The sequence below is a fragment of the Adiantum capillus-veneris genome, chromosome 3, assembly GCF_014529385.1.
Source record: "Adiantum capillus-veneris isolate H3 chromosome 3, ASM1452938v2, whole genome shotgun sequence".
Lineage (NCBI taxonomy): Eukaryota > Viridiplantae > Streptophyta > Polypodiopsida > Polypodiales > Pteridaceae > Adiantum > Adiantum capillus-veneris.
Genome location: NC_140933.1, coordinates 120,171,285 through 120,315,463, shown reverse-complemented (window position 1 = coordinate 120,315,463; position 144,179 = coordinate 120,171,285). Strand labels below are relative to the sequence as shown.

Genomic DNA, 144,179 nt, shown 5'->3' with positions numbered 1-144,179 from the left:
TGTTGCAAGGTTTGTTTACTAAGTATAAGAGTGCCTGATGATCCACAAAGAATGTGAATTTGTTCGCAAGTAAGTAATGCCGAAATTTCTTTATGGCATATATCATACCCAACCCTTCTCTTTCAGTGGTAGTATAATTCTTTTTTGCACTGTTGAGTTGTCTACTAGCATAACTGATTGGAAAATCCGTCTTTCCCTCATCTGGTTGTGCTAGTATACAGCCTATTGCAAATGCCGAAGCATCTACATGTACATGGAAGATCTTTGACCAATCTGGCGCTTTTAGAATTGGTGCAGTTACCAATGCATCTTTTAATTTCTGGAATGACTCCTCACATTCATTTGTCCAAATGAAGAGCGTGATTAGACTATACAAGGGTTTTGCTATTACAGCGTACATGTAGATAAAACGTCGATAGTATCCACAATGTCCCATAAATGATTGTACCTCTCGTACAGTGTTTGGTCTTGGCAATTCTATGATCACCTTCACCTTGTCTTCATCAGTGGTAATTCCATTAGCAAACACTATGTGGCCTAAGATTTTACCTTGTCGTACCATGAATACGCATTTTTCTGGGTTGAGGCAAATCCTATACGTTCTGCATTTTTCGAATACCTTTCTCAGATGATCTATATGGTCTTCTCTCAATAGCGAATAGACACACAAGTCGTCCATGTAAATATCCAAGAATTTTCGCAAGTATTCTTTAAAAGCGTGTGTCATTAATCTCTGAAATGTGGCTGGAGCATTGGTCAAGCCAAATGGCATTACCCTAAACGCATATATGCCCCATTCTGTTGCAAATGTTGTTTTGTATTGATCTTCTAGTTTGACCCCCAATTGGTTATAACCAGAGAATCCGTCCATAAAGCTATAGGCTTGCTTGCCAGCCACTCGTTCCAGGACGTGTTCAGTGATAGGTAGAGGGTAGTTGTCTCTTATAGTTGTTGCGTTTACCTTCTTGAGATTTACACACACTCGTAATCTCCCGTTTTTCTTAGGTACCACCACTATCGGGGACACCCAGTCCATGTGTTCTATCTCATAAATAAATTCAGCCTCCATAAGTTTGTCTATCTCCTCTTTTATCCTTTTGACGAATGTCTCATTGTACGTGTATGGACGTTGTTTGCTTGGCTTTGCATCAGACTTCAGAGGGATTAAATGTTCACAAATGTTAGGATCCACTCCCTTCAAATCTTTGTACGGCCAGGCAAATACATCTCGAAATTCCTTAAGTGTTTTGATCAGTAAGTCCTCTTCTCGACCTAGATCTGTGGCAATGTAAGCAGGTCGAGGACTTTTTCCTGGCTCTGCTAAGTCTATTTTCTTGGCGTTCTCTGGCCCGTCGTAGGACTCGTTTGATTTAGGCTCCCTCATTGGTTGCTGAACCACCAATCTTCTTTCCTGAATGGTGTACTTACAATAGTGAGGAGGTACATCTATCTTTTTACTGCCATCACTAGCGTTCGTTCCATCGCTACTTTCCATTTCAGTTGTCCATACATTTTTAATTTTTTGTTTCCACTCATTGTATCTCGTTTTCCGTTCAATTTTCGTCATAATTGGACTACCATAGACATTCAGTTTTTCTGTTGGAACTCTTTTTTTTGGTTTGCTGGTTTTCTTAGGTTTCAACAGTCTGGACTTAAATCCTGAGTCTTCAGCAACCTTAAGAAATCTTCTTGACACTTTATCCTTAGCACAATCAACAGCATGAATGTTCATAAGGAAATGTGTCTTACCCTCAAACTCCGGCATGGGTCTCAACCTGGTTGGTGTACTGATGTGGTGTCGTTTACTCTTGTATCTTTTGTGACGTCTCTCATTTTGGTTTGGGAAATTGTAGAAGACATCATTGTCTTGATCTTGATTGTCGTCTCCCTCTGTATTTTCCGACTTCTCGTCATCCGCGTTATCCTTGTTTTCACTTTGATCAGAAGAATCATAAAATTCTTCTCCTTCCTGCTTGATTTCTTTAGTGGGGATGTCCACATAGCCCACTATCTTAATCTCAAGTTTCGTTTCTGTTTTAATTATCCTCGTATTCTCAGTATCTACCTCGTCCTCGTCCTCCTCCACAATTTTGCTCAACATGTAGTATGGTATGATATTGTAGACATTCTCATCACAAAATTTGGTGGGAGTGACTTCATTGACGCATACATCCAATGTAGCTAAAATTTGAGACCATTCTAGGGGTTCGAGCTTCTCTTCAGGAAAAGGTTCTTGTATATAGGCATCGTCTTCCAAGACCCTGTCTAGTGTCCTTTCATCGTGGTCAAATTCACTACATTGAGATGCCCCACACATCCATATCTCTTTTTCCTTACAAAGCCATGCTCGGACTTCTGATCCACTAATGGTGGTTGAGTCAAATTCTTCCACAGGGGTTCTCGTGACATCATGATAGCTATGATTTTTCATGTTTACGCGTGTAGTAGTTTCAGCATGTCTTAGATACAAATAATCATACCCCAGTCCTGCACCATTTTGAGTTGCCTCATGAACGGCCTACCAAGGATAATTTCATAGTTGTTCTTCTTGCCGAAATCTACTATGGCAAAGGTATGTTCGTACTCTATGCCACAGGAAGATACCACGATTGCCTCAAGCAATCCTATAGGCCTTTCTATGTGCCCATCCGCCAGTTGCAATTTCATTCTAGTTGTTCGTATTGCTGGTTTTCCCCATTTTTCCCATAGCAATTTGGTCGCAATGGCAATGCCAGCTCCACTATCAAGTATTGCCTTAGTTTCTATGCCATTATACTCAACTGGTATGGTCGTGTTGCCGTCTTCACCCTCACAATACTCTCCTACCTTGTTGAGTGGCACTGGTCTAGTGTTGACTTTCTTCGGTTCTGTGTCATTAAGCTCGGTTTCGAAGAGCTTAAGAGGCGTCCTTATGCCAAATTTTTCAAGACATTTGCCCACTTCCGTCCACATGCTTGGCCTAATTTTTAACAATTCTGCCAATGTGATTGTACACTTGACCGGAGTGGTCAACAAGTCTGTCAGGATTTTAGTGTCCAATTGATTTGAACCGCCTATTCTCTGAGAAGGTACTCTTCGAATTTCTGATCTTGCCTCATAGTCCCCCATATATGATGGCAAAGTTCTGAGAGATTGTGGTCTGCTATCTTCGGATGCAACTGAACCATTATCCCCTTGAAATGATTTAACGTCCAAATCCCATGGAATCTTATTCAAGTTCAGCTCCGAGAAAGGCGCTGACTCGACTGTTTTTGTCTCATATTTTTCTTGAGCTTTTCACACCGTTTCCCATAGCTCTTCAGGCCAATTTTCTTTCACAATAGGCGAATATGGTGGAAAATCTTTCAGTGATTCATCAGTGCTATTAGGTACATCTTTTGCATCCTCTACATCCGACAAGGATTTAATGTTTTCTATCTTGTCGGGTATCCTTTGTTCGGTTTTGTGAGGTGTTTCATGGTTTGGTGGTTTGATTACTCTATCTCCCGCTTTCATAGGTGGAGGCTCCAGTAAAGCTTGTGCAGTTTCAATCAGCTGTTTGCACATCTCTAGATCTGTTTTTCTATCTCTGGATATGGATATGTCATCCACCTTTGCTCTAGGGTCTGTCTGTTCTTCAATCTTGCTTCATATGCTTGCAAGATTGCATCTAAGGGTTCATTGATCTTATCTACCATTACCGACCCTCCTGAGCTTGCACTCTTTGGTCCTTCCGTTGATTTTAGAGAGTCGGACTCTCTTTGTTGTTTAAGTTGTTCTCGAGCTATCGTTAGCTCAGCTTCTACATCTTTTTGTTTTCGCTCACGTCTAGCTTTCATTTTTGCTCTTCGTTCTTTCCAAGGATTATCACAACTGACACTAGACTTGTCAGTCTTGATTTCTTCTTGATTTTCATTGTTACTCTTGGGCTGATTGTCATTTTTCCTTGCTTGGGCTCTCATCAAGACCTTAACAGGAATGGGAGTTTCGTTTTCTGACCCTCCACTGGTCGGTAGCGCTCCCAGCATATTCAAGGTAGTTTTTGCTCCTTTGCTCGGGTTTTTAGGGTAATCAGGGATCAAGTGAGTAATTCCACACTCCGTGCAATATGCGTTGACCCTAATGATTTCGTCATGAGGGCAATCCCTCAGCCAATGGTCTCCTCCACACTTGTAGCATGGTCCTTTAGGCTGTTGAGGTGCTCCTGGAGCTCCTCTTTGTTGGTGCGCAATTCTTTTCCCGCTCATGCCTCCGTTGGCTATGAACAACAGTGTTCTTTCATCCAGGCTATATCGTCCTTCTCCCGCTGCCTGTGCAGCAGTTGGTGGTCCTGTATTTCCTATCATGCTCCATGGTTCTGGTGTAGAGGGTTCGTCCTGTGGATAATAGACAGAGTTTTTCGCATATCCATTGGGCTCGTCGTAGTATGCATGCATAGGTACCAAAGCCTTCTCGTCCGACTCAGTTACTGTGGGTGTGTATCTTATGCCAACTGGTCGTAATCCTGGTAGGGGTGGTTGTTGTCCCAACACTGGTTGTGGTCTTTCTGCACCTACAGGTCCTGATAGGTTGCCAGTCTAATATCTAGGCATCGGTTGGACTTGAGGAGATGTCGCCTGAGCTTGTGGAGCATATGGTCATTCTCTCACATATCCCTTGTTATAATAACACTCCTCCGTTCCATGGTTTGTTCATTTTTGTTCAATCGCACACCATTTTGGTTGTTTAGCTTGTGGTTTGGAATACAAGTTAATCTTTTTAAGCACTTCCTCTACAAGCTGCTCTTGGCTTACCGCTACTTCCCCCTCAGTGTTGTCTTAGCAGACTTGCTCCCACTTTGTTGTGAGGAAGAATCATCGTCAAGATCCTTGAACTCACCCTCTTTGTAGACCGCACAATTGTCCACAAGGTATAGCGCTTCCTTGGTCAAATCATTCAACGTAGTGCTCCTTTTCATATGTAAGTCCTTTTGAAGATCTGCATTCCTTAGTCCTTGTATAAATATAAGCATAAGTCTGGACTGAGTTGGCAGTTCTTCCACAGGACATAACTTAACATATCTTTTTAATCGGAGGGCGTCCTTTCGCACGGACTCTCCATCTTTCTGTTTGAATTTATAGATTTGCGAGACGGTATTATGAGCTATCCCCCTTTGTGAGAATTCCTCGATAAACTCGTCAAACACTTCCTCCATAGACTCAAAGTCTCTTCGCTCCACCAAGTCAAACCATGTAGTTGCATCATCCTCTAAGGTTAAACCGAATCTTCCAAATTGGGTAGGAAAGTCTAGCACCTCTTCAGCTCTAATTACACGCACAAAGGCTGCTACATGATCTCTTGGATCCTTACTTCCCGTATATTTCTTGTTTACCCATTTTTGCACTTGAGAAGGTCTAATTCTACGATGGTCTCCAAATCTCATCATGGGATCTCCCCGTCCTAGTCGATATACCTCCTCTGGTCTTCTGTAGTGGCCAGGTTCTTCTCCCAATGGTGCTCCTAATCCATAATTTCTAACAGCTCTCGGGAGAGATGGTTCATCTCTCCGAACTCGTTCTCGGGGTGTTCTTCCAAGCTCAGTTGACCCCTGAGTCTTTGGCTTACTCTCTCCTCTGTCGAAGCCATGCCTGCAGTGATGGCTGAGTAGCTGGTTGGTCCTGGTAGTTGGTCGTCAGTGGTGGTCAGGTAGAATGTGAGGTAGCATCATACTCTTCTGAAAAGAGATTAGTCGACTTGCTAGGGGAGTAGGTGGCTCTTGGTACCTCGTCGGGGCCATAGGTCGATGCTCCCAGAACGGTTGCCTTTTCAACCTCTTCTGGGAGAATACGTTTGTATTCTCGCGCGTATCTGTCAACAAAAACAATATCCTTCCCCATAGCAGTTTCATAAGAAAATAAGTAAAGAACCTTGTCTTTGCTTAATTCATTCGGGTAGGGTTCCTTGCATTGAAAGTAAGAGACTATTCCTTCGCTTTCATGCTTGTAAATCCCTACATTCTCATTATAGGTTGGGACTCTGGTTGTTTTCTTATCATACATAAAAAGCGCTCCAGGTTGATCAATGTTAGGAGGCAGTTCTTGGGTTTCTGAAACCATTTTCCCTTTGGCCACGTTATCCCCATATCTATTGTAATCCTCAAGGTTACTTACTATCAGATAGTGGTTTCCCTTTTCGTCTCTGAATCTGTCTCCATCATCGTAGACTCGAATTATCTCTAGTCTCTAAGCCGGTCTTTCTTCAATACAGATACACTTGCGTCCCCGATAGTCAGAATAGACTAGGGCTCCCCTCGAGTTAGTTCCTTCCAAGAAGATTATAGTGAACTTGGTTTCGTTTAAAGGATGTAGGGAGGTGCTCCCCCCTAGCATTGGTCCTTCACCGTTGAAACCTACTGGCTGTTGACTCCCCATCATGAAGAAGGACTTTTCTAACGAAGTGTCAGTATCACTTCCCTCTTCAATGATTGGTGCCAATGGGTCTAGTCTCTTCTGAGTTACACTCTCTTCTGTGGACGTGGTGCTAACTTGACTTTTGACACTTTTAGCTCCCGACTTAACAAGGCTCCTGACCTCAAATACATAAGAATGAAAGTTTTGTTGCAAACTTAAAGCTTACCTGGACTCCTTCTTCCTGTATAGCTTTGTGATGACCTCCTTCTGGGATCTACACAAGGATGGTTAGTCTGTTCACAAGTGTTTTCCCTGAATTACCAAAAAATCTTCCAAGTATATACAGCAACCACTTAGTCAGTCTTCTGGTGGTCCAATTTCAATGATGAAATGATGGCTGGGATCTATATAGAGAGTATGTTCTAGCAGTATAGTCACAAAATGCAAAAAATGTGTGACTCACTACTTCCTTAGTCTATCGCGATAGACTGACAGTTTGCTCAGCACAAGTTAGTTCAAAATTGTGACTTTACCCTTGGGTTCCATTTACCCTCTATAGCCTATCCCTCAAGTTTTGTGAAGTTTGGACACTTGGGTTGGGTTTTGGTCCCCTTTTAGTATTTTAGTCAGAGCTTGATTCTCTATCTGACCCTCAGATTGACCTTTAGTGATCTAAATGCCTTGAATTTTGGTGTGTCTGCTATTTAGACCTTGATAAAGCTCTCCCTAGGGAAAATTTGAAAGAAAAGTTCCCCAGCAGAAAATTCCTTGGTCTATCTCGATAGACTGAGCTCTTTCTTCATTTTCAGCTTTTTTTCCAAAGTTTTCCCCACAGTTAGTTTAGTCTCCCCTTGTGTGGTGCATTGACCAATTTTGGCACTGTTTGGACATTTGGTCAAATACTTCTTGCCCTTGTCTCTGAATCCAGACTCCAAACACCAGTTTTGAAGTTTTGGGGTCAAAATTGGTGTTTAAATTCACTCAATTTTTGTGAGTACCCTTGTATTGATGTGTTAAGCCTGTGGTGTAAGGGTTTTTTGCTTGTTGCTAGACAAACACCACCTTCACCAGTCTATCGCGATAGACCAGTGAGCAATAGGGACTCAATTTTTTGTCTGTTTTTGCATAGTCTTGTTCCCTGGGCCCTTGCAAGTCTATCCCCGAAGTTTTGTGAAGTTTGAACTTATTTTGACCTCAAACTCAAGCACTTCAAAAATTTCACTTTTCTCTGACAATTCACAACTCCATTGCACTTGAAGTGATGCAAATTTGATGACACTGCATCTTAAACTTGTGCACATCAGTCATACCTCATGACACAATCAGTTTACCCTTGGCTAATGGTTATATCTCATCTTGGCCTCTTTTAGGTTCACTTAGTGTTTCCTTATGACAATCACCTGTTTCCTTTTTTTTTTTTCTTTTGTTGGTTTTGGTCACAGTTTTTACGTTTTCTCGAGTGTTGAATCATAAATTTCAATGTCGACTCTTTTCACCCCTTTCAAGGGTATATGAGGTGGGTTTTGCTTTCAAGGCAAGCAAACAGCCTTATTGTTTCTTCTTTTTGTTTGTTTTTTGCGATTTTACAGCGTTTTTCTACTCTATTTCTTCACAAGTATAACAAGCACTCAAAACCAAAAACCATAACTCCTCATTATCCTATTTAACTAAATCTAACTAGTCGCAGACCCTCGGCAAGACACAGGCTTCCTGGCTATCCACTAGACCTCAGGATACTCTATCCTGGATCTTGTTCTAAAAGTTTAAGCTCTCTCTAGTCAAAACTAAAGTAAGCTAACCATCACACGAGTGACGTAGATCTCCCTACTTAAGGTCTTGTGGCCCCGGCAGCAGCGCCAATGTTTTAGGGCTTAACTACTCCCCTGTTCATACTCACGAGCACGACACAGACAACATACTTATCATCCGATGACACGACTAACCCGTAGGTGCACGTAGGCAATCTCGTTAGCTTGTCAAGCTGAGACCAATCTACACATACGCACTTTTATGATGCATCAATCACTAACCCTGGTAGAATGCAACCCACCCTATCCCTTAACTCTCACAACACAATTTACACGTCCAATGAACACAGAATCGCATCAAACTTACTAGGCACCATCCTCTCACTAGGACATACTTACCTATAAGTCTAATCTCACCTGATTTGAACCCTAGCTATCTCGAATGCTGTCGCGATAGACCAACAGGTCATAATTCAAAAGTGGGCGAAACTTAAGTTTATCAGTATCTATGTGTAGCTTATCTCTTTCTCATTCCATGAAGCACTTGATTATTGAAAACAGACACCGTTTGTGCTACTTACAAGCAAAACAAGCTCGAGGAAGAATCGATCGCGATCAACTCGAAACGGCGAATGTGTGGCGTGGGCGCTTAGCTCTCGGAGAGACTATCACGGTGGTGGGGTCGCGTCGTGAATCCGGTGAGGGAGAAGTGCGTAGCGAAGAGGATAAGACACTCTCTCTCTCTCTCTCTCTCTCTCTCTCTCTCTCTCTCTCTCTCTCTCTCTCTCTCTCTCTCTCTCTCTCTCTCTCTCTCTCTCTCAGACTCGTACGACACAGGATTAATTCAAATGTTATTCAAAAAATGGTTCTAAGGTGACTTTTATACTTTAGTCACCTTAGCTCAAAAAATGTACATGGGGTTCTCTTGCTCATGATTACAAAAGTGGGAATAATTCTGAGTCATGACTAACTGACTAATATTTACATAATCCAGACGAATGGATCAAACTGATAAGATGTCTTTGACATTAAAAAATGGAATTTGATATGCTTTACAAATGGGCTCATTACAACAATTGGACCAATGGGGCTCCAACAGAGAGAGACCATGTGTGCACAATGGCACGCGCATTTCATTCTAGCAGCCTCAAAATCATACCCGCATGCCATAGTGTATAATCTTATGAACATTTAGAGGGAGATAGAGTGAGAGATTGTTAGAGAGAGAGAGAGAGAGAGACCATGTGTGCACAATGGCGCGTGGATTTCATTCTAGCAACCTCAAAATCATACCTGCACGCCACAGTGTACAATCTTATGGACATTTAGAGGGAGATAGAGCGAGAGATTGTTAGAGAGAGAGAGAGAGAGAGAGAGAGAGAGAGAGAGAGAGAGATTGTGTGCAATCTTATAGACAGTTAGAGAATGATAGAGAGAGAGAGAGAGGGAGATAGAGAGAGAGACAGAAAGATTGTGTGTGTGTGTGTGTGTGTGTGTGTGTGTGAGAGAGAGAGAGAGAGAGAGAAAGAGAGAGAGACATTGGCTTGCGGTTAGATGGCAAGAACAAACACGACTGCGAGGAAGGTAGGAAAAGGACCAGGTTTGGCTGCTAAAGCACGAGGAAGATCTGCTAGTAAAAAGAAGAGACCAGGGAAGCCCATGAAAATCTTGAAAGCTCCTAGGATGAATAGGCTTCAAAGACATATCAGACTGTTTAAGGAAATCAGGAAGGCTCAGAAATGTATCGAGCTTCTAGTTCCAAAGCTTCCATTCCAAATACTAGTCAGGTCAATATGTGAGGAAGCATGTTTTGGTACCATGAGGTGAAAACCTGTTGCACTGCTAGCACCACAAGAGGCAGCGTATGATTTTTTGCTGGAATATTTCAATCATATTACAATTGTTGCAGCACATGCACACAGCGTAACAATTATGGACAAAGACAGTGAAACTCTGAAAAGGGTAAGGTGGAGATATGATAAGCTGCTCCAGTCCAACAAATTTATAGATAATAAAATGAAGGAAATTTTGCTTATTCCTCCTTCAAAGCCAGAGGACGTGAAGATTGTAGAAGTCACCCACAATGTGAATACTAGGGCTAGGGTTGAACAGGAAAATCGGCGTGTAGAAGAATTGAATAAACTGAAAGAGAAGGAAAACTCAGCACATGCTATAGAAGAAGAGGTTAATAGCTACCTCATTGTAACACAGGAAATTGAGGTCAGCAACAACAAAATTTTGTCATCTATGGAGGAAGGATTAATAGTAGATATATAACTAGAAGATGGTATAAGAAGACTTGCATTAGATTCCAAGGATATCAATATATTGCAGGTCCAGATGCTCAAGTCACAGATTCAATTGTTTATATCTCCTTGAAGTAAGATGCTTTCACCAGCCTTGAGGCTAGAGACTAACAACATCAAACTGTCTTGTAGTTTGATAAAGAGCCAGCTGCCTCCACAATGCCATGCAGAAATATATATTTTTGGATCACAATAACTCTCCATTGTCAATTGGTTTTATTTTCAATAGACAATGGAGAGTTATTGTGTTGGAGATGCAGATGCATAAAAAGACTGTTGCACGCATATGGACGGCTATGCGGGAATTTAGAGCTATACAGGTCAGAAATTAAGGAAGTCACAGTGCCCTTATAGAGTGATGGCAACTCGTATGGATGGAGATGCCTCCTCCATGTTGAGTTTATATTGCAGAGCTTTTTTGCATTAAAGCCATTCATGTCAAAGGTATGCATTTTGCACAACATTACTATAACATTGTGACAGTTTGGACCAAGTTGTGTCTCAGTTCCTTTATGTTTTCTTTTTGTCTTTTTTAGAGTGCATTGGAGAAGTACACTATAGAGTATTTGCACCGATACCGTGCCACCCTAATCAAACATCTGCTTGCAATTTCACATACCGTGAGCATGGATGCAGAATAAATCCTGTTGGATGACCACGTTGTAGAATTAATGATGACTGCTGATGGACTGCAGCAAACACATTCCACAGTGGCAGCTAAGAAAGGACAGGAGCAAGAGGAGGGAGGGACTTCCAAGATGGGGAATGATGTAGAGGGAGAGTTTGATGTGGAGAAAAGTCCAAATGAGGGGAAGCCCACACAAGAGCAAGATCACATAGATGGAGGCACTGAGAAAGATATAAATGTGGAAAGCCCCTCTACACTTGGAGGGTTTCAAAAGGATGAAGTTTATGCAAAGGGAGGGGCTGAAAAAGAACATGCTAACCCTCAAGCAAAGCATACCTCTGCCACACCTCCATCTGTTGCTGACACACAAACGAATCATAGCTCATTAGAAGCAAATTCAGGTGCAGTGGATCCCTCAACACTGGAGACACAAGAGTCTCGAACAGCAAAAGAACAAGAGAAGATGGTCCAGGATTTGAACACTAGAGAAGACAACCTTGATGGCAGGCAAACCAAGTATGGACCCTTGCTAGACATCCCTATGATTGTTCCAGTAATAACCTATATTAAAGAATATGAAAGTCAACCTATTGTCTAACTACTTATTTGTTTCACAAAATGTTTGCAGAGACTAATTATTTTGGACATCAACGGACTGTTGGTGTTTCGGGAGCCATATGATCCCCACGTGCAAGTTATCAACCTGTGCAACTACAAGATATCCAATCGCAGATGTATTGTGCATCTAGGAACAAAGGAATGTATACAATTTCCACTTCCAAGGTTCCGGGTTGCCACACGGTCCTCTATGGTACAAAGGAACCTCAATCCCCTTGTAAATATGGTTTGCAACGTAGCGGGAATCGAACATTCGCAATTTGATTTTTTGTATTCGCAGAAGGAGTGTGTTTACATTGAAGGCCACTACAACTCTAGCAAACCTAATGTATTGCTATTCTATAAACCTTTTTTCCAAATCCATGTCCCACATGATGATATCAACTCGGGATCAACACTTTGTTTATGACACGCCCCATAAGGGCTTGCTAAATCCACCAGGCACCACTCTCTCCCCACCCTCATTTGAAGGTCATGAGCATGACTTTTATCTAGAGGACATTTTGATCCCTTTTCTCGAGAGTTTGTATTTCAACCCATTGACTGTTTCAGAATTTCAAAATGCTAGCTATCTAGATTAATATGATTCTTTGTGCTTCTCAATGTGGTGCCATGGAAATGTGTGTGTGTGTGTGTGTGTGTGAGAGAGAGAGAGAGAGAGAGAGAGAGATTATACATAACTCTGCATAGGTTCTTCAAAGTATACAGTTATCACACTACCAACTAACAAAGGGACATAGATAGTGAGACAAACCTCATCTTACAATTAAATAAAAATATAACCAAATTGTGGGAATCATCTCATAACCAAATTGCAAGAAATGTTGGAATTGAAGTCATAAATATAGATTCATTCAAGTTACATTGGCACGATTTGGACTCGGCCAATTAGTTCGCTACAGACAATCTCTTTTTTTCGTCGTTGCATTACTTTGCATCCACCAATTAAGAAATAGAACGGTGAGGGCTCGTTCTCCGCGGACTCGTCCACGATGTCATGCCGAAGTTGTAGAAGGTTGCATTGATCTCTTATTGTGACTATTGTCACAAGGTTGAGCTCTTTGTCGAATACCTCTACATCTATGACACCATTGTTCTCCAGGCTTGCTGACTCTTGATCAATGGAATAAACTTAGAGCATCCTGCAACAATCTGAGAGCACTGGTATCAAAGGAGATGAGAAGGGACTGAGTGCCTATCATGTACTTGGCCACTAAAGTGTCCAGTGCAACCTTGCAATGTATGTCGTCCACCTCTTTAACATACTACCCTCTATCAAGCAGTTTGTTACAAAAGCAAGCATCTAGAGATTTACATACCAGCATTGTCTTTGCAACATGTATGTGGCACGTGTGAAATAGTTCCACAAATAAACTTATAGGACAAAAATTAGCAATCTTTACCAATTTACCCGAGGGATTCACTCTATATATAAAATGGGACGCCACGTGCGAGTGGACAACTTTGATAAAACCCCTATATACGACTCATATTAGGGAATATGACCCCCCTTTCTACGCTTATACGACAATCACTGCAGAAAATTATCATACCCCTATCTTACATATAGAATTTAGTTCTCACATGATCTAACTGAGTAAAAATAGTCAAAGAGCGTGTAGCATAGTGACTGGCAACGTACTAAGGAACCACTTATGTTGATTAATAGATGTACCCTCAATGTGTCTTAGTTTGACTTTCAAACTATGTACTCATTCAGCTTGAACTCTAGCTACTCATCCAATTCTGCCCGATCTAAATTACTCAGAAAACATTGTCATATAGTTTGTGCTAGGTTCTTTGTGTAAATTTGCATCTATCCCTCAACAAATGAACCGTAATCACAAAACAAGCAATTGATACAAAGAAGTGTTAATTCTTGCATGGATCTTTGTAGCTATTGACTCAAAAGTTCAAGGGCAGACTCTTTTGGGAAGCCATGATTTTTAAACACAAAAACTTCCTCTCATTTTTTCCTTTTCTCACTTCCCCTCCCCCCAACCAATAAATATGATACCCCCTCCCTTATTTTTAAGTTTGGGAGATAAACTATCGCGGCCTGCCCCTAACTTATACGCTTATGTAACTTGTAAAAAAAAAACCCTCCCTTGCACTTACGTGGTGCGGTAAGTTTTCCATGGTGAATCCCCCGGGCCAATTTAGTAGGTACTGAATTTCGTAGGGACCTCTGCACATCCCTAAACAGCTTGCTTCTGAGAGCCTCACACACGGTGGTGTCCGGGACTGGCCAGTCAACACACCTCCAATTGGTAGGGAGAGGGAGTTTAACCAGATGACCGTTTTGATTTTTATGGTTGAGCTGGTAGAAATGCTCATAGAAGAAAATTTTCTCATCTGCAAGACTCTTGCTAGTCATTCCATCATACTGTAAAACACCAATGTCAGTGTGGGTTACAAAGATAAGACCTATAATACACTCCAGTGGCTCCCATTCCTCGTATGATGAAGGATAGACATCTGCAATTGCAACAACAAAATATAAGACACCTAGTCTAACTAATGAAACTGATGAAGAGCTTATGAGAAATAGATCTTGCTCTATTAATATTGTTCTACCTCTTCAAAAAAATAAATAAATAAAGAGAACAACAAGGTCTAAAAGTAAGAATAGAGATGGAAGGCTATGAACACACTCACAGTTGCATTGAGGATGATAAGACAATGAGACATCTCCACCATTAGCAATCACATTGGAGTGACTATAAACATGTTGTACCAAAACTTCAAGTTAACAGTTTTCTTGCCCACCTCCACTTTGAAATCTAGCACTCGTGCTTTCCATGCTGAACGAAATAAATTTTCTGCTGAGGATCTTTTCCTCCTTCTTGGTTGCATAAGAACCCAAGAACCTTTGTATATTGTCTGTTTTTCCATTGACTATCTATATTGATGGATTTTGAGATAGTGATAGAGCTTATGGTGCTACTTGGCCTCCTTGGGAGACTAATGGCGAGGTTTTTTGGGGAGAGAGCACAACAACCCCTAGAGCTATTAGGGCAGGAAGAATAAGAGGAAGAAACCATGGCTCTTTCTCCGTGGTAGAAGAAGGCATCAACTTGCTTCCAATGGAGGGAAATTCAGTTTTGAACGCTTGGTTATGGAGCAAGAGCTTTTGGTGGTGGGAGGATGATATAGTATCGTAGCTACCTTTCAGTACTATAACTACATACAAACCCTGGGCCCACATATAGATACCTGCAACGCCGTAAAAACAAGGTTTTACCTCATGTTCTTCTCTTTCTTTTGCATTATTTGATTTATTTCTTCCTATTTCTATATTACGTTGGCTTGTTGTTCATTGGATGCGCCTCCTTTTCTCTATCCTCAATAACACCCTCCAGATGATCTCCTAAATTCCCTGATGTCAATCTACTTTTGTGTTTACATTCTACTTTATCTCCCTTTTGTAAATACCATTGTCATTAGTATGCCAACACTATGAATGCTTCCCTTTTATATCCCCCTTAATCTCAACACCAACGCTTTAGTTAAGAGTAGAGATCTGTCTGGGGATGGGTTTGATAAGCCCTCCCTTCACATGTGTATCCATCAGTAATGGCTTGGTTAGCCAACCCCATGACTGGGACCTTCATATCATCCCAAAATTCTCTAAAGAATTCATCCATCATCCCATCCCAATCGGGGGACTTTTCCTTGCCAAGAGCTTGCAATGCTAGTGAACATTTGTCTTCGGAGAATGCCACTTCTATGCGGCTAGCTTTCGATTGAGGAACCTTCTTTTTGACACTCTCAAGCAAAGTCTCTCTAGCTTCATCCACTTCTTGGGCCCGGGTCTCTTACTGGCCAAAAATCTGGCTTAGATAGTTCAGCATTAGACCAACCATCTTATCTTGGTTCTGAACTGCATTCCCATTCTCATCATAGAGCGAGTGGATGCATATTAGGCTCTTCTTGACTTTCAAAGACCTAAAAGAATATGCTTGATTAGAGGCTTCTGGTTGTAGGAAGGTCTCCCTGGAGAGAAATCTTGCCTTCTTGATTTCCTCAAGCTGTTCATTGGCCAGATTAGATTTAGCTTCAAGCCATTGTTTGTACTCATCCTCCGTAGCTAGCCCAGCAGCCTTTCTTGAGGTTAGCCATGTCACTTTTGCTGGAGATGCTTGAGGTGTGCCTCATCGGCTCTTTTAATGTGAGGGACTAAGCTTTTGATCGCTTCTTGAATGCTTCGAGCGAATAGATCCCAAGCATTAGGTTTGTTGAGATCCACATCTTTCTTGAGCTTACCCAATGTTGTCTTGGTGAGGCTTCTGAAAATACAGTCTTTGAACAGGTATGTCCCTATTATAAGAAGCTTTTTCTCCCCTTTGGGATCTGCCCCTCCTCTTTAGCTTTCTTGAGTTTAATGTGTAAGGGCATGTGTTCCGATAGGCTTTTTGTTGAGAACACCTTCATCTCTAGCAACGACGGGATCTAGTCAGGTTGGTGAGAACAATAGCATCTATAAAGAGTAGAAGCGGTGCAGTCATAGTGGAGGCTTGCATAGGTGAACACATGCATGTTGTTCCGAGGGCCCACCTCCCACAAATCAATCATAGCCCACTTCTTACACAAGCTCAGCCACTTAAATTTTTATGTGCCAGTCAGCATACTGGCGGAGCCTGTTCTGTCACTCTTCTCTACCATATTGAAATCCCCAACCATCAGCCACTCCTCTTATATAGGAGTATCCTTGAGATGCATCCACAATTTAGCTCTATCATTTGCATTGCAAGGGCCATACACATTCACTATGGTGAGGGGTTGATCTTCCCACCAGATTCTACTTCCAAGGACTCTGTCGGAGCGGTGGTTGAGAACCATCTTTGATTCCAATTCTCTGTCTACTATAAGTAAAATGTCACTGAATCTGTCACTTCCTTCTCCATAGAATACAAGATTTTTTCCTAAAGCGTGCTTTCTCCTGCTATGAGCATCTAGGTAGTGCTCGTGCATGGCCCATCAATTGACTACTTTCTCCTTCTTAACTTCATCTGAGAAGAGGGCACTCTTCTTTTGGGTCTTTGATCCCTTCACGTTCCAAGAATGGATAGCGAGAGTATCCATCTAGGGTTCATTGGGAGAGAGGGATAAATTCTTTAACTTCCAACCCCAAGCTGCCACATCCCTAGTCTCGGGAGAATCCGAGGGTTCCAAGTCAGAGGATTTCTTTTCTTCAATCACTACAAAGGGGTTGTGAAGAGGAACGTCACACGTACCCCCTTTCTGATGTGCAGGGGGTGTGGCAGAGCCTTTCCCTTTTAAGTCTCTTATAGCCTCAAGTGACATGGAATTCCTTGCGACTACCTTTACCCTTTTGGCCCTCTTCAGACATGGGAGTGCTTTCTGAGGTCAGATGTTGTCCTAAGTGCTTGTTTCTTTTTAAATTTCTGATCCTTTTGATCGTCTTTAATCCCTTGCCCTCTCTCTCTCTCTCTCTCTCTCTCTCTCTCTCTCTCTCTCCACATGCCGTCCCCTCCAAAAACAAACCTCTCTCTTCATCTCTCTCTCTTCCACGTCCCCACACCCCCTTTCCTCCACAATATCCAAAACAAGATCTTGTGAAATTCCTCTTGTCGACCCCAATTCAAAATCGTGCCAACCTACTAGTGGTTGACACAATTCAAATATATTCATCAAGAAGAACCACAAGTACAATTGTTTAGGTATACAATTGTATCAATAGAATAATGTGGTAAGACTTGGAAGATTGGGTTTTCCAAGAAGGATCTGCTCCTTGGAGGGAAAAGGATGATGAGTCAACTGATCTTGCTTTGTACTCAAGGTGTTAGATTTTGCTTCCTCCAACATGTTTAGAAGGCCAGGAATGGTCGAGTGTTTGCATAGGAGCTCTCGGTTGCCAACTTCGTAGAGATTATCCATAATTGTAAGGAAACTATCTTTGGGATTGGAAAAAGCAAGACTTCTCACGAGTGAAATTGGGTAACTCTTACCATCAGATCTATGTCAATGTGATGTTTGCGGGGATGGGCTTTTGAATGCAAGTGGCCATGGCTTGTATTGAGCATGGTGTTGATGTAATGGTTTTCTCTTTTTAATATAACCTCTCACATATTGTGAGATTTGCAAAAAATAAAAAATAAAAAATATTGAGGTAAGACATGAACATTTACAACCACATAGTGCTCACATATCCCGGTTTGTAGTGTAAATTTCTCGGTTTGAAAATAAAAAGCGATGGTGGAGATTCCATTGAACTTTGAGTTTCAAGGTCCAAAATTTGGCATTTTATTTACAAATCCGAACAAATAACCTAGATTTCGGCATAAATTTTGATGTATGACTAGTTTGCCCTTAAAAAACGTTGCCAAGAAAATGGTTTTTTTCGAGCATTGTAACCATGTCTATGTTGTATCCTAAATATATTTTGTTGAATGGTATTGTATTGTTTGTAGAGATGGCCACCACGCATGGAGGGGGCTTAAAGAAATCCCTTAATGATGACAAAGGGTAGAGCTCCTATAAAATGGAGCGTGGTGACAATGCAAATAAATTATTGAGAATAACCAAAGTTTATTCAGATTCCTTAATCAATAGTCAGTTGAACTGTACCTAGATGATCATAATGCTTTGCATGAGAAAGGGTCTAAAGGACTTTTTTTTATCGACGACAAAGGATACCGCCACTTGTGGAGGTGGTAGTGCACTTCGTGGAGCCCATTGTTGAGGAAGACAAAGAGAGTGCTAGGAAAGGTTGAGAAAACCTGTTGACTAAACAATCAGTGGCAAAGAGGGATGAAACTTTGAATTTTGCCTCCCCACCCATAATTGGCATGGGCACTCCAATCTTCACAGGGCTTTCATAGTTTGGCTTATAGGTTTGTCCAAGCACACCATCCACTGTTGCAGACAATCTCACAAAGCCAAACTGGACATTGAGATGAGCAAACACGTCATCCTCGGGTAGAGTATAGTTGTGAACACGATCTTCCTCCTTTGAAATGGGTACAACTTCCACACTTGCACTCATTATGCCCTCTATTGTTACATGCACTGCATTCACCTCTGACACACGCTCCACACGAACATCATCCAAAGGTGACCTCCACATGGCTCCATTGCCAATGGGAATTGTGACCTCCTCACCATTGAATGTGAACATCATTTGGTCCACACTATTGTCCCAATTGGCAACCTTCTTGGCTGCTACGCTAAACTTGTACCTGTCAAATAGGATACCCAAAGCTTGGACCCAAGTGAAATCTCGAGGGCGGCCTTGGGGACGAGTCCCTATGAAGTGGGCATTTATATGTACATTGTAGTCTGAGACAAGGCAGAAGTCCTCATTGGCCTTCCCATGAAAGTAGAACATGACACCATCCCCACCAACAAACCGTAATTCGTAGCACATAGCTGAATAGCCATTGCAATTGGGCTTGCGACCTATACACACAAGAACATGTAAAACATGAATTACAAGAAGAAGAACAGTCCCAAGACCCTAGAAGACCTTAAAGACCTATCAGACGTGCTTTGAACTCGAGCAGAGAGAGAGAGAGAGAGAGAGAGAGAGAGGTACGCACGCTTGCAGGTGGTCTGGCATTTGCGGGAGCAGTCGATGAAGCAGGCGGCGCTCTGGAATTTGGAGTTGACGCGCTTGGGGCATTGGGCGGGGCACTTGAGCAGCTTCAGATGGCAGCGCGGGTTGTGGGCGAAGCAGCGTGCCACCTCGCGCACGTACGGGTTGGGCGAGGTGCGCTTCATCACGTACTGTGTCGACTGGGGATCGATTCCGCCCCCATGAGCCCTATCGTTGGCATTCACTCCCTGCAAGAAGGCAGTAGGCAGCAGCAGCACCGCGCCGCCCACTATCATCGCCACCCTCATCAAGATGGAGAGAGAGGTCGCCATTGCCATTTCCGATCAACTCGCGCTCTCTCTCTCTCTCTCTGCCTGCGACCGCCTCACCTCTCCCGCTTATACCCTCGCCCGCGTAGTCGCCTCCACGACTCTCTCTCTCTCTTCCCCCATCGTGCCTCAACTCCTCCACTCACAATCTTTGCCCCTCTCTCTCTCTCTCTCTCTCTCTCTCTCAAACAATAAAGTACCTGTGTTTCTCCCGGCACGATTCATTACCTAATTTCATATCCTTATCTTTTGACCTCGTGCAAGTGGCGGACATCGTTGCCTACCCCATATTAATTACAATAGTGTACCTTAGTGCTCGGTGCCAGTGTTCAGAAAAGGTTTTCCATGTGAGCCTCGTTCCAAACCAAGGGTAAAAGGAAAAAATCGGGCAGAATATATTGCAAGAAAGCTTGGTGGGCGTTGCCTATAGAACATAACATGACATAAGTAGATTTGCATCAAGCATCTAACACTTAAGTAAACAAGTACACAGTGCATTGGCGAACTTTTTAAAAAGAATTTGCATGTGAAGACCTAGCCCACCTTTTCATGGGATGCCAGGCAATCAGGGGCATGGCTAGGAAAATATGTAAGTGGATTCAAAGGACATGGCAAATTAAGTTCTTCAAGAATGATATGTTCTTTGGTAGTAATAGGATGGGAAGTCCTGCTCTTCTCGTTTGCACTCAAATAATTAGGTACTACTTCTTGCACCATATTTCGCAAACAAGGAACCGCCGGGTGTTTGAGGGGGATCTAGCTGTGGCAAGCTTTTGTGAAATCACGCAAGAGAGCAGATTGATGATCCACATGATCAAATGCAAACAAGCCTCAGAGGACTGGTCTAAAACAATACATAACATCTTGTAATAAGTAAAGCCGAGGAGTAGGAGTGGTTTCTCTGCCAAGCAGATAACTTGTAATCCTTTGACCCTCAAGGCTCGGTCTGAGCTCGAGGATTGGTGTATATTTCTGCATGTTCTTAATACTATCCACTCACAAATGTGAGTTTTGCAAAAAATAAAATAAAAAATTACATGTGTATTTATTACTCTAAATCAAGCGGTCTTACCTTTGAGAGAGAGAGAGAGAGAGAGAGAGAGAGAGAGAGAGAGAGAGAGAGTTACGTGTTATCACAGAACCTAGTGCAATATATTTATGAGGAGGAAAAAACTAAGATAAAAGGTTGTCCTCGTGCTAGAAAACGGTTATGCAAAGTAAAAAGTTGGGCTGCAATATATAAGATGCATTGCCAAACAAGGACATATATAGATTGATCACATCAACCACCTAGGAATAAAGTAAACATATACAGAGTGCATTGGGTCCTATAATACATAAGTTGAATTGTCGAACTGTGAAAAAAGAAGTGCATGTCTATTTGATATATAGATACGATGATTGATAATGGGCATACACTAGTGAGGTTGAAAACATGTAGCTAAACTAAACTTCAGAAAGCATTGACAAACTCAAAAAATACAAGAAGCATCAACAGACTATAAAAGTTAAATTGCACTACTGACCTCATAATCATGTATGGGTGTCGTCCAATTGTGCAAGCTGGAGGACAATATTTGAGTCAAGCTACATAAAAGCAATGCGAATAGGTAAACATTTCCTCTTGCAATGAAGCGTCATAGAGTGAAAATGCTAAGTATACAATGCACGTTGTCGTGCAGCCCCGCTTCCATGATGGGAAAAAGAGCAAAGAAATGCAAGCTAAGGTTCTTTGAAGCCTACACATTTATTGAGTAGTGATCAGGGTTTGTTAACATGCAAAGTTTTATGATTAATGTATGCCACATGCGGCTTAGAGGGCCAACAGATGCTTTAATGATGCTAAAAAGGAGTATGCTTGAAGTGAGCATAGATGGTAGTTTATGATCTAGAATTGCAGTGCTTGAAGTGCTCTATCGGCCTGTCTTTATGGCTCGTCGACTGGAGCTACGGTGAAAAAGTTATGGCAGTTTGAAGTTTGAGTCAATTGCAGATCCGTATTGGATTGGGCAACTGCAGCTGAGGGGACATAAATGAAGTGAATGCATGGGTCTGAAGTGCTTAGTTTGTGGAGCACGTCGGTCTTTTCAAATCAGTGATTGGAGTTCCGATTGCCAAAATATTGGCCGTTAAAGATTCATCGGGGACCGATTCCGTACCAATCTGGTCCGCTCGGTCGATGTGCCATTTGGGAGTTTTGAGCTTCAACCAGGGTTTTGAATACAGTAGAATAAGTGCTCAAGGAGAATCTTGTCCTGAATGTCATCACTTGCAGTGCATTGGTAGTTGGGTGTGCTCGGTAGGCAAAAATGGAGCTCGGCACTGCTTAGGTCAACAATTATGGAAGCTCGGCACTGCTCAGGTCAACAATTATGGAAGCTTGGTAATGCTTTGGCCGATGCGTATACCAGATGTGGTGCCGTTACGAAAGCACAAAAAGTTCTTGTTGAGCTCTTTGTCCGAAATGTCGTCTCATGGGGCGTATTGATTGTGAGATATGCCTAGCTCGACAGGGGAAGATGTTGTGCTTGGCAATGCTTTGCCCAATATGTATGCCAAATGTGGTGCCCTTACAACCGCCCAACGAAGCACTAGGGCTGCCCGCCCAAGGTCATAAGCTAAATGGCCACCCTAAACTAAGGAGGCGTGTGGACAAGGGAAAAAAGAAAAGGGGAGATGGTGGCAGGCAGCGAGCATGAGCGCAAGCAGGGAGAGAAAGGCTTGCAACGGGTGCCATGAGCCTCGCATGGTGACCGCCATGAAGCGAAATCTACTCAAAATACCAGGGCGCACAATTCAGTACCGATCACGTTGGCAGAGATGAGAAAACTGACATGCCACGTCAGCAGGGGCCGTTTCTTATGCTCCCTAGCAACGACGGCGTCGTTGTTGCTAAGGGAGGGAGAGGCTATTAATAGAAGGGTTTTTTGGAGCATGCGAGGAGAGGAGAATGTGAGGTGAAGGTTGGGAGGGCAAGGAGGTGACGAGCAGGAAGCTTGAAGGAGAATCTCTCTTTTCGCTCTCGTTTGAAGGCTCGACATATCTCTCTCTCGATTTCGAGGACGTGAAGGGAGTGTGAGGTGGTGAAGCGGGAGATCAAGGAAGGGAGCTCTCGGGCAAGAGCAAGGGGAAGCTAGGCTTTCTCTCTCTCGCTCTCGTGCAAGCAAAAGGAGGGTATTATCTCTCTCGTTCTCCAACCGATGCAAGAGGAGGCAAGACAGGCAATCTCTCTCTCGCTTGCTCTCGGAACCAAGAAAGGGGAGGAAGTTTCTCTCTCTCTCTCTCTCTCTCTCTCTCTCTCTCTCGTTCACAGACAAGTAAGAGGCAACTCTCTCCCTCTTGCTCTTGGAGATAAGCAAGGAGTCGAAGGAAGAGATAAGCAAGGAGTCAAAGGAAGCAAGCAAAGAGGTCAAAGCTAAGCAAGGCGGGACTCTTTCTCTCTCTTACGGAGAGGAAGCCATTCTTGATCGAGAATATAAGCAGTACGAGGAAGATTTGGCAACACAGGGGAAACTTTTGCAGGCAATTCATCATGATTAGCCTTAAGTTCATCAACACGGATCACCGACAGACATTTTGAATCAGTGCAAGCTAAACTAATTTGCCCTAGATTTTGTAAACAGGAGCTTAAACTCCTTAATTTGCAATTCATTAAGTTAACGGTGCTGTTAACAGCACCGCCTTGGCTATTGTGCGTCGGATATTGTCGGCATCATAAAACTCAACTATTTTGGCACTTTGTTCCTTTTTTGAAGAGGTTACTTGACAATTGTGCAGTGTGGTGCATCTTTTCTCTCTCTCTTCTCCCACAACTAGCAGCCCGGTGCTGACTCGGCTCACGTTTTGAACACATATCCCTCGACAACGTCATCAGAAGTGCCATACAAAAGTATGAAGGAGAGTTGGCACTATGGTCTCTCCAAAAATTATAAGAAAAGAAAGTCGTGGTCTACCCCGTGGGCTTTATGTGTGGACCAAGCAAATGCATAGGCATGGGGAATTGGATGTAGATAATGAACCTTGCAGTGTTGTAGAGCTGGAGTCGTGGTTATATAGTCGAAAGATCCGCTTTGTGAATATATGTGCTTTCTCTAACACACAAAATAGGAGCTAATGCAAATACAAAAGATACAGGAGATAGATTCAACTTAAAGAGAAGCAGAGGTAACTTTATGTTCTACGTCATAGAGGTAACTTAAAGAGAATCTGCTGCAATCACTACAATAGAATGGCTCAATTAGTAGGGTATGAATACCGAGTTGGGGGGGCTAAAGCAGAACGCTAGTAGGATTGGGTTGAGTAAGCTGTCGGAGTCCATGCGGCGCAGGAGCAACAAGGTTGATTCAAAACGTTGGCAAGGTTGGGTTGAGTAAGCTATCGTAGTAGAGGCACAGGAGCAATGAGCCCAAAGCTTCCTTGTCATGGGCATGTTGGGCATGTCCTATAATCAACGCATTCCAAGAGATGACATTTTAAATAGAAAGTTCATCAAGATGCCACCCTCCTATTTCTAGCATGAGATCTTCCCAAGGGAAATTTAAATTCTTTTGGATGGAATCAAGCATGTTCCTTTGTTGCCGCTCCTCTCTTTGGTGTGAAAACTTTAGAGAAGTACTTATGAAGCTCGGCGTGCATTTCTTCATAGCAAACCCACCCACAAGAGCCAAACGGTGAGAGAGCTCACTACAATCATTGCGATCCGAGTGTTTTCTCACATCGAGAAATAAGCTTTGAATGTTCAAAAGAGACATATACAGTATCAAGGCTGGAGACATATGCAATATCAAGGCTTCAGTGTTGACAATCAGAAGTCCTTGATTAGTACCTCTAGCATGCCATCAATCTATCTCAATTAGTTCCTACTATCAATCGAGACATCAGATGTTGACTTCCAGCTTTGTGCATGATGAACTCTGCTAACACTTTGTTAGGACACTCGATATTGGATTCCAACCTTGTGCAAACCTTCAAAACGAGGGGTACTCAAAGCTTTCAACCAATGTCACTACTAGCATACACATTGTATCTGTCCCTATGTCAATCATCATGCTCTTTGTGAGAAAAATTGGTGGAAAAATGGCAATCTCAAACATCCATCAAAAGGGACACCCACCTAATATTGAGGCTAGGTTATCCCAAACCTTATTATGCAACCCAGCATACCCACCACATTCTCCTTCATTGTTATTAAATGCTTAGCTTTACATCTCTTAGGTGTGTCGGTAGTGGTCTCCTAGAAGAGCTATTTTCATCCTCTTCTATGATCTTAATCTCAAAAAGCCTTCTACTATGTGTTGACTCATACTAGAGGTATTACCATCATCATCCAAAGAGCTTCTTTTCATTGGTAAAAGATATTTCCTTGTTATTTTTCGGGTCATGGAAACAACCTTAATCCATACCCCTTGAACTCTCTTCACAACCTCTTTTGCATTAGCAGTCATGCATGTTGCAATATGTGACATGGCCATAATAACTTCCTTTTGATTATGGAAGTTTGCCAGCTATACAAAGGTGCCATGCACCATGATCACACATGAACCCCTTCCTCGATAAAGAACATATAAACTCCGTGTGCTCGAAGCCCTTTTGGAGAACTTCTCTTGTATCTTGCTTCTCATGCTCATGTGGAGGCAATTGAATGGTAGTTGAACCATAGATAGCATTTGGCTCCATATGTGCTTGCTATCTCCTTGAAGGCACCACTTTGAGCTAGTGCCCTTGCGTGCCTCAATTTTTTGGAGTTCCTTGCATAGGCTTGATGCACCAAGATTGTGCTTTAGTTTAAGGACTTCCAATTACATCTATTACAACCATCCAAAATGCTCCCATTTGTTGCTTTTGAACCATCCAAAACTATCGCGTTTATGCGAGCAACATATGAAGAAGTTGCACGTACTACATAGGGTCCTCTCTTTGGGTGAGTACATAAAGATAACTCACAACAAGGAGCTGACAAACCTTGTGAGTGGCACCAAACTGCTAAGGGGCAAGAGGCAACGATGACAATGTATATGCCAGCCAGTGGTAAAGTTGACATTAGCAACAATGTAGGTAAACAAAGGTGCTAGTGTGCAAAGGCATGAAAGCAAGGTGACGAGCTCCTCTCTTGCATCTCAATCCCATCGATTGCCTCTCTCAAAGCCACAATTAAAGCAACTAAGTGATAAGCTCCCTAATGACCTTCAAATTTGAAATGCTTTAAGCAACTTTATCCACCTTTCCTTGAAGGAAGAGAGCTTGACTCCCCCCCTCCCTGCCGCCAACAAAGAAAATGGCATCTCACGCTTATGATGTTTCATCCATATCTGCTTGAAGTAAAGAGAGCTTGGCCATCATGAGCTTCAACAATTGAATGTTGTATCAATGCCTCAGTATAGCAAAGACTCTTAGCAACTAGAGCAACATCATCAACAACTAGAAAAACATCAACGGATAATACAACAACTACAAGGGAAAAAATTTGGGCTTTCTCGTTTATGAAATTAGAAGTCTCTTGTCATAGGAACACAACAACAAATGCATGGATTGGTGTGGGAGGGGTGTCTAACCTCACTCCTATCTTATTGCAAACACAGCGAGAACCACGAATATAATTGTCAATCCATGGGACGAAGCTGACTCGACTAGTGCATAGAGGCTACAAGAGGTTGTCAATATCTTGGAAAACAACAAACAACTCGCATCTAACTCAAGCTACACTCAAATGATTGAAATCACCAAAAGCCAATCGCTCATTGGCAAACAAATCACATCTGTTACAGCATTAAATGACATCCAAACATAACGAAACTTCTAGGACATGTTTATATGACCTAAGCACACATGCTTATGGTCTCAAATCTCACTTTAGGTCAAGTGCAAAAATCGCGATTATTAACATCAGTGGATTTTTGACCTAGACGTTTTCGACCGAGAATGTATCTAAATGCTTAGCAATGATGCCCCAATACCCCGCCTATACTTAGTTTTTGATTTTTGAAGTTTAAATTCCTACTTATGATGAGATTAGGTGGTGGGTCGACGACGCCAAAAGCTACGAAATACTGTGAAATGCTTACGTCAATGCGTAGAGCTCTTACCTGCAGTTGCAACGCAACAGACACGACTGCAATGTGACAATCGAGGAGGGAGTAGGAAGCGCGAGAAGGAGAGAAGTGAGCGTCGTTAGCTCATGCTGTGTTTCTATTATCCAAAACTTATGAAAAAATTACAAAAATTGTCTTTTATACCTTAGCCAAGGTTTTTGGTGGTCAAAACTAATAATCTAGGAGCTCTAACTAAAGACAGGTTGATACAATCTAGAAGCTTGTAGCCCCAGCTCATCAATTACAATATTTATATGGAAAATAGGAGGTACAATATCTCCGATTCCTCAAAATAATAAATGTTTTTACAATGAGAGCTCCGAAAAATGGTATCCAAGTTGGCAAGCTGCTAACATTCCTCCCCTCCTCGCCTATGTCGTCCCTTGACACATGGGCTGAAGTAATCTTCGGGTTGACGGCTGGCGAGGCGGTCTTTAAGTGCATGAAGTGCCTTCTCATATATGATCTTTCTTTCTTTGTCTGGAACCTGCAAGAACTACATGGTAACCCTGTTTTTGAGCTCGATGGCTGAGTAGCCAACAAATCTGGAGGTTAGGTTGCTGATCACTAGCCCAAATATCTTCATTCGCCAAGTGAAGAACCCTGTATAGAACGCTTCCTCAAACGCCAACATATTGCTAGATGGCAAGAACATGAATCGGGCGTAGAAGCCATAAAGGACTTCTTTGGAAGGTTGACCGCTGAGGTCGTAGCAAAGACCCTTATTGCCCTTGAGGAATGACATCCACGATGCTCCTGCTTGATTTGGCTCGTGAAACGCTTTAATGCATGTGCGAAGCATTTGGCAAATTTTGTAGAGCATAGCACATGAGAGATCAGGGAGACTTTTGAAGAATGTCATGGTGCCCGTTAGGGTTTTCACCATGTATTCCTCTGTCGATGTTCCCTACTGTGGAGCTGGCAATGTTGGATAGTTGAGCCATGTAGGGCACTTCTTAGTTAGTGCTTCATGCGCTTGCCATGTCCTTACCCATAGGACACGACAAAAGGTCAGGTCTTTCTGAAGGGCTGCAAGTGCTCTTGTGAACAGAATCGAATATCTGGGATTGTTGTTCGGCCAGCACTTTCTCCACTTGGGGTGGACTTCCTCTGCACCTTCTGCGTGCATATCTTTGTATAATCTTTCTTTGACATGTAAAAGATCTACCTTGATCAAAGGATATGGCAATGATTGTTGATGCCATTGTGCATTGATTTGGTTGGGAGTGGGTTGAGTGACGTTGACTAAATGGAGAACTCTCAACTCCCAATCCATCGCTGCTTTCCATTGTTCATTTGTCTCCTGAGCAACATGCTCCTTGAGTGCATCTTCTTTAGCTTTAGAAAGTTGGACCATTGGCACTTGCTCAACATCTGTTAGCGGTACCTAGAAATATTCCTCTCCTCCTAGCCCTTCTGTTGGCTGTGTTTCCATCTCAGTGAAAGAGACCAAGGGAATTTCAATGCTTGGTTGCTCTGAGGTACCAGCTTCTTCTTGCGTCTCTGGTTGTCCGTCTCGCAGCAGCTGATTGACTCTCTTTAGCTCATCTATCTCCTTGAGCAGTTGTTCTTCTCTTTGTACCCGCATCAATGCAAGGTCTCTTCTTTGTGACTGCTCTAGCTTTAGATCGAGTTCAAGATCTTTATTCTTCTTTTCCAATGCCTTATATACTTCATCGGTACCTTTGATCGAGGCAACTGCAGGAGTTTCCCTTATCTGCCTCAAGAAGGCTGCCTGATCATTGATCCTTTGCTCTAAATATTGTAGAGAGTCATTCGCTACATTGAGCTGCACTTGGATCTTTTGTATTGACAGAGTTGTAGTTAAAATTTCATCGGTTACCTCCATCAATTGTTGGTCTTTTGTCTTACAGGCATCTGATAACTTCGTGAGAAGTTCACCTAGTTCCGCCATTTCCTTTACGGTTGCTTCTCTTTTGCTAACTGGTGTTGTTTAGCTTCAGCTCTCAGCTCCTGAATTTGTCTTTGCAAATTTGAGATGACATTCATTATGTCATCTAATCCTCCTTGTAGAGCATTGATAACCATCTCCAGCTAGATTTGTCTTAGCACTGCGGCTAAGTGCTGCTGTTCGCAATTTCTCAATCATTACTTGCATCTGCTTTGCATATTCATTAACTTGCAGGATGACTTTGTCATTTGTCTGCCACTCTTCAGGCTCTATAGGCTGCTGAGATGTTTCAACAGTCTCTGTGTGTGGTTGCATGTAGTTGCATCGGGGTTTGTACCTCTCCTTGAGGTTGTGCGGTTGCCTCTGTTGCTTGAGTTGCTCGAGTTACTTGAGTTACTTGAGGCCTTGTGGTTGCCTCTGTGGTTTCCTGCTGGGTGGTTGTAGACAGGGTGGCCCCTACCTCTGTTGCTTTGGTTTGCTCAAAAGTGGCTGTTGTCGGTTGTTCAAAACCTGCTCCTTGCTGCGGTTCAGACTCCTTTTCTTTGGCTTGCTTGCCCTTAGTGGGTCTAACTGTTGGTGAAGGGGGAGGGCTTGGCATAGGTTGGTCTTCATGTTTCGTATATGGTGATGATGGTCTAGGAGACATCTCACCCTGTTCGTGCTGGGGTTTACTTTGTTGGGCCGCTTCAGCTTGTCTCTGCTGCTCCACCACATCTGCCTTTGCTTTTCTTTTAGCTTCTTGAGCTTCTTTTAGCTTCAAGACTTCTGTTTCCTCGTACATGTGTTCAAGAGAATCCTTGGGATCTTCTGGTTCTTTCCTGACAGGATTCTTGGTTCGGGGTCCTCTTATATCTCTTGGAACCCACCTTGTCGGGTCCTCACCTGCAGCTTGGCGGCTTCTTTCGTAAGTTTGTTTTTCTCTTTCAAACCTCGTCTTCTTCTGCTGAGGTTCCTCTTGGTGTGCAGCCACTGTTTTTTTCTTCATCTCTTCTCTTCTAGCTCTCTTCTCTTCATTGTTTGAACTTTCGCTGCTATGTGCTTCATGAGAGCTGTAACATTTAATGGCCTAGTAACTTGTGTGTAGCGGAAAATAGCATGAACATAGTGAGCATTTCATTAGAATAGATTTCTAATGAGCATAACAAGAGTGCTTGGGTGGAGAGAGCAACAAAAAGTATAACACCTAGTTAGATAGCATGAACAATACTTCAAAAGAGAGAGATTAAACTATTGACAACAGTTGAGGACCGGATTTACATGGAGCCGGTCATCCCTCCAAAAGGTTTTGTATTATAGGTTACCCCATCAAGAGAGACATTTTACAATACAACCCTCTTTATATCTCAGATTTTCAAACACCATGGATTGCCAAGATCCATTGTGTCAGATAGAGATCCTAGAATGACCAGTAATTTTTGAAAAGGTCTCTTTGAAAATCTAGGTACAAGATTGAATTTCTTTTCGTCCTATCACCCACAAACGGATGGCCAAAGTGAGATAGCCAATCTTACAATCGTCAATCTACTAAAGAATTATGTTATAGAAGTAGATCAACTTTCATAATGGGAAAAATACTTACCCCTTGTAGAGTATGCGTACAATAATATTGTCCATTCTACTACAAAGGGAAAGGCACCTTTTGAGATCATAGAAGGAAGACCTAAAAGTACCTTGCTATTTAAAGTACATAGAAAGATCTTCGTTGCTGATGAGTATGACCGTCACATACAAGAATCTTTCTAAAAGATTCAGGAGGCTATATCCATCTCTCAACAAAGGCAAAAAGTTGTTGCTGACAAGCACAGAAGGTCCTTAATGTTCAAAGAAAATGATTGGGTCTTACTTAAATTTCCCAAGGCTCGATTGAGGCAAACGACGGGCAAAAATCCTATGGGCCATCAAAAGTATTATGCTAAACTAGCAAAAAGATACTATGGACCTTTTCAAATTTTGAAGCCAATCAATGACGTGGCTTATCAACTCAAGCTGCCCAACCATTGGCTCATACACAATACTTGGGTCTTACTTAAATTTCCCAAGGCTCGATTGAGGCAAACGACGGGCAAAAATCCTATGGGCCATCAAAAGTATTATGCTAAACTAGCAAAAAGATACTATGGGCCTTTTCAAATTTTGAAGCCAATCAATGACATGGCTTATCAACTCAAGCTACCCAACCATTGGCTCATAGACAATGCTTTTTATGTAAGCCTACTTAAACCCTACAAAGGAGAGCCACCAACAGAACCAATGATTGAAGGCCCCCCAGAAATTGAAGACCAAGAAGAGGTGCTACAACTCGAAGCTATCCTTCAGCATGAAGACAAGATGCTATGACATGGTAAGATTATCAGACAATATCTTATTAAGTTCAAAAATTATCCTTTTGAAGATACTAGATGGATGCAAGGAATACAACTTAAGGATAGTATGAACCTTGTCAATGCTTACAATGCTACCTTAGAGTAAGCAAATGTAATGTCATAAATCTAATATCTAACCAACCAAAACGATTTTCTCATATTAAACTGATCATTTAATGTGGGAGAATAAACGGGAACAAGGGTTAGAATATCGACATGTGCTTATGGATCTATCTCAACACGGGGCCAAGGTTAATGATTGAAATGCATGTGATGCTTGATAACTAAGGTGCATGCTTAAGCTAAGCATGAGCTTGAAAAGTCAAATCAATTCCTACAAGGAGGGGGCAAGCCCTTGAAGCTAGGGGAATGAGTGAGTGAGAGCCCATACTCTTGCTAAGCTTGCACTTGATGACTAAGATGCTTAAGAAGCTTCCCATGCTTGGGGGGGTAAGGTGCTTGAGGAGCTTGAGTCAAAAAGTGCCCTACAAAGGAGGAGGCGAGCCCCAAAGCTAGGGGAATGATTTGACCAATCCCCTACTCACCCAAAGGACACCCCTTCCTCAAGGGGCACAAGGACACATGTCAAGCTCTCCCTATGCTTAGCCACATGGGGTGCCTGAATCCTATTGGCTAGGCTAAAGAGTGATCCAATGAGCATTTAGTTATTTAACTAATTGTCTAAAGAATTTTCCAAGTCCTCTCTCTCAAAGGGGAAAGGAGGACACTTGTCCCAAGTCTAGCATGCTTGCTTGATATGCACTCTCCATGTGATTGGCTAGGCTTGAAGGGGTCCAATGACCTTCCATCATCAGCTAGAAGAGGTGGTCGACCAAAACAAGGATGAGGCTAGCTTGGGGGGTATACTCCCCCCCCCCCCCCCCCCACACACACACTCTCATTGTGTGAAGTGCAAAGTGCAAGAGCTCCATCTCCTTCACCAAGCTTGTTGAGAAGTTGAGAACCTACACCAACACTCTTGACTATGGAATGCAAATCCAACCAAGAGCCATGCTTCAATGCTTCAGCTTTCCATCTTCTTCATCATTATTATGCTATTATGCTATGCTATGCAAGAAGAGTGATGATAAGTGAGGAACTATCTCTTTCTCGTATGTTACTTCTTCTTCCTCTTCCCTACCCTCATTCCCTTCTAGCTCTCTCCACCTTTGAAGGTGTTTGAGGCCTTGGGACTGAGGTCGGGATGGTTAATGCTTTTACAAAGTTTATGTTATGCTCGTGATGCATGAAGCTTTCCATCTTCGTTGCATCACCTAGGTCACAAGGAACACAAAGATTGTATTGTATCAAGTCTCTCTTGATGGGAGAATCTATACTACAAAAGCCTATTGGAGGGGGGACCAGCCCCATATAAATCCGGTCCTCAACTGTTGTCATGTTATCTAATTCTCTCTCTTGCAAAAGTATTGTTCATGCCACGTTAATTAAGTATAATGGTTGTGTTGCTACTGTTAAATAAGTTCACCCTCTATGTTCTCAAAGTAGTCTCATAAAAATGCTCACTATAATTCTCTTAATTCCTCTATTCTCAAAGTTCATAGGCCATTACCATTACAAGTTTAAGAAATACATTTGTAGTATGATACACATTCAAGAGAGACAAGCAAAGGATTCAAACGAGCCATTTTAGAATCCATATGCAATTCCACGAACAAACTTGAAATTGAACTTCTTGGCCAAACTTGAAAAAGTATACAGTGTTGTTTTTTGATGGGTACAACAACAAAATTGATGAGCGAGTGTAAGGTTTGGACTACAAAAACTAGCAGCAATATTAATGGGCGATTGCAAGGATGAGCTGACTACAAAAGCTACTTTTTGTTGGATAATGCAAAAATATTAATGATTGAATGTAGGGAAGGAAGTAGTGGAAGATTGAAAAGAGAAAGAGGAATTTAAAGGTGGAAGTGTTGAGAGCTATGAGGATATGAAGGCGTATGGGCATTGAAGAGAGCAAACATCTATGAGTGCAAACATTCTCAAACAATAAATCTTCATAAGTGGAATTCTTCAATACAAATCTTTAAAATAAATACCAGTAGTCATAATAACGTGGAGTGCTAGGGGGGGGGGGGGGGGGGGGGAGAGAGAGAGAGAGAGAGAGAGAGAGAGAGAGAGAGAGAGAGAGGAGACAAGTCTAGAGAGAAGGGAAGCATTGACATCCTAGATAGACAAGTAATCTTTTAAAGAAGAGATAGAGAGAATGGTATGATGTGAGAGACAAATTAGAGAATAGAGAATGGGATCTTGATGTGATGGAGGGGGAATCTCAAATTGTTGCAAAAATTCGAGCATCATTTCTTTCACACACCAATCATTGCAGTTAACAAACATCACAGGACATTGCCTTGCTCAAAATTAAAAAACAAAAACTCAAAAATCAAGCCACTTTGCACTTATTTAAGACGAGCCTTAAATGTACATCACGAAGCCCATAGTAGTACAAACAACAAAAAGGGGAACTTCCACCAATCCTAATATGAGCATTGCAAAAACTATTGCAGGCCTCCTCTCATCCATCAACGGTGCACAATCTGCAGACTTAGGAAGCGTTAGGTGATGATGCAACAAGGCCCACCCTTCACAAAGACTTCTAAATCAACAAAGAGCACTAACTAAGAACCCACCATGCTTTGCAACAAGCACACATGAATCCCTAGAGATGGAGGACGATGCATAGCAAGAGGGAATTCTCAAAGCGCACAGGCCCTATCCTCACTAGGGAAGAATAGGAGTAATCCATTCAAAATGATAAGGCTATCAAGAACCCTAAGATACTTGGATAATACCACCTCCACACCCATATGCCTTCAATTTCCTCCACATCTAATCAACCTACCTGCCCTATTTTTTTGCTCAGTGAAATGGAAGTGGTTGAAATATGGTAGCCATCCACTTCACTCATCAAGTTTAATCATGACATGACATGGCTTTTTCTAATCTATACTAGTATAATGGGGGAAGGGATTTTGGCCCTCCCCCCCAACACGTGTCAATAGCAGTTCATTCCGGCTGGTGTGCCTTGGTGCCCGGCAGCGGACAGAGAATGCACGAAGAGAGAGAGTTTGAGAGAGAGACTGCATGAAGGGACGGTCCTGGGCCTAACTCCGGGCGTTGAATCAAATGCTGTAGGCGCGCTCCACCTCGCATTCCCCCCAAACCCCTCCTCATCCTTGCCTCTTGGGGGGGGGGAGAGAGAGAGAGAGAGAGAGAGAGAGAGAGAGAGAGAGAGAGAGAGAGAGAGAGAGATAGATTGTCTGGCACCGTGCATTGTTAGTAAAAAATGTGTCTCCTTAATATCGTGTCGGTTTCAATTTCAAAAATGCCAGCAATAACCTAATTTTTAAATATTTCCTCTTGTACGTCGAAAATGTGTCTCAGTATAATATCGTGTTGGTTTCAATTTCAAAAATGCATGTTGAGGGCAAGAGGAAACGAAGAAATTCCGCCCAGAAATCGAGAAAAATAGTGTAAAAACACGAAAAGATAACCTAATTTTTTAATATTCCTCTTGAAAAAATCAAGGTAATATTGCAGTGTTTGTAAAAAATGTGTCTGAGCTTAATATCGTGTCGGTTTCAATTTCAAAAATGCCGGTTAAGGGCAAGAGGAAAGGGAGAAATTTGGCCCAAAAATCGAGAAAAATAGTGTAAAAACCCAAAAAGATAACCTAAGTTTCAAATATTTTCTCTTGACAAAATCAAGGACATATTGCAGTGTTCGTAAAAAATGTGTCTCAGCTTAATCTCGTGCCGGTTTCAATTTCAAAAATAAGGAAAGGGAAAATTCCGCCCCGAAATCGAGAAAAATAGTGTTAAAACACGAAAAGATAACCTAATTTATAATATTTCCTTTTGAGACAATCAAGGAAAGGAAGTTTGTATGTTTGGAAAAATGAATTTTCTCGAAGAATGCTGGCACACTTCCTCTCTGGGTTGGAGAGAGAGAGAGAGAGAGAGAGAGAGAAGAAGAAGAAGAAGAAGAGAGTTTTAACGTCGTAGAAAACTTGTCAGAGAGAGATTGTCTAGCACCGTGCAATGTTAATGTGACACACACACACACGCGCGCGCGCGCACGCACGCGCGAGAGAGAGAGAGAGAGAGAGAGAGAGAGAGAGAGAGAGAGAGAGAGAGAGAGAGAGAGAGAGAGAGAGAGAGAGAGAGAGAGAGAGAGAGAGAGAGAGAGAGAGAGATAGATAGATTGAATTATCGTCCACGGAGGTCATATATGACCTATGGGACCAAAAACAAAACATTACAAGGGATTCCGTCTGATACATATCATTTAAGGACTGAGGGTCCATCTACGGGTGGAGAAAAAAGATGAGGTGGACTGAACAAAACCTAAGATGAGGTAGGTGAGGGGGAAGGAGCCGGTTTGGGAGTTCGGAACTCCTGGATGATGGCTTTACCTCCTCGATAAACTGCCCATTTCCCTGCTATGCGCGCTTCGCGCATCTTTTAGAGTTCGGCCTTTTTCTGCTTGAGTTGGGTGGGTGTGAGATCTTCAGCAAACCAAATTTTTGTGTCCTTGAGAAGCCTGGATTGCTCAAGAAGCTTGACTCGATCCGCTTTGGTTTTGAAGGTAAGAATTGCATGGTTGGTGCGATGCTCGTGGGCAAGAGTGGTGATTGTTGTTGAATCCCATTGTATCATGGGAGTTGTTGTTCGGATGCGAGTAAAGGCCTCGTGAAACTTGGGGTCCCCCTCTCCTTTCCAATCGCTTGGGAGCCCGCCAATGCGAACATTGAGGGCGATATCGTCTTGTCGTTGTTGTTCGCGTAGCGTGGATACTACACGATCTTCAACTTTGCGGGAGATGACATCTTGCACTTCAGTTTTGACCTTCTTTGCGAGGGTGGTTTCTACTTCCACTTTTGTTGCATTGAACTTGATTTCCATATGTTCCATCCCTTCTTTCTTGAAGTTCTCTATTGTGGTGAGCCGAGACTCGATGAGAACGAGTCTTTGCTTCAACTCTTCATTTTCCTGGCGAAGTCTTTCGACTTCATTTTGAAGACGGGCGATGCTATCTATTTTTGGGGGCGTTGCTACAACCCCGGCAAATGTTAGCTTCCCCCGAGACGAGGCGCGAGTGGCCATTGATGTGCACTCGTATTGTTCCACTACTGGAATGGGCAATGGAGTGAAACTTCAGGTCGACACCGAAACTGTCCGACAAGAACAGTGGCTCTGTCGGGCAGGTGGGAATCAGCACCAGTGTGGAGCCAGGCGGGAAATATTGAGCAGGAATCGACTCCTCACTGCAGAACTGAGCGAGCAATGGGAACCGGCTTCACGTTGCAGAGTTGACGAGCAGTGGGAATCGGCTCCACGATGTAGAACTGAGCAGGCAGTGGGGATCGACACTCCTCAGTTGAGCAGAGAGCGGAGCAGACCTATTGTGGGAATCGGCTCCACTCTATAGGCATTTGACGGCTCCACATTGCAGGCATTCGAACTGTCGGCTCCACAGTGCAGGCAGTCGGCGCAAGGCTCAGAGCGAGCTCTGACAGGGTCTGCTGGTTGAGGAGGGAAACGGTCTGACGGTCTGACGCGAGCTCTGACAGGGTCTGACGGTCTGACGCGCTGCTGGTTGAGGAGGGAAACGACGAGTAGAGCTGTGTAGGGAGGGGCAGGGTTGTAGATTAACGCCCCCCAAGGGCAGCCCCTCGCCCAGGGGGAAGCTTGGGTGCTGGAGAAGACGACGCGCTAGGGTTTGGGGAGAGAGAGAGAGAGAGAGAGAGAGAGAGAGAGAGAGAGAGAGAGAGAGAGAGAGAGAGAGAGAGAGAGAAGGAGAAGAAGAAGAAGAGAGTTTTAACGTCGTAGAAAACTTGTTAGAGAGAGATTGTCTGGCACCGTGCAATGTTAATGTGACACATGCACACACACACACACACACACACACGCTTTCAGAGAGAGAGAGAGAGAGAGAGAGAGAGAGAGAGAGAGAGAGAGAGAGAGAGAGAGAGAGAGAGAGAGAGAGAGAGAGAGAGAGAGAGAGAGAGAGAGAGAGAGAGAGAGAGAGAGAGATGTCTAGCATCGTGCAATGTTCGTAAAAAATGTGTCTCAACTTAATATCGTGCCGGTTTCAATTTCAAAAATGCCGATTGAGGGCAAGAGTAAAGGGAGAAATTCCACCCGAAAAGATAACCTAATTTTTAAACATTTCCTCTTGACAAAATCAAGGAAATATTGCAGTGTATGTCGAAAATGTGTCTCAGCTTAATATCGTGCTGGTCTCAATTTCAAAAATGCCGGTTGAGGGCAAGAGGAAAGGGAGAAATCCCGCCCAGAAATCAAGAAAAATAGTGTTAAAAAACTCAAAAGATAACCTAATTTTTAAAAATTTCCTCTTGACAAAATCAAAGAAATATTGCAGTGTTCGTAAAAAATGGGTCTCAACTTAATATTGTGTTGGTTTCAATTTCAAAAATGCCAGTTGAGGGCAAGAGGAAAGGGAGAAATTTTGCCCAGAAATTGAGAAAAATAGTGTAAAAACTTGAAAAGATAACCTAATTTTTAAATATTTCCTCTTCAAAAAATCAGTTGCAATATTGCAATGTTCTAAAAAATGTGTCTCAGCTTAATATCATGCTGGTTTCAATTTCAAAAATGAGGAAAAATAGTGTAAAAACCCGAAGAGATAACTAATTTTTAAATATTTCCTCTTGACAAAATCAAGGAAAGGAAGTTTGTATGTTTGGAAAAATGAATTTTCTCGACTGCTGGCACACTTCCTCTCTTGGGTCACCCACAGAGAGAGAGAGAGAGAGAGAGAGAGAGAGAGAGAGAGAGAGAGAGAGAGAGAGAGAGAGAGAGAGAGAGAGAGAGAGAGAGAGAGAGAGAGAGAGAGAGAGAGAGAGAGGCTATGCGTCTGCAAGTCCTGCAGCACGTTGTACACATTGACCAAATGACCACCCCTTTTTTACTTTCCCGAACACTGTTGTGGACTCTGTCTGCATTTGTGTATGGGAGAGAGAGAGAGAGAGAGAGAGAGAGAGAGAGAGAGAGAGAGAGAGAGAGAGAGAGAGAGAGAGAGAGAGAGAGAGAGAGAGAGAGTCGTGACCATGGGAAAAATGTGTCTGAGCTTAATATTGTGCCGATTTCAATTCAAAAAATGCCGGTTGAGGGCAAGGGGAAAAGGAGAAAAATTAATCTAATTTTCTAAAATTTCATCTTAGAAAATATCGTGTTGTTTTCAATTTCAAAAATGCAGTTGAGGGCAAGGGGAAAAGGAGAAAAATAAACCTAATTTCCTAAAATTTGTCTCAGCCTGATATCATGTCGGTTTCAATTTCAAAAATGCCGGTGGGAAAGGAGAAAAATGAACCTAATTTCCTAAATTTTGTCTCGGCTTAATATCGTGTCATTTTCAATTTCAAAAATGCCGGTTGAGGGCAAGGGGGAAAGGAGAAATACTAACCTAATTTCCTAAAATTTCCTCTTGGAAAATTCAAGGAAAGAAATTTTGCATGTTTGGAAAAAAGATATTTGGAGAGAGAGAGAGAGAGAGAGAGAGAGAGAGAGAGAGAGAGAGAGAGAGAGAGAGAGAGAGCATGTCACCTCAAGAATGGTGGTGACGGGTTGGAGTTTTCAATTTCAAAAATGCCGGTTGAGGGCAAGGTGAAAAGGAGAAATTCCACCCCAAAATAGAGAAGAAATAGTGTAAAAATCCCAAAAAAAACCTAATTCCTAAAATGTCCTCTCGAAAAATTCAAGGAAAGGAATTTTGTATGTTTGGACAAATGATTTTTCCCGAACATAATTCGGGGCAGTTTGAGAGAGAGAGAGAGAGAGAGAGAGAGAGAGAGAGAGAGAGAGAGAGAGAGAGAGAGAGAGAGAGAGAGGCGTTATGCTTACATCTCAAAGGCACATGACGTTATATATACTTCTATACTGTTGTATAATGGAAAAATGTGGCTTGCCAAGTGTCGCAAGTTGTGTCTTGAAAGGCTATAGTCCAAAGAAATTTAAAAGTGTATAGCTACCAGCTCTTATTATCGAGGCACAGGGCGGGGCGGGGTGAAGCCATTCTTCTCCAACAAAGGCAAGGGTTAATATCTATGAATTCATAATATTTCTAGCCATTGATCCTCGCGGTGTCCTCCACTCTACTAGCCACATGTAGGTGGTATGCTTACGTGTAAACAAAGGTTATCCTCGCCCTATCCCCATGCTATATAAGCACCTCTTGCACTTTGTAGTTTTGCCCCCCATAGTCGAATGCCTACCTTTGAACTCAACCCCTCCAATAGCCTCTAATCCTGTAGCTCCATTCCATAGTTGCCTCTGCAAGGTCCTGCAAACCGGTTGCTTTGTCGTATCTCAATCATGTGGATAAGGCGATCACTCAAAGATGAGGCGAAGATAAGGCTCACACCTCAAGCCATGTGTTGTTCATATGGATGTAAATTTCTTATCCTTCACCTCTGCTATCAAATCAAAAGGTTTTGCTATAAGATGCTCCCTGCTTACAACTTTACAAGATTCAGTTCATCCCTCCTCCTTAGCCCTTTCTTGGACTACAGTAAAGATGAAAATAGAGTCAAAAGAGAGATAAATGTATGTATCACTATATATGTATGCTTTTTCACCTTTAACTTTATAAGAAAGGTGACTTAAAAGTTATCGAGGTGGGATTACTCTAAGCCTAGAGAGAGAGAGAGAGAGAGAGAGAGAGAGAGAGAGAGAGAGAGAGAGAGAGAGAGAACTTTTTTTGATCTGCTTTTATGAAATTTATTGAAAGCGATGGGTTTGAGGGTAAGAGGGGCCATCCTGCCGCCAAAGGTGGCGCAGTTTTACTAGTTGTATTAAAACAAGCAATGTTTTTTCATGATTTTAACCAAAATAGAAAACAAGCCTCTTAACCTTTGTTTGAATTTTGGGCCTAATGTGAGAGAGAGAGAGAGAGAGAGAGAGAGAGAGACAGAGGGCGAGACCTGTAAGTGTACAACGAGGGAGTAGTGTGTAACGAATCAGAAGCTCGTCGCCCGCCCTTCTCTACACCAATTTCAGAGTGCATTCAAACAGTCGCTTAAGAGTTCCCTCGTGGGAGGCGTTGCTGTGCACGTGCCTAGATCTAGAGGTCCGTGTGGCGATGGAGACTACCTGACCATGGGGCGGCAGTCGTCTTTTCCGCATTTTATCATGTAGAGAATGGGTTGCTGCAGTTGGTTTGATCTGTTCTTTAGCCAGGACTCCAAGCATAAGGCAAGCAGACCCTCCATCTCCAGCTACCCAGGAGGGTCTTCGCAAGAACACTTGCTCGCAGATGAGGCAGCAAAGCAGCTTGCTACAGAATCTGCCCAAGAGTGTGTTCCTCCATCCACCCAGGATTATGTCTCACCATATGTACAGGAGTACGAGTCCCCATCACCACCTGATAGTGATGGCGACAAGGCTGGCCACATTGTGAAGGTAGCTCTTAAATCTTCCCTCAGAAGAGTGGCTCTGGATCCTTCTCTCAGAAATTTATCTTATGATAACCTTGGCTTGGCTGCATCCAATTCTCACCATGTATGGCGTCCACGCCACATCAAATTCAGCCGATGTGCAATTAGAGGCGAGGTACTTTCTTGTAACTACATATCATTTATCTGTTTCTAATATGGTAGGTTTCAGGTTTTCTTTACACTAACCTCCAAGTGTCAAGAGGATATTTTTGACAAGCTCATTAAGATGACTTGTGGTGAAATTAAAGTTCCTCTTTTGACAAAATTATGTGTTTCTAAAGATCTTGTTTCTGTTTGTGTCTAAACACACACTCTTTTCTTACCATAGATAGGTAGATAAATCTTATGGCTTGGTTGGGGATGATTAGTAGCCGTCATTAAAATGGATTTTGACAAATGTATAACTGGTGTTTCGTTGTATCTCACACACACACACAGATCGACATCGGACAAACACACACTCTCTTACATATTCATGCACGCACATCCACCCACATATATGTATATTTTATAGTTTTTCGATACATCAATTGTATGTTGGACTCAGACACATATGGAAGTACAAAATAAGTACAGATCAAACCTCCTAGTAGGATTCGATATGTTGGATTCCGTGTGGAACTGTCACGTCACACATCCAGTCCTATGTGTTCGTGGACAAGCTACATCATGATCAGGGTTCAGTCGGTTCAATCAGTCTAGATTAGAAGTGATCTGGCACTTTTGTGAGTCTATTCGTAGACCGTGCATGCCCAATCACTTAGTGTAGATGCATATCCTTTGGTTGCACACAACATGATCATCAGTATTGCCATCAGAATCCATCAGTTACATGAGGGGAATTTTTCAGTGCATTTAGCCTATTTTACCTATTTTTGGCATTTTTCACTTATTAATTTAAGTGACTTTCCAATAAAAGTAGGTAGGGCAATTTGGGTAAGAAAATATATAAGCAAATCAAAGTTAGCACTAAATGGCAGAAGAGGCAACAGGAGCCAAGCTCAGAAGGCAACTTCTCAGCAAGACCAAGACTTGGTGGATTCCCTCCAAGCAGCAGATGCCCCCCATCCTAGCGTTTCTTCATCAACCTTGTGTGGTGTTTTTGCACCAGCAAATCATCGCCATACCTCCCACTGCATAGCGTTCCTGCATCAACATCATCGCCAGCGGACCCAAGCAGCTAGCGTTTTTGAGAAACCCCAGCCTAGCGTTTTTGAGAAACCTCAGCCTAGCGTTTTTGCAGAACATCAGCCCTAGCGTTTTGAATGACCTAGCGCTTGCAGATCCCAACCTTTGCAAGTTCAGCCTTGGCGATTCCAAGCAAAGAAGACCAGCAGATCCAACCATAAAGAAGTAGCAGATTCAACCCGGAAAGACCATCAATTTTTAGCCTTAAGAACTTCAGATTTCAGCCCTAAACGTGCAGATTTTCAGTGTCAAAGAACCACTGAAAACAGCCCCCAAATCAACGTTTTTGGACTAGTCACAAATTTCAGCCCATAACGTTTTTGGACAGCAGTAGAAAGATTGCAGATTTTAGCCCTCAGGTCGACTTCGTCATCACCGTCGTCATCGCCGACATAGCCTATACTTGCATCAATCACATGCATTTAGTTTGTACCAGTTTGTGCAATCATAAGTAGACCACTCTCGCCGACGAGAGTGGGGCCTTCGGAGGAGGGTTTTACAACGTCTCGGGTGTCGTATCTCTCTTCTCTCTCTATCTCTCAGCCTCATACACTTGCACGCACAGTGTCCATTTACTTTGTTTGTGATCATAACACTCTCTTATTAAGAACGGAAGGCTCTACCTTCCATAAGAACAAAAGGAACCTTGAGCAAAGTTCGGAGCACTCATCTTGAGCAAAGCGCAAACATTCATTCGGCTGCATCTAACATTGGTATTAGAGCTTTGACAGCATTCTGTATCACTCAAGGAAAGAACCACAAGAACCACAAGATTTTTTTTGCTTGTTGCGGTCGCACGAATCCAAGTTCGCTTGGGCGTGTCCATTCCTAATCGTGTTTTCGAAGAGTGATAGAAATCCCAGGAAAGAAGGGCTTGTCCAACCTCTCCTTGTGTCTCTTTTCACTCATTGAGAGCGGACCGTGTAGTTAGCGGCTGGCCAATCGACGCGAGGTAGGAAAAAGCAACCTTGGTGTGAGTGCAAGGCCGCCAAGGGGTGGGCCTGCGGAAAGGAGTAGAACTCGGGTGAAGAGAAGATCCTTCTCAAACACAGATTGCAAGCGAAAGAAGAACCTCAAGACCCGCAAGAACCTCAAGAACTCAAGCACCCAAGAACCCAAGACCCTCAAGAACCCAAGTCCCTCGTGAACTTAAGAACCAAAGATCATAGTGCACGGTCGTCACCCGAAGCGGAATGGATACTTCGCATACAGGTGATGAGCCTGAGAGAGGCGACGAAAAATTTTCCCCACCAAGAGAATTTTTCGACCCTCCCCCTTCACCATCTACGCCACAAAGTGTACCAAACCCTATGGAGGCAATGGTCAAGCAGATGATGGATATGATGGCCAGACAAGAAGAGACTCGCATGAACATGATGGCCCAATAACAAGAAGCGAATCGAATTGCGTTGGCATAACAAGAAGCAAATCGCATTGCTTTAGGACGCGAGGGCGATGAATGAAACGAAAGAAAAGCAGAAAGAAAGGCCAAGCGTGAAGCTCAAAGAGTGGCCTTGGATATCGAGCATGAGGCTCAAAGAGAACTACGCACTCAAGAATTGGTTCGACAAGTAGTTGCCTCGAAGTCCGAACCAGCCAAAGATCGTGGGAGTTCCTCAAGTGGCGCAAGCTACGATGCGGACTTCAACCATCCAGTCACAAAGAAGTTGACTTTCAGTAAGTATGATGGTAAGATGGATGCCACGGCTATTCGTTCTTGGTTGCATCAATTTAATACTTATTTTGCGACAACTAAGAAGAAAGGAAATAGCAAAGTTTTGACGGCAGCCATGTACCTTGTCGGTGATGCCATCAATTGATACCACGCATGGCAAGAGGCACAGTTAGTCGCGCACCTAGAGGAAGCCGACGAATTCACGGCCCTTTCCTTCAATTGGACTGATTTCCAAGACAAGCTCAAGGCGCGGTTTATGCCACCTCAGTACCTCGCACGATTGGCGCGCTCTCAAGCAAAATGGTATGCCGGTTATGTCTTTTTCTAATCGTGTTTTGCAGCTAGGTACCCAATTATGCAAGTCGGATGATGAACGCAAAGAAGCATTCCTTTATGGATTGGACGAGTATATCAAGTACGATATCGAGGTGCTCGATCCAATCGATCTCAACAAGGCGGTAGCGATTGCTCTCGCGCAGGAGATGAAGCACAACAAGGGAAAGCCTAAGGAGAAAAAGACTTCCACAAGTACCTCGCAAACTTCTCAGAATCCTCAAAACGGTAAGAATGGTGACTCTTCTAACCTATCTTCCAACAGTCTCTCAGAAAAGAATTCTTCCAATGAATCTAAGGGTAAGGCTAACACAATTGCTAAACCTAAGCTTACTCCAGATGAAAAGGTAGCACAAGGAATTGTAGGAGGATACATCACGTCAGAAGAGCAAAGCACTTATTTTAAGGAAGGTCGTTGTTTTCATTGTCACATTAAGGGTCACATAAAAAGAACATGTCCCAAGCTTGAATTGAATGAATCTAAAGAACCCACAGAACCCACTTCCTCTGTCAATGCAATTAATGATAACACGAGTGTGCCCCAAGTTTCTCTTGACCCTCCCATTGATGATTCTCTCATTAAATGTTATGGTCAGGTATCGGGGCAGCGTTTTGTCATATTGTTTGACCCAGGTAGTATGCATGATGTGATCAGTCCCTCTTGTTGAGAGAGCCCGCCTAGAAGTTAGTCAGAGATCTCCTCTCGAGGTCTCTGGCTTTGTTCCCGGTATGGACGCTTTCATCACGGAGGAGTGCCTTGGTGTGTTGTTTGCAATTCAACAAGCTGCCTTCACTAGAAGATTTGTTGTGTCTTTTCTCTCAGGATGTGATATGATTTTGGGCATTTGATGGTTTCGTGATGTTAACCCTCTCATTGATTGGGAGGCTAACACTTTTACTCTCAATGCCAAAAGTGATTCTCCTATTGTCATTCGTGGAGAGGACATTGTTCATTCTCCATCTCTCATTGCTAATATGCAAGACAAGATTGAACGGATTCAGGAGAAGGAGACTCTCAGTCTCTTCTTCTCCCAAGCATGACACACAGGATTTGCATGATTATGAGAAGCATGATGATGATTTAAATGATAATGATGAGCATGATGATTTGAATGACACTGACAAGCATGATGATTTACATGATCAAGATGTGATTTCTCACAAGCATGATGAGTTGCATGAAGATGATGTGATTGTTCACAAGGAGGATGAGTTAGTGGATGCTTTTTCTAGCGAAGCTAACCTCATTGCAGATTCGATGAATCACGAAGACCCAATCTTGGCTCTCGAGCATAGGTCCAAAGAACCCTCAGGAAGAACCGATCTTGGCTCTCGAGCCTTGGTCCAAAGAACTCTCACAGGAAGTATTATGTGTTCGCATGATTGATACGCACGCATTGTTCGAATGTTTCATTCGTGATCGTTTTCTGTATTTTAGTCAACATCTTTATGTGATCCCTTTTACTAGGCATGACATATTATACGTTGAGCATGTTTCACTCATGCATGAGCACGAATGTATGCGAATTTTTCATGAAAAGTTGAAAAGTATGCATTCAAGGAAGTCACATTCCCTGTCTCTTCCTTGGCATGACACATTCGTAGAACGAGCACATGAAAGTATGAGCACCAAGCATGGGCATTTTCGTTGTGAAATGCCACAGTTGATTGCTTTAGATCAGAAGAGAAAGATTCGATCTCATTGTTTGCGTGTGTGTGGTGAACGGTTTGGCACTCCGTCTCTTTGTTCATCTACATTGCATGCACAGTCTTTGAGGAAGACAAGATTTTTTCCACTCACTTTACATGGAATAAGTATGTTCATGGTTTTGTGTTAGAAATGGTTTCAGGAATTTTCAGCCATGGAGATTCTTGAAGAAGAAAGAAGCATGAGTCTAGACGAAGTTGAAGCATCGAAGGAGCCAGAGAAGACTTTGTGTCGCTTTCGGCGCGGTCCAAAGAAGAAGACATTGCAGTCCTTATGAAGTTCAAGTACCGCACGACCCACACATCAGAGTGGGCCGGCGAAGAGTCCCTTCCAGGATTCGGGATGCTATTGGCGATCTCCCTCGACGCCATACAGTTCGGTACCAATACCTCACTTTGAAAAGGGATGTCACGTGACACATCCAACCCTATGTGTCTGTGGACAAGCTACAACATGATCAGGGTTCAGTCAGTCCAGTCAGTCTAGATTAGAAGTGATCTGGCACTTTTGTGAGTCTATTCGTAGACCGTGCATGCCCAGTCACTTAGTGTAGATGCATATCCTCTGGTTGCACACAACATGATCATCAATATTCCCATCAGAATCCATCAGATTCCATCAAGGGAATTTTCTAGTGCATTTAGCCTACTTTACCTATTTTTGGCATTTTTCACTTATTAATTTAAGTGACTTTCCAATAAAAGTAGGTAGGGCAATTTGGGTAAGAAAATATGTAAGGAAACCAAAGTTAGCACTAAATGGCAGAAGAGGCAACAGGAGCCAAGCTCAGCAGGCAACTTCTCCGCAAGACCAAGACTTGGTGGATTCCCTCCAAGCAGCAGGTGTCCCCCATCCTAGCGTTTCTTTATTAGCCTTGTCTGCCGTTTTTGCACTAGCAAATCATCGCCATACCTCCCATTGCATAGCGTTTCTGCATCAACATCATCGCCAGCAGACCCAAATAGCTAGCGTTTTTGAGGAACCCCAACCTAGCGTTTTTGAGAAACCTCAGCCTAGCGTTTTTGCAGAACATCAGCCCTAGCGTTTTGAATAACCTAGCGCTTGCAGATCCCAGCCTTTGCAAGTTCAACCTTGGTGATTCCAAGCAAAGAAGACCAGCAGATCCAGCCATAAAGAAGTAGCAGCTTTCAACCTTAAGAACCTCAGTTTTCAGCCCTAAACCTGCAGATTTTCAGTGTCAAAGAACCACAGAAGACAGCCCCCAAATCAGCGTTTTTGGACTAGTCGTAGATTTCAGCCCATAGCGTTTTTGGATAGCAGTAGAAAGATTGCAGATTTTAGCCCTTAGGTCGACTTCGTCATCACCATCGTCATCGTCGACATAGTCTAGACTTGCATCAATCACATGCATTTAGTTTGTGCCAGTTTGTGCAATCATAAGTAGACCACTCTTGCCGACGAGAGTGGAGCCTTCAGAGGAGGGTTTTACAACGTCTCGGGTGTCGTATCTCTCTTCTCTCTCTGTCTCTCAGTCTCATACACTTACACGCACAGTGTCCATTCACTTTGTTTGTGATCATAGCACTCTCTCATTAAGAACGAAAGGCTCTATCTTCCTTAAGAACGAAAGGAACCTTGAGCACAGTTCGGAGCACTCATCTTGAGCAAAGCGCAAAAATTCATTCCGTTGCACATAAAAGGAACACTAAAAGTAGTCTACATATGACACTTCAAACAATACAGAGGATTTCAAAACACCTTGCCATGTCATTAGTCTTTATGCAAGTTGGAGTGTGTGTGTGTGTGTGTGTTTGCTTTATTTTAGGCCCCATCGGTTGGGGGTTAGGTTTTATAATCTTAACTGATTTTAATAATTGGGCCACTCGATGAGAATCTGTAAGTTGGTAAATCCGTTTGCTTCTTCTAATTCTGCTAGGGTTTAGGACCCTCGGTTGGGATTTGCAAGTCGGCTAGGTGTAAGAGACTTGGACACTCCAAGTCAAGAATCAACCGCGACAGCACCAAATAACCACTTCAAAACAATTCACAGATCACAATAGATTTGCATTGGCCTGGCGGAGTTCTGTGCCTAGAGATATTGGCCCCAAAGACTGATGCCCCTTTCGGTATTTCTTTTTATATTAATCAATCATCAAAGTACAAGAGAGCATGTGGACGCAGAGTCTGAGAGTGAAACCCTAACCGCTCTTAGACTCTGCGTCCAGATGCTCTGAGAAGTGAAGCCCTCACCACGTATTTAAAGGTACAAGGGATGCCCAAAAGCAGAGCCCCAAAAGCTTTAAAAAATAAAAAGCATAAGTTCTCTCTCTCTCTTAGAGAGTCTCTTTAAAAAAAAAAAAGCAAGTTCTCTCTCTTTCTCATGGCATGGAGAAAAAGCAAGATTCGCGTCGCTCATCATTAAAAAAAAAAAAAAAAAGAAATACCGAAAGGGGCGCCAATCTTTGGGGCCAATATCTCTAGGCACGGAACTCCGCCAGGCCAGTGCAAATCTATTGTGATATGTGAATTGTTTTGAAGTGGTTATTTGATGCTGTCGCGGTCAAGGTAGGATCCGTATGTACGTACGGATCTGTACGGTACCGTACGTCCGTACAGTACGGTACGGTACCGTATGGATCCGTACTGTACCAAAAAAAAAAAAACCGAATTTTCCCTTCGCGTTTTCGGATTTAATTTCGCCTCTGTTTTGGGGGTTTGGCCGCCTGGTTATTGAGACAGAGTGAGTTTGGGCGCCTGTTTATTGCAAACTATTGACTACAGAGTACTACAGAGAGAGTTTGGGCGCTTGTTTATTGCAGACAGAGCTCTGCAAACTCACCTGCAGAGCAACCTTGTGCGCGGTAAAGGTAAGTGCTCGTCCTCGCGAGTCTCTCCCGTCTCCCTCGCGCATACCTTGTGTGTTTCTCGCGATAGCATCAATGTTTTTGTTCACCAATCTGTAGGTACACCATGCCTCGCAAACCCAACCCAGTATGGAGTGCACACACCACTGTCATTGCGGTGGTAAATACAGGAGGGCAAGCAGGATCAGGAACACGTACTTGGGCCTGCAAATATTGTGGAAAACAGAAGACAAGTACGGTGACGCGTGTGTTGAGGCACCTTACTGGCATCGACACTATTGGCCAGTGCGAAGGGTGCAAGCTTATTCCGCCAGCGATAAAGGATGCTTTGAGGTTGGAGCACTTCTCGGGAGGGGGTCTTCCCTCGTCCAAGGGTAAGAAAGCAAATCAGGCAACACAGGATGCCTTGCAAGATGCATTGTTTACAGATTTGTCAGATATAGGGACACAGCAAGAAAAGGACACTAGCAGGAAAAGGGCTCGTTGTTCTCAAGATGTAGATGAGGATACAGATCAAGAGACACGCGTGTATACACAGTCTACTTTGCCTTCACGTGTCCATGTATAGTCTTGGATAAAAGAGCGGCAAAAGATTGCAGAGACAGACATTGCTCGCACTCTCATAGAGTGCAACATTGCATTTAATGTCTTGCGGAGAGAGCAATGGAAGCGAATGGTTCGAGCCATTGCACAAGTTGGTGCCACAGATTCTTGGAGTGGCTTGGATTATCAAAAGATGCGCACATCCATGTTAGATGAGCAGCGAGAGATCATTGACAGAGCATTGGTCCCAATGAAAGCTGGGTGGTAGCAGCTTGGTTGTACCATCATCTTTGACGGGTGGAGTGATATTCGCAGACGCCACATTATCAACATTCTTGTTTCCTCTTGCCTTGGTACATACTTCCTATGTGCCGTGGACGCGAGCAAGGCTGGTGAGCGCATTGATGCGGAGTTCATTTTTGGACACATTCGGACGGCCATCAAGGAGGTCGGGAAGGATAATGTGGTGCAGGTATTCCACAATCCATGGCTCTCTCTCACTTCGTATACGCTATCTCTAATCAGTCTTCACTCTTTTGCTTTTTACTATTTAGTAGTTGTATCTTGTAAGTAATAAGCCACCTTGTTCGTATGGTTTTGCAGGTTGTCACGGACAATGCGTCCAACTGCAAGTCTATGGGGGAGATGGTTGAGGCGGAGTTCCCTCACATAGTTTGGACTCCATGTGCTGCACATTGCCTCGACTTGCTCATGGAGGATATTGGCAAGCTGTCTTGGGTACAGCCTATTGTTCCTGATGCGGCGAAGATGACTACTTTCTTCCGCAAAAAACATCAGGCACTTGCTATATTCAGGAGTCACAGTACACTAGACATGGTGCGTCCCTCGAGGACTAGGTTTGCATACATGTACCTAGTACTTCAGAGGCTTTACAGATTGAGGGATCCACTGTTGCAGACAGTCGTGGACCCTAAGTGGCGATTGATGCACCATTCACAAACTGAGCCTACCAAGTACATACAGAGGAAAGTTCTGGATGAGAGCTTTTGGGCAGAGGTGCACTCCTTGCCAGTGGCTCTCCAGCCTCTCTACGTTCTCTTGCGTGTGACAGACATGGAGGGATCCACTCTTGGTCTTGTGTATCATCTGTTTATGCAGATGAAGCAGCACACAGCAGCATGTGCCTCCTTGACATCAGAGCGGTAAGTCTTTGTGTCATGTATCATATTTTGGCTCAGCCTTGATCTTTGGAACAAGTATTTGTTTTAAATCTTAACTCTGAAGTATTGTCACTTGTGAGTTGCAGGCGGGATGACATTCTTGCCATTGTGGAGACCCGATGGATATATATGCGTCGTCCCATTCATGGGATGGCTGCTATACTCCATCCTCTCTACAAGACTCCAGAGCTTTTTACAGAGAGTAGTTTGCTTACATTGCGATCAGGGTATATGGACATTATGTTCACTGAAGATGAGCAACTGGAGATCGACAATGAGATGAGAAGCTACATGAACAATTTGGGACCGTCTTTCTTGAGGAGTGTGTCCTTGAGACGGGAAGCTACCAAGCTTCCACTCAGTTGGTGGCAAAACTATGGAAGAGCGGGTCATCCAAATTTGGCCACACTTGCACTACGCATTCTCTCACAGGTATTATAATCTCTTGGATGTTTTCGTGGTTTTCAATGCTCATTTGGCAATGTTCATATATTGAATGTTCCCATTTCTCGTGTGAATGTCCATTGTCCATAGGATTGCTCAGCTGGCGCTTGTGAGCGCAATTGGAGCGCGTACTCTCTTGTGCACACGAAGATTCGAAACCGCTTGAGCACTACGCAATTGGAGAAGTTGGTCTACTGCCGAGCGAACATGAAGCTCGTGCGTAGCTTTCATGCTTTGGGGTCACCCAAGCTGGTAAGTTTTAAAAGATTAATGTTACTTGGTTAGTAGACTCTCAACTTGTGAGTTGACGCTTGGCTACTTGTACTTATGAGCAGGTAGATCCGACTGAAATCAAGATGGTTCCAGACCCTACTGCGGAGGAGATGCAGTGCCGGATCAGAGATGAGCAGGAGGAGATCCTACGAGAGCTCCATAGAGAGCTTGAGAGTGTGGATCGGCGGGTCACTCGGTCCCGAGCACGATCTCACAACATCCCTCTTCGCCTGGAGACTGGAGATCCAGAGAGAGCACGACGGGAGAGCATTCGGCGAGGGAAGCTGTCTGTGCGTAGTAGCCGTGTTCGAGCAAATGAGGCAGTGTCTCATTCAGACTTCAGAGGAGGACGACCCACTTGAGCTGGAGCCGGGTGCTTCAGGAGATCCCACCACTACTGAGCCAGAGTTTGATGAGGAGGGCAATGTCTTGATATATGGAAACATGGACTCCTCATCTTTAGAGTCTGATGTGGATTTTTGATTCTCATTCAGTTAGCAGTATGTACTTTGCAGAAGTGCAACTGCTAGCATGCTTCGTAGTTTTGTTGGGTCGGGACTTGTGGCTTTCTTTGTGGATTATGGTTTATTAGATGTCATTTTTTTGTATGGATTCTATCATGATTCATCTTGGTATTTTGATGAGATTACGGTCTACCATCTATGATTCTGTGTCATTTCAGTACTTTATGAATTGTATTGCCTCTCAAGTTTCAAGTCTCGTTTGTCGAATACTATACAGTGTGCAAATCATGATGAATATGAAGTTCTCTGTAGTTTGAAGTTTGAAGTTTGTTGAAGTATATTTGAGAGAGAACTGAAGCTTTGAATTGTATTTGTTTGTGAATATTGAATGTCGAGAAAGTGGTCATGACTCGCCTTGGATTGTCTATTTATGACAGCCTTGGATAGTAGAACAGTGAGCTAATATCCTAGAAGTGATACTTATGAATTTATTATCAAGTACGGACCGTATTGTAGGTTTTTGACGTTTTTGAAAAAAACCTTACGAATTTTACGTACCTTACCACTCAATCCATTCGGTACTACGTACAGTACGTACCGAACACGTACCGTATCTTACGTACCGTTCCACCTTGGTCGCGGTTGATTCTTGACTTGGAGTGTCCAAGTTTGTTACACTAGGTCCAAACCCTCAGGGTCATTAGTGGCTTGACATGTCAGCAGTTTGCGACAATGGACTTCACCATAAAATCAAGCGTCTTCACCTTCTCCCACCACTCGGTATCGTCGGATCGGGCTCTACACTGCCAAGTGTGGATGAAGACTTTGGCATGTGGTCGTACTCATCACTAAGAAATAGCTCTCTCAACGTTTCACCACAAGTGGACAAGCAGCGAAGCATGAGGAGTTATAGACAAAACGGGTTTCTGAATACTTCAAGAGGGAGAGAGAGCTTCGCTTTGAGAATTGGTACCTCACCTTTTAGTGGTTGAGGGAAAAGATAAACAAATGGTTGGCCTCCTCAATGGTAGGTGCAACCCATGACAATGCCCCTATGTCCTTGAAAAGGTTGTTGAGGCAATGCGCCATGCTAAACGAGAAGGTGAGTTGCGGGTACATGCACTCGATGATAGTCCCGACTATCCTATTTGATGCCTCTCCATCCGCAACCATGTCCACCACATTCTTGGGCCTAATTGACCCCAATGGTCGTCACCCATTCGGCCGCAAGCACGTCGACGGCCTTTCCACTACCGGATGCATCATAAGAGTGGATGAAGTACATCTCTCCTCGAGAATAGGTCACCAATTCATGGATGGACCTCTTGCGGGTGTCGCTCGATCCATCGACAATGATGAGATCCCATGGTTAGCGGAATTTTCTTTCGTTGTTTGTGCGGCTTGCTTTACACGCCGCTTCTCCCTATCAAGCAAAGTCGTATGGAGTGTCTCTAATGATGGGGGCACATAAGAGGACCATACTTCCGTATTTTTGTAACCATAGCCTTGAAATATGGAGACCCATTACAATTTAGAAGTAGAGAATTCAATTAGTATGCAATCAAAGAGGCCTTGCAAGTTGCTATGTTGTATAGAACTATGAATTTTGCTCACCGAGCCGCATGAAAGGCAATGTGGTCGTGGTAGAAGAAGCAAGCCGTTATTGACCTATCCACCTCTTCCTTCAATCTAGCCATGGGGGGCTGATCGCCCCCTCTTCACCATATCTTGCGTTTGTGGTCTACTGTCTCTCTTTCCTCTCTCACGCTTCCGCACATGTGCACTCTCACAACGAGATATACAACCGCTTGGAATCATCTTCGGATGACCAAGGGATATACAACCGCTTGGAATCATCTTCGGATGACCAAGGGAGATTCTGTGGATGCTTATTGCGAGAGATTTCGGAACTCTTTTCTACCAACCTCTTCATTTAAGGTCTCTTTTAAGGAACAGATTGAGCGGTTTTGCTGCGGACTCCCTACAGAGATCTGAGATTAGTGCCTAGAACAAAAGTCGAATTCTATTCAAGAATTGATGGGTCATGCGAAACGGGGTTTTGCGATACAGTCGAGAAATTTGACTTACCCCACTGATGAGATCTTGACTCAAAGAACCCAACTTACCTCTCACAATGGAAGTAGAAAGAGAAAGAGTAGACAAGGATACACGACCCCGGCTCACTCTTCGAGAGAGGGCCAATTACATCAAAGAAGGGAAGTGTTTTGGGTGCGGGGAACATGGACACGTCTCCGCAGAGTGCCCCAAAAGGGCACAACAAGAACAGAATGAAGGCAGACCAGAGAGTTCGAGAGCAGCAGAGAAACGTGGCAGAAAAGGCAAGATGAAAGCAGGACTGGTTCCAGATTGCATGGGTACTGACCCAAGCACGATTAATGAAAGTACAGAACTTTGCCGAGCTTTGGGCAAAGTGAAAGATCAAGAAGCCCTGATTTTCTTTGATGGAGGAGCCAAGGCCAACTTCATTTCACCCGAATTGACGGGGCGGCTCGAGATTACACCCAATCGGATGGGACCACCAACAGAGGCAGTTCTAGCGGCACCCGGACGGGACATTCCTATTACACTTGTCATTGGCAACTTCGGTTCCATTGTCAGGGGTATTTGGGGCTCGAGGACTTTTACATAATGCCCTTGGAAGGTTGTGACGTCCTCCTTGGAGTCCCTTGGTACCATAAGAACAACGCGGTGGTCAATTATAGAGCAAAGAAAGCAAGCAACATTGACAAATGAAAAGGGCCGAAAAATTGTACTTGATGTAAAATTGAAGGGCGAGTCTGTCCCTATTGTATCGGCTTCGACTGTTTCCAAATTTAGTCTGTTTGTTTACTCGATCTACTTGAAAGAGTTAAATGATGAACACAGAATGAATATGTCTGAACTTGATAAAGAATGCCAAGATTTTCTTCACACTCATGCTGATTGCTTTTTTGAGGGCGTGCCAGGCGAACTGTCACCATCTCGTCCTTAGGATCACACTAATGATCTGAAACCTGGAAGCACACCGCTAAACCGGCCACCTTACCGTGTTAGTCGAGCCAAAAATGAAGAGATTATGAACCAAGTGAAAGACCTTTTGGAAAAGGGTCTTATCCAACCGAGAACTTCATCCTACTGCTCTCCGGTGTTGGTTTTAACACTAGAATGGTAACAGGACACTTTTATGTCCTTGGACACTTTTGTGTCCTGTTAAGTGACCATTTTGCTTGAATTATTTGAAGAGTATGAAAATGAATTTCTAGGTGCTATATATCCACAAAGTTGCCTTATGAGCTGAAAAAAACTTAGCATTTTTTTTTGAGTATCGATCTCACCATTAACCTTACTCTTGCACAACATTTTTGAACCTAAACTGTGTGAAAAAACGGGTCTTGTTTTTGGCTTTTTTTCAATTTTTGGCAACTATACCACTCTAAACTTCATGTTTGTGAGGTTTAGATGGCTAGAGGTTAGGCCTTCATAGTTCTCAACATGTTTTGATGCTTGTAGGGAGAGCTAAGTGTTAAAATTGAAAGTTATGACCAATTTACAAGAATTGCATAATCCTGTTTTTTGGCCAAAATTAGCACTTTTATGATTTTTTTGGTGGCTTTCTTGATATCCAAATTCAATTTTGATTGTGTAAGTGTAATGTATAACATAAAGCTAATCTTCCTTGAGTTTTGGGGGACCTAATATGCTATATAGCATAGTATCTGATGATGGTTGAGTTTTTTGATTTTGCTGAAGAATACGATACATTTTAGAGTAGCAAGTATAACTTTCTCAATATTGCTAGTTTCTTAGGCCAATTGTGTGTATTTTGTAGGTAGTGACCATATCTAATCATAGACTACAAACTTGGCTAGATATTGAGTAGTTTCTATGGGTTTCTAGAGGTCATAATGCTAAACCCAGTTTTTTCATGTTTGCTGTATTTAGCACTTTATCATTGCCCCCAAGGTTCCAATTGTAAGAGATCCATTATCCTTTTGACATGCTCCATGGCTCCTTTTGAATCCAGAGGCCCAAAGGGAACTAAGAAAACATGTATATAGTATCTGTATCGAGCATGACTATAGAAACTTTGATGATAGGTCCGTAGAATGGCAAAAATGCAACTTTTTTGTACCTATTTTTTTTGCCCAAAAAAAAATTAGTGAGGTAAAAGCAACCATATGTTTTGGTCACCAACCCATTGAAGTTAACGGGGCATTTTATCTCATGTCCTACAAAAATCTCCACTCTTATTTATATGCAATCAACCTTAAGAAATTGCTGTTTTTGGCAAAATGCATTGGTCCATCAACTTTGGAGGCTTGTAGTGACCAAGGGATGAGAAAAATTAAAAGTTTCTCATTTTTTCCATATGTAGTAGTTATTGAACTATAAGCTCATGAAAGGATTTTTCAAAATGAGTGGATCTACTATGGTTTTGGAATTTTTTCCCAAAACCCTGAAAGGACACTTTTATGTCCTGTTAGGTTACCATTCTAGTGTTAAAGAAAGACGGATCTTGGAGAATGTGCATTGATTACAGGGCTCTCAATAAAATCACTATCAAGATCAGATTCCTGATTCCAAGGATCGATGATATTCTTGACCGACTACAGGGATCCTCTTGTTTCAGCAGGGTTGATTTGAAAAGCGGATATCATCAGATCAAAATCGCGCGAGGAGATGTCTACAAGACACTTTTTGAACGAGCTTTGGTTTATATGAATTTTTGGTGATGCCTTTTGCCCTTACCAATGCTCCAACGACTTTCAACGGAATGATGGATAGGATTTTCAAAGAGTACAGATCTTTCGTCGGCACTTTTTTTGATGACATCATAGTCTTCTCCAAGGATGAGGGAGAACATAGACACCATTTGCCTCAGGTCTTTCAAAAAGTGTCTACAAGACACTTTTTGAACGAGCTTTGGTTTATATGAATTTTTAGTGATGCCTTTTGCCCTTACCAATGCTCCAACGACTTTCAACCGAATGATGGATAGGATTTTCAAAGAGTACAGATCTTTCGTCGGCACTTTCTTTGATGACATCATGGTCTTCTCCTAGGATGAGGGAGAACATAGACACCATCTGGCTCAGGTCTTTCAAGCATTGCGAGATCACAAGTTAGTTATCAATGCCAAGAAGAGTGAGTTTTTCTTTCGAAAGATACACTTTTTGAGACACATCGTCTCAGCAACATGAGTATAGATGGACGTGACCAAGATTGACACTATACGTGATTGGCCTGATTTGAAGAATGTTCATGAAGTTAGAAGCTTCTTGGACTTATGTTCTTACTACCGGCAGGTCATTCGAAAGTTTGCAGCTTTTGGAAGACCCATTGCTTTTAATTTTAATTTTAAAAGATTTTGCAGCTTTGCTTTTGGGCATCCCTTGTACTAATAAATAAGTGGGTTGGGCCTCATTACTCAGAGCATTTGGACGTAGAGTCTGAGAGTGAGCGTTTGTCGACTCTCTTGTACTTTGAACACAGATTAATATAAAAAGAAATATCGAAAGGAGCGCCAGTCTTTGGGGCCAATACCTCTATGCACGGAACTATGTTGGGCCGTGTCGTCTTTGTGAACTGTTTCGAAGTGAATCTCTGTTGTGTCGCGGTAGAATTTTGACTTGGGGTGTCCAAGTTTGTTACAGATTGGGGTCAAATGGGTCTACATGACCAAGTACAAAGCTGATGGTTCTATGGACAATCATAAGGCAAGACTAGTTGCCAAAGGCTTTTCCCAGAAACCTGGTGTAGACTAGAGGAGACCTTTGCACCAACCGCTTGGATGGCGACCATACGGATTATCACAAACTGCAGCAACAGATTTTCGCAATTCACGTTGGCCTGCTGACGTGGCAGATTATGTAACAGACTTGGACACTCCAAGTCAAGAATCAACCGCGACAGCACCAAATAACCACTTCAAAACAAGTCACAGATCACAATAGATGTACACTGGCCCGGCGGAGTTTCGTGCCTAGAGATATTGGCCCCAAAGATTGGTGTCCCTTTCGGTATTTCTTTTTATATTAATCAAATCAAAGTACTAATCAGAAAATCATCGTGATCATTCTGTGTTCTCGGAAGATCAAAAATGAAATCCATTTCAATACTTTTCCAGGGGCGGGTGGGTATGGGTAAAGGCTTTAACAATCCCTGTGCCTTATGCCTGTCAAAACTTGACCTTCTGGCATACCAAGCAACTGCGCATAAACTCTTCCACATCCTTTTTGAGTCTCGGCCCAAAGAAGTATCTCTCTACCCCCTTCATGGTGGTAGCAATGCCGCGGTGACTCGTAAAAGGTGGACAGTGGCATTCAGTCATAACCTTTTCCCTCAACGGTTGTGTAATGCACAACATAGTCTTTTTCATCAATTAGCCTTCTCGAAGGGAGTATCCAGCTACTGTCTCCCCATCCCGTATCTGTGTGAAAATATCTGCAAAATCTGTATCTGTGGCATACTGATCGACCATATCCTCGAAGCTCCTATGATGTATCCTGGAAATAGCCAAATCCAACGGCTTCCGAGACAAAGCATCTGCCACCACATTCTTCTGCCCCTGCTCATGGACAATCTGGAAGTGAAACTGTGACAAGATGTTCGCCCACCGCATCTGCTTTTCCGAAAGCTGCTTTTGTGACAAGAAGTAGCGCAAACTCTGATGGTCTGTAAAGACAGTAAAATCCGCTCCGAGTAGGTAGTGCCGCCACCGAGTAAGAGCATGGATCACTGTCAAAAGCTCTTTTTCATATATCTGTGCTGTCATCTCCGGCCTAGAGAACAATCGGCTCTCGTAAGCAATGACATGGCCTTCTTGCATCAAGACCGCACCTAGACTACGACCACAAGCATCACAATATACTTCAAATGACTTTTGCAAGTCCGGCAAAGTCAAAACTGGTCCCGTAGTCAATTTCTCTTTCAATGTCTGAAAGGCAGTCACTTATGTGGATCCCCACGAGAAAGGGATTGCTTTTTGTGTCAAGATATGCAAAGGGGAAGCAACCTCTGCAAACGTTCGTATGAACCGCCTGTAGTACGAACATAGTCCCAAGAAGCTTCCAACTTCATGGACATTCTTCCAATCGGGCCAATCACGTATAGTCTCTATCTTGGCCGAATCCACTTGCACTCTTGCTGCTGCTGAGACAAAGTGTCCCAAAAAGTGTATCTTTGAAGCAAATGATCTCTGTGTTTTGCCTTATTCTTGGAGAAAACAATGATATCATCAAAGAAAGTGCCAACAAATAGCCTGTGCTCTCAAAAAATCCTGTCCATCATCCGGTTAAATGTTGCAGGAGCATTGGTTAAGCCAAAAGGCATCACCAAAAACTCAAATAACCCAAAAGTCGGCCGAAAAGCTGTCTTGTAGACGTCTCCCGGCGCGATTCGGATCTGATGATATCCACTCTTCAAGTCAATCCTGCTAAAGCACGAGGATCTCTGTAACCTGTCGAGTATATCATCGATCCTAGGAATTGGAAATCTGTTCTTGATGATGATTTCGTTGAGAGCTCTATAATCAATGCACATTCTCTAAGATCCGTCTTTCTTCAAATCCAACAATAGTGGAGAGTAGTACGATGAAGTACCAGGCTGGACAATACCCTTTTCCAAGAGGTCTTTCACTTGGTTCATAATCTTTTCAATCTGTACTCGACTCACACGGTAAGGTGGCCAGTTCGGTGACGTGCTTCTAGGTATCAAGTCAATGGTCTGATCTTTAGGCCCTCTAAAAAGCAATCGGCATGAGCGTGGAGAAAAATCTTGGCGTTCTTTTGTTCAGGTCAAAACATATTCAACCTTTATCCATCGTTCAGTTCTCTCCCAAAAGAATGAGTAAAGAAACTGAAGTTCAGCAAGTACAATCTCTGAGCCCTTCATTTGTCAAAGTCGCTTTCTCGGCCCGGTAGTCAACCACGGCGTAGTTCTGGTGGTACCAAGGGATTCCGAGTAGAACGTCACTCGCGTGTCCTGAACACCCCTGTCATTGCAACGAAGTTTGCCAATGCTCGGTGTAATGGCAACATCCTATCCGGGTGCCAGTCGAACTACCTCCGCTTGTGGCGTCAATCTGTCGGGCGTAGTTCCAAATCGAGCCGCCAATTCTAAGTGAAAAGAAGTTGGCCTTGGCTCCTTCAAAAGAGCTTCCTGATCCTTCACTTTGCCCCCAAAAGCGGCAAAGTTTGTACTTTCATTCATTTGATTCGGTGCAAGTCCCACGCCATGTGGTACCAGTTCTGCTTTTCTATCTGCCTTTTCTGCCACGTTCCTCAGCTGCTCCCGAACTCTCAGGCCTGTCGACGTTCTTATCATTCTGTTCTTTCTGGGACTTTTTAGGGCACTTCGCGGAGATATGTCCATCTTCCCCGCATCCAAAGCACTTCCCCTCTCTAATGAAGCGAGCCATCTCCTGAGGAATAAGCTTGGGTCGTGCATCCTTCTTCTTTGGGTTGCTCTTTTTCCTTCTACTTTCATTTCCAGAAGTCTGTTCGGCTCGTTGTGTCATGGCCTCATCTGTGGGGTAGGTTAGATTGCCAGAGTGAATGGCAAAGCCCCGCTTCGCATGACTCATCAACTCCTGAATAGAAGTTGACTTCTGTTCCAAGCAGTGATCTCGGATCTCTGTAGGTAGACCCAAGGTAAACCGCTCAATCTGTTCTCTGAACGAGATCTTCTTGAATGAAGAGGCGGCTAGAAAAGAGCTCTAGAATCTTTCACAATAAGTATTGATTGTATCTTTCTTGGTCATCCGAAGATGGTTCCAAGCAGCTCGTACATCTCGTTCATACTCTTGCGTCAACCAAGAAGAAATAAAAAATTTCAGCCATTTAACTGGCGCAGTCTCGTTTAAAAGAAGAGTGGACCACCAAGTACGAGCATTCCCCTTAAAGTAAGAGGTAGCTCTCTGAATCTTGGAGTGCTTTGAATAGCGTCCTCCCGCGAAAGCGATGTCCAACTGTTGTATAAAAGACAAAGCCTTCGAAGCATCTGAGTATCCTGAAAAAGTATCAAACTTGATCGAGTGGCCACCTTCCTTAAACTCTCGGACTTTCTTGCTTTTATCTTCGAGAAAGTCATACTGGTTGGCTTTGTAAAAATTCTTCTTGTTCGCATAAAAGTTTCTGTCATCGGAATCTGAGTTGTCTGTAGAGGAGTCCTCAGTAGAACTGTCGGTCTCTGGGCCAGATGTAGCCTTCTTTGCCTTTTTCTTGCCCTTTCCGAAGCTTTGTTTCTTGCTTCGCTTTTTACCTTTTTTGTCTTCTTCGCTCGAATCTGAACAGCTAGAAGAACTGTCAGAAGAAGAAGAAGAAGAAGAACTGGGTACTCCTTCAAATCGAACATGCTTCTTTGCCTTGTCAAAAGTCGACTGATGACCCAAATATCCCGGGAAGTCAGTGCTTTGCTTCTGCTTTTTGCCGTGCTTTTTGGCTTTCTTTTGCGCGTCAAAAAGCTGAGCAATCCGTGCATCAACCACCTCTTCTAGTTCCTTCTCTGAATATTGTTTGGGATCAAAAGGTTTCTTGAAAGGAGATTTCGGGGGTGGTGTAGTGGTTTTGCGCCAGTGTGCATGCACTTCCTGAAAAGAAGTCTCGCTCATATATTTTGCCAATTTCGGATCCTTCGCAAAATTGAGCATCATCTTTGTTGCATTGCCGATCAATTGACGACGCTTCATCTCTCTTTGCTCCGCCTGAGTAGGCCGAGGCGGGCCATACTCTCTGTCTGAATCTTCGTTGTGATCCCAACCCGCATCTCCAGATGTAGAGGGAGTCGACTGATCCTTGCGTGAAGCTAGAGGTGCCGTGGAAAAAAAATTGGGGATCGGATTTCCCGTAGAAGAGAAATCGATCGTGCTCTGATACCACTGTAACAGACTTGGACACTCCAAGTCAAGAATCAACCGCGACAGCACCAAATAACCACTTCAAAACAAGTCACAGATCACAATAGATGTACACTGGCCCGGCGGAGTTCCGTGCCTAGCGATATTGAGATATTGGTTCCAAAGATTGGCGCCCCTTTCGGTATTTCTTTTTATATTAATCAAATCAAAGTACAAGAGAGTGGTTAGGGTTTCACTCTCAGACTCTGCGTCCAGATGCTCTGAGAAGTGAGGCCCTCACCACTAATTTAAAGGTTACAAGGGATGCCCAAAAGCAGAGCCCCAAAAGCTTCAAATCAAAAGCAATTGCTCTCTCTCTCTCACAGTGAGTCAAAACTTGAAAGCAAAAGCATTCTCTCTCTCTTTCTCATATTGTAGAGAAAAAGCAAAATTTGCGTCGCTCATTATTAAAAAAAAAAAAAAGTTTTTTTTTAATAAAGAAAGCCTCCACGATTTTCAAAAATTAGGGTTTGCAAGAATTTTAGGGTTTCTGGCAGAAATTAGGGTTTTTGCTGTTCGTAGCCACGTCATCACTTTGTGACAGATTGTACGGATTTTTGGATTTCACGTTTGTACGGATTCTTGGATTTCATGTTGTTGACGTGGCAGTTGTACAGATTTTAGTAAATCACGCTAGCAGTTTTTGAGCATTGCTTTTGGACGAGATGCTTTTGAGTTTGAAGGCTTTTCATGTAAACTGCTTTTGGTGCCTAGGGCCTTTAAATATGAGGCCATGGGCTCATTCTTTGGCATGCTTCTGGATGAAGGTGCAGAGAATGGAGTACCGGCTTGTATTTTGATGATTCAATATAAAGAAATACCGAAAGGGGCGCCAAGGTTTGGGGCCCATACTCTCTGGGGTGGAATTCCGCCACTTCGTGTCGCGTCGGGTCGCATCGTCTCTCTCTTTGAGTTCAATTGTTATTAAAGTGCTAAAAGTTTGTTCAGTTTGTTCTTTTCTATTGGCACGTGGTGCGCGTCTTGTGACAGTGGTATCAGAACATCAGGCATGTGCTTTTCTGAAAGCATACTGGTCCTACAAAAGAGCAGATAGAGCAAACTAAAGACTACTAGAGTTTTATTTGAAGTATCTTCGGGTCCCAACTCCGGACTTATTAGCCACTCCCACCCTTCACACATCGCGCGTCGGGCGCGCTCCTCTTCACCCCTCAAAAAGATCACTTGCAAGAGAAGGATCCAAGATTTGTTTCGAGTCACTGTTTTTCTCAAAAGCAGTGCATGCTGATGTTGATGTCTATAGCTACCAAGCCGCACACTTCAAGGACTTGACAAGCTTTCAAGAAAATTTTTACCCGAAGTTATATGGTTTCTGACATCTTCCTTTGGAGTGCAACTTCGAGCAGAGTGGGGTATCTTGAAATGCTTGCCATGGAAACCCTAGCTGACTATAACTTGAACTTTCTAGACATCTCTTAGCAGGTGTCTTTTGTTGATAACCTCGGAGGTCCGGTGTGATTGCTATGTCTTGGGACTACCATCGCCGCCAGAGGTACACTGTCTATCCAAGAGCTGATGGACCATGCTGTGGTTGTCTACGATCTTATGGAAGGAACCTAACCCTAATTTTTGATGTAGGTTTCAGGATGGAAAGTCAGTCGACTTTTCGAGCTCGGTTGATGTTGAGATTGCTGTTTAAGTTTGAGTTGTGTTTGAACTTGTTTGGTGATCCTGTTTGGAATTTGCTTGAAATGGATGGTATCTGTTTTGAACCTGTTTTGGTGCCGATTTGAAATGTTTTGACTCTTGTTTTAATACTCGCTTCATTGATTGGTGATTTTTACTCCCGGGTGGAGTAGTGAGAAATGCTGTTTTGGTATTGTTTGAACCTTGGAACGACGTAGACGGGATGTCTGGGGAGCATTTCGCTGTATGCTAGAAAACCTCCGAACGACGCAGACGGGATGTCTGGGGAAGCGTTTGGTTGTATGCTTGAAAAATATTGTTGTTGTGACTCTCGGCCCGGACCTGGATGGTTATGCGAGAGGCTAAGAAGTCTGAGCAGTGGTTACTCTTAGCACCTCCAAACGACGCAGGTTGCGGTCTAGGGGGCGTTTGGTTGTAAAAGGCCTCTATATCTCCCGGCCTGGACCTTTTAGGTTATGCGGGAGGAGTGATGAGGGAGTCGTTGAATATCTCTCGGCTGGACCTTGTTAGGTTATGCGGGAGGAGTGTTCATCGACGACTTTATGTTTCTATTTCTTGTAACATGCATACGTGAGCATTTGTGTTGCATTCTGATGTGCCAACCACTGAATATTCCTAATTGGATGAGATTGCATGGGTATGTAATTTTAGTGCATCAAGACACCCGTGAAAGATCAATGCGGTCTGGGTGTGATGGCTAATTTTACTACGCCGGACAAGAGTTCCAATCTGGATGAAAGGAGAAGCCACCTCCTTAACAAAAGAGCCGAAAGGAGAAGCCAACAAGGAGAAGCCAACTCCTTAAAAAAAAAGAGCAAACTGATTGTCTCTTGGAAATATTTGAGCTAACTTGAGTTGTTTTGCAGATATACTGTAATGGCGGACGATTACTCTCTTTCAAGAAGGGGAGATGTCACAAACTGCTGACGTGTCGACCCACTGAAGAACGGAGCTACCGGCTGAGGGGCCTAAACCCTAGAAGAAGCAAAAGCAACAAAATAAGTAGCAACAGATTTCCGCAATTCACGCTGGCCTGTTGATGTGGCAGATTGTACGGATTTTTTGGATTTCGCGCTGGCATGCTGACTTGGTAGCGTGTACGGATTTCTGCGATTTGAGCTATTGACGTGGCAATTGTACGGATTTTCGTAAATCACGCTGGCAGTTTTGAGCATTGCTTTTGGACCAGATGCTTTTGAGTTTGAAGCCTTTTCGTGTAAACTGCTTTTGGGGCCTAGGGCCTTTAAATATGAGGCCATGGGCTCATTCTTTGGCATGCTTTTGGATGAAGGTGAAACCGGCCTGTGGGGCGGTAGGCTTTGGCTTTCATCCGAAATTCTTTACTTTAGACACACACAGAGAGAACGTGCAAAGGAAACCTGCGACGGGAATTAACACTTATGCACACATACGGCTCGGAAGCTAGAATGCTCTGAGTAGATGCCGACAACCTGTAGGCCCCAAAATTGGCGCCCCTTTTGGTATTTCTTTATACCTTGAGAGGGTAAATTACAAAGCAGAGTCCTGGGAATCCTTTACCTGTATCCCGCTAGATACTACCAGTTTTGGCCAAATTTCTGTAGCATAACAGCCCCGAAACTTGCGCGAAACCAATTCCCTTGCTAGAACTCACTTCCACTGACGTATACCCTCTGATTCCTGCCCAAAAACAGTAAATTCAGCACGCTGTATTTACTGGTTTTTGCTCAGTTTTCAACCCCAACAGTCCCCTAGCTGTCCTCTACCAGTGGGGCACGATTCCCAAGGGTTCTGGCATCGGTATGGCTGAAAAACTGTCAATTTACAGTGCATATACAGCGCTGAATTCGCACCTGTACGGTGAGGTTATGACCCTCGCCGGTGCCTGCTTTGGAGTAGCAGCTAGCTACCCCTGTTCCTGCTCAAGGAGGCTCTTGCCTCAGCACAAAAGCATGAAACCACACAGCTGTACATCAGTCAAATGAAGAGCCCTCTTGTGGGGCATCACATAACTGCACTTAGGGGAGAGAGAGAGAGTAGTGTGTAGCGTGTAGGGCATCACTCCTAGCACCACACTGTACATGAGAGGGAAAGAAAGCACTCCATAGCTCTTAACCTGTGACAAAAATGCATAATCAGGCCTCTCCTAACTTAAATATCAGTGCCACTTCTTCTTGCATGAGGAAAGTGCAACGGAATGTGCCACTTGGCGCATTTACAGACCATTTCCCGTTTCGGGGTTGCCGCCTAAAAATTTCCCGACTGGTTGCCCAGTTGACTTCGTAACCGAGTTGTTAAATGTTCCCCTGGTCATACCGAAGGTAATGACGCGAACACATTTCATGGCCCAAAATAGCCGTTCCCTAATTTTTAGGAGATGCTTCCGTTGGGCTCCCACTGGTCATCTGACCATCTATCCTCATTGGGACCGCATCCAAAAGTGCAATGTGGCCCAAGTGTCGCATACTTTCTGTTGGTAGTCCCACCTTGACTTTATGCCTTTATTGAGTTCACTTCCTAGTATCCACCAACTTGCCAAGTGCGACGTGGGGACCTACATGATCTTGCTCTGAGCCTAGACATCCTCTTACTATATGAATTCCAGTGTCGACCACTTCCCGTCTGCGGGTGAAACTACCGTTCACATTGGCCATACAATGTCCTACCGTTTGCTACTTCAAAAAGAGGGTCTCAAAAATAAAACAAAAATCATTGGAAAGAAACCAACAACCAAGGTTAGCAGTTGCCACGTCCTCGTGACATAGTTAAGAGTTGCCACGTCCTCGTGACATACCCCCCTCTTGAAATCGCAAACGTCCTCAATTGCATACCATAAATACACTTCAATGATGATCTTGTGCTATCAACACTCTTTTATAATGGCATGTATCCGCAAGAAAGGTCGTACACATAGATACAATTGTCTTAATGAGACCTTCATACTTTTGTCATTTCCATATGTTACACTGTATTCATATGTACATTTGATGTGCTAGGTCTATCATTACCCCTCCTTTGCACACGTTGCGTTGGGGCATAAGTAGGCTGTAACCCAAAGGCTTCAAGGTAAAGCTGTAATACATTTGGTGACTCTGACAGTTCATGCTCTTCCATCCACTTTGCATCCATAGGCGGATAGTTCTTCAACTTCACCAAATAGCGTCTTGCAACGTGTCCTTTAACTTTTCTATCCTTATGTGCCAAAACTTGCTCAGGTTTCAGGATCTCATCAAGTTCCTCAACTTTTGGCTGATCCTCATCTGACATATCTTCTGGCACATCACCCACGAAGGGTCTTAGAATACTCACGCGAAACGCATTATGAATCTTCCACGCATCAGGCAATTTCAGCCTGTAAGCCCCATCGCTGATCTTGTCAAGCACTTGAAAAGGCCCATAGTAACGTATACTAAGCTTAGGAAACAGCCGCTCCTTGCCCTTCATCTTCTTTAACCTTGCCTTTTCGAACCTTAACAGAATCCAATCACCAAGTGATAATAGCAATTCACGACGGTGACGATGAGCAACCTTTTTCTGCTTTGCCTGAGTCTTCTTCAAGGCAACATTAATTTTCTTATACATTTCATCCATGTTCTCAACATATCGATCTGCCTCAAAGATCTTGCCCTTTGTATGCAAAATGGGAGGAACTTTTTTACCGCCTTCAACAATCTGAAAAGGTGCTTTGCCAATTGACGAATGCACTTTATTATTGTACGCATACTCAAGCATAGGCAAATAGTGTTCCCACTTGCCCTTATTATCTGATACATAGCATTTCAACAGATCTAGGACAATAGAATTAGCTTGTTCTGACTGTCCATCAGTTTGTGGATGAAACAAAGACGAGAACTTGAGCGTAGTGCCCATGTTCTCAAACAATCTTCTCCAGAACAAACTGGTCATGCGATCAAGGTAGGCCAATAGAAGAATGTCTCTACCGCTTTAACTGTCGCATCAATACCACGATGCCTTGCATACGGTGTGACATGACTCTCTTCCATGACCTTATGTCGCAATGGCCTAGTGACACAAAGTCTGCCATGCATCATCATAAAACCATCTCTGAGGAGGTAGTGCTCATGATGTTACCCCTCTTGTAACTGTTCAAAGATCCTTGCAAAATCTTCATCAGCAGTATATTGTTCCTTCATGTCATCTAGCTCATGATGATAAGGAAGTGACACAGCTGAAATTTGTGGCTTTCTTGATAACGCATCAGCCACAACATTCTTCTTGCCTTCCACATGCATAATCTAGAAGTGGAACATAGAAAGAATGTTTGCCCATCGCATATGCTTTTCGGATAACTTTGAATGTGTTAAGAAGTATCGCAAGGTCTGATGATCTGTTTGGACAACAAAATCAGCACCTAAGAGGTAGTGCTTCTAGCTAGAAAGCGCATGAATCATGGCCAAGAGCTCTTTCTTATAGACTTGCATAGTCCTCTCTTGCCCTTGCAAAATTCGGCTTTCATAAGCTACTACCCGTTCGTCTTGCATTAGCACTGCTCCGATGCTATTGCCACACGCGTCACACTGGACCACAAATGACTTCCTGAGGTCTGGTAAAACAATTACTGGATCTGAAGTCAACTTTTCCTTCAAGAGACTAAAAGCTGAAATCTCTTTTTGGGTCCATTTGAAAGTGACCTCTTTCTTTTGCAATGCGTGAAGAGGCGATGCTATCTCTGCAAAATTTCTGATAAACCTTCTATAGTAGGAACACAATCCCAAGAAGCTTCTGACATCGTGCATAGTCTTCAAGTCTAGCCATGTCTTAATAGCTTCGACCTTTGCGGGATCCATTCTGACACCATCCTTTGAGACTATGTGGCCAAGAAAGTGGATCTCTTCGAGGAAGAATTCACTTTTCTTAGGATTGACAAGTAGCTTGTGACCGCGTAGCTCTTTGAACACAATGGTCAAGTGACGTTGTCACAGAGTGATGACGTGGCTGCCTTCTATGTGCAAACCCTAATTCTGTGGAAACCCTAATCCTAAAATCAGCACCCCTAATTCTGTGGAAACCCTAACCCTAAAATCAAAAACCCTAATTCTGTGGAAACCTAAACCCTGAAATGAAAAAGCTGACGTGGTTGGCCGTCCAGCAGTCCCATAATTTGCGGGGAACTTGCCACATGGCAGCAGTGCGGAATCCCGTGATTTGCGGCGCAGGTTGCGGAGATTTAGGGCAGCTTTTGGCTTGCTTTTTCCTACGCCTTATGGCAAGAGAGAGAGAGAGAGAGAGAGAGAGAGAGAGAGAGAGAGAGAGAGAGAGAGAGAGAGAGAGAGAGAGAGAGAGAGAGAGAGAGAGAGAGAGAGAGAGAGAGAGAGAGAGAGAGAGAGAGAGAGAGGAAGCCTCTTTGCTTTAATTTACTAAGCAAGAGAGAGAAAGAAAAACTGCTTTATTTTTGCAGAGCTTTGAGCTTTTGATTTTTGTTTGTCTTCTTCTAACAATTCTTCTAGCTCATCTGACTCGAGCGAAGAAGACCGCAAAGGCAAAAAGCGAAGCAAGAAACAACGCTTCGGAAAGGGCAAGAAAAAGGCAAAGAAGTCTAAATCTTGCCCAGTGAGTGACAATTCTACAGAGGATTCGTCTACAGACAGTTGAGACTCTGACGACAACAACTTTTATGCAAAGAAGAAGAATTTTTATAAAGCCAACCAATATGACTTTCTGGAAGATAAAAGCAAGAAGGTCCGAGAGTTTAAGGAAGGTGGACAATCAATTAAATTTGACACGTTTTCGGGATATAGAGATGCTTCGAAGGCTTTGTCTTATCTACAACAGTTTGACATCGCTTTCGCGGGAGGACGCTACTCAAAGCACTCTAAGATTCAAAGAGTTGCCTCTTACTCTAAGGGGAATGCTCGAACTTAGTGGTCCACGCTTCTATTAAACAAGACTGCTCCAGTTAAATGACTGAAAGTTAAGAAGCTTTTTATTTCTTCTTGGCTGACTCAAGAGTATGAACGCAATATACGAATTGCTTGGAACCATCTTCGGATGACTGAGAAAGATACAGTGGATGCTTATTGCGAGAGATTCTGGAGCTCTTTTCTACCCGTCTCTTCATTCAAGAAGATCTCGTTCAGAGAACAGATTGAGCGGTTTACCTTGGGTCTACCTACAGAGATCCGAGATCACTGCTTGGAACAGAAGTCAGCTTCTATTCAGGAGTTGATGAGTCATGCGAAACGGGGTTTTGCCATTCACTCTGGCAGTCTGACCTACCACACCGATGAGGTCATGACACACAGAGCTGAACAGACTTCAGCAAATGAAAGTAGAAAGAGAAAGAGCAACCCAGAAAAGAAGGATGCACGACCCAAGCTTACTCCTCAAGAGGGGGCTCGCTTCATCAGGGAAGGGAAGTGCTTTGGATGCAGGGAAAGAGGACATATCTCTGCGCAGTGCCCTAAAAAGGCATAGAAAGAACAAAATAACAAGGACGACGAAAGGCTTGAGAGTTCGAGAGTAGCTGCGGGACGTGGAAGAAAAGGCAAGATGAAAACAAGACTGGTTCCAGATTGCATGGGTACTGATCCCAGCACGATGGACGATAGTACGGAACTTTGCCGAGCTTGGGGCAAAGTGAAAGACCAAGAGGTCTTGATCTTCTTTGATGGAGGAGCCAAGACCAACTTCATTTCACCGGAATTGGCGGCGCAGCTCGAGATCACTCGTGATTGGATGGGACCACTTGCGGAAGCAGTTCTAGCGGCACCTAGCAAGGATGTAGCCATTACACCTGTCATTGGCAAACTTAGGTTGCAAGGTGGTACCAAATGTACTGTATGTGGCGTATATGTATTTATTCTACGTTGTTCCGTACATGATTTTTTTTTTATACGTAAAAATACGTACACTTGTAAAAAAAACTCTATTTACCAAGCGTTCTAGGACATTTCTGATAAAAAACAAGAGAGGGCAACAACTTTCAGAGACATTTAAAGACATGTTTTACAAGACAATAACATAGTGTGTAACTACTGCAAGAGACTTCAAGGTTTAGACGACATAGATGATTTTACAAGCATCTAAAGCTCAAATGAGAACTGGTTTGGTCGCCCATAAGTCACCAAAAATGCATCAAAAACCCTCAGCCACGCTAAACTTCATAAAGAAAAATTTTAAAAAGCGTCTTGTACGGATCGATCTGTACCGTACGGATCGTTCAATACATCCGTACGGTACGGAACGGATCCGTACGTACGTTTTGATCCTACCTTGTTAGGTTGCATTGTCAGGGGTATTTGGGACATGATGACTTTACATAATGCCTTTGGAAGGTTGTGATGTTGTCTTGGGAATTCCCTGGTACCACAATAACAACGCCGTGGTCGACTATCGGGCAAGGAAAGCGACATTGACTACAGAGAAGGGTAGAACCATTGTACTTGACATTAAACTGAAGGGCGAGTCTGTCCCTATTGTATTGGCCTCGGCCATTTCTAAATTAATGAAATCCAGTCTGTTTGTTTACTCGATATTTATGAAAGAGTTGAGTGATGAGGATAGGACAAATATGTCTGAACTTGATAAAGAATGCCAAGATTTTCTCCACTCTCATGTCGATTGCTTCTCAGAGGGCTTGCCAGCGAGTTACCACCCACTCATCTTGAAGATCATACCATTGATCTGATTCCTGGAAGCACACCACCGAACCGGCCACTTTACCGTGTGAGCCGAGCACAGAACGAAGAGATTATGAACCAAGTGAAAGACCTCTTGGAAAAGGGTCTTGTCCAGTCGAGTACTTCACCGTATTGCTCTGCAGTGTTGGTTTTGAAGAAAGACGGATCTTGGAGAATGTACATCGATTATAGAGCTCTCAACAAAATCACCATCAAGAACAGATTTTCGATTCCTAGGATCGATGATATACTCGACAGATTATAGGGATCCTCGTCCTTTAGCAGGATTGATTTGAAGAGTGGATATCATCAAATCAGAATTGTGCCGGGAGAGGTCTACAAGACAGCATTTCGGACTATTTTTGGGTTATTTGAATTTTTGGTGATGCCTTTTGGTTTAACCAATGCTCCTGCGACATTTAACCGGATGATGGACAAGATTTTTGGAGAGTACAGGCTGTTTGTTGGCACTTTCTTTGACGATATCATTGTTTTCTCCAAGAATGAGGCAGAACATAAAGATCATCTGCTTCACGTCTTTCAGGCATTACGAGATCACAAGTTAGTGATTAATGCAAAGAAAAGTGAAATTTTCCTTACCAGAGATACACTTTTTGGGACACATTGTCTCAGCAATGGGAGTGCAAATGGATCCGGCCAAGATAGAGACTATCCGTGATTGGCCCGATTCGAAGAATGTCCATGAAATTAGAAGCTTCTTGGGATTGTGTTCGTACTACAGGCGGTTCATTCGAAAGTTTGTAGAGGTTGCTTCCCCTTTGCATATCTTGACATAGAAAGGAGTCCCTTTCTCGTGGGGACCCACAGAGGTGACTGCCTTTCAGACATTGAAAGAGAAATTGACTAGGGGACCAATTTTGACTTTGCCGGACTTGCAGAAGTCATTTGAAGTGTATTGTGATACTTGTGGTCGTAGTCTAGGTGCGGTCTTAATGCAAGAAGGCCATGTCATTGCTCACGAGAGCCGATTGTTCTCAAGGCCGGAAATGACAACACAAATTTATGAGAGAGCTTTTGGCGGTTATCCATGCTCTTACTCAGTGGCGGCATTACCTACTCGGAGCGGATTTTACTGTCTTTACAGACCATCAGAGTGTGCGCTACTGCTTGTCACAGAAGCAGCTATTGGAAAAGCAGATGCGGTGGGCGAACATCTTGTCACAGTTTCACTTCTAGATTGTCCATGTTCAGGGACAAAAGAATTTGGTGGTAGATGCTTTGTCTCGGAAGCCGTTGGTTCTGGCTATTTCAGCGATACATCATAGGAGCTTCGAGGATATTGTCGACCAGTATGCCACGAAGACGGATTTTGCAGACGTTTTCACACGGATACGGGATGGGGAGACAATTGCGGGATATTCCATTCGGGATGGCTACTTGATGAGAAAAACCATGTTGTGCGTTACACAGCCGTTGAGGGAAAAGGTTATGACCGAATGCCACTGTCCACCTTTTATGAGTCACCGCGGCATTGCTACCACCATGAAAGGGGTAGAGAGATCACAGTTACCAGGAACAGGGAACTGGAACGGGAAACACGAAACGACAACTGCCAAAAAATGGCATTCCCTATTACGAGTACTCACGTTTGAAACACGGAACGGGGATTCGGAACGGACCTTAGAATGGGAACGCGGAACGGAGTCCTAAAAACGTTCATTCCCTATTACTATGAGAGAGATACTTCTTTTGGCCGAGACTCAAGAAGGATGTGGAAGAGTTTGTGCGTAGTTGCTTGGTATGCCAGAAGGTCAAGTTTGACAGGCATAAAGCACAGGGATTGTTATAGCCCTGCCCATACCCACCCGCCCCTGGGAAAGTATCGCAATGGATTTCATTTTTGATCTCACGGGAACACAGAGTGTTCACGATGGTATCTGGACTGTTATTGACAGATTTAGCAAGCAGGCTCATTTCATTCCAGTGAAGAAGACAGTTAAGCCGGATCACTTAGTGAGACTGTTTGTGGCCCAGATCTTCAGATTCCATGGCATGCTTGAGACGATTGTCTCCGATAGGGACCCCAGATTTACGAGTTTGTTTTGGAAGGCAATTTGGAAGAATATTGGCACGCGGTTGTAGTTCTCGTCATCTTTCCACCCGCAGACTAACGGGCAATCTGAGATTGCAAATTTAGTGGTTTTAGATTTATTGAAGTCTTATATCTCGGATCAGAAGACTCAATGGGAAAAGGATCTACCTTTGGTGGAATTTGCCTACAATAACACGATACACTCTTGGACGGGGAAGGTGCCATTTGGGATTGTTGAAGGTGCTACGAAGGTTCCACCCTTCCTAAGCACGAAAGATAAGATTTTTGAAGCAGATGAGTATACGCCATAGTTACCCGGAACGCGGAACGGGAACGACGACGGGATCCCCGTGGAACGGGGGAACGGCTAGGGGTTCGGAACGGGAACGGCGCGGAACGGGAGGTATAAAAAACACCCAAATAGTGCATTTTTTAGCTTCTTGTGTTTAAATACAAGGAGTATTAGAGTGCTTTGACTCTAATACTCACAAAAAACTCGTTTTGAAGACCATTCAATCTTGCTATGACTAGATGATGTGAGAGAGAGAGAGAGAGAGAGAGAGAGAGAGAGAGACTCGAGAGAGTGAGAGGGAGAGGGAGAGATTTGAGAGAGTGGGAGGGAGAGGAAGAGAGCTTGAAGGCTTAAAGCCTTGAGCCTTGAGAGAGTGAGTCTTGAGAGGGAGAGATCTTGAGAGTGAGAGGGAGAGAGCTTGAGCCTTGAGGATTAGCTTGTGGAGAGAAAGGGGGAGGGGGGTGCATTTTATGAGTCCTTGAGGCCTTGCACTTCAAAAAGAAGCCCAAACATTTACTTCAATTTTTTCAACTTTTGCCAAATTTGTTTGTAGCCGTTGGCCGTTCCAGGGGCATTCCGGAACGTTTTGGGGGCGTTCGGAACGTTCCGGAACGGCCGTTCCGGTTTGCACTGGCCACCCGGAACGTCAAACGTTTCAGGACGTTTCGGAACGTTCGGGAAGGGAACTGCCCTCCCGGAACGCCGGAACGGGGGCTAGGGGGCGTTCCCCGGTAACTATGGTATACGCGCGACTTAGACACAGCTTTTGCCAAAGTCCGCGAGGCTTTGCAGAAATCTCAAGAACGACAGAAGAAGGTAGCGGATCGCCATCGTCGCGATTTGAAACTGAAGGAGGATGATTGGGTTGACACGTGGTAGCTGTACGGATCTCCGTGATCTGCGGCGTGAATTGCGTTTGCAGCTTTTGACAACTTTTGAGCAATGCTTTTTCTGCACAATTGGGAGAGAGAGAACCTCTTTGCTTTAATTGACTAAGCAAGAGAGAGAGAGAGAGAGAGAGAGAGAGAGAGAGAGAGAGAGAGAGAGAGAGAGAGAGAGAGAGAGAGAGAGAGAGAGAGAGAGAGAAAAGCCTCTTTGCTTTATTTTAGCAAGAGAGAGAGAGAAAGAGAAACTGCTTTATTTTTTTTTTGCAAAGCTTTTGAGCTTTTGATTTTCAGCTTTTGGGGCTCTGCTTTTGGCATCCCTTGTACCTTTAAATTTGTGAGCAGGCCTCTCACAACTCAGAGCATCTGGACGAAGAGTCTGAGTGTGAGCGCCTGCCCGCACTCTTGTACTTTGAACACATATTAATACAAAAAGAAATACCGAAAGGGGCGCCAGTCTATGGGGCCAATATCTCTAGGCACGGAACTCCGCCGGGCCAGTGTCGAATAAATTGTGAACTGTGCACTGTTTTGAAGTGGTTATTTGGTGCTGTCGCGGTAGATTCTTGACTTGGAGTGTCCAAATCTAGTACAATGGTATCAGAGCATTGCCGATTTCTCGTCTACGGAAAATCCGATCCCAATTTTTTTTTCCGCGGCACCTATGGCTTCAAGCAAAGATCAGTCGACTCCCTCTGCATCCGGACATGTAGAAAGGGATCACAATGAAGATTCCGGCAAGGAGTATGGCCCGCCTCAGCCTACTCAGGCGGAGCGTTGAGAGATGGAGCGTCGTCAATTGATCGGCGATGCAACGAAGATGATGCTCAATTTTGCGAAGGTCCCAATTCTTTTCAGGAAGTGCATGCGCAGTGGCAGAAAACCACACCCCCCCCCCCCCAAACCCGCTCTCAAGAAACCTTCTGCTCACAAGAAGTATTCAGAGAAGGAATTAGAAGAGGTGGTTGATGCACGGATTGCTCAGCTTTTTGATGCGCAAAACAAAGCTAAAAAGCACGGCAAAAAGCAGAAGAGAGGCATTGACTTCCCGGGTTATTTGTGTTGGGTGAAAGGCCTAAATAACCCCGTTTTGTACATCTTTATACTTTGTCCAGGTTCGTCCAGGTTCACATTGAACCTGGACACATTTTTTTTAAGTCACTTGTCATAAAAGTGGGAAAACCCAAAACTCTAGGTTCACATTGAACCTGGACACATTTTTTTAAAGTCACTTGTCATAAAAGTGGCAAAACCCAAAACTCACTTTTGAGTTTTCCCCAAAAACGTGAGCTCTCTCTGTCTCCCTCCTTCGATCCCTAGCGCTTCCTCTTTGTTGCACTCCGCCTCCTGCTTCTTGCCCCAATCCTGCACTACATAATGACGCGCACCTACCGGTACCTTCTGCTTTGCGCTTTCAATTGGTATTAGAGCCCTAGGGTTTCAAAACAGCCCTGTGCAGTCTGCTGGACAGCGAGTTGAAATTGCTCTCCCGTGATCAATTTCGCTTCCATAGCGAAGCTCCTTGCTTCCGGAGTCGAAAAGGTCACCAAAGCTGCCAAAACAGCCCAAAACAGGCTGTTTTTAGGTCAAAACAGGTGATTTACAGGTTATAGCAGGTCAAAACAACAATGCGTAGGTGTACCAAAGTTGTGGGATCACACTCCCTCTACTTAGAAGTTCGATTACCTCCAGAACCACTGATGGCAGAAGGAGCACACTCCCTATACTTTGATGGAGCTTACAAGCGAGCCAAATTTATTTATGTTTGTCGCGACAAATTGAGTGAAAAGCTGAGTACAGGGCTTGAAATTGCACTTTTCAGTTGAAATTTCTGATTTGAACAATTTCATGTAAAGAAATTGTGGTCTATCGTATGCAAAGTCTTGTGGTTACTCCAATTTGCTGAAATTTTCAGCCTATTGCATCTCTCTTGTATACACACTTGTGGTTGAATTAAAATGGCTTCTTCCTCTCCGCATCTGACACTAAAAGTTTGATGGAAATCAAATGGTTCGATGGTCAAGGCTTCGACCTCTGGCAAGAACGCATGCAAGGTATCCTTTTCTTAAAGGATTGTGAAGATGCATTGGAAGAGAATAAGCCGCCAGGTTTGTCTGACGAAGAGTGGGGTAGGTTAAATAAGAAGGCTATGGCCTACATGAAAATGGCTATCAATGATGACATTTTGACGGACAAGTCAACTTCTCTGTGACTGGGTTGTTGGAGTCCGCATCTCGGCTTGCGCCACTTGAGGAACTAGCAACCTCTTTGGCTGGTTCGGACTTCGAGGCAAGAACTTGTCGAACCAATTCTTGAGTGTGGAGGTCTCTTTGAACCTCACGATCGGCCTCCAATGCCGCTCGTCTTGCTTCGGCTTCCTCCTTTCTTCGCACTTTTCTTTCTTTTCGTGCATCGCGCTCGCGTTCCAAAGCAATGCGAGTTGCTTCTTGTTGTTTTGCCCGTCTTTCGAGTTGTGCTATCGCAACTCGATTCATTTCTTGTTGTTGTGCCATCATCTCCAACATCGACTTGACCATCGCCTCCATAGGATTTGGTACAACTCGTGGCGTAGATGGGAACGGGGGAGGCTCGGAAAAACCTCTTGGTGGGGAAAATTCTTCGCGCCTCTCTCATGCTCATCACTCCAAGCGAAGTATTCATTCCGCTTCGAGTGATGACCATACACTGTGATCTTGGGTTCTTAAGTTCACGAGGAACTTGGGTTCTTGTGGGTCTTGGGTTCTTGGGTTCTTGAGGGTCTTCTTTTGCTTGCAATCTGTGTTAGAGAAGGATCTTCTCTTCATCCGAGTTCTGCTCTTTCCCGCAGGTGCACCCCTTGGTGGCCTTGCGCTCACACCAAGGTTGCTTTTTCGCACCTCACGCCGATTGGCCGGCCGCTAAGTGCACGGTCCTCTCTCGATGAGTGAAAAGAGGCACAAGGGGAGGCTGGACAAGGCCTTCTTTCTTGGGTTTCCTATTACTCTTCAAAAACATGATTAGGAATCGACACGCCCAAGTGAACTTGGGTTCGTGCGACCGCACCAAGCAAAAAAAATTATGTGGTTCTTGTGGTTCTTTCCTTGAGTGATACAGAACACTCCCAAAGCTCTGATACCAATGTTAGGTGCAGCTGAATGAATGTTTGAACTTTGCTCAAGATGAGTGCTCCAAACTGTGCTCAAGGTTCCTTTTGTTCTTATGGAAGGGAGAGCCATCCGTTCCGAATGAGAGAGTGCAATGATCACAAACAAGTGAATGGACACTGTGCGTGAAAGTGTATGAGACTGAGAGAGAGAGAGAGAGAAGAGAATACGACACCAGAGACGTTGTAAAACCCTCCTCCGAAGGCCCCTCTCTCTATGGCGAGAGCAGTCTTGCAAAAAAAATTATGTGGTTCTTGTGGTTCTTTCCTTGAGTGATACAGAACACTGCCAAAGCTCTGATACCAATGTTAGGTGCAGCTGAATGAATGTTTGAACTTTGCTCAAGATGAGTGCTCCAAACTGTGCTCAAGGTTCCTTTTGTTCTTATGGAAGGGAGAGCCATCCGTTCTGAATGAGAGAGTGCAATGATCACAAACAAGTGAATGGACACTGTGCGTGAAAGTGTATGAGAGTGAGAGAGAGAGAGAAGAGAATACGACACCAAAGACGTTGTAAAACCCTCCTCCGAAGGCCCCTCTCTCTCTATGGCGAGAGCGGTCTACTTATGATTGTACATATCTCTACAATGCTTGGACTTGCCGACGATGTCGACGACGATGAGGACGACGACGAGACGGGCTGAAATGTGAAACTGCTAATGGCTGAAATCTGCAATCTTCTATCTGCTGAATTCTGACTCTATGTCGGTGATGGTGTCGATGGCGACGATGCGACGACGACGCACTGAAAACGTAGATGCTGAATCTGCGTTTTCCGGGCTGAAACTGTAAACTTCGCGAGATCTGACCGTGTGGCGAGGATCTGCTACAGGAAGGTGAGAACTGCGAGGTTTGGGACTTCTTCTGCGATGTCTGATTGCTGAAAACTGAAAACGCTGGTTCTAGGGCTGAATCTGTCGCGAAGATCTGCAAAAACGTTGAGGTTGATCTGCAAACCAAAAACGCTAGGGCTGAAAACTGACCTTGCGGGAAATCTGCTGTGTTGTTGTGGGAATCTGCTAACGCTAGGGCTGATCTTCTGTCTACTGTCGCCGGGAATCTGCAAGTGCAAAAACGCTAGCTGATCTGGTGCAAAAACGCTAGGCCTTCTGTTGAGAGAAAACGCTAGAGTTGTCGCGGGGGTTGGTCTTGCTAAGAAGTTGCCTGTTGAGCAAGGTGCTCTTGCTGCCTCTTCTGCCAGAAAGTGTTAGCGCTAGGTTTGCTTATATACAAACTTAGCAAAATTGCCCTACCTACTTTCCAACAAAAGTCAGTTAAAAATAATAAGTGAAAATGTCAAAAATAGGGAAAATAGGTCTATGCAATGTAAAAATGCTACTGATGGGATCTGACTGGAATCTGATGGTCATCTTGTGTGCAACCAAAGGATATGCATCTAATCTAAGTGTCTGGACATGCACGGTCTGCGAACAGACTCACAAAAGTGCCATATCACTTCCTATTCTAGATTGACTTGACTGAACTGAACCCTAGTCATGCTGTAGCTTGTCCACGGACACATAGGGTTGGATGTGTCACGTGACATCAAAGATGATGTGCATGAAGATGGGGAACCCGATGAGCAATCCGAAGTTGAGGAAAACAAGGAGATCCTTGTTCCTAAACAGATTTTGGCACATAAGGACACAGAATAAAGGTAAAGTCCGAAGGCGGTTCTTGGTTAAATTCAAGAACTATCCTGCATTGGATATGAAGTGGATGGAGGAGGAGGACCTAGCAGATACTCCTCAGATTGTGAAACTTTACCTCGAAGCTTTTGGTTTAGCATGGTCTATTCCAAATGGAACCCAGAATTCAGCTTGGCCGGAGATCTTGTGCAGTGGGATGCACAAGAGGGGAGTTACTCTGTTCCTTTGTCAACAGATGCCTTGATTTTTGTATACTAGAGTCACTGATGTCTCTTTGAGCTTCAGGGATACTGAGAGCCGACAATATTCTGTTGTATGACTTTATGAAATGGAATTCCGAAATATGAAGCTGATTTGTTCTTGACTTGGTTGTAAGTGCAAGAACTGATAGACGAAACGACTGCAACATTTTAGTCTAATTTGATCTCGAATAGACATGGTTGCAATAGGGGTTAGTCAATCGGGCATCGATGAGATCCCGTCTGAATCTAGATGCGATTGCTAGCTACATTGCCGATAAATCATGGTGTAAAATCAGAATGAATGTTGAATGTCATGTGATGTCCTGTGATGTGACTGTCGATTGGTACATGTGCTAGATGTGTGTTCCTAGTACGCAGGTACTAAAAATCAGTGTCTGCTAAGACGGTTTATGGCCTTTGCCTGTAGGCGTAATCGAGGGCGATTACAATGCTTTCAAGAGTGGGGTATGTCACAAAGTGATGACGTGGCTGTCCGCTTTGCTGAAACCCTAACCCTAAAAATCTGAAACCCTAATTCTGCTGAAACCCTAACCCTTAAATCAAAAACCCTAATTTTGCCCTAACCGTAGCCCTAACCCTAAATTCAAAAACCCTAATTCTACCCAAATTGTAACCCTAACCCTAATCGTGAATTTTGCTGACGTGGCAAATGTACGGATCTCCGTGTTTTGTGGCGTGAATTGTGCTGACTACTTTTGAGCAATGCTTTTTCTACGCAATTGGGAGAAAGAGAACCTCTTTGCTTTAATTTACTAATAGAGAGAGAGAGAGAGAGAGAGAGAGAGAGAGAGAGAGAGAGAGAGAGAGAGAGAGAGAGAGAGAGAGAGAAACCTCTTTGCTTTATTTTAGCAAGAGAGAGAGAGAGAAAGAGAAACTGCTTGATTTTTTTGCAAAGCTTTTGAGCTTTTGATTTTCAGCTTTTGGGGCTTTGCTTTTGGCATCCCTTGTACCTTTAAATTTGTGAGCAGGCCTCTCACAACTCAGAGCACTGGACGCAGAGTCTGAGTTTGAGCGCTTGCCCGCACTCTTGTACTTTGAACACAGATTAATACGAAAAGAAATACCGAAGGGGCGCCAGTCTTTGGGCCAGTATCTCTAGGCACTGAACTCCGCTGGGCCAGTGTCGAATAAACTGTGAACTGTTTTGAAGTGGTTATTTGGTGCTATCGTGGTAGATTCTTGACTTGGAGTGTCCAAGTCTGTTACAGACCGCGACAGCACCAAATAACCACTTCAAAACAGTTCACAGTTCACAATTGATTCACACTGGCCCGATGAGCAACCCGAAGTGGAGGAAAACGAGGAGATCCTCGTTCCTGAATAGATTTTGGCACATAAGGACACAAAGAATAAAAGTAAAGTCCGAAGGCGGTTCTTGGTTAAATTCAACTATCCTGTATTGATTGCGAAGTGGATGGAGGAGGAGGACGTAGCAGATACTCCTCAGATTGTGAAGCTTTACCTCGAAGCTTTACCTCGAAGCTTTTGGTTTAGCATAGTCTATTCCAAAAGGATTCCAGAATTCAGCTTGGCCGGAGATCTTGTGCAGTGGGATGCACAAGAGGGGAGTTACTCTGCTCCTTTGTCAACAGATGCCTGAATTTTTGTATACTAGAGTCCTTGATGTCTCTTTGAGCTTCAGGGATACTGAGAGGTGACAGTATTCTATTGTATGACTTCATGAAATGGAATCCCGGAATATGAAACTGATTTGTTCTTGACTTGTTTGTAAGTGCAGGAACTGATAGACGAAATGACCGTAGCATTTTGGTCTAATGGATCTCGAATAGACATGGTTGCAATAAGGGTTAGTCAATCGGGCATCGATGAGGTACCGACTGGATCTAGATGCGATTGCTAGCTACATTGTCGATAAATCACGGTCTTAGATCCGAATGAATGTTGAATGTCATGTGACTGTCGATTGGTACATGTGCTAGATGTGTGTTCCTAGTACGTAGGTACTAACAGTCAGTGTCTGCTAAGGCAGTTTATGGCTTCTCTCTGTTTTGTAGGGGTAATCGAGGGCGATTACAATGCTTTCAAGAGGGGGGTATGTCACAAAGTGATGACGTGGCTGCCTGCTATGTACAAACCCTAATTCTGCGGAAATCCTAACTCTGAAATGGAAAAGCTGACGTGGCTGGCCGTACAACAGTCTCGGAACTTGCAAGAACTTGCCACGTGGCAGCAATACGGAATCCCGTGATTTGCGTTGCAGGTTTCGGAGATTTAGGGCAGCTTTTTGCTTGCTTTTTCCTACGCCTTTTGGCGAGAGAGAGAGAGAGAGAGAGAGAGAGAGAGAGAGAGAGAGAGAGAGAGAGAGAGAGAGAGAGAGACTCTTTGCTTCAATTTACTAAGCAAGAGAGAAAGAAAAACTGCTTTATTTTTGCAAAGCTTTGAGCATTTGATTTTCAGCTTTTGGGGCACTGCTTTTGGCATCCCTTGTACTCTTTAAATAAGTGGGTAGGCCACTCACAACTCAGAGCATCTGGACGTAGAGTCTTGAGTTTGAGCGCTTGCCCACACTTTTGTACTTTGAACTGAGATTAATACAAAAAGAAATACCGAAAGGGGTGCGAGTCTTTGAGGCCAATATCTCTAGGCACGGAACTCCGTTGGGTGAATCAATTGTGAATTGTGAACTGTTTTGAAGTAGTTATTTGGTGCTATCGCGGTAGATTCTTGACTTGGAGTGTCCAAGTTTGTTACAGACAACTATGCTCCTCTTGGTTCTACGAATAGACTATCATGTCATCAAAGAATGTTCCAACAAACTGTTGATGCGAGCGGAAAATCCGGTCCATCATTTTGTTGAACGTGGCAGGAGCATTTGTTAGCGCAAACGACATCACTAGAAACTCATAAAGACCAAATGTCGTTCTAAACGCAATCTTGTGCACATTCTCTGGCCTTATACGAATCTGATGGTATCCACTCTTAAGGTCTATCTTGCTGAAAATTGCAGCACCCTGTAAACGATCGAGAATATCATCAATTCGAGCAATAGGAAACCTATTTTTGATGGTATTCTTGTTCAACGCACGGTAATCAATACACATGCGCCATGAGCCATCCTTCTTCTGCACTAGGAGCACTGGGGAGCAAAAGGGTGAAGAACTAAGCTGAATCAGCCCCTTCTCTAATAACTCCTCAACATGGCCCATAATCTCTTTCTGCTGCGCTGCACTATCCCTGTAGGGAGGTCTATTTGGTGGGCTACACCCTGGCACCAAATCTATCCGATGGTCCTCAGGTCTCTCTGGCGGCAATTGCGACGGTAATGAATCAAAAAAACAGTCACTAAACTTTTGCAAAAATGCTGACCTCTCTTTATCTAACACATATAAATTTGACTGATCATTATCTGAGACATCACGTGTAAAAATCAAGTACACAGAAAGGTGATTCTTTATTACATAAGTGATAGCAAAAGCAAATACAATAGGGACGGACTCCCCTTTGAGCAGACGCAACTTTCCAATAATAGGAGTAACACACTCTGAGTGGCCAGGACATGCCAACCGTGCCTTTGCTGTGTACCCCATCTCTTCAGCTCAGATGCCCAGCTTCATAGCTAACTCTGGTGGGATAAGGTTTGCTTTGGCACTTGGATCAAAGAAGATAAGTGCCGTTTGATCTCTAACTTTACCCCATGCCTTGCATAACTCACTGGCATCTGTACTGGGCCTATCACCCACCATATCGGGCACCAAACCTGCCGTGGGTTTAGGCTTCTTGCCTTTCTGGTCTTGTTTATCATGTGAGTCAGCTGGTCTTTTTCTTTGTGGACAATTGGTAGCAAAGTGACCAGGCTGCTCGTATATAAAGCATTTGTTTTCAGCCATTAGGACCTTCTTTTCCTCGAGCGACTTGCGCACAAAAGGCTTCCTTTTCTGTTTCTTTGCCTGCGCTCCAGAAGTCCCGGCTGAATCCTTGTCGTTGGTGGCTTTTTCTGACCCCTGTGACGCTTCAAGAGCCGTTTTCACAAAGGGCTTCTTCGCTGAATTTTTCTTCTGTTGCCCTCCTTTCTTGTTGCTTGGAAACCCATTGTCCTCTCCTTTCAACAAGGCAAGACCAGTAACTTCCATAAGCTGAGTGAGGGTAGCCAATCTGTTCTTGGTACAATAATCGCGAAGCCCTTTAGGCAGCCCACAACAATACTTCTCTATCTGCTCTGTCAATGGCACAAATCTGTAGGAGGTCACTGAGAGTAACGCTTTACAAAACCTCTTATTGTACTGCAGCAAGCTCTTGCATGTAGCCGAAGTAAGTTGGTGCCAATCTGTCATGACATCGGCTTCAAATTTATTTGACAGCCAAGTAGATGCAAACATTTGCTTGAAGTAGACCCAAGTGGCGGGTGCTTGCCCTTGCATTAACAATGTCGTCCACCATGTAAGCGCATTGTCCTTTAAGAGAGTAGCAGCTCTCCTGACCTTAGAGGCCTCTGTAAAATTCCCTCTTGCATAAGCTGTATCAAACTGCTGGAGGAAAGTGAGAGCCTTGGCTTTATCCTCAAAGCCACTGAAAGTGCTGAACTTTACAGCTGCACCACCTTCTTTGTAAGCTTTCGGCTTCTCCAGTGCCCCCAAGTTGTCATACGGAATGGTCTGCAACATGGGCACTGTAGTAGGCATGATCATTACATCTTGACCATTCATATTTTGCGTCAGAGGTGCAACATCTGGCAGCTGTCCAGAAAAACCAGCCATGCCAAAGTGACCCTGTGGCACCCCAAATTGGCCCTGATTGCACTGTAGTAGAAACCTTCATAACCAAAAATCCACATATCCCAGTGATTATCCACGCATAATAGAGCACTTTTGCAAACCTGTCCTGGAAATACAGCACGCTGAATTCTCTGTTTTTAGCTCCTAAAATGCTCCAGATCACTTGTATTACTGTCCTCTAGCTTCCCCGAAGCTCTTGGGACAAAAAGGCATCAAATAGAGTCAAAACCCTAAATCTGCAGAAAAATACAGCAAGCTGTATTTTCTTCTTTCGGGCTCTGTTTTGCGTGCCAATCGCACCAATTCGTAGCCTTTGATCTTCTGCATCAGTAGGACTACTTGCCCTTGATTTACACGAGATTTCTCACAAGAAATCTTGTTAAATCATCCTGTACCTGTTTTGAATTAGCCTTTAGCTAATTCGGTACCTGTATGAAATCATTCCAAGTGGAAGGAGTCTGTCCTTGTAACAACAGTGTATTCCACCACTGACTTGCATTTTTTTTTTCCAGAAAAGTTTTTTCCAGAAAAGTGGTAGCTTTCCTGACTTTAAATGCTGTTTCCAACAAATGCTTTGTCAAATTGTTCGAGGAAAGAGAAAACCTTTGTCCTCTCATCAAAGCCATTGAATGTGTCAATTGACTCACTGATCATCTTCTTTGTATGGCTTTAGCTTATCCATTGACTCCAAATTGTCAAAAGAGACAGTTTGCATAATGGGTACACCTGTGGGTGACACCCCAAACTGACCTTGTGTGCCCTGAAATCTTGGGTGCAAACCAATGTTTGCATACATGGGGTTGGACACCATGCCTTGCATACCCCTAAACAATGTTCCTGGCATGCCAAAACTGCCTTGAACTTGATGTGCTATTGATGAAGATTGTATGAACTCCATAAATCTTATATGCTCCATCAATTGCTTGAACATGGTCACAGCAGTAACAACCTGCAAAGCTTTCTCTGCTTGGCCTGAACTCTCGCCAATTTCATGTGCAGTTGGAATAGGTTGTCTATCCTCTGAAGAGGAACCCTCTTCCTTGTTGCCATCCATCCTGTATCCAAAGAAAGACTCGTAGCCTTTCTCACCTGTATCCAAAGAAAGACTCTCATAGCCTTTCTCACCTGTAAACCCAAAGAAAGACTCTCGTAGCCTTTCTCACTTGTAAATCCAAAGAAAGACTCGTAGCCTTTCTCACCTGTATCCAAAGAAAGACTCGTAGTCTTTCTCACCTGTAAATCCACTCGATCTACTTTCAAACTCTCTGTGTTTTCAAGGTCATCCCAAACTCTCTCTGTGTCTTTAACCCAAACTGACCAAGGCTCACTTTTTGAGGAAAAAGTGATTTAATCCCGTCGATGGAACCATGTAATCGGCCTGTTAACTTCAAAAAGGGCGGTAGACTTTACTTCAAACCTTGATTTAGCTTTCACCCATTATTAGTCGTCTATTCTACCTGTGCTATAATGACTCAAGAGAGGGGAATGGGATACAGATGCTAGAATGCATCTGTATGCGAAGACCGACACCAGACTGACCCCTAAATTAGGCGCCCCTTTCGGTAGTTCTTTATTCTTTAATAGAGGGAATAAAAGCTGTGGTTCCCTACAAGCTGCCCCGCACAATCTTGGCTGAATTTCAACTGTTCTGGCCTGATTTCGGCAGCATAACTGTACTAGGATCCTTCACAATCAGTATTTCCACGCATTGGATGACTTTCCCGACACATACGGACACTTTGCAAAACCTGGCGAGAATCTGCAGCACGCTGAATTCTCTGTTTTCTGCCTAGAAAATGCGCCAGATCACTTGTACAGCGGTCCTCTTGCGTCCCCGAACCTCCTGGGGGTATTAGGGTCCGTTTAGGGCCAAAACTCTAAACCTGCAAGAATACACAGCAGGCTGTAATTCCCTGTTTTGGGCTCCGTTTCGCATGCCGGTCGCATCTGTAGCAAGACCTCGAGCTCCCGCACTTGTAGGGCTACTTGCCCTTTGAATCGGACAAGATTTCGGGCGTGAAACCTCTCCGAATTCTCCTGTACCTGCGGGGGATTAGCCGCTAGCTAATCCAGTACTTGTGCAAGAGGCTCTTGCCTCGGCAATCGCGCATGAACCTAACAACTGTACATTGGTCAATCTGATGAGCCCACTAGAGGGGCATAACCATAAAGAATAGGGGAGAGAGAGAGCAGTGAGAGGTGCGCAGGTCATGACATCCTGTACCTCATTGTACATAGAGGGTAGGCCAGCACTCCATTGAAGCTCTCCCGCCTGTGACAGTACTCAAAAACGAGCTCACAGTTGAAAATCACGTTTTTGTCTTCTCTTTAAGTAGTAAACTGGCCTCAGAGTGCCAAGTGTCACTCATTTGTACATTTTCCCGCTTTAGATCCTTGGGTCTAAAAATATCTCACTTGCAGCCTCTGTTGACTTGGCCAGAGAGTAACAAAATGATCCCCATGTCAAACTGCACGTAATGACGCGAAGACATTTTGCCGTCCAAAAATAGCAATCCCTAAAATTTAGGAGTTTCTGCCATTACATTCTTCTAGGTCATCTGACCCCCTTTGTACACTGCAGCCACACCCAGAACTGAAATGTAGCCTATGTAGCAAAGGATTCCGCTTTGGCTGGCCAATGACCCCACTTTGGCTAACCATAGTCCTTGTCCAACCTTAGTGCTCTTTAGCCCTCAGGCCTGGACTCTCTCTGAACAATTCCACACTGGCTATGCAATGCAGGGCAGTTAGATTTCTAGAGGAGTGTTTCCAAAAGGTAAAACAAACGAAATTCCCCAAAGAAAGAGAAAATAAACAAAAATGGAATTGCCACAAGCTGGTGACAGTTCCCTATCCTGCTAAGTTGCATGAAGTACCTAGGCTTGAGCCTCAACAAGCTCTATACGCGGTGTAGGTTGCCTACTTTGTTGTTGCACTGGTGACGCTTGCAAGAACTCCATAAACCTTGGATTCTGCACCTGTTGCAAAAAGACATTCACCGCAGCAACTAATTGAGTCTTGAACGCATCATCCTCAAGTTGCCCAGTCATAAAGCCCTGTACTACTGGAGGGACATTCACATCAACAGGAGGTATAGAGTGACGTGGCCGTGAGCTCTCACCAACCTCGAACACCATAGGAACTTCTTGTCTGTCTTTCGAAGATGAACCCTCTTCGATAATGCCCTTCCCTTTGTCGGCTCCCGCGTTCCTGTACTCTGTGTCTTTACCCAAAACAACCGAAGCTCACTCTTTGAGGAAAAAGTGATTGATATCCCGGCAATGGAACCTTGAAACCGGCCCATGGGGTGGTAGGCTTTGGCTTTCACTTGAAATTCTTTACTTTAGACACACAGAGAGAACGTGCAAAGGAAACCTGCGACGGGAATTAACACTTATGCACACATACGGTTCGGAAGCTAGAATGCTCGGAGCAAACCCGACAACCTGTAGGCCCCAAAATTGGCGGCCCTTTCGGTATTTCTTTATACTTTGAGAGGTAAATTACAAAGTAGAGTCTTGGGAATCCTTTACCTGTATCCTGCTAGATACTACCAGTTTTGGCCAAATTTCGGCAACATAACAGCCCCGAAACTTGCACGAAACCAATTCCCCTGCTAGAACTCACTTCCACTGACGTATACCCTCTGATTCCTGCTCAGAAACAGTAAATTCAGTACGCTGTATTTACTGGTTTTTGCTCAGTTTTCAGTCCCAAACAGTCCCCTAGCTGTCCTCTGCCGGTGGGGCTCGATTTCCAAGGGTTCTGGCATCGGTATGGCTGAAAACCAGTCAATTTACAGCGCATACACAATGCTGAATTCGCACCTGTACGGTGAGGTTATGACCCTCGCCGGTGCCTGCTTTGGAGTAGCAGCTAGCTACCCCTGTTCCTGCTCAAGGAGGCTCTTGCCTCAACACAAAAGCATGAAACCACATAGTTGTACATCAGTCAATGAAGAGCCCTCTTGTGGGGCATCACATAACTGCACGTAGGGGAGAGAGCAGTGTGTAGCGTGTAGGGCATCACTCCTAGCACCACACTGTACATGAGAGGGAAAGAAAGCGCTCCATAGCTCTTAACCTGTGACAGAAATGCATAATGAGGCCTCTCCCAACTTAAATTTCAACGCCACTTCTTCTTGCATGAGGAAAGTGCACAGGAATGTGCCACTTGGTGCATTTACAGACCGTTTCGTGTTTCGGGGTTGCCGCCTAAAAATCTCCCGATTGGTTGCCCAGTTTACTTCGTGGCAGAGTTGTTAAATGTTTCCCTGGTCATACCGAAGGTAATGACGCGAACACATTTCATGGCCCAAAATAGCCGTTCCCTAATTTTTAGGAGATGCTTCCGTTGGGCTCCCACTGGTCATCTGACCATCTATCCTCATTGGGACCGCATCCAAAAGTGCAATGTGGCCCAAGTGTCGGATACTTTCTGTTGGTAGTCCCACCTTGACTTTATGCCTTTATTGAGTTCACTTCTTAGTATCCACCAACTTGCTAAGTGCGACGGGGAGACCTACATGATCTTGCTCTGAACCTAGACATCCTCTTACTATACGATTCCAGTACCGACCATTTCTCGTCTGCTGGTGAAACTACCGTTCACATTGACCATACAATGTCCAACTGTTTGCTACTTCAAAAAGAGGGTCTCAAAACTAAAACAAAAATCATTGGAAAGAAACCAACCCTTGTGACATAGTTAACAGCTGCCACGTCCTCGTGACACGAAGGTGCAGAGGATGGAGTACGAGCTTGTACTTTGATGATACAATATAAAGAAATATCCAAAGGGGCGCCAAGGTTTGGGGGCCAATACTCTGTAGGGTGGAATTTCGCCACTCTGTTTCGCGTGTTGTCCTTCTCTTTCAGTTTAGTTCTTCTCTAGCAGAGGAGCGCTGCCACTCTTTCTTAAAGACGATGCACATGCACTACTACGCTCCTTACAATGCACAGGGCTGGGGCCTAGATCACTTGGCAGTATTCTCCACAGCCCTGGTTCATATTCTAGGACTCCTCTCACCAGTGTGTGACTACTATCTATCCTTTTTGTTGATTTCTTTCTTATTATCTATTTACTTTCAATTTTTGGAAACACCCCTCGGGAAATCTAACTGCCCTGCATTGCATAGCTAGTGTGGAACTGTCCAGAGGGAGTCCAGGCCTGAGGGCAAGAGAGCACTAAGGTTGGACAAGGACTATGGTTAGCCAAGTGGGGTCATTGACTAGCCAAAGTGGAATCCTTTGCTACAGAGGCTACATTTCAGTTCTGGATGTGGCCGCAGTGTACAAAGAGGGTCGGATGACCTAGAAAGATACAATGGCAGCATCTCCTAAAATTTAGGGAATTGCTATTTTGGGACCTGAAAATGTGTTGGCGTCATTACCTCCGGAATGACAAAGGGAACATTTTCTTACTCTGCCGTGAAGTCAACTGGGCAACCGGTTGGGAGATTTTTAGGCGGCAACCCCGAAACGGGAAAATGCTTATAAATGTGCCAAGTGGCACCTTCTGGTGCACTTGCCTCATGCAACAAGAGTTGGCGCTGAATTTAGGAGGGGGAGAGCCTCATTTTCAGTTTTGTCACAGGTTAAGAGCTATGGAGTGCTTGCTTTCCCTCTTATGCACAGTGCGGTGCCAGGAGTGATGCCCTGCACGCTACGCACTGCGCTCTCTCTCCCCTTTGGCAATATGTTATGCCCCTCTAGTGGGCTCTTCATTTGACCAATGTACAGTTGTGTGGGTTCATGCGCGATTGCCGAGGCAAGAGCCTCTTGCACAGGTACTGGATTAGCTAGCGGCTAATCCCCCCGTAGGTACAGGTGAATTCGGAGAGGTTTCACGCCAGAAATCTCGTCCGATTCAAAGGGCAAGTAGCCCTACAGGTGCGGGAGCTCGAGGACTTGCTACGGATGCGACCGGCACGCGAAACGGAGCCCGAAACAGTAAATTACAGCCTGCTGTGTATTTTTGCAGGTTTAGGGTTTTGGCCCTAAACGGACCCTAATACCCCCAGGAGGTTCGGGGACGCAAGCGGACCGTTGTACAGGCGATCTGGCGCATTTTCAGGGCTGAAAACAGAGAATTCAGCGTGCTGCAGATTCTCGCCAGGTTTTGCAAAGTGCCCGTATGCGTCGGGGAAGTCGGCCAATGCGTGGGAATACTGACTGTGAAGGGTTCTAGTACAATTATGCTGCCGAAATCAAGCTAGAACATTCAAAATTCAGCCAAGGTTGTACGGGGCAGCTTGGAAAGAACCACAACGTATATTCCCTCTTTTAAACAATAAAGAAATACCGAAAGGGGTGCCTAAGTTAGGGGCCAATCTGGTGTCGGTCTTCTCATACAGGTGCATTCTCGCATCTGTATCCCATTCCCCTCTCTTGTGTCACTATAGCGCAGGTAAAATAGACGACTAATAATGGGTGAAAGCTAAATCAAGGTTTGAAGTAAAGTCTACCGCCCTTTTTGGATTGAACAGGCCGGTTTCATGGTTCCATCGACAGGATTAAATCACTTTTTCCCATAGAAGTGAGCCTTGGTCAGTTTTGGGCTTGAAGACACAGGGGATCATAGACCAGACACAGGGAATTGCAATTATGGCTGACAGACCAGATGATGTGACTGAAGAGGTTTCCTCTTCACAGGGTCAACAGACACATGAAGTGGGTGAGTCCTCAAGACCACCACAGACAGATGACGATATATTCAGGACCCAGTTGGCTACTGCTGTGGCTATGTTTACACAAGTAATGCAGAACCCAAGGGTTTTAGCCTTTTTGCAACCTCCTGTTCCGTCTCAGCAAGTTGGGTCACTGGATCATATTCAAAAGCCTGTTAAGGCTCGAACACAGGTGATTCATACTGCACAGTCAATGGAAACACCTGTACACTTGACGGAGAACATGCAGTCTCCACAACCTGTGCCTAAGGTGCAAGAACAGGTGGCTGAGATGCCAGTCTTTCAAGCTGTACCAGTTCAGCCCGCCACCTTCAGCAGCCTATAGTTGGTTCTAATGGGCAGGGAAGCAACCTACAGGCTATGCAACAGGTCTTCCCACCACCTTCAGTACACCCTGGCTATTTTGGAGGTGGATCCGTATTCCAGAGCATGGCTGGTCATGCACCTGGAAATCAGTTTTACACGCCAGGAACAGTGTTCGGGGGTGCTCAAACGATGATGCCTAATCCCATGTACAGTGTCATGGGTATGCAACCAGGGTTTCAGAGCACTCAGGGCCAATTTGGGATGCCACAGGCAAATTTTGGTATGGCTGGAATTACAAATCAGCAGCCAAATATGGCATTTTCAGGTCAAGTTAATAGCGGCCAAGGAACACAGATGAACCCTAATAGTGTTCCCATGTTTCAGTCACTTCCATATGACAATTTAACGCCGCTGGAGAGGCCAACTCCGTACAAAGAAGGTGGCAAAGGTGTGTCTTTCACGACCTTTACAGGGTTTTATGACAGGAAGAAGGCTCTCTCATTCCTCCAGCAGTTTGACATGGCCTATGCAGGGGGAAACTTTACAGAGGCTTCAAAGGTCCGCAAGGCAGCCACTTTCTTGACAGGGAATGCGGGACAATGGTGGACAACTTTATTGCTTCAAGGGAAAGCTCCGTCCACATGGATTTACTTCAAGCAGATTTTTGCAGCAGCATGGTTATCTGATGACTTTGAAGCAGATGTCATGACAGAATGGCACCAGCTTAATGCTGCCACTTGCAGAAATCTGGATGATTACAATCGGAAGTTTTGGAAAGCTCTACCTCCAGTAACTTCCTATAGGTTTGTGCCATTGACAGAACAAATTGAAAAATACTGTTGTGGCCTACCCAAAGGATTGAGAAAATACTGCACGAAGACAAAAGTCACTACTTTGACGCAGCTCATCGAGGTAGCAAACACTGGGAATGGTTTGCTCAAGGGAGAAGATTGTGAATTTAACACTAGCGTCAAGGCAGGATCAGGCAAGAAAAATTCAGCCAAGAAGCACGTTCCCAATGAGGCTCCTAAAGGGACTTAAGAGTCGGCCAACGCAGGGAAAGATAAAGCTACGGCTGAATCAGAAAAAGGACCAGCAAAGAAATGGAAAAGACGTTTTCCTCGCAAGTCAGAAGAGCAAAAGAAGGTCCTGAGGACAGAAAACAAATGCTTTATATGTGTGCAGCCTGGCCACATTGCTTACAACTGTCCTACAAAGGAAAAGGTCAGCTGATTCTGAAGACAAGGAGGACAGGAAAGGAAAGAAGCCCATGGCTGGTCTAGTGCCAGATATGGTGGGCGACAAGCCAAACTCAGATGCAAGTGAGCTTTGCAGAGCATGGGGAAAGGTCAGGGATCAAACAGTGCTTATCTTCTTTGATCCAGGTGTCAAAGCCAACTTTATTTCCCCAGAATTGGCTTCAAAGTTGGGAATCAGACCTGAAGAGATGGGGTATACAGCAGAGGCAGGTTTGGCATGTCCTAGCCATACAGAGGCTGTGACACCCATCATTGGAAAATTGCGCCTACATATCCAGTCCTATGTAGATGCTGAAGAATTTTACATCATGCCATTGGACGGATGTGATGTGTTGTTAGGTATTCCTTGGTTGTTTCGTGTACAGGGAATCATGGATGCCTACAACAAAAAGATCACTGTATAGAGCAGGGGAAAGACTCATATTCTGGATGTAAAGCTTAAAGGGGAGTCTATTCCTACTGTATCAGCTTCTGCTATTACTTCTGTAATGAAAAAGCATCTTTCTGCGTACTTGGTTTTTGCACGTGAAGTGTCAGATTGTGATGAATCAAATTTATCTGTGCTAGATAAAGAAAGGTCAATGTTTTTACAACAGTATAGTGACTGTTTCTCCGATTCATTACCATCTCAATTACCGCCAGAGAGACCTGAGGACCATGCGATAGATTTGGTGCCAGGCAGTAGCCCACCAAATAAGCCTCCGTACAGGGTTAGTGCGGCTCAGCAGAAAGAGATAATGGGCCAAGTACAAGAGCTGTTAGAAAAGGGGCTGATTCAGCCCAGTTCATCTCCATTCTGTTCTCCAGTGTTGTTGGTGCAGAAAAAGGATGGCTCATGGCGTATGTGCATAGACTACCGTGCACTGAACAAGAATACCATCAAGAATAGGTTCCCTATACCTAGAATTGATGATATTATGGACAAATTAGAAGGAGCAGCTATGTTTAGCAGGATAGATCTAAAGAGTGGGTACCATCAGATCCGCATTAGATCAGAGGATGTGCACAAGACTGCTTTTAGAACAACGTTTGGCCTTTACGAATTTTTAGTGATGCCCTTTGGTCTCACAAATGCTCCTGCTACGTTCAATAGGATGATGGACAGAATTTTCCGTCCACACCAGCAGTTTGTTGGTACATTCTTTGATGACATGATAGTCTACTTAAAGAATGAAGAGGAGCATAGGCATCACTTGGCCATTGTGTTCAAAGAGCTACGCAGTCATAGGTTGCTCATCAATGCAAAGAAAAGTGAGTTTTTTCTGGAAGAGATTCACTTTCTGGGACACATTGTCTCAAAGGATGGTGTCAGAATGGATCCTGCAAAAGTTGAAGCGATCAAGTCATGGCCAAATTTGAAGACGGTGCATGATGTCCGAAGCTTTTTGGGACTATGCTCCTATTACAGAAGGTTTATCCGAAATTTCGCTGAGATTGCTTCACCTTTACATGCTCTTCAAAAGAAGGCAGTCACCTTTAGATGGACACAAAAAGAGATTTCAGCTTTTAATCTCTTAAAGAAAAGATGACGTCAGATCCAGTCATTGTGTTGCCAGATCTTAGGAAGTCATTTGTGGTCCAGTGTGATGCCTGCGGTAGTAGCATTGGTGCAGTGCTAATGCAAGATGGCAGGGTAGTAGCCTATGAGAGCAGAATTTTGCAAGGGCCAGAGATGACCATGCAGGTCTATGAGAAAGAGTTATTGGCTGTGATTCATGCGCTCTTAAGTTGGAAACACTACCTGCTAGGTGCAGATTTCGTTGTCCAAACGGACCATCAAACCTTGCGATACTTCTTGACACAAACAAAGTTATCTGAGAAGCATATGCGATGGGTAAATATCTTGTCCATGTTCCATTTTCAGATTGTGCATGTGGAAGGCAAGAAGAACGTTGTGGCTGATGCCTTGTCAAGGAAGCCACAAATTTCAGCTGTGTCGATTCCTTATCATCATGAACTTGATGATATGAGAGAACAGTATGCAAATGATGAAGATTTTGCAAGGGTCTTCGAGCAACTAATAGATGGACAACGTCATGAACACTATCTTCTTAAAGACGGGTTCATGATGATGCATGGCAGATTGTGTGTCACAAAGCCATTGCGACGCAAAGTTATGGAAGAGAGTCATGTCCCACCGTATGCAGGGCATCGTGGTATCGATGCTACAGTTAAAGCGGTTGAGACATTCTTCTATTGGCCTACATTGAGAAGGGATGTGGATGCCTTTGTGCGAGAATGCCTAATATGCCAAAAGGTCAAGTTTGATAGGCAAAAGGCACCTGGGTTATTGCAACCACTACCTATTCCAGATAAACCATGGGAAAGTATTGCTATGGATTTTATCTTTGATCTTCCGAGAACGCAGACAGGAAACGATGGTATTTGGACCATTATTTGCAGATTCAGCAAACAGGCTCATTTTATTCCTGTCAGGAAGAAGATAAAGCCAGATCAGATGGCACGCTTGTTTATGAGCAATATTTTCAAGTATCATGGCATGCCACAGTCGATTGTTAGCGACCGTGATCCACGCATGACAAGTTTGTTCTGGAGAGGTTTGTTTGAGAATATGGGCACCACGCTCAAATTCTCTTCGTCATTTCATCCTCAAACAGATGGGCAGTCAGAAGAGGCAAATTCTACTGTCCTAGATCTGCTGAAGTGTTATGTGTCAGAGCATAAAGGAAAGTGGGAGCAGTATTTGCCATTGGTGGAGTATGCATACAATAATACAGTGCATTCATCAACTGGCAAGGCACCTTTTGAGATAGTTGAAGGTGGCAAGAAAGTTCCTCCCATACTGCATACAAAGGACAAGATATTTGAAGCAGATAAGTATGTTCAGGACATGGATGAAATGTACAAGAAGGTCAAAGTGGCCTTAGAAAGGACTCAGGCAAAGCAAAAGAAAGCAGCTGATCGTCACCGTCGTGAAGTGGTATATTCACTTGGTGATTTGGTGCTTTTACGCTTTGAAAAGGCAAGGTTAAAGAAGATGAAGGGCAAGGAAAGACTGTTTCCAAAGCTCAGCATGCGTTACTATGTGCCTTTTCAAGTATGCGGCATAATCAGTGATGTTGCATATAGGCTGAAATTGCTTGACAGTTGGAAGATTCACAATGCGTTTCATGTGAGTCTTCTCAGACCCTATGTGGGTGATGTGCCAGAAGATATGCCAGCTGAAGATGAGCCGGAAGTCGAGGAACTTGACGAGATCTTGGTCCCAGAACAGATTTTGGCACACAAAGAAAGGAAAGTGAAAGGCAAGGTTGCTAGGCGTTACTTGGTAAAGTTCAAAAACTATCCACCAATGGATGCTAAGTGGATGGAAGAAGGTGAACTTGCAGAGTCACCAACTGTGTTATCACTTTACCTTGAAGCCCTCAATTTGCAACCTACCTTGACCCCTTGAGTTTCAAAGCTACATGGATTGTCAGTGTAACAATGGCTTCTGAAACAAATGATGTACAAGGTATTTAAAGTGAGCTCAAATGAAATACCTGTTACATGAATGTTAGAGCTGTACAGATTGTCAGTTTGGCAATTGCTCTTATGGAATGTCCAAAAGTTTGGTTAGTGCTATAGAAGTGAGTATTTCTTGTCAGTTTGTCAAGGATACAGTGATTGCTTCTATTGAAGAGTACATGTGTAACTGCATTCTTAAACTGTCGGTTTGGGTATGCTCGAAAGTGTTACGGAATCCAACGTGTACTATAAGACAGTGGCAAAATGTGCAGCTACCATTTTGTCATTGGAAAGTTAGTGACTCAAAGCAATGGCAGAGTGCGAAGCTACCACTATGTCATTGGGACAGGGTTCACACGCAGGCAATACATGAGTCGACGAGGTGTTGAATACACCAGGGTTGACAATGAGCATGAACGACTACTATCTATCCTTTTTGTTGATTTCTTTCTTATTATCTATTTACTTTCAATTTTTGGAAACACCCCTCGGGAAATCTAACTGCCCTGCATTCCATAGCTAGTGTGGAACTGTCCAGAGGGAGTCCAGGCCTGAGGGCAAGAGAGCACTAAGGTTGGACAAGGACTATGGTTAGCCAAGTGGGGTCATTGACTAGCCAAAGTGGAATCCTTTGCTACAGAGGCTACATTTCAGTTCTGGATGTGGCCGCAGTGTACAAAGAGGGTCGGATGACCTAGAAAGATACAATGGCAGCATCTCCTAAAATTTAGGGAACTGCTATTTTGGGACTTGAAAATGTGTTGGCGTCATTACCTCCGGAATGACAAAGGGAACATTTTCTTACTCTGCCGTGAAGTCAACTAGGCAACCGGTTGGGAGATTTTTAGGCGGCAACCCCGAAATGGGAAAATGCTTATAAATGTGCCAAGTGGCACCTTCTGGTGCACTTGCCTCATGCAACAAGAGTTGGCGCTGAATTTAGGAGGGGGAGAGCCTCATTTTCAGTTTTGTCACAGGTTAAGAGCTATGGAGTGCTTGCTTTCCCTCTTATGCACAGTGCGGTGCCAGGAGTGATGCCCTGCACGCTACGCACTGCGCTCTCTCTCCCCTTTGGCAATATGTTATGCCCCTCTAGTGGGCTCTTCATTTGACCAATGTACAGTTGTGTGGGTTCATGCGCGATTGCCGAGGCAAGAGCCTCTTGCACAGGTACTGGATTAGCTAGCGGCTAATCCCCCCGCAGGTACAGGTGAATTCGGAGAGGTTTCACGCCAGAAATCTCGTCCGATTCAAAGGGCAAGTAGCCCTACAGGTGCGGGAGCTCTAGGACTTGCTACGGATGCGACCGGCACGCGAAACGGAGCCCGAAACAGTAAATTACAGCCTGCTGTGTATTTTTGCAGGTTTAGGGTTTTGGCCCTAAGCGGACCCTAATACCCCCAGGAGGTTCGGGGACGCAAGGGGACCGCTGTACAGGCGATCTGGCGCATTTTCAGGGCTGAAAACAGAGAATTCAGCGTGCTGCAGATTCTCGCCAGGTTTTGCAAAGTGCCCGTATGCGTCGGGGAAGTCGGCCAATGCGTGGGAATACTGACTGTGAAGGGTTCTAGTACAATTATGCTGCCGAAATCAAGCTAGAACATTCAAAATTCAGCCAAGGTTGTACGGGGCAGCTTGGAAAGAACCACAACGTATATTCCCTCTTTTAAACAATAAAGAAATACCGAAAGGGGCGCCTAAGTTAGGGGCCAATCTGGTGTCGGTCTTCTCATACAGGTGCATTCTAGCATCTGTATCCCATTCCCCTCTCTTGTGTCACTATAGCGCAGGTAAAATAGACGACTAATAATGGGTGAAAGCTAAATCAAGGTTTGAAGTAAAGTCTACCGCCCTTTTTGGATTGAACAGGCCGGTTTCAACTCCTACATAGTATAAACAACTTTGAGCTTGGAGTCCTTGTACACGTGTGTTGATTTGTATGGCTCCTTGAGGACAGGCTGACCCAAGTATCCTCGAGGACCTAGAGTACTTAGTAATACAGACTTGTCATTTCTCAAAAAAAAAGAAAACCGAGAGACTCTAGATTGGAAGCTGATTAGTAGCCGAAGGCCTTGGCTTATGGTTTGCATGGCGGGTCCGATGCTTCAGAGTCTTTGAGGGTAGAGTAGAGCCGCCCGTAGTACGAGCGTGCAGGTGGCTTGAGCTGATTCACACTCTCAGAGGACAGTATGATAGTAGACAAGGGGAGCTCTGACAAGGCTGAGGGACAGCACAAGGCATTAATTTGGCTGTGGTGGCCTGGACCTTTCTTTATGGTGGACCACAATATCCACTGGCACTACAGGCTACCTATGTGCCCATCCCCCCCTCCCATTTTATGACTTAGCCATTGTACATACGTTGTTGATCATGGGAGAGTCTCCCTTTTCTTTTGTAGAGGGTACGCTCTTGATAGGGGAGATATAGCCCGTGCCCCGCTTGGCAGATAGGAAACTCATTGACGAATCTTTTTTGCGCCAAAAAGACAAACTTGCTTACCATTTCAATTATCAACACATATAATGAGTTCCTCAGGAAGTTCCTTGGGCGGGGTGCCTCTGTGCTTATCTCCAAGCAGAGAGTTTACTTAGCAGGATGACTCAGCTGTTAGCTTGAAGTTAGGAAGCAAGTGTTGGTCAATCTTTCTCCATAAGGTCTAGAGCCTAACTAAGTCTCACCGGAACTAACTCAAACTTTCAATCTCATGAATCAGAAGAACAATCACAATTGAAGAAAAAGAAAAATGACAAGATCAGTGTCAGTAGTTCAGATAGCCCTAGAGCCTTACTAAGTCTCACTGGAATTAACTCAAACAATCTCACTAAGACGTTGACAATTGTCAATGTTTCTATAGGGCTATCTGAACCGTAGACACTGATCTTGTCATTTTTCTTTTTCTTCAATTGTGATTGTTCTTCTAAGGAGCTTAGCCTGGTCAATGCACAAAACTTTCAAAGATGAATGTTAGTTAATCTTGTCAAGTGATAGAAGGTGGACAGGCTGGTATGCTGTGATTGAAGTTTGGCTTGCCGGTTCACTTTGATGCTCTTTGAAGTCATGTGCTTTGGGCATCATTTACGGCAGGATTATAGTGGGAAGAAGATGATCAATAACTATGTGAGGGAAGGGAACATTGGTATCGGAAGCTACAGCAAAGTGGTCAGTAGAGGTGGATGCCCTTCTGGCTTTGTTGATTTGGTTTCATGTCAGATACTGATAAGGGCCATTTTTGTGTCATCAGGTACTTTGTCGAAATGTCGCCGATGAAGAATTATATGCCATGAAGGTTAGCTTCCTGAGTTATAGCATTCACATTTATGAGCAATAATAGCCACTACACAACTCTTGTCCTGTTGAGAAGCTTACCATTATGTTTCTTACTTTTCTGTAGCTACTAATGGTCTGCATGTGTTGTGTTCATGTCAACTCATCCTCATGCTTTGCATACATGTTCCTTGAGGCTGAGAGCTTGATCATGATCTCCATCTCTTTAATGTAGAATGCCACTGCTAGTAGTCTGTCTTCCTGTTTTTCATTTAGAATGTGGTAAGGAGCATTATGTCAAGGTGAAAACATTACATGGTCCATGTGTCACTAGCTACTTTTGCAGGGAACAAGTTGTAATAGCTATTTTATTTTAGGATTTTGAAAGATATGTTTTGACTTGTTGCACACATTTCTGGCTCAAATGCTATTTCAAAACAATCCAAACATGGCTTGTTTGCAGATTGTTCAAAAGTCTCGTTTGCGAAGGATCAAGGTGGCTCCCACGGAGACCGCTTTGACCGATGTATACAAAGAGGTAATTTTTGAGTCCATCAAATTTAATCTTCATCTTAATTTAGCATTCTTGGACCATGTCTTTTGCATAGCTGGTTGTGCAGCAGTTGTGATAGTTTTATTGTAAATGTAACTGAGTAAGCAGATCTTCGTATTGATGTATGTGTGTGGGAGTAAATATTGGTACCTAGTTCTACACCCACTATTAGGCACTGATAAAGTTAGCGGGGATCTCATAGTATTTAGTCAATATTATGCATGATGGAGGTGATGATTATATTGTCTTGTGGATGACTACCATGAGTATGTACCTTGCAATTCCTTTCAAAGGTGTATCTAGGTTTATCCTGGACCTGTCTAGGTACATAGAATAGGTTCTCTGTCTTGTAGAGGCAGCACTTTCTTTTCAATGAAAAATTATAGACTACAGTTAGTTACCTTTTAAGACTGGACTTTTGAAAGATTCCGTAGCTGATAATATGGTTGGCAACAATAACAATGCTGTTTGTTGTATTGTTTTCATAACAAAAAAGAACTGGATCAGTTCAAGGTGGAGTGATTGACATAATTTTGTTTATTATCAGGTTTCCATAATGAAAGAACTGGATCATCCCAACATAGTTAAGCTGATCGAAGTGATTGATGATTCTGAATGTGACCGTCTATACATGAGTAAGTCTCTAATAAATTCTCATTGTATGCTATATGTTTGGAGGCCTTGTGTGAAGCAAATTCCCCATCTCCTTCCTCTGTTTCTTGTTTCTGGTTATGGTTAAAAAGCTGGGGTTTTACATGCTGTGACCGATGAAGTCTAGGTCTATGCCATGGTTTTCAAGAGCGCCCTGATGATGTAGGTGATCTTATGAAAAGTGTGAGGATGACTTGGCTGTTGATTCTAAGCTCTCACCGTTTTGCTGTATGGACAGTCTTAGAGTATATTGAAGGCAGATGTATGTTTGAAGGCTCAGGCCCTCCTGGTGGAATTGGTGAGGCAACTGCGAGAAGATATTTTAAGGACGTAGTTACTGGGATTGTGTACCTGCATAGCCGTGTAAGTATAAGCTGGTGTTTTACCTGTTTATGTTTCTTGTGGAATGCACACTTTTAGTCACGATGAACATGAATCCAGTCTTTTTTTGTAGAGGATCATACATGGTGATATCAAACCTGAGAATCTCCTGATAAGTGCTTCTGGCCATGTCAAGATTTGCGACTTTAGTGTCAGCCAAAGGTTTCAGGTGAGGCTTTTAGACTTGCTAGGTGGATGTGTTTAATCATGAATGAAAAGGTTGATTGCTTATGATCTTCTCTCCAAGTCAGACCTCCACCCTAGGAGAATTGTTGTGTTTTAGACTTCTGTTAATACTTGTTTTTTCAGGGCAACAATGATGAGCTTCGACGTTCCCCTGGTACTCCTGTTTACACGGCACCAGAATGTATAACAGGTAACCTATTTGATTATGGTAATATGTATGCGAGGGTGTGATGTTCAAACTTGTAGTTCACTTCATAATGTTTAACTGCTGAAGGTATTGCTGAGTTTTTTAGAGTTGTTTAATGGTTGATTCTTAGAATGAAAAATTTATGGTGCTCCTTTTGTATGAGGTAATGGTGGGGCTGGCCTTCTAATTAGTGATGGTCGTAGTGGCAGCAATATTATACCGGCTGGTCAGCCAGCTAGCTGGCTAATACATGGTCTACTACACAGACTTGTTCACCATTATTACTGACTGTACCTTCTGCATACCCCTTTTCTGAGTATCCAGCAGATAAATTCCATCTGAGGTAACAGTGCATTGAAAAATGTATTGGGGCTCTGCGTGGTCCAGCCATGAACACTTTGTCCATGGTAATCTTACAAGTTCAAGACTGAGGGGCTGCTTGCTTGGATACACTGTTCATGGTAAGTTACAAACAGCTCCTTGGATGAACAAAAGCAGCCAGGCTAGTAGCTTGTTTCCCATGAGCTGGGCTGCAAGATTGATGCCGCTAGGACGTTAAAGTGTGGCTCTACTCTCCACGCAAACTCACCCATGGTTGCATCCATTCGCACGCCTAACCCCTTCTTCCTATACCATAGGTACCATACGTACCTTATGCATTCTATCGGTTGGTTAGTCTCTCATATTATATTCTGTACAATTAGAAAAGGTGTGGCGTGTAGAGCCGTACTTCACATTTTCAAGTTCTTTTTATTAGTCTGATAGCATCATTGTAGCCTCACTTTGATCAACAATGCAGATATAAAATGTATTTTAAATTTGTTTCAATACATCACGTACCTTACCTGGTTGAGAAGGTGCCGATGAGAAGATGCCTTACTGACATTGATATCTTTTTTCTGATTTTGGAATATGGTCTGTATGTTTTTTAATAGCATATTACCTTCAGAGTGGGATAGCATTGGTTTTTGTTAATCAACTAATTTTAGACAAACCTGCTCCTGCTGTTGGGCACTGATGACAGGATTAGGGACATCATGGCTATTGTTCAAGCTATTATAAAGAGATGGTGATTTTTATTTTCTGTCTGCATATTAAGGTGGCACAATGTCAAGTTTTTGAAGACTGTGTTGTAATTCGTATGAGCTATGCTTAGGAGGATTCTGGCTCTGACTCTGAGTTTAACATTGACCACCTTTCTAAGAAAAAGTATCCGTGTCTGGCCAGGTGGATGCAATGGCCAATTGTATCTTTGACCTAGACACAAAAACACCAATTCTAAAACCTGTGTCAGAGTTATCCGGGCGTCCCCAGGCTCAATTTCACGTGGGAACACACTCCCTTACTTATTTCAACTCTGGAAAACAGAGCTCAACATAGATTGCGGACCATTATTTATGTGCTTGTGTTAGCGTGCAATCTTTACTTACTACTTAATCCAGTATTGTGCTGTAACAAACTTGGACACCCCAAGTCTAGATTCTACCGCGACACAGCAGAGATTCACTTTATAACAGTTCACAAAAGATGACACGGCCCGGCGTAGTTCCGTGCCAAGAGGTATTGGCCCCAAAGATTGGCGCCCCTTTCGGTATTTCTTTTTAGATTAATCTTGGTGTAAAGTACAAGGGAGTCTGCGGGGACTCACACTCAAACTCTGCCTCCAGATGCTTTGACTAATGAGGCCCCAACAAACTTATTTATTGTTACAAGGGATGCCCAAAAGCAGAGCCCCAAAATCTCAAACTCAAAAGGTCTTAAACTTAACAGCATTTGTAGTCCAGAAGCTGTCCCAAAAATCAGCCAGTGTAATTTGCAGAGATTGTACGGACTGCCACATCATCAGCCTAGCGCAAATTGCGGAGGTCCGTACTGCCTGCCACGTCAGTTCTGGAACGAGTATCTCCTCGCTTTTCTCCACTTTGGGTTGCTCATCGGGCACATCGCCTTTAAAAGGCTTCAATAGACTCACATGAAAAGCATTGTGAATCTTCCAAGTATCGGGCAGCTTCAGTCTAAGAGACATCATTTATTTTTTCTTTTATTTGGAAAGGGTCATAGCACCTCATGCTAAATTTGGAAAAAGTCGCTCTTTTCCCTTTTTCTTTCTTAGGCGTGCCTTCTCAAAACGTAAGAGCACCCAATCGTCTTCCTTAATTTCAAATCGCAACGGTGTCGATCTGTTGCCTTCTTGTGTCGTTCCTTAGATTTTGCTAAAGCCTCTTGGACCTTGGCAAAAGCAATGTCGAAGTCCCTCGTGTACTGGTCAGCTTCAAAAATCTTATCTTTCGTGCTAAGGAAGGGTGGAACCTTCGGAGCACCTTCAATGATCTCAAATGGCGCCTTCTCCGTCGAAGTGTGGATCGTGTTATTGTAGGCAAATTCCACCAAGGGAAATTTTTTTTCCCATTGAGTCTTTTGATCAGAAATGTAAGACTTCAATAAATCCAGTACGACTGAATTTGCAATCTCAAATTGCCCATCTGTTTGCGGGTGAAAAGATGACGAGAACTGCAACCGTGTGCCAATGTTCTCCCAAATAGCCTTCCAAAACAAACTCGTGAACGGGGGATCTCTGTCAGAGACTATTGTCTCAGGCATGCCATGTAATCTGAAAATATGTGCAATGAACAGTCTCGCTAAATGATCTGGCTTGACTGTTTCCTTCACTTCAACGAAGTGAGCTTGCTTGCTAAATCTGTTGATGACAGTCCAAATGCGATGCCCACTCTATGTCTTCGGGAGATAAAAAATGAGATCCATAGCAATACTTTCCTAGGGGCGGGTGGGAATGGGTAAAGGTTGTAACAATCCCTGTGCTTTATGCTTGTCAAACTTGACCTTCTAGCATACCAAGCAACTGCGTACAAAGTCGTCCACATCCTTCTTGAGTCTCGGCCAAAAGAAGTAACGCTCCACAGCTTTCAAGGTGGTGTCGATGCCACGGTGACCCATAAAAGGTGGACAATGGCATTCAGTCAGAACCTTTTCCCTCAACAGCTGTGTAACGCACAACATCGTTTTCTTCATCAAGTAGCCATCCCGTATGGAATATCCCGCTACTACCTCCCCATTCTATATTCGTGTGAATATATCCAAGACATATGGATCTGTGGCGTACGGATCAACCATGTCCTCGAAGCTTCTATGGTGAATCCCGGAAATAGCCAAGACTAGCGGCTTCTGGGACAAAGTATTTGCCACCAAGTTCTTTTGTCCTTGAACATAGACAATATGGAAGTGAAACTGTGACAAGATGTTAGCCCAGGCCCCACCGTATCTGCTTTTCCGAAAGCTGCTTCTGTGACAAGAAGTAGCGTAAACTCTGATGATCAGTGAAGACCGAAAATCGGCTCCGAGTAAGTAATGTCGCCATTGAGTAAGAGAATGGATCACTGCCAAAATCTCTTTCTCATATATCAGTGCTGTCAATTCTGGCTTTGAAAACAATTGGCTTTCATAGGCAATAACATGGCCTCCCAGACTACGACCGCAAGCATCACAATATACTTCAAATGACTTTTGCAAATTCGGCAAAGTCAATACTGGTCCAGTAGTCAATTTCTCTTTCAATGTCCGAAAGGGAGTCACCTCTGTGGGTCCCCACGAGAAAGGGACTCCTTTCTGTGTCAGAATGTGCAAAGGGAAAGCTACCTCTTCAAACTTTCGAATGAACCACCGGTACTAAGAACACAAGCCCAAGAAGCTTCCAACTTCATGAACTTTCGTCAAATCTGGCCAATTGGGAATAGTTTGAATCTTATCGTGTGTCTGGGGAATGTTATGATCTACTAGTTGATTCCCTTTATCTTTTCTTTCCTTGTGCCTTGGGACTTGCGGGTAGCGTCTTTCGCTTCCCTTGTCCATTGGCATGTCAAAGTCAATTATCGGAACCCTAAGACGTACTATCATCTGATTCCGCTTTCTCTGGAATCCTTTGATAAACTTGCATCTGGTTCCCTTAGTTTGTCAGAACCCTCTGATTCTCCAGAATCATGTGATGAGTTATCATTTGGTTCCCTTGATTCATTCTCTTCACTGGCAGACTCTTGCCTTTTTGAGGTGGATACTATCCTGCCCTCCGTATAAGTTAATGAGCTGTCATGCATTCCAAATCGTTGCTTTGCCATAAGTCTCTGAATGGAGTCAGATTTCTGGCTTAAAGCATAGTTTTGAATCTCTTTAGCAAACCACAACAAAACCGCTCAATCTGGTCTTTCAAAGTAATCTACGGAAACAAAGACGTTGGCAAACAAGTATCCCAAAATCTCTGGCTGTAGTCACCCAATGTATCTTTCTCAATCATTTTCAAGTGATGCCAAGTCGTGATGACATTCATCCGCACCGTTCCTTTGAAGTAATATGCCGCATGTCGCTCCCTGGAATGTTTTGAGAGCCACTCTCCAGAGAAGGCGACGTCAAATTGTATATGGCCCGGTCTATCTGTACCCTTTCTACTGAGACGATGTGTCTCAAGGAATGTATTTTGGCAAGAAAAACTTGCTTTTTTTTTTCACATTTATAAGCAATTTATGCTTCCTCAGTGTCTGGGAAACCCACAAATAAGCAATTTATAAGCAATTTTTTTTTTCACATTTATAAGCAATTTATGCTTCCTCAGTGTCTGGGAAACCCACAAATAATTGGTATTCTGTGAAAAATTAAAAAGTCGTCCTGAAAGCTGTCTTGTAGACGTCTTAAGAACAATACAGATCTGATGATAATCACTCTTCATATCAATTCAGCAAGTAGAATTCTGAAGTTTGCGGAGTATATCATCGATCCTTGTAAGGTGGAAATCTGTTCTGGTTCATTGGTTCTTTATTTTGGCCTTGGCTAACTCTGTAAGGTGGCCGGTTTGGTTGTGTACTACCAGGAATCAATCATGTGATCTTCACGACGTAAAGGAGGCAACTCACTTTATACGCCTTCAGAGAAACATTCAGCCCCTATTGCAGAAAATCTTGTCGTTCTTTTTCGAGGTCAAACATATTCGACCTTCAATCATCATTCAGTTCTGAGTAAAGAAACTAAATTTCATCAAGTACAATCTCTTTGCCCTTCATCTGTCAAAGTCGATTTTTTAGGCCGATAGTCAACCACGGTGTTGTTCTTGTGGTACCAAGGGATTTCGAGGAGGACGTCACAACCTTCCTAAGGGCATTACGTAGAAGTCCTCGTGCCCTAAATACCCTTGACAATTCAAACGAAGTTTGCCAATGATCGGTGTAATGGAAACATCCCGTCTGTGTGCAGCTAGAACTGTCTCCGCCTGTGGCCTCAGCCTGTCGGGATTAATTCCAAGTCGAGCCGCCAATTCAAGTGAAAAGAAGTTGGCCTTGGCTCCTCCATCAAAGAAAATGAGGGCTTCCTGATCTTTCACTTTGCCCCAAGTGTGGCTAAGTTTTGTATTTCGTTCATCTGATTCGGTTCAAGCCCCACTCAATGTGGAACCAGTTCTGCTTTCATCTTTCCTTTTCTTCCGCACTCGGCTGCTGCTCTGTAACTGTCAAGTTTATCTTCTAGTGGTCCTTTGAGTTCTGGTCTATCTCTTTCTGCGTGTACAAGTTCCGCTTTTCTGCACTCGTCTGTCTTTTCGGCTTTCCTCCCTACCTGAGAGAAGAAGCAATGGCTACATGCCATCTTGAGTAAACCTTATCAATTGGTAATTCTTCAGGTGTCTCGTCAATCTCGGGTCCTGGAGTACTTAATCAATCTATTCACACATATGCCAATCTGCATTTGACGTTTGTACTCCGTTTTGGCAAACTTGCCCGATTTTTTTTTGCCCAAATCTTCATTCTTTTCTTTAGTTCCTGCATCATATTTTCAACTTTTCTTTGCCTTCCCACTCAAAGGTGTCATCTCTGTCAAATTCTTCACGAGAACCCATGTGTAATTTGGGATTCTTTATGGCTTTATGCCCTGTAAGACAGAGCGATGAAGAGGGGAGTACGCCCAATGCGTGATGCATGAAGGGTGGGAGTGGCTAATAAGTCCGAGGTCTCGACACGAAGATTCTTTCACAAAAAGTTTGCGTGTGTTGCTAAAAGGACCGGATCCTCCGTAGAAGAAGAATCTTTTTGCGCTCTGATACCACTGTAACAAAACTTGGACACCCCAAGTCTAGATTCTACCGCGACACAGTAGAGATTCACTCTTAAACAATTCACAAAAGACGACACGTCCCGATGTAGTTCCGTGCCAAGAGGTATTGGTCCCCAAGATTGGCGCCCCTTTCAGTATTTCTTTTTATATTAATCTTAGTGCAAAGTACAAGGGATTCTGCGGGGACTCACACTCAGACTCAGCGTCCAGATGCCGCAACACGAAGATTCTTTCACAAAATTTCATAAAAAGTTTGCGTGTGCTGCTGAAAGGATCAGATCCTCCGTAAAAGGAGAATCTTTTTGTGCTCTGATACCATTGTAACAAACTTGGACACCCCAAGTCTACATTCTACCGTGGCATAGCAGAGATTCACTTTAAAACAATTCACAAAAGGCGACACGGTCCGGCGTAGTTTCGTGCCAAGAGGTATTGGCCCCAAAGATTGGCGCCCCTTTCGATATTTCTTTTTATATTAATCTTGGTGCAAAGTACAAGGGAGTCTACGGGGACTCACACTCACACTCAGCATCCAGATGCTCTGAGTAATGAGGTCCCAACAAACTTATTTATTGTTACAAGGGATGCCCAATAGCAGAGCCCCAAAATCTCAAACTCAAAAGCTCTTAAACTCAAAGCAATTGTAGTCCATAAGCTGTTCAAAAAATCAGCCAGCGTAATTTGCAGAGATCGTACGGACTGCCACGTCATCAGCCCAGCGCAAATTGCGGAGGTCCGTACTGCCTGCCTTGTCAGCCTGTCAGCGGGATTTGTGGCGCATTTTCTGGCTGCTGCTGCCACGTCAGGAGGAGCTGTGTGTGTGTATCCGGGAGCACTGCCACGTCACCAGTTTGTGACATGTGCTGTGTCCTTGAGATCTTCCCATCTCGATACTCTGTAGCCCATCTGTGCATCAAGAATATTCATACTGTGGTATCCTACTGGGCCGGATTTAGGTCATATTTCCTTCACTATGCTCTAGTCACCTGTCCTATCGGATAAATTTATTCCAACCATCTACCAGATATTCCCGTTCACTGTGCTCTAGTCATCCCTTTGGTGAAGGGATACTTCGTCTACAACGGTCTAGTAATCCTTTGATGAGACATCAGTCTTGCTATCCATGCTGATCATACAGTCTATTACGGAGGTTGCACCCTCTATCGCTGCTCATGTCTGTGATGCTGTTGTGTTGATGCACCTCTCCCACCACACTTGCCCCTTCTCCTTTCGCCTTTCCGCTACCTTCCTCTGTTTCTGTTCTTTGTTTTAGTGTCTCTTTTGCTCTTATGAATTCTTCCCTTTGCCTTTTTTTGTTTGGTCTTGCTTTTGTTTCTGTTATTCTCTTGGGCAGTTTTTCTTTTACTTGGCATTTCAGTGCAAGTGCATGCGTACGGATTGGCGGGTGGGTGGATGAGGTGTCTGTGGTGTTTCTGTGTTTTTCCTTTTTTTTTTTGTGGGTGGGGTGGGGGGGGGGGGGGGGGGGGGGGGTGCGTGCGCGCGTGTCTGGGTTTCTCCAAAGCTGGATGCCCTCTTGATTCAATTTACAATCACATTTTTCTCATAGATAAGAAAATCAAGGAAGTTGGTAAAATATATGGGTGCACTGTGCAGAATGTGTAAGTCAAAGCACCCATACTCACATTTGTGGAGTGTGGAAGACAAAGCACTCGTACGCATATGGAGTTCAAACTTCGTACCGACATATTTTAGACAAATACCCAACTGAGGCACTGAGAGGGGCAGCTTAGTGCCACCGTTTTCTCGTGTGCAGTACTTATTATTCAATCGTTGCAGTCTGTAGATTGTCATAGCATACAACATCGATTTATGATTTATTATCTGATCACTAATCTGAAGTGTTTGCAGAGTGCATGAGCATTTGTTGAGACAGATAGCTTAGTGAACCTTAGTAAGAATAGAATATGCCTCGCTTCTCCTCCACTTACAAGAAGAGTCAAGACCTTATGAACTCCGTATATTTAGTGCTTGTTTTCCTTGATTTTACATGTGTTGTCAAGCAGGCACGCAGGCCATAGCTGTCTATTTATTGGGTAATTTATTACTGATTTTGGTTTCCCTGAAATATCGTTATGGTAGACTTATGCTTGAATACTTGAAAATTAATGAAGGTAGACACGCTGATTTTTTTGCATCGTGTACTTCCTGCTATAGGAGATTGCTTTCAAGCAGGCATTTATCAAGCTGTTTTCCAAATGGTGTATTTTAATAAATGGTTTTGTTATCTGATATGTTCTCTTTAACGTTCAGGGGCAACCTACCGTGGGAGAGCAGCAGATGTTTGGGCTCTAGGAGTTACATTGTACTGTATGATTATGGGTACATACCCATTTATAGGAGATACATTACAAAGCACTTATGATGAGGTAATTTCTGAACTTGTTTTAATAAATTTTTTCCAAATTTTTATTTATTTGAGTACTAGAGAAGCGGGCTGTTGGAAACGTTAACTTTCTATAAATTTTTTTGGTGCAAGTGTATTGGCTACTAGCCAATCAGCAAACTATATTTGTATAACAAATAAAGTGATTTTGTTCTTCCTTTTTCTGCTTCATTGTGTCCCTTGCTTCTGTATTTTTGCAAGTGTTTTATCCTCTCATATGATTCGTAAGTTCAGACTATTCTGACCTTAGGAAGGTAAGTAACTATACTTCCAGCCTACAGGCCTTAGTAAACCATGGGATCAGTATTCAGGAAAAGTGTCTTAGCTTACAATTGTGCCCCTTTGGAATTAAAAAGTGCCGGTTGAGAGGAAAAGGAAAAATACTGCCTACATTTTGAGGGAAATAGTGTAAAATTTGTAAATAATTAGCTCAAATTTTCAAATTTTCCTCTTGAAAAATACATAAAAAGGAAATGGGTAGTAGTGGGTCACTCACGCTTTTTCTGATCTATGTCGGCCATTGCAATTTTTCACCTTGTTTCAATAAGGAAAGTTTTGTTGTTGGGGCTATTTATGAGACAGATAGTTCATGGGACTTTGAAGCTCCCGGAAGGACTAACCCCTCAGCTGGCAGACCTACTGGAGGGACTTCTTTGTAAAGGTGGGTCAAATGGGATGTAATTTGAGGTTTCATGCTCACCATGTCATAAATGCTATTTCAAGTGGCTAATACTTGACTGTCTTACAGATCCCATCGATCGTATGACTTTAGACAAAGTCATTCAACATTGGTTTTACATGGAAAGTCCATAGTTAGGGATGTGAGCAAAAACTTGGGAAGAAGCCTTCAGTCATCAAAATGGCTTTTCTGATCTGTGTGCGCAATCGCGCATGTAGGAGGCCATGTAATTTAGATAATAATTCAATGCAATGTATATGGAGTGCAAAGTTGTATTTTTGGTGTATTGTAATTGTTTTATTACCAGATGAAAGAAGCCCATTTTTCAGTTGTGTGTGTGTGTGTGAGAGAGAGAGAGAGAGAGAGAGAGAGAGAGAGGTTTCAACATTGTAGGAACAATCCCAGGAAGATCTAACTGATGACTTTTGAACTGAAGGCCTTTTAGTAAGAGGACTAGGATAACCAATCTACCAGTTTGCGCTCTTCAAACTTTCCAAAGCACCCTAAATGGAACCCAAGCCAAAAAGTATGCATACATCCAATACAACGGCAGCAGCACTCCAAAAAGCCGAAATGATCGACCAAATGCCATCGCAGGGGAACAAGTGTGAAGGTATGTGGAGATTTAATCAACAAACCGATGGGTATGATGATGCCACAGTAAATGCGGGATAGTCTCAGTTTGCAGTGCAACGAATACATTGTGATGTAGCGGGGAAAATTCCAATGAGACATCTCCACATGAATAATTGCTCTTTTAGGGAAAGTTTAGCATGCCACAATTCCATGACCCTATTGCGCCACCATGCATCACATTTATGCATATCCATACCATATTCCAATGATCCACTATCCAAGAGGATGATTGCTAGGGAAAGCATAGCATCATTGAGTCGATCCTCATCAAAGAGCAGTGGAATAGGGGAGATGTAATCAACAAGATTGCAAATAGTTTGCCATGCATGTCGATAATGCATACCAAGACCAAAAGTGATGGTTGCTTGCCGAAGTGAAAGTGCATGCCCATTAGTATCGGTAACATATGAGATCGAAGTAATTCCTTTTCGGCTTGTCCAGGAGTTTGTTGAACCAGAGTTTGATAAAAAAATCACTCTTTGTAGCGTGAGCAAATTGCCACTATCACCATCTCGACCATGTCATGACAAATGATTGGTTACTTGTATTCAATCAGCTACTACAAGACTGGAAGCGAAGGGTTAGCCTAGAATGGCACACATACACAGACATCTCCCCCCACCATTCACCCTTGCATGCATGAACGTCAGGAGAATTATTAATGTCAAAAGAAGAATCCCAAGAGCCTTGAAAGACCTATCTGTAGCTCGAGCAAATTGCCACTATCACCATCTCGACCATGTCATGACAAATGATTGGTTACTTGTTTTCAATCAGCTAGTACAAGATTGGAAGCGAAGGGGTAGCTCGGAATCGCACACATACACAGACATCTCCCCCCACCATTCACCCTCACATGCATGCACGAACGTAAGGAGAATTATTAATGTCAAAGGAACAATCCCAAGAGCCCAGAAAGACCTATCTAACTAGCCTTGATGCGCTTGTCTCAAAAGTTGAGGAAAGAGTAGACACTTAACTTATCATTTGATTGATTCATACATTATTCATTTTGATGACTCGGGATTTTGACTAAGTGAACTTTGAGGTAGGTACACTTCACATGAATAAAATCATTCATGGGTGCTGGTCTTTCTCCAAGTGCTCTACATTGCAGACTCCATGTAAATGCTTGTTCTTGGCTCGTTATTTCTTTGATAAATCACATGTAGCTTGAGTTGAATTAATCATTGAAGTTTGAAGCTCAAAACAAGAACAATAGACATTGTAATCTTTGTGTGAGCCTCTCTTGCTATATAATGTAGCAAAAGAACATGCGAAGGAAAGACCAGAGACAATCCTTGAAATGAGAAGCTTGATGAACATGGAATCTAGAATGGTGTCAATGAAAGCCAGAATTCAAGTTGAGGTAATGGAATCAATTATGTATGTAGCTAAAATTTTACTGTGATATGTTGGCCATTGTAATTATTTCATATGGCTTATTCATTTGTTAGGGAGCATTTTGATTAAGCTATTTAATACTAGTTTGGTACCAAACAGAACACTTAAGTGTCATTTTTTTACAAATTTAAATTAAATGCTATTGCATTAGATGGTGTATTTAAGAAAACCCTCTTGATATACTTAAATATGCTAGCTAGAGGGTCTTTTAAAAATATACCTTGCATTTTAGAATCTACCATGATCAAGAACTATACTCATCAAGTTGACGCCCGTAAGGTTGTGATTGATGCTTTGGAGAAATTGACTTTATAAGCACAAGAAAAAATGAAGGGACCTTGTAGAAAATTTTACGTCACTTTTTCATAATTATACTATAGATAATTGAAAGTTTCATGTGCAAAAAAATTCACTTTAGAGTATATAAAATAATGGAAAGTGCTAAGTGTTTGATGTGGCCATTTCAAGCATATCGTTGTATACAAAAAAAAAAATTGTTTTTGATGTATGTGTGAGTTTTAGAAAGTGATACATTGCTTACCCTTTCCATTGAGGACTCAAGGTGGCAAGTAGAAGGGCTTTGGTATGCAATGATGATTGGATCATTTTAAATATCAAAATTGTGTAAGGGAAAACTTTCATTCTTGAGACATAAGCATTAAAAACCTCAAATAATTTCAAACTTTTTACATAGATAAACTAAATGTATTAAAATACGTAGTACATACACAATTGGAACGCCTAAAACCTTGGTTTTAATGTTATTATGGAGAACTCAAAATTTTCAAGAGTTTTTGCATAATAAAAAATTGAAGATAGAGTTCAAGCAACTATATTTAATTGAGTTAGGGAGTTGAAAAAATGCATAGTTTCTTGGTTTTAACATATAAAGTCATTTGTAGTCGTCAAATTGCACTAGAATAGCCTCAATTTCATGAGGAGACCTTTGGACGACCAATATTATGCTCTTATTCAACACATGTTTAAGTATGAAATTATGTCTATAGCTAGCATGTGACTTGAAAACTAGCCTTTGAAGGGTATTCCATTGTTTTGTAACACTAAGTACTAACACTTTGCTTTTATAAACATAAAAAAGGGCATCTCTATAGAAAGATATAAGAATTTTATGGTTTTTTTGGCAAAACATCTTGAAATTTTACTAAAATTTATGACTTAGAACTTACCATAATTCTCTCCATAGAGATTGTATTTTGATGTGGAAAAAAATCTTGTGTTTTTTTTCCCTTTAGAACCAACCTATGGTAGAAGAAAGGTGTTAAAAACTTCTTTTTAGCTTGACAAATAAATTGCCAAAATATGGTAGGAAAACAGGATACTTAAGTGTCTAATTATAGGACTAGTGTTAACCTTTGAAGGAGTATTTGGTTCTCAAGTTGTGATACTTGTTGAGCATGGTCTGTTGCCTTGTGCATCTTTTTTATCATAGCCCAATCACGAAGTTTATTTCCTTTAATTTAAAAAACAAGAATTTTTGTCAATGGAAGGGTGGTGTTTTGAAGGATATTGTGCAATTAATGCTTTCCTAAACTCAAGTGACACAGTTTCACGATAAGTCTCTGCTTGTTTGGAGGCAAGCATATAGGATTTTCTTGTGTACGTTACATCTATTAAAGGTTACATAATCATTCAAAGAGGCAATATCAATGGAAAAATCTTTAAGAGTATACTTTGTGTTTGTTTATGTGTAACATAATTCAATGTAAGCTTCAAGTTATACTGTTATTGGGAATTGCCAATTCCTAGAGCATAGTGAAAGGAGAGTCTCTTTACCCGGTCTTTATTTCTTGCAACACCTATCTTTATCTCCTTATTAATGAGACTAGGAACACTATAAAGTTCAAACATTTAACGATTGCAAATATTAAGATGTTTATTGTGATTTTCTACAAAACAAAAATTTACAAAACTTAAATAATTCTGCCTTTTGAAAGAGTGGTGATTATGAATTGGCTTCACAATCTCCAACGTAAAAAAATTGACACCTTCAATGTGTTGCAAAAGTTTCAATGTAAGTATGTATGTAGATTGTACGAAAAGTTTGAAGTATGTTGCAAAAGGTTTTGATTAAGAGTAATACAATCTCCATTCATGTGACGTCAAACCTAATACCTTGGGTATACCCCTACCGAACTTGAGGCTTCGATACAAGATAGCTGCAACTTTCTTAGTTCTTCTATGAGGTGGATCAATTATTTTCTAGCAAATGTGATGGTTCTAAGTATGACTTAGTCTTGTCATGTTTACAAGTCCTTATCTTCTCTAAAATGCCTTTGGTGAAATTAAACTAATTAAACTAATTGATTGATGCTAAATTTTGGAGAAATTAAAAGAAAATTTCTCAAAAGGAGGTGCAATCCTTGAGGAAAATTAAACTCAACCGCCCAAGTTAGGGTAAATGCAAAGCTATCTGAGTAGGTATAATCATGTAAAAACAATTGATACTTTATTGAATCGATAAAGTTGAAGCGCACTAAGTTTAACTAGAAACATTGATTTCAAAGCCTTTATTCAATATGTTCCATATTGGATTCTAACACCAATCAAAAGCTTGGGAAATCCTTTTATAGCTGCCTAGAGAAACCAACTAATTAATTACCGAATTTGAACGTGTTTAAAATTTGTGGGTGGAATATGTACCTCGCAACTTTGTGAGAGAACATTGCAAGCAACTTAGATATGTCGGTTACATGGTTGTAAGTTTCCTAAAAACACAAATAAACCTTTACATTTTTAAACCAAAGTATGTTGTCTCTATAAATCTATCATTTTTAAACCAAAGTATGTTGTCTCTATAAATCTATCATGCAAAATTTCCATATCCCAACCAAATTCCACAGTTCATTGTCCATTTTCCTTACCAACAACACATTTTTGGGCAGTCTCTTTAAAAATTCGACATCATATGCTCAATTTTATCTCATTGAGAACCTCACGGTCTTCAAACGTATCATCGATAGTCAAATCTAATCCAAATTCAAGATTCCTCCTCATCTACCGCATTTTAAAGCATTAGATCTTGACTTCATTGTCCCTTCTAGTCAAGTGAAATGGATGGGAACCAGTCTAGAAATGAATATAAATTGCTACTCACCCTCACCCTAGATCTTCTAACTTAAACTGCTTCATGGCTTATTGCCATGACAAATGGTCGTAGCACAAATTGCCATGCCTTAACATAGCCAATGTCAATGCACCCAAAACTATAATAACTAGGTCACACACATTATTTGAGTTGTGAGGTGCTACAAAATCATAATTAGTGTTCCAATTATTAATATCACACTAAAACACAAAGAAGGTGTTCCTATAGAATATGAATTCTAGGTTGCCTATACTAATGCAATTCAGGAAAGCCTCTTCAGTTTGGGAGTTCATGGTACCAAACATTAAAGAATAACACGTGGATATATCCATGCATGCCTTGTATAATTGTGTATTGAATTATTTTTAATTTTATTTAAAACTTTTATATGTTGGACGTGTGTTGCGTAAGGACTTGCATTTTTACTCCTAAGAATAGGAAACGATGTATAATGTAAAATCTGTGAGTTGACATCTGCCTCCATGTTACATTCCATATAGAAGGTTCTCCTTAGTTCCAATCACACACCATATGATATTTTGATGTCCTTTTGGAAGAGAGAAAAAGGGACACCTTTAATGAGCATAGAGGAAACATTGTGTATATTTTTCTTAAAAGGACTAAAAGAATAGTTGAAATTGATAAATTCAAGCCAAAAAAGATAGTATTTGGAAAGGTTATTTCACTTTTCTACTTGACATGCTCTTTAATATGTGCCCCTTTTGGTAGATGCAGGGAGGAAACTTCCTTCCTATTGTCGTTTCATTGCTTCTTAAACCCCCTATACACCTTTCCAACGAGTAATATCGATACAAACTTCCTTCCCTCCATCATTCTCTCTCTGTTAGCTCCTCTTTCAAACCTTACACCGCAAATCACTATGTCTTCTTCTTCCAGCTCTAGAGAATACTCTACAATAAACCCGAGCACTTTTATTGTGCCTCCACCAAGAAGACTAGGCACTAACATAAGCTCAATCTTCCCTTCTACTTTTCTTAATGCAAACAATCAATGGTAGGAAATGAGGCTAAGTAAGGGATCACAGGTCCTCATGCATCCTGACGAAGAAAGCACGACTCTATTGGCAATCTATTTTGAACTTCTTAAAAAGCTACAATGCTGGATTTCAAAGTGGAGATAGGTAGGAAATTGTTTTAGGAGGATTTGGTGCAATATGCTTCACCCTACACTAATGTTGTTCTGCACAATGGGTATTTCTTCTTGGTACAAAAAACCCCTTAAGTAATTATAATCTATCTTTCTTTGTATCTTTTTACAAGTATTTTACAATTAATTGCTATCATATTAGCTACTGTAAAAGTAGGATCGATAAACAAATATTTCTCCATCAACATTGGCATATTCTTAGCTTTTTTTTTTTTTTTTTGCTTTCCTATAACTATGCTCCCCTCCTCTCATAAAGATTAGGAGCTAGTGGAGTGTACTATACATATCATATATGTAATGCACTCCCATGTTGGAGTCTTGCAATATGCATGTGTAGCAGCAAGACCCTTGTAGACAAAGGCATATTCTTCTATGACCATTTCCACTATCTAAACTAGAAGAATCAAAGGGGATCCTTGGTGAAGATTCCACCTCTAATAGATTGTAAGTCACTTACATTAGGAAGAGAATGGGGTCTAGGTTGGCCTCTTTATTTGGCAGTTTAAGGAAGTCACACCTTTAGTATTTAGAAAGTAACCAAAGGATAGCTTTTGAATTCAAACAAACAAAACGACTAGTTTATTTGAATTCAACTTTAGCCCCCAAAATGGAATTTAAAATCTAATGTGTAAAACCATATCATGTAGCATATCTATGGAAATAGCTCAATGAGTAGATTCGAGATCTACAATCATCGCTCAAATCGAAGATCGTATGTGGGAGTTATGGAAGGTTGAAAAAAAAATCAACCTCCTTTTTTTGGGGGGGGTGGGGAGGGGGTGCATCCTTTGACCACTCTTATACATCTCTTATAGACCCACCATTCTTACACACATGGCGTACATCTATTTGTCAATATGTTAATCACATCCATAAGCTCATGGCATATAAAGAGGCCGTCTTAGACTCCATACTCTTCCTAATGGTTGGTTGGTTCTAGTCACCACAATTACCAAAGCTTTGTGTAATAAGTTGTTTTAAGATATAGATATTCAAAGTGTTGGGATTAAAGCCCAAGTGGCCTCTTATAGGGATATGGCCGCCCGCCCGCCTAAATTACTTATCACTAACTCTTTGTGTTACCATATACATGTGGTAGTGATGTGTGTGAACACACTAGGACCGCCGGGGCATTTTTTCCCTCTTTAGGAGGTTTTTTCCCCCGTGCATTGTATATACGCCCATCACTCTAGGGCTAACTATCTTTCCATTTCACACTAAGTAACACACTCTCTATTGTGTGCCTTGAGCTTCCTTCGTCTTCTCCAAGCTGTGTGTGTTTCTCTGCAACCCTAATTCCAACAATTGGTATCAGAGCGGGTCACGTCCTCCCGGGCTTAGTCGCCAGCTGCTCCAGCACACGCCTGCTCACTTTCTCCGATTTCAGTGAGCTTTGGCGAGCGTTCGCAGGTCGACAAATATTTTGGGCAAGCTCGAAGAGCTTGGTCTGCTCAGAATTTTGATTTGGGCTCATTTCGGCCTCCGTTTCCACTACGGGCAGTAGTGCACAGGCTATTTCGTCATTTTGTGTAGATTTTCTGTCAGTGCCATTTTCTGCATAACAGGTGCCTTATAGTCTTCTACGGTTTGTGCTATATAGCACAAGTTGTTCCCGCTCCATTTCTCCTGTTTTCGGGCAGTTTTCACATCAGGTGCAGCATTTACCATGGCTGACAACAACAACACAGATGTGTTCAAGATGTTTGCTTCTGAGGACAGGTTGGATGGGGACAACTACCCTATGTGGGCTTATATGATGCAACATGTTCTTGTGTCAAAAGGTGTCTGGAACATTGTGCAGGGCATTGATGTACGTCCTGGTTCTGAAGATGTAGGCGATGTTGAGGATGTTGCAGGTCTTGCTGCAAGGATTGCAGCTGTTAGAGTTGTTTTGCCTACGGCAGAACAAGCTCCTTGGGATGTTAAGGATGCGCAGGCTCATGCATTGATTGCGTTGTCTGTGAAGCGCACCATTATTCCTCACATCCGTTCAGCAAAATCTGCAAAACAGGCTTGGGATATTCTAGCAGGTCTTTATGCAAGCCGCAATGAGGCTAAAATTGCTTTGTTGCGTAAAGAGCTAGAGTCGAAGATTATGCATGAGGAAGATGATATGGACACTTTCCTTGCTAGTGTCAAGGATATCAATGAGCAACTCATTTCTGCAGGTGAAGTCATTTCGGACAGTTCCCTTGTGCAGACTGTTCTTGATGCCTTACCAGATTCCTACCAAACTTTTGCTAGTACTTGGAGACTCATGACCCAAGGAAATCCTGAAGTTGTCAAGTTTGATGCATTATGCACATTGCTGTTGCAAGAGTCACTTTCTAGAAAAAACAGGACTAGGCAGCGTGCAGTTGAACAGGCTTTTATTGCTTCTCAAAGAAAGGGTGGTAACAGTAATGCAGCCACTTCTTATGGTTCTGCTGCGAGTGGAAAAAATTCTGTTCCTAATGCTTCTGGTGGCAGCACTTCGTCTGGCAATTCTGGTGATAAGGGCAAAAAGAAGATGCGTTGCCATTATTGTAAAGCCAATGATCACTTGATCAAGTCGTGTCCTAAGTTGAAGGCCAAAGAGGCTAAGAAGAAAGAGGGTGGTTCCACTGCAAATGCTGGTTCCACTACAAATGCAGCCATTGTTGAGTCTTCTGTGAAAGGAGATTGTGATGCTGATGTTGATGCAGAATGGGCTTTTAGCGCAGAGTGCACTTACAATCCTGCTGTCCATGATGCATGCTTGTCAGTTGCTTGTCAGTTGCTGCACATCGTGAATTGTTTACCTCTCTCGAGTCTGTCCCTCATGGGAATTCAGTCACTTGTGCCAACAACGCCTCTTATCCAGTTCAGGGAGTTGGAAAGATTGTGCTCACTGCTGCTAATGGCAGTTCCTTCACACTTGTTGATGCACTTTATGTACCTGGGATCAAGAAGAATCTCTTGTCTGTATCCGCACTTGCTAGACTTGGACTTGTAGTCAAATTTGTGGATGACAGATGTACAGTTCATGATCTCAGTTTTGGTGATGAAATTGTTGCATCTGGGCTTTTGTGCCGTGGGCTGTATAAGCTCACTTTGTATGACAAGTGTGGACAAAATTTTGCAAATGCTGTTGCAGATTCAAGGGCTATTTCAGATGCAAAACTTTGGCATGCACGTTTTGGTCATCTGAATTTTGCCAGTTTGCTGCGTTTGCAGAAATCTGATATGGTTGCTTCTTTGCCGCCTCTTGAAGCACCTGTCAAACATGTTTGTGAAGGTTGTATTCTGGGTAAAATGCAGTGTTCTAAGTTTCCAAAGGATGGTTCAGTTAGGGCCACATGCAGGTTGCAGCTTGTGCATAGTGATGTTTGTGGGCCCATGCAAACTCCGTCCTTGGGCAATTACCTGTACTTCGTGACTTTCATTGATGATTACTCCAGGCATGCATGGGTATTTCCGCTTAAAGCGAAGTCCGAAGTTTTTATGTGCTTCAAACAATTTTTGACTATGGTTGAAAATGTCTCAAAATGTACTATGGGCACCCTCCGTTCCGATCGAGGGGGGGAGTATATGTCTCATGAATTTAATGCATTTCTGGCTAGTCGTGGGATAAAACACCAATGTACAGTGCCTTATACACCTCATCAAAATGGTGTTGCTGAGAGGAAAAACAGGTCACTAACGGAAATGGCACGATGTATGGTCAAAAGTCAAGCTTTGCCGCATTCTTTTTGGCTTGAGGCCATCATGTGTGCCACTTATGTACTTAACAGGTGTCCTACGAAAGCTTTGCAGTCTATTACTCCATATGAAGCATGGCATGATAGAAAGCCTTCTATTGAGCACATGCGTGTTTTTGGTTGTTTGGCATATGCTTTGGTGCCACAAGTGCAGCGCAGAAAATTGGATGATAAGGCTGTCAAATGTATTTTTGTTGGTTATAGTGCTCAAAGCAAAGGTTACAGGTTGTATCATCCGCAAACAAAACGTATTCTGGTTTCACGGGATGTAGTGTTTGTGGAAGACTCTGTTCAGCCCTTGCTGTCATGTACTAGAGACAGTAATGTAAGCTCACAGGACATTTATGACACTTTGTTGCCTCTTTTCAGTGGTGGAAATACGAATGTAAGTTCCAATGAGGCAAATGTACAGCCTATGGGGGTTTCTGAAAATGTTTTAGAACAGCCTATTACTGATGCAGATGTACATGATGTACTTGATGAGGAAAGGGCTGAAAATGAGCAGGCTAGAGGTATGCCAAAATGGCTGGTGCACACTTTGCGTGACAGTAAATTGGATGCACCTTTATCTAGTCGTACTCGTTCAGGCTCTCGCCATGCATCTTATACATCAGATTGTTATGCTTTGGCTGTGTCTAGTTTACATGATGTTGAGGAGCCTCTGTCTTTTGATGAAGCACAAAATTCAGAAAATTGGATTGCTGCCATGAAATCAGAATATGATGCACTTATAGAGAATGACACATGGACTTTATGTGATTTGCCTCCTGGCAAAAAGGCCATTGGTACGAAGTGGGTTTACAAGTTGAAACGCAAGCCGGATGGTGAGATCGATCGCCATAAGGCTCGACTTGTTGCAAAGGGTTATGCACAACAAAAAGGCATAGATTATGAAGAGACTTTTGCTCCCACTTGTCGTATGACTACTGTGCGTTTTCTATGTGCATTGGCAGCTCATTTTGGTTGGGATGTACATCAATCAGACATTGTTACTGCTTTCTTGAATGGTGACATATTTGAGGAAGTTTATGTAACGCAGCCTCGCGGTTTTGTCATAAAAGGACAAGAGGACAAAGTGTGCAAATGTAAGAAGGCTTTGTATGGGTTGAAGCAATCTCCTCGTGCTTGGTATGAGAAAGTTGACACTCATTTGGTTAAACGAGGCTTTCGTAACAGTCCAACAGAAAGCACATTGTATGTAAAGCGTGAGGATGATGTATTTCTCATTGTGGTTCTTTATGTTGATGATTTGCTGATCACTGCACCAAATGAGAGACATATTGCTGAATTTAAGGCTGATTTGAATGCTACTTTCAAGATGAAAGATTTGGGGCTATTGCATCATTACTTGGGTATACAGTTTAAGCAGTATGATGGTGGTATTGCCTTGTGTCAGAAAAGTTACATAGAGACATTGCTATGTAAGTTTGGACTTGAGGATTGCAAACCTATTGCCACTCCCATGGAAACAGGTTTGAAGTTGAGTCTACATGATGCTGGCGATCCTGCTGATGTCACTCTTTACCAAACTGCTGTTGGCTGCCTCATTTATGTATGCAACACGAGGCCAGATATTCAGTTTGCAGTCTCGCAGGTCAGCAGATTTATGCATAGCCCAGGGTCTAAGCATTAGCAGGCTGTCAAGAGGATTTTCCGCTACCTTAGTGGCACTTTACATCTTGGCTTGTTTTATCCCAAGGGGGGATCATTGCCGCCAGACTTACATGCTTTTTCGGACTCAGATTGGGCTGGTTGTTTTGACACGCGAGTGTCCACAAGTGGTTTTTGTTTCGTGCTTGGCAGTTCATGTATATCATGGTTGAGCAAGAAGCAACCTACTTTGGCCACTTCGAGTTGTGAGGCTGAGTACAGGGCAGTCTTCACAGCTACGGTTGAGTGTGTATGGCTCAGACGCCTTATGGCTGACTTGGGTGTTGGACAGGACACTACCAACACTATCTACACTGACAGTCAGAGCGCATTGGCAGTTGCGAGGAACCCAGTTTTTCATGCTCGCACAAAGCACATTGAGGTGCATTACCACTATGTCAGGGAGAGGCTCTCAGCAGGAGAGATAAGCTTGGCTTATGTGCCAACACAGGACAACCTTGCAGATCTTTTCACAAAGGCATTGTCTCGTGAGAAGCTTGAAGCTTTCCGCAAAGCTTTGGGCTTACTCCCCTTTGTGGACTGATCCTGTCCTCAGGGCATGGCACTTCCCTTTACTCATGTGCCAGCTCTCGTTCACCGCATCACTCCAGGGGGGATTTGTTACCATATACATGTGGTAGTGATGTGTGTGAACACACTAGGACCGCCGGGGCATTTTTTCCCTCTTTAGGAGGTTTTTTCCCCCGTGCATTGTATATACGTCCATCACTCTAGGGCTAACTATCTTTCCATTTCACACTAAGTAACACACTCTCTATTGTGTGCCTTGAGCTTCCTTCGTCTTCTCCAAGCTGTGTGTGTTTCTCTGCAACCCTAATTCCAACACTTTGTATATACTTACTTATACTTTTGTGGATAGTAAGGTTTTGGGATATAACCCTTCAACGACTTCTCTGTGTACTGTGTAAGCTCTCTGTGTATCTCTCTTTGTGTGTGTGTGTGTGTGTGTGAGTTGATCCACGCTCCGCTCTGCGACTTCATTTGGTATCAGAGCCAAGTTCAGTGCGTATTTGCGTAATCGCACGCGCGCGCACTTTTCGGGCAGATTCTTGATCCGAAGCTTGAAAATTCACACTCGACGTTCCAGGAGCATTTCCCCCGGGTGACCATCGGTTTTACCCCCCTTTAGAAGCTGTTTATGCCCTCAGAATTTCATTCTGAGCACTACAAGATAGGTTTCAGCCGCAAAGAAACCCATCTTGTGTAGATTGGCAAAGCAGGAGGTGGTCGGCATCAATATCGGCATCGACATACATCACTCATTCGTCTTCAAAGCATCATCTATAGACCAGATACACATATATATCATCAGATATATATATTGCAATCTGCCTTGCTACTTCTTGTGCTTCCCAGGTTCCAGGGGAGGTGTGGCCATACAACGGCTTGACACCACTGGCATGTATTGCAGATTGATGTACTGTGATTGTGGGTCTGCTAGTTGTGAGTCACGCTAGCAGACAGACCGTCGGAGCGATCATAGGAAAGTGATTGGTCTATTGTAGGGTGTATGCTAGTTCTGGGCAGTTTGCTGAGCCATCTGTGAGGGTCGTGCGTGAGGTTTTTTGACGCCAAGCACAGGGGGGGGGACTGGGTTACCCAGTGTGAGGTGGATTAGGTTGCTGGAGTTCCCCTCTACACGCATCCTCTTTGGCGACTTTTATCCCATAGGATGTATGACTTTGTGTAGACACTGGATTGCATCTTATGCGTCAGGCCGTTGAGGCATTGTTCAGGGTTCAGTCTTGAGACAGATATAGGTTCTGTCATCGCCCAGACAGGAGACAATGCATGCTTACAAGATAGCATATTACAAAGATTTTCAGATTTGTCACTGGTCAGGTATTTACGATTGTTTTTTGAGCTATCTTTTGGTTCCCAGAGCTCAGTTTACAGGGGAGACTCCGTCCAAATTTTTCAAAATACTGACAGTTCCTGAGGAGAGGTGTTCAGCTTGTTGTTTACAGCTTGTTTACTGTGTACAAAGGCTAGTTTACAGGGAAACTCTGCCGGATGTTTTCCAAAAGTAAACAGTTTGGCAAATATGGCATCTTCTCAAAGTGAGACTCTTTACAACATAAAGAAGCTGGATAGCACAAACTTTCCATTATGGAAGAAGCAGATTTGGCAGGTTTTGGTGCAGAAAAAACAAGTGAAGACACTGAAGCTCAAGGGGAGATACCAAAAGGTATGGCTGAAGATGAGTGGGAAGAGCTTGACGAGTTAGCTTGTTCCACAATCATGCTGACACTGGCAGAAAATGTTTGCTTCAACGTAGTAGAAGAGACTACAGCGTATGGCGATGGCAAAAGCTATGTGGTATGTATGAGAAAGAAAGTGCTGCTTCTCAGATTTACAGGCTCAAGAAATTGGTGGATTTGAAGATGAAGGAAGGGACAGCCATGTCAAATCATCTCAATGAGTTTCACACAATTTGCAGCCAGTTAACAACACAGGAGATAGTCTTTCCAGATTGAATGAAGGCTATGTTTCTCTTAATCACTTCGCCAGACAGTTGGGATACTTTTCGTACAGCGTTAAGTAATTTTGTCGCGCCAGAAGGTCTTACAAGTGCCAATGTAGAAGGTAGCTTGCTCACAGAGGAAGTGAACAGGAAGAACATTGACAAAGGAAAAGGCAATAGTGCTTTGGTCGTTCGAGGGAGACAACAGTCTAAAAAGAAGAAGGGTAAGAAGGCACAAAACCGAAAGTCTCGTGACTCGAAGTCAAAGGATGACATAGAATGCTACCATTGTGGCAAGAAGGGTCACATGAAGAGAGACTGTACGAAGTGGAAACAAGAAAAAGGCAAAACAAAGAGTTCTGAGCAAGATGAAAAGAAGAGTTCAGTGAAGATTGAAGAGGTGAATGTCATAGGATCTGGTTCAGATAGTGATTCTGGTATAGTAGCTGGTGACATCTTCCTCACAAGCAATCTTGATTCTGTTTTCTTGACTGCAGAGGATGGACATGCTATGAGTGATTGGATTATCGACTCAGGGGCATCTTTACATGTTTCTTCGCACAAAGAGTGGTTTACATCATATGTGGCTACTAAAGATTATGTCAGACTTGGCAATGAGCAGGTTTGTGACATACTTAGAGTGGGAGATGTGCAGTTGAAGTTTCAAAATGGCTCTTCTTTATGGCTCAAGAATGTCAGACATATTCCAGCAATCCAAAAGAGCTTGATCAGTACAGGAAAGTTGGATGATGTGGGTTATGTGACAGTTTTTGGGAACAACGCTCGGAAGATCTCCAAAGGTTCGATGATTGTAGCACATGGCAACAAGTCAGGAACTCTGTACACTTTACATGTTTCAGAGGTTAAAAACCATGTAATTAATGTGATTGAGCAGCCAAGTGTGTCACTGTGGCATCGTAGGCTGGGACATATGTCAAAAAGAGGAATGGAAATACTTTCTCATTATGGTTATTTGCCTAGTTTTTCATTTCAAGATTTCAAGTTTTGTGAGCATTGTGTTTATGGTAAGCAAACACAGGAGCCACACAGATCAAAGAGGAATCATAGGGACGAACAGTTAACTCTTGTGCACAATGATCTATGCGGACCAATGCCTAGTTTGTCACTAGGGGGAGCAGCGTACTTTTGTACATTCATAGATGACTATTCTCGCAAAGTATGGGTTTACTTCTTGAAGCACAAGGATGAGGTGCTAAGGTCTTTAAGACATTCTTGCAGCTTGTGGAGAATCAAAGTGGTCAGAAGCTGAAGTGCTTGAGAACTGACAATGGTGGAGAGTACGTTTTCAAAGCTTTTCAAGACTTTTGTGAAGCAAAAGGGATTAAGCAGGAACTTACTGCACCATATAATCCTTCACAAAATGGGGTTGCAGAACGTATGAATAGGACCATACAAGAGAAGGTCAGAAGCATGTTATCAAATGCTGAGTTGCCTGATGGATTTTGGGCGGAAGCAGTGGCTACAACAGTCCATTTGATCAACAGGTCTCCTAGTAGGGTTCTGGATAAGAGTGCAGTGGCCGAGATGCTATGGACAGGCAAGGCACCTTCGTATAAGCATCTCAAAGTCTTTGGTTGTGAAGCTTATAGTCATATTCCTAAGGAGTTCAGGAATAAGTTAGAACCAAAGAGCAAGAAGTGTATATTTCTTGGCTACGGAGAATCGGGCGAGATGGGTTACCTGCTTTGGGATCCTGAGTCTAGAAAAGTTATTCGTAGCAACGATGTGCATTTCAATGAAGCCAAGTTTCACGCTAAGCCAGAGAAGACAGAGGAGATCAGAAGAGTTGTCTTCATGGAAAATGGACCTAGTGCTAGCACATCAAGACAGCATGGTCAGGCTCAGAAACAGCCTATAGTGGCTAGAGAGGTAGAATCAGTTGTGGTGAGACGTTCTAAGCGTGTCTCCAAACCACCTGATTGTTATGTGCCATCTCTAAATTATGTCATGCTCACAGATTGCGGAGAACCATCTTGTTACAAGGAAGCATTACAAGTGGTTGACTCGGAAAAATGGCAGTTAGCCATGCAGTCAGAGATGACAGCTCTGCATAAAAACCAGACATGGAAGCTAGTTAAATTACCATAGGGCAAAAAGGCTCTACCTTGTAAATGGGTTTACAAGTATAAGATCATCGCTCATGATAGTCAGCCAAAGTACAAACCAAGGCTTGTTGCCAAGGGCTTTAAGCAAGTACAAGGCATTGACTTTGATGAAGTCTTCTCTCCAGTGGTCAAGATGACTACATTGAGATGCTTTCTTGCATTGGTTGCTATATTGGATTTGGTGTTGCACCAAATGGATGTCAAGATAGCGTTCTTGCATGGTGATTTAGATGTGGAAATTTGCATGCAGCAGAACATCCAGAAGGGTTTGTTGAGAAAGGCAAGGAAGATTTGGTATGCCAGTTGTTAAAGAGTCTTTATGGCTTAAAACAATCACCGAGGGCATGGTACCATAAGTTCCACCAGTTTATGCTTTCTCAAGGCTACAAACGTAGTGAGTTCGATCACTGTCTATATACAAAGAAGGCTAAGGATGGCAGTTGGCTGATCCTTATTTTGTATGTGGATGACATGTTGATTACTGGCAAACACTTGGAAGAAATTTCAGCTTTGAAGTCAAAGATGGCAAAATCGTTTGACGTGACAGACATGGGTGAGGCAAGTCATATTCTTGGTATGTGCATTGAGAGAGACAGATCAAAGAAGTTGGTTTGGTTATCTCAAACAGAGTATATTGACAAGGTTTTGCAACGTTTCAATATGGAGAAGGGAAAGGCATTGAGTGTTCCATTGCCACCATATGTGAAACTTAGCAAACAAGATTGTCCTGTGTCTTAGGAAGAAAAGGCTGAAATGGATAAGATTCCATATGTGTCTGCAGTGGGTAGTTTGATGTATGCAATGATTGCTACACATCCGGATATTGCATTTGCAGTGGGAGTGGTTAGTAGATATATGTCAAATCCCGGAAAGAAACATTGGGAGGCAGTGAAAGGTATCATGAGATACTTAAAACATACAAAGAGTATGCACATATGCTATGGTAGTCAGGATTTGAGTGTCAGAGGATACACTGACTCAGATTATGCAGGAGACTTGGATAAGAGGACATCTATATCAGGCTATGTCTTTACATTGGCTAGAGGTGCCATATCATGGCGGTCTCGATTACAAGATTGTATTATGCAGTCTACTACAGAAGCTGAGTATGTCGCAGCAAATGAGGCATGCAAAGAAGCTATTTGGCTTGGTAGATTGGTAGCAGACTTGGGAATCAAAGCAGATATGCCAGAGTTATATTTTGATAGTCAAAGTGCTATACAATTGGCAAAGAATCCAGTGTTCCATTCGAAGACTAAGCATATTGATGTGAAATATCACTTCATTAGGGAAGTACTTGAAGACAAGCAGATACAACTGCTGAAGATCCACACCAAGGACAATCTTGCTGATCTACTCACAAAGGGACTTCCAGGAGAAGGCTTTGTGCATTGTCGTGAGTTATTGGGCATTGGATAGATGGCAGCCATGTAAATCTTTGTACATTTATGTTCATAGATTTACAGTTACTTAAAGTGCCACACTGGACTTTAAGTTGGAGGTTGTTGGGATTAAAGCTCAAGTGGCCTCTTATACGGATATGGCCAGCCGCCCGCCTAACTCACTTATCACTAACTCTTTGTATATACTCACTTATACTTTTGTGGATAATAAGGTTTTGAGATATAACCCTTCAATGACTTCTCTGCGTACTGTGTAAGCTCTGTGTGTGTGTGTGTGTGTGTGTGTGTGTGTGTGTGTGTGTGTGTGTCGATCCACACTCCGCTCCGCGACTTCACAAAGGTCCCTTTGAAACTCTATACATAGTAAAGTAGTTAAGCTATGCACCACCAATGATTACATTTATGATGGTTTGTAAATTCCTTGATACCACATTTTCCCCTAGGCTATCTTGGTAGGGAGTGATAATATGCGAAAGAAACAAAGGGTATATGCTGTGAGATTTCTGTAGAACTCTAGTTGTGAAGTGTATGATTGCTACATGCTCGTTAATCATTTCCTTCTAGTGGAAATATTCTCAATTTATTAGAGGTTCTTTAGTACCCATTGACCAAGAATTGGCTAGGTTGGAGAACAACAGTGTCATTGAGGGTGAGTAGTTTGGTAAAGACTTAGCCTAATTATAATCGTATCAAGCAAAGATACTCTACTCCAACTATGACAAGATATAGTCAAAGAAAAGTGTAGAAGACATCCTAGCCGATTTCTTCTTTCTACATAGTGGATGAACATTCATGCAAAGAAGAGATAAATATATACCGTGTCGTGATCTTTTTGACCGAGTACAAGTCCCCCCCCCCCCCCCCCCCCCCGAAAAAAACAAGAAGTTTTGGACAGATTCTCACAATAATTAACACAGTATGACTTACCTCAACATCATGAGCTTTTGTGAGGGAGGCACCGCATACCTAGCTAGGTACGATTGGGGGCAGGGGACCGTCGGCCCCCCACCGGGGGGCCGACGGTCCCCTGCCCCCAATCGTACCTAGCTAGGTATGCGGTGCCTTTTGAGTAGAAGCTCATGATGTTATGCATTGTATGAAAAACACTGAAAACGACTCCATTTTCCTACATGAGAATTTTTAAAAATCTTCTTGTGCCCCCCCCCCCCCCCCCCCCCCCCCCCCCCCTCTCTATCTCTCTAAAAATGAAATTTACATGCAAACCTCTAGAATATTAAAGGTACAAAAAACATGAGAGACAATTACAATATATAGTCATTGAAGTGGATTTGCAAGTACATAATCTGTTACATGGAATTTGCAAAAATACAATCCATATAAATATGGAAAAAGCGTGTCTTTCAAATAATTGATATTAGAATTTCCCTCAAATAAGTGGGGACATATAACTATCGTGTCGGTGATGTTTATCGACTTCTTAGATGTTTCATGGATGACCAGATCCCCACAATGAAGCATTGAATTCCATTTTTGGGTGCAAAAGAACCTTGTGTGTCCCCACACAATGAGAGATGGCTACCACTTGCTCTCACCTCCATGCCTCTCGCTTGATCAACAAGCGAGGAACATCCAATTTTATTGGCGTCACAAAAAGAACATGTAATGCATAAATAGTTTGCATATAGCATGGCTTTATATCCTAAAACACCTTGAAGATTTCCCCTCTTATACCCCCTTTTAAAGCATTAAAGCATGGTTCAATGTCTCTTGCAATGAAGAAAAATGGAAGGCAAATATTCTACAAATGGATTTAAAGGATTATTCACCCTGCTTACCGCCAATACAAATCGTTGTAGCATAGATTGCCATGCATTACCATAACAAATGTCAATGCACACAATAGTAAAAAGAAATAGGTCACGTACAACTTATTTTGACTTGTGAGGTGTTGTGTAGTGATTTACGCACACCATAGATACAACATTGAAAGTGAAGATCAAATTGGAGTAGAAGTGCAAAATATATATTCATTTTAAATAAAATTTCCCACGTAATTTTCTCACATATAATGTTGTATATTGTAGATTGGGCCCATGAAGAGTTCCAAGTTGTCAAATCAAAGAGATTAGCAAGTCTAAGTGATTTGTTATGTGATTAGTGTGCTCATTAGTTTGGATTCCCGGACAATGCATATGAAACTCTAAGTATAAGTATCATTTTTCATAGTCCCACCCGTTAGCTATCTCCCTCTCCTTAATCCCTCTCTCTCTCTCTCTCTCTCTCTCTCTCTCTCTCTCTCTCTCTCTCCTTTCTTTCTTTCCTTCTCTCTCTTTGACTATTTGCTATTAGATGTGTTGTCCTTGCTCCGTTGTTTAGGCTTGAGCCTTCCACGCCCTTTGTGCCCCTATTGACCTTCCCCTTCTACAAGCCACCTCCACTCCAGTTTATGCATATGCCCTCCACAACCCGCTTCGACTGCTTTCACCTTCATCTCCCACTGTCAAAGCTTTGCACCATAGGTGTGTCGCAAAATCATAACTAGTGATCCAATAATGTCATTAATTTCACACTAAAACTAAAATAAGCTATGTCTTTAGAATATGCATCATAGGTTGTCTTAGACCTTATACTAATGAAACTTGGCAAAGCCTCTACAGTTAGTGGATTGATAGTACCAAACATTGAAGAAGAGCAGAACCTCTAAAGCAGGGTGGACCCACACTTTGGTCCAAGAAAATCCTTTAGAGGATGTGAGCTTAGATTGAGATATTTTGGGAGGAAGCCAAAGCAAAGTTTCACTAAGATACAAGGCTCGTGACGTTGTCTATGCTAACTATTGTCCCCTAGGAAGAGTGGAACAAGCAAAGGTGGTGACAATTGTGGGAAGAAGCCATATCCTAATTGTATAGAGAGATATACAAGGATAGGGTCTTTCCACCCTTGAGAATTATTCAAGCCTTATTAGATGCATATTTCTTCATGTGTGTTTTTGTGTGAAAACACCAATAGATTCTTAGCCAAGGCCAATTTAATAGCCAATTGTGCACATGTAAAGAGGGAATTGTGGGGAGTTGAACAATTTGTAATCATTCCAAGGAGCGATAAACAACTAGTTTCCACAATCATTGATGCCCCTTTTATGAAATATTCTTTAGCACACCTCAATGCTATAAGAACTCCCCACAATTCCCTCTTTACGTGTGAGGGCCATATCAGCTACCGCCAGCTGCAATGTTCTCACATAATTATATCGCGATTTCTGACATCCTTCCTGCTTGAGATCGACACCAAGATAGGACTCCTCCTAATATTTAATGCCAACTCAAGGGGGTGATATCATTCACTTTTTCTCATAAGGATCCCTTAAAGCTTAAACATCTTTCCTTATCGGTTTTAACTTTCCAATCAAAGTCATCAGACTAAATGTCACCTCAACCTTCCAGGTGCAACTCATGGGAGTTCTCTTATTCACCCTTGGTTCAACGTTACCACCGCTTTTTCTTGGTTATGACTAAACACAGCCGTTGATGCATTTCCCTAAGATGAGTGTTATTACTAACTACATAAATCCATTATTCTCAAGTTTGATCCCCACTTTGTAGATCGGAATCCCTTTCCCCATTCTTGACTTACCTTAATGTACAACATATAGTCGGGTCCAACTTTTCGACCAACAAGTTAACCCTCCAGAATCCACGATCCCACCAAACCATTTGATAAATGCATATTTCCAAGGTAGTACTAAAATACTAGAAAAATAGAATTCTAAATCAACTTAACCACAGAATACATTTCAAGCATTTGAAAGTAGCATGCAACTGTTGCTTATCCTTGCGAGTGTGCATTTATCAGGTCATTCCCACCTTTTTTCTTTTTTTATATTTTAATTCTTTTTTTCTTTAGAATTATTAAAGTTATCTAGTTATCTTTCAAGCAATCACATATACTTCTCCAGGAATATCCCTATCTTTGTCTCAGGACTCGGGTATCCTGTCTCCTCCGCCACATGTGGAGGTGGCACCTTTACACAATTTCCAATTCTTATTTTGTTTATCTTGTTTGGGAAAGGCTTACAATATTAATCTACCTTAATTTCCTTTTGGATAAATAATCAAAGAAGGAGAGCAAATGTTTGGCTGAGAGGACAATTGTAAGATAGCCTATTTAGGTTTCCAACCTTTCCAAGGTTCCTTTTTATTCTTTTATTAACTCACATATTCCTCCCTTACCTCATCCCTTCTTGGATCAATTTTTATTTTCCTTTCCCGTCGACATCAGGCCTACCCGGACTAGGCCAATTTTGAGATGCATCTGCGGGTCCTCCACCCAATCAACTCACTCCCATTCAATCACAATCTAGGACATTGAATGAACACCAAGCTTGACATTAAACCAATGGTTATCAATCCTAGCCAAAAAGGAGTATCCCCCATTAAGTCCTTACAGGTAAAACCTGACCTGGCCTTTTCTCTAATCATTTCTCTAAAATTTCAGACATTTCACACTTATATGTTGTGCTAGGGCTATCCATGTCAAATCTCCTTGATATATTTTGGCTTATCCTAGTTGATTTTTTAATTAGATTCATTGATTCATGGTTCTTTAGTTCCTAGTTTATTTTTACTCTTTACTCAAACAAGACTTTAAGAAGAAAAATAATGAGTCTCTTGGGAGTTTTAAGGTTTTGTCTCAATGTAAGTTTTTAAATTAACCCCGTTTTGAATGAATCCCATTTTTTTTATCTGCATCATTTTCCATCCATGGGGTATCTCCATGGAAGCGGTGGGAGTTTTATGTTCAAGCAACATGGTCATGATATCTGTGAACCTATTCCCTTGCTCCTGCCTTCTTAATTGCAAAACAAACTTGAAATGAACAATGCATATGCTCTCTACAATGGCCTTTGCTTTGGTGTGAACCATGACTTGTAAATATAAAACTTTAGAGTGCATCAACTTGTAATCTTAAGATAAATAATCATAAAAATTTCTTTGATTGATTATGTAAGAATATATTATTAACTATACCAGAGTAGAACCCTTCAATGAATGATAGTGTAAGAGTAAAATGCATAATTCCTCAGAGTGGACATGCTAGTGTAGTGAAAAATTCTCATGCAATGGAGTATGAATGATTAACAAATTTTTCTTTAAGATTGGGATTTAGGCATATTTCTACTACTGTGGAGAGGATTAATCACATAGCTAAGAGAGACTTAAAGATTTGAGGTTTTTCAAATGATAAGATGGGGGAAGAACAACGTTACATGGAATGAAAATTCTCTTTTAAAAAATAACTCCTTTGATCATGATAAAATTATTCTTTCAAAATCAACTTTCTCTTGAGAGAACTAGTTACTAACTTAATTAATTCATAAACATCTTACACAAATACTTTGCAGATAGAAAAAGATTCTATTTCTTCATTACTTTCATGAGAGAATTTTTTTGGAAAAATTATAATGTCTCTTTTAGAAAATAAGGTTAGTTCCAAGTTTAACACACACACAAAAATTCCAATCCTTAAAGCCTTTGATTTATGGCATTTATCTTTATTAATATAGATAAGAAAATAAGAGTAACATAAAAATCAATAAGAGATTTTTACGAGGGATTAGGGGGTGATTATAGATTAGTCACCATTCATCATGTATACTATTTAGATAAGTATGATCTCTACGCACCTATGGACTCGAGAGGTGCACCTTTAGGAAACTCTTCATATAACGTGTGTTCAAAGGGTATTAAAATAACCCCTTTATTTACATGCTTAAGGTAATAAAATGACCTCGTCTTCTTCAAAAACTTATAGATTTTTCTCTAAAATCAATTAAAACCCCCCTTGTATTAATGAAATCTCATTAAAATTTTAAATTGTTGGCTATTAAAAAACCCATTCATTTGAACTCACGTGGTAACTTACATGTCTAAGAGGTGAACCCGTCGAGTCTATGGATAAAGAGAATGCTTTCTACTCTAGGCCATATTAGCCTCGTAATCTAAAGAACTTAAAACAACATCGTAGTTAGTGGTTTACAATGTTTGTTAGTTAAAGTGTAAGAATGAACCATAATTTGAAAGGGACAACAATTGTTTTTCTTCTCAAGCAAGCAAGAGGAAAGCTTGCTTATGGAAACATGAGAGCTTAAACATTATATAAACATTTCAAGATGTACAATAGCATGAAGAGGACAAGAAAAACATTACCCTAGTATATATATAGTAGAGTCTTCACATTTCGTTGAGGATTATTGAAGAATCTTGGTGACGTAATCGACCCTCTTCTTCTTCACCTTCACTTGAAGATCACAATTTGTGCTACTTGGAATGGGAGAATGTAATCAGAGAAAAAAAAATTCAAGCTATGGCAATCTTGAGAGCTAAGAGAGAGGGGAGAGAGAATGTAATGAGAAGAAGAAGATCAAGTTATGGCAAGCTTGGTTATAATTTTGACCATGGCTTCTCTTGGAGAGGAGGTGTGTGTTTGCAAGAGGCTTGACTATGGGTTCCCCAAGCTTTCTCTATAAGCTTACTCTCTAGTTTGCATCTCTAAAGAAGGTGGAGAGAAGTGTAAAATGAGAAGAGAAGCCCTTTTTTAATGCACATTTTTTATAAGTGTCTCACTTATCTTGATAGCTTATTTTCCTTATGGATAAGTTCTTTTTACTTATCTTGATACTTATCTTTCTTATCGATAAGTTCTTCTTACTTAACTTGATAATTTATCTTTCTTATCAAAACTTTTTTAACAAGTTACCTATTCTCTTTATCTTATCTTATCTTTCTTTTTTCTTATCTTTATCTTTTTATCTTTTCATGCTAATTTTCTTGAGATGAAAATCTAATTTCACATGCATTACCTATGCCCATGTTCCCATGGTTTACACCTAAAGGGTCTTGTGAGTAAGCCTTGGTGCTTTGATTTAGCTTAAATTTATCCACAATTTTATTATTATTATTTAAGTCGGTGGCTTAGATGTGTTGGTCAAGAGTAAGGTCTAGGAGGAGGCCCTTAAAAGCTCCCCAATAAAAAGAAAGAGTTGTCCTCAGCTTGAAATGATAAAGGACGGTGGTGAATCCTCAACCACAAGTTACACCTTCAACTTTTGGGTTACGCTAATTTATTCTTTGCTATTTTGCTCATCTATATAATGCACAATCTATCCTCATCTCTAACAGTAATCTTACCTCTATCTTTCTTTTTTCTTTCAATCTTCTTGTTAAGAACTTTCATACCTTCTTTCTTTCGACTGAAACCCAGGAGGTGGAGGTTGTACCGGCCTCACCACTCCGTGTGTTTCTCTCACATTTTGTTGCTGCGAAGGGTAGTACCCACTTTGGTTGCTATACCACATTGAATCTAGTACTGGCGTTGGTTTATTTGATGCTTCCATCATTGGCATGTATCTCATGTCTACCTGCATTGTTTTATCTTCTCCTCAGCTTCGGTAAGCTTTGCAGCTAGGGATTTTTGCTCTCGTTCCCTGCGTGCTTTCATCCTAGTCTTTCTAGCTTTCCAACTATTTCGTTTGCTCTTGGTTTTCTGACTAGGTGCGTCTGTCTTTGGTCCATCATCTGTCTTTGGACTCGTGTCACTTTCCGTGTTCTTTGTCTCTGGATTCTCATCAGCTTTCTTTTGAGCTTGTGCTCTCGTAACCACTTGAACTGGTATGACATTTTCATTTTCTGAGCTACTAGGTAGCTGAACAATCCCTGATACATTTGTCGTTATTTTCCTGATTTGGTATGGGTTTTTCGGGCAATCGGGGATCAAGTGAGTGATGCCACACTCAAGACAATAGGCATTTACTTCAGTGATCTCCATATGAGGACATTGTTTGACCAAGTGGTTGTCACGACTTTTGTGACAATCTGTCTCTGGTTGAGGAGATTCTTTTAGCATTTCCTCTTGGCTATAAGCAAGCTTTGACCTAGATAAGCCGCTATTTGCTATGAATCGCAATGTCCTTTCGTCCATTTCATACCTTCTTTCTTTCGATTGAAACCCAGGAGGTGGAGGTTATACCGGCCTCACCACTCCATGTGTTTCTCTCACATTTTGTTGCTCCGAAAGGTAGTACCCACTTTGGTTGCTATACCACATTGTAGATGGTACTGGCGTTGGTTTATTTGATGCTTCCATCATTGGCATGTATCTCATGTCTACCTGCATTGTTTTATCTTCTCCTCAGCTTCGATAAGCTTCGCAGCTAGGGATTTTTGCTCTCGTTCCCTGCGTGCTTTCATCCTAGTCTTTCTAGCTTTCCAACTATTTCGTTTGCTCTTGGTTTTCTGACTAGGTGCGTCTGTCTTTGGTCCATCATCTGTCTTTGGACTCGTGTCACTTTCCGTGTTCTTTGTCTCTGGATTCTCATCAGCTTTCTTTTGAGCTTGTGCTCTCGTAACCACTTGAACTGGTATGACATTTTCATTTTCTGAGCTACTAGGTAGCTGAACAATCCCTGATACATTTGTCGTTATTTTCCTGATTTGGTATGGGTTTTTCGGGCAATCGGGGATCAAGTGAGTGATGCCACACTCAAGACAATAGGCATTTACTTCAGTGATCTCCATATGAGGACATTGTTTGACCAAGTGGTTGTCACGACTTTTGTGACAATCTGTCTCTGGTTGAGGAGATTCTTTTAGCATTTCCTCTTGGCTATAAGCAAGCTTTGACCTAGATAAGCCGCTATTTGCTATGAATCGCAATGTCCTTTCGTCCATTTCATACCTTCTTTCTTTCGATTGAAACCCAGCAGGTGGAGGTTATACCGGCCTCACCACTCCATGTGTTTCTCTCACATTTTGTTGCTCCGAAAGGTAGTACCCACTTTGGTTGCTATACCACATTGTAGATGGTACTGGCGTTGGTTTATTTGATGCTTCCATCATTGGCATGTATCTCATGTCTACCTGCATTGTTTTATCTTCTCCTCAGCTTCGATAAGCTTCGTAGCTAGGGATTTTTGCTCTCGTTCCCTGCGTGCTTTCATCCTAGTCTTTCTAGCTTTCCAACTATTTCGTTTGCTCTTGGTTTTCTGACTAGGTGCGTCTGTCTTTGGTCCATCATCTGTCTTTGGACTCATGTCACTTTCCGTGTTCTTTGTCTCTGGATTCTCATCATATTTCTTTTGAAATTGTGCTCTTGTAACCGCTTGAATTGGTACGAAATTTTCATTTTCTAAGCTACTAGGTAGCTGAACAATCCCTGATACATTTGTCGTTATTTTCCTGATTTGGTATGGGTTTTTCGGGCAATCGGGGATCAAGTGAGTAATGCCACACTCAAGACAATAGGCATTTACTTCAGTGATCTCCGTATGAGGACATTGTTTGACCAAGTGGTTGTCACGACTTTTGTGACAATCTGTCTCTGGTTGAGGAGATTCTTTTAGCATTTCCTCTTGGCTATAAGCAAGCTTTGACCTAGATAAGCTGCTATTTGCTATGAATCGCAATGTCCTTTCGTCCATTTCATACCTTCTTTCTTTCGACTGAAACCCATGAGGTGGAGGTTGTACCGGCCTCACCACTCCATGTGTTTCTCTCACATTTTGTTGCTCCGAACGGTAGTACCCACTTTGGTCGCTATACCACATTGTAGCTGGTACTGACGTTGGTTTATTTGATGCTTCCATCATTGGCATGTATCTCATGTCTACCTGCATTGTTTTATCTTCTCCTCAACTTCGGTAAGCTTCGCAGCTAGGGATTTTTGCTCTCATTCCCTGCGTGCTTTCATCCTAGTCTTTCTAGCTTTCCAACTATTTCGTTTGCTCTTGGTTTTCTGACTAGGTGTGTCTGTCTTTGGTCCATCATTTGTCTTTGGACTCGTGTCACTTTCCGTGTTCTATGTCTCTGGATTCTCATCAGATTTCTTTTGAGCTTGTGCTCTCGTAACCACTTGAACTGGTACAACATTTTCATTTTCTGAGATACTAGGTAGCTGAACAATCCCTGATACATTTGTCGTTATTTTCCTGATTTGGTATGGCTTTTTCGGGCAATCAGGGATCAAGTGAGTGATGCCACACTCAAGACAATAGGCATTTACTTCAGTGATCTCCGTATGAGGACATTGTTTGACCAAGTGGTTGTCACGACTTTTGTGACAATCTGTCTCTGGTTGAGGAGATTCTTTTAGCATTTCCTCTTGGCTATAAGCAAGCTTTGACCTAGATAAGCCGCTATTTGCTATGAATCGCAATGTCCTTTCGTCCATTTCATACCTTCTTTCTTTCGATTGAAACCCAGGAGGTGGAGGTTGTACCGGCCTCACCACTCCATGTGTTTCTCTCACATTTTGTTGCTCCGAAGGGTAGTACCCACTTTGGTTGCTATACCACATTGTAGCTGGTAATGGCGTTGGTTTATTTGATGCTTCCATCATTGGCATGTATCTCATGTCTACTTGCATTCTAGCACCTGGCAGCGGAGATTGGTGTCCTAAGACAAGTTGTGGCCTTAAAACTCCTACTGGTTCTGGCGCATTCCCCGTAATGTATCTAGGTGGAGTAGGTGCTTCTGGAACAGGTTGTACATACCTCTCCCTAGCATTTTCCATGCTATAATAGCACTCTTCCCCCGTATGGTTCGTCCATTTTCTCTCAATTTCACACCACTTCGGCTCTCCCGAATCAGACCTTACAAGAGGAATCAACCGCTTGACCAAGTCGTCGATAAGCTTTTCTTGATCAATAGGTGTCGTTGGCTTGGCAATGGATGCACTTATCTGTGAAACACTATGCTGAGAGGATGTGTCATCTCCTTGACTCTTTAAGTCCATTTCTTTGTATGCCTCACAGTTATCCACTAGTTAAAGAGCTTCTTTGATCAACTCGTTTAGTGTCATCCTCCTTATCATATGCAGATCCTTCTGAAGGCCCGCATGTCTCATTCCCTGGATAAAGATCAGCATCACTTGTGCTTGCGTAGGTAATTCCGCTCTCGGACAGAGCTTAACATATCTCTTGAACCGTAATGATGCTTTGCGTACTGATTCATTCTCTTTCTGTTTGAATCGATGGATTTGTGAGACCCTGTTGTGAGCAATGCCTTTTGGCGAGAATTGTTCAATAAACTCCTCAAACAGCTCATCTAGGGTCTCAAAATCCCATTTTTCCACCGAGTCGAACCATGTAGCTGCATCATCTTCTAGAGTCAATCCAAATCCCACAAACTGTGTCACAAAATCTGAAACTTCCTCTGCTCTAATCACTCTTCTAAAAGCCGCTACGTGATCTCTCGGATCTTTATCCCCGGAGTATTTTCTGTTTACCCATTTCTAAACTTGGGATGGTCTAACTCGTCGATTGTCTACAAGTCTAACCAGAGACTCTCCCAATTCTTCTCTCGTTATTGCTCTTGAAGGGAATCCTGGTGGCTCTCTTCTTGGAATTCCTATAGGAGTTCTCGTGTTTGGTGGAGGCATTTGTGGTCCTTCATTGACCAAATATCCACCTCTTTCTAGTACAGTTTGTGGATTTGTGCTTTCTACAACTTTGTATTCTCGTCCATACTTGTCGACAACTATAGATCTCCATTGACAGTTGACTCCGTATGTGTAAACATATAAGAGCTTGTAATCCGTTATCTCTCCTAGGTATGAATCTGAGCACCTATAAAGATTGACCTCATTGTAGTCAATGTATCTATATAGTCCTTCACTCTCATGACCAATCATCCAAACTCTCTCAACAAGATGGGTCTTTATCAATTGCAAGTTTGGAAGATCCATTGTGGGAGGATATTCCTCTATCGTCGGGATCTCCAAGCTTGTGTAATCTACGTTTGAATCTAGGGTAGACATGATTTCTCGGCTTAAGAGATTTTGCTTGGTTCAAGTAGACTTAGTCCACTGTGTTCAAGTGCTTTGGTTAGGGAAAAGTCGAAACTATGTCCAAAACCGCAACCGTTTCGTCACAATTCTCGCAAATTGTCGCTTTTAGACACCCCTAACTTGTGGATGCATTTTGAGGCCTCAAACGACGTTTTTTTTTAAGTTGGCATACATTTAGTTCAAGTTTTGCTCTAAGATCTGTAGAGCCGCTCTCAGGGTACGTTTTGATATAAAAACTTTTCCAATCCGATACCGTTTGTGAAAGTTATGGCCAAAATAGTGAAATGCAGTTTAGAATGGTCAAAATGAGTCCAAATTCAATTTTAAAAGAAGATTTGGGATCTCAATGACACTGTGAACACTTCTGTATGGTCAAAAGTACAGTTGGACCCTAAAACTAACCTAGAGACATCCTACGCGTAGTATGTCTATATGCTCAGAATTTAACAAAATTTGGTCTAGAGACTCCCCTTAAGTCCAGCAACACAATGGTATGCTCAGATTTTAATTTGGACCTAAAAATGGCCTTGAGACATCCTACGCGTAGGATGTCTTTTTTGCTCAGAATGACTTGAAATTTTCACCCCAGCTTCTCCTTGATGTCCTGATCACAGTGGTGTGCTCATAGGTTGGTTTGGAGTCCTAAATCAAGCTGAAGACATCCTACGCATAGGATGTCTAACTGCTCAGATTTTGTCCAAACTTGCACTGTAGCTTCCCCTTGATGTGCTAAACTAACAGCTATTTTTACTTTTTGATTCTGACACCTATAGGTTGGTCAAATGATCAAGAATCTGTTCCAAAAGACTGATGTCTGTTCTGATGAATTCCCAAGTCAAATCAACTCCAAATTGGACCAAATTTTTCTAGGAGGCTTGCCTAAGGCTATACAACAGCATGGTATGGTCACACTAGGATTTTGGTTTCAGAATTATGCCTTAGACATCCTACGCGTAGGATGTCTTTTTGCTCAAAATGAACCCAAATTTTAACCACAGACTCTCCTTAAGGTGTTGATCACTGTGGTAGGCTCAGAATTTTGTTTAGAGTCCAAAATCACACAGAAGACATCCTACGCGTAGGATGTGTTTTTGGCTTGTTTGACCCGAGACTTGTCCCACAGCTTCCCCTTGATGTCAGTAACCCAATGCTATGCTTAGATTTTAATTTGGATGTCAAAAGACCCCAAAACTAGCTGTTCTTGCCTTTTTCAGTCAAAATGCTAAAGTCTGTTCAATCTTCCTTTCACTGACCCAAATGAGATGAAATTTATCACATGCACTCAATACAACATTTAGAACATGCCTTGTAGCCATCCTATGGTTTTGGTATTGGAATAATGCCTTGGCACAATTTGGGTAGGATATCTGGCAATTTTGAGTCTATTTGGCCTTATCCTGTCAAGATATGGTCAAGTTCCCCTTTCCAGGTGAAAATAGGGTAAAACTTACCTTCTAAACACACTGGTAACCTCAGATTTTCAAAAAAAGTGCCCAGATCACCCTGTAGACATCCTACGCGTAGGATGTCTACTGTTGATTTTATGAGACTGAAGTGTCCCTGATGCTTCCTTATGCTCTCAGCAAGTGCAAGTATGCTTCACAATTGCAAAAACATGCAAAAATTGTAGACATGTAGTAGTGTTAGTGTGTATACGCGCTTCACCTGGGGCACTTTTCTCCCACTTGGTTTTTCCCCCTGGACATCTGGTGTGAAAGGACACCTTATCTCTTAGCGTCTCATATAAGCTTTGTAGCTCTGAGTTTGTATATACTCTATTATTCTAATACAGAGAGATAGACTACAGAGATCTGGTACGCAAGCTCTGTGTCTTCTCCTTCTCCATCTTCTTCCTACTCTGAGTTGTTGTCTTCCTTCTGTTTCCTGTTTCATCATCTTCAACATTTGGTATCAGAGCAAGGTGATTTCCAGAGCCTCTACTTGCGTTTTCGTGTCCGTGCGCGCAATCGCAGTTTTCAGGCAGTTTTCAAAAAATTTGCTCGTGGGAGCATCCTCGACGTTCCGGGAGTATTCTAAGTAGGTGACCTGTGGTTTTACCCCCCTTCTGAAGCCGTTCGAGCCCTCAGAATTTTTTTCTGAGCAGCGTAGCAGAAGTTACCTTTCGGAGGCGTTTAGATCAAGAGGGTGTGCTTTTTGACAGATTTTCTTCAAGTAAACAGTTCTTTTGGGAAGCAGCTTGTTTTAGCTTTGTGCTGAGATTTTGTGTAGAGTTTTGCTTGGATTGGAGAGGAGATTTGTGAATCTCTTGGAGGTTCTTTTGCTCTCTTGTGTGCATCTACAGTATGGCTCAATCTACGGAGAAAGAGATTTTTGGTGCGTTTACATCCGAAGACAAATTGGATGGTACCAACTATTCTCTTTGGTCTTTTATGGACAAAAATGTTTTGGTTGGTAAAGGATTGTGGGATTATGTATCTGGAGATGAAGTTCGTCCAGGTAGCATTGCACTTGCCACGCCTGGTCGTGGTGCAGTTGTTGGTCCAGGACCCTCACAAGTCACTCCAGAGCAAAAGAGATGGGATACTAACAATGCACAAGCTATGGTTGTGATTGCCTTAACCATAAAGAGGACAATCACACCACATATCAGATCTTGCAGAACTTCTGAGGATGCTTGGAACACTTTGCAAGCTATGTTTGGAGGAAGAAACGCTGTCAGAATAGAGTTTTTGAAGAAACAACTTGACAAAATACAGATGGACGAAGGTGACGATATCGTTGAGCGTCTTACAAAAATCAGGGATCTTAAAGAGCAATTGCTTAGCATTGATGAAGTGATTCTAGAGAAGGACTTGGTTTCCAAAACACTCAATTCACTACCACCATCTTATTTGACTTTTCAGACTTCTTTGACTCTGTCTTTGTGAGCTAATCCTGAGCCTCTTCATTTTGAAGAGTTAGTGGCTTTGCTATTGCAGGAGGATCAATCACGTAAGAACAAGTCTTTACAGGTGGATGGTATGGATCATGCTCTTGTTGTACAAAACAAAAACAAGGGTAAAGAGAGTGCTCATTACTCCAAGTCTGGTGCAGGACAGTCTTCAGAGAAGTCTAAAGGTGATTCCGACAAGTCCAAGAAGAAAGGTAAATGTCACTACTGCAAGAAACCTGGTCACTACATTAGTGAGTGTAAAAAGCGAATTGCTAAAGAAAAGAAGAAAGAGTCAAGTTTGGTTGTTTCAGCTTCTGGTGATTCTTCTACAGCTAAAGAAGAGTCTGCAAACTTTGTGCAGGATTCTTATGCTTTCTTAGTATATTCAGATTTTTCTGCTTACAGTGTTGACAAGACACAAATGATTTGGTACTTTGATAGTGGTGCATCCAAGCATATTACTTCAAGGAAGGATTTGTTTTGTTCATTGGATGCAGCTCCAGCAGGAAAGAAGGTGGCATGTGCAAATAATGCTTCTTATCCAATCAAAGGCGTTGGTAAGATTTTGATTACCATTTCAGATGGTTAAGATTTATGCTTGTCAGATGTCTTATATGTTCCAGGGATCAAGAAGAATTTGTTGTCTGTATCCTCTCTTGCAAAAAATGGTCTTCGGGTCATTTTTGAGGATGGCAGATGTGTTGTACGAGATCGAGAGAATGGTTATTCTCTTATCACTACAGATACGCTGGAAAATGGACTATTTGTGCTAGATCGTTATGAAAAGCAGATTCAGGTATGTATTGCAGAAACAAAGACTCGGGCCATGCAGGATGCTGAGTTGTGGCATGCTAGATTTGGGCATGTTAGTTATGGCAGTTTGATGACTTTACAACATCATAATATGGTGCATGATTTTTCTTTATTGGAGATGCCACCAAGACATGTATGTGAAGGTTGCGTTCTTGGAAAGATGCACAGATTTGCATTTTCGCAGGATGGTTGATCTTTAAGTTATCATAATCAAGGAATGCAACAGTACCATACTGCATGAACTAAGATATGGCTTTTCCCTGTATTGCTACTGTAAAATGCTCCTTCTTGATAGCATCATTATCAAGTACATCACCCACTAGCTGACCATCTTGTCTCAAACTGTCCCACATGATTGTCAGCATCTTGGGAGTCTTTTCCACTGAATTTGGCTACCCCTACTTTGGGGTTGAGTGGTGGTTGTGCCATAATGGATACTTGTTGAATTTGTGGACCCCCCCAAGGGTTGAAGTTCAACAATGGTAAAAGTGGTGGTTTAGGAAACTGCAGTTGCCTCCTTGCCCTCAAAAACTGCTGGACTTCCTAAATGCCAACTAACTGATGGATGAATCTTTTAAGAGTTGGGTTGCTTCCGTGCACTGTTGGCCAAGGTGAAGATGTTTCCCCTTCCTCCTGTTGTTGGTCTCCACTTGTGTTGTTGGTCTCTCCAGGTCATGTTCCTTCAGGAATTGGTGGCAAACCTGTAATTGCTCTACTTCAGGAATTTCTTTCTCTGCATGACCCCTGACCTCTGAAGTTGAGATTCCAGCCATTCCTTCTCTGAAACCTAGTGCCACAGGAGAGTTTTGGTGGTTCATCCCCTGAATCCCTCATACATGTCTCCTTCTACTTGTGATCTTGAGGAAAATACTGAGTTGTCTACTAGTGCAGTTAACCAAACTGATTGGACCATTCACTAATCCAAAAGCCAAAAACTGTGCTTTGTAAAATTGAAAAAACCTTCAAAAAAACCTGAAGCTTTAAATCACCAGGCAATTTAGGAAAATAATCCTGAAGGAAAATCAGGTTGTAATCTTCCTGTTCTTCCTCTGTTGACTTCCAATTAGAGAATGCTTACAGGAAATCTTCAGGTTCACAACCCCATTTGCCCCAACTAGACCCCATTGCCCATTAGGGCTTTGATCAAAGTTTGCTCCACAATCAGCAGGATCGCCAAGTGTTATTGAGGCATAGGGGAGTGGGAATAACAACTAAATCAACCATTAAGGCATTACATCATCACATTGCAGAATCAGAACAGTTTCAGTACTTGAATAGGTTCAGAACAGAATCAGGGTATTGAATGGATACCGAAGACAAATAACACAGAGAAGCATAGAATCTTCATAGCCATAGCCTTGCATTCATTGTACTTCTCTCATACAATGCGCTACCATCATGTGTGAGGCCAACTACTAGGAAGAATGAAGAGGCACAAGCTCTTCCCTAATTACAAACTGAAAAATAAACTACTAAGGTTCAATAACACTTTACTGAAAGAATATGCAAGGCTAACACATCCAAAGCTATTCCTGGCTCTTCGGGCATTTCTCAATGAAGAACTAAAAGTCAGCCTACCACAATTTTCACAAATGAGTATGCCCAATGAAATCCCAACT

General features: G+C 42.8%; 3 protein-coding genes across 4 annotated transcripts; 2 read left to right on the top strand and 1 right to left on the bottom strand.

The window, feature by feature from the left end:
- Positions 1-18,200: 18,200 nt before the first annotated feature.
- Positions 18,201-19,630, bottom strand: LOC147461611 (uncharacterized). The gene is made up of 2 exons (XM_086501451.1): positions 19,231-19,630; positions 18,201-19,090 (listed from the first exon to the last, which is right to left on the bottom strand). Exons 1-2 carry the CDS (start codon positions 19,562-19,564, stop codon positions 18,309-18,311), a joined length of 1,116 nt encoding a protein of 371 aa, XP_086357577.1. The 5' UTR covers positions 19,565-19,630; the 3' UTR covers positions 18,201-18,308.
- A 20,217-nt stretch (positions 19,631-39,847) lies between these two features.
- On the top strand, positions 39,848-109,688 carry LOC147461609 (serine/threonine-protein kinase GRIK1-like). Of its 2 annotated transcripts, XM_086509109.1 has the most exons (11): positions 39,848-40,508; positions 98,028-98,102; positions 98,185-98,229; positions 98,671-98,745; positions 99,308-99,395; positions 99,650-99,774; positions 99,866-99,961; positions 100,102-100,168; positions 108,545-108,660; positions 109,260-109,338; positions 109,426-109,688. In XM_086509109.1, the coding sequence occupies exons 1-11, from the start codon at positions 40,098-40,100 to the stop codon at positions 109,488-109,490; spliced, it is 1,242 nt and encodes a 413-aa protein (XP_086365235.1). In that variant the 5' UTR covers positions 39,848-40,097; the 3' UTR covers positions 109,491-109,688. The 2 variants fall into 2 exon arrangements, with proteins under 2 accessions (XP_086365235.1, XP_086365236.1); XM_086509110.1 differs by lacking the exon at positions 98,028-98,102.
- On the top strand, positions 47,851-51,508 carry LOC147461610 (uncharacterized). The gene is made up of 7 exons (XM_086509653.1): positions 47,851-48,663; positions 48,706-48,926; positions 48,969-49,218; positions 49,251-49,828; positions 49,933-50,278; positions 50,381-50,542; positions 50,626-51,508. The coding sequence occupies exons 1-7, from the start codon at positions 48,229-48,231 to the stop codon at positions 50,923-50,925; spliced, it is 2,292 nt and encodes a 763-aa protein (XP_086365779.1). The 5' UTR covers positions 47,851-48,228; the 3' UTR covers positions 50,926-51,508.
- Positions 109,689-144,179: the final 34,491 nt, after the last annotated feature.

Coding starts and splice junctions, on each gene's coding strand:
- LOC147461609 (XM_086509109.1), top strand. CDS start 40,098: ATGGGTTGCTGCAGTTGGTTTGATCTGTTCTTTAGCCAGGACTCCAAG. Junction 98,230..98,670: donor AAGAATTATATGCCATGAAG/GTTAGCTTCCTG, acceptor GCTTGTTTGCAG/ATTGTTCAAAAGTCTCGTTT. Junction 99,962..100,101: donor GTGTCAGCCAAAGGTTTCAG/GTGAGGCTTTTA, acceptor TTGTTTTTTCAG/GGCAACAATGATGAGCTTCG.
- LOC147461611 (XM_086501451.1), bottom strand. CDS start 19,564: ATGGCAATGGCGACCTCTCTCTCCATCTTGATGAGGGTGGCGATGATA. Junction 19,091..19,230: donor ATGCCAGACCACCTGCAAGC/GTGCGTACCTCT, acceptor TTGTGTGTATAG/GTCGCAAGCCCAATTGCAAT.
- LOC147461610 (XM_086509653.1), top strand. CDS start 48,229: ATGCCTCGCAAACCCAACCCAGTATGGAGTGCACACACCACTGTCATT. Junction 49,219..49,250: donor CTTTTGCTTTTTACTATTTA/GTAGTTGTATCT, acceptor ATAAGCCACCTT/GTTCGTATGGTTTTGCAGGT. Junction 50,279..50,380: donor CACTACGCATTCTCTCACAG/GTATTATAATCT, acceptor CATTGTCCATAG/GATTGCTCAGCTGGCGCTTG.